Source organism: Rosa chinensis, chromosome 5, assembly GCF_002994745.2.
Source record: "Rosa chinensis cultivar Old Blush chromosome 5, RchiOBHm-V2, whole genome shotgun sequence".
Lineage (NCBI taxonomy): Eukaryota > Viridiplantae > Streptophyta > Magnoliopsida > Rosales > Rosaceae > Rosa > Rosa chinensis.
The window spans coordinates 34,730,283-34,874,461 of record NC_037092.1 but is presented as its reverse complement, the minus strand read 5'-3'; the positions used below and the strand labels follow the sequence as shown (position 1 = coordinate 34,874,461).

The window sequence follows — 144,179 nt, the reverse complement described above, 5'->3', positions numbered from 1 at the left end:
CTCTCCTTCTACAATTTTCAAGATTGTTTCACTAACTTTAGCCTTTTGAAATCACAAGCAAGGAGATCTCTCTCTCAAATCTATTAGCGTCATCTTCCTTTGGAGCCGTCAAGCATGAAGGCAACGTTTTTTTGTTGCTCTCAGACTGGTGGATGGCCTTGCGACTTCCTCACTGCATTGTTGTTTTGGGTTCTCCTCTAGTCATTGGCTTTCGAGGTGGTCATACCTTCCTCTCAAAGACTGTGGGGCTAGGGACTGGCTTCTCAGTGATGGTTTTCGATTTAGGTTCCCTAAATCTACTCTTGCGGCTTAGGGTGGTTGTTGACCTGACTTAGGCTGTTCTGGGGTGGATGGGCAGATGGCTGCGAAGGTGATACCTACGGTATCTTCAAATTAAAAACTTTTCTTATGTTACAAAACATCAAAAATGAAAGTTTATAGGAAATATAATTTCCTACCCTATGAGAGAGACAAAGCAATTATTTTCCTTTCTGTAAACCAAATAAAACCTAAAGCCCTAAAGGTTTTTAATCCGTATAAAGCTAATACCATTTTGTGTTAAATGATTAATCTAAAGATACAAATTAAAAAAATTCATGCCTTTATATAAAGTTGGATTGTAAAGTAATAATAATTTTGTATAAATTTCCTGCTTTTGTACTTTAAAGACTGGTATAGTGGTTTCGTTAAAGTTTTATTTCGTTTGGTTGGTAGTAATTGGTACCGACCATAAAGGTTTGGCTTTAGCCTTCAGTTCATTAAATTTTTTAATTTTTACATTTTATACATTGAAGAAAGAAATTGGGTTCAATTCTTTTTATTTATTTAGAGGGACAATGATCATTTCTAAGTGGGATTTCCATTTTATAACTTAGGGAAGCCTCCTCTTTTCTACACATTTTTTGATGTGGGGGTTAAGCAAGCTCTTGTGAGATCTCGACAAGATAGATCGGATGTCGAGCAGATGCAGAGGTCCGCCATGTTTTGATGGTAGTTTAGACCGTAGAGGTGTCTTCACATCTTTCCCTTGTCTTGTGCAATTGCGACTAAACCATTTGATCAAAATCTTGTATAAATTGATATCTATACATGTGTATCGATGGAAGTATTATCAATTTCTTTTTAGGAAGCATTAAGCTTAGGGTCCTCAAGGCCAAGGCTAAATCTCATCAGAAGGCTGAAGCAAAGGCTCATCACTGAAGATGTGTTCAACCAGAAGTTGTGAATGAGGATTTGCGATAGAAATAATGCATAAGGGTGGACTGTACCAATATTTCATTTCTTAAAGCTTTTGTGGATTATGAAAACCTTGCTTTGAAACTGCAAGGTACTGATTTTGGATTGAGAAATATGAATTCAGTACTTGGAGGATGGTTTATTTAGTTGGCCTTGGCTATTGTAACGGCACATCAATTTCCATTTCATAGTGAAATTATGAGGGTAATGGTCCCTTGATCAAAAAAAAAAAAAAAAAAAAAAAAAAAAAAAATTTCTTTTTAGGGTTATTATCACAAATGGTACCTGAACTTATCTTCTATTTTATCGATGGTACCTGAACTTCAATTTTGATCACAGCCAGTACCCGAACTTTTCGATTTCATTTTAAATGGTACCTAAGGCCACATTCGGTAACTATTCCAGCCAAAAAAGCCAAATCTAAAAAAAAAAAAAAACAAGTTCAAGGCAAGTCTATTACCAAAAAATCATCACTATATATGATTGCAACCCTTGAAATCATCAAAAATCATCACTATGATTGCCTCCCATGCCATTTTTAGTCAGAATAGTGACCCGAGGTGACTATAGATACCATTTAAAATGAAATCAAAAAGTTCGGGTACTGGTTGTGATCAAAATTGAAGTTCAGGTACCATCGATAAGATTGAGGTATAGTTCAGGTACCATTTGTGATAATAACCCTTCTTTTTAATATGATAAAACATGCTATGTATTTATTCAATTAAAAAAAACTTAAATATAAAATGGGCAAATTTCATTTTACCTCCCTAACCTTTATACCCTAAATCACTTGTGCCATTACACTTTTAATTTTATCGTGGGTGCCCCTGTACAAAATTATAAATCCGATCCAATCCTTAGCTTTTTTGCTAACTATTGTGTAATATATTTTGAAAATCATGTCATTTACGCTATAATTTTGTATTCCACACTAGTGAATCGTCATCTAACAAGGGATTCTAATAGAGCCAGTGAGCCACATTTTGAATTTACAAAATAATTGATGCAAAAAAAAATAATTGGACAAAATTGATTAAATTGGAGAGCACATGGGTACATGTGATGAAATTAGAAGTGTAGGGGCACAACTGATTTAAGGTGTAAAGGTCAAGAAGGTAAAATGAAATTAGTCATATAAAAATAGTAGAATACTCATATTTGAGTCTGTATAACAATGAGGATGATTCATTTTTGGGAATCAGTTCAGAAGATAAATTTATTTTGAATTGAAATTGATAACATTAGAACTAAGACTGTCAAATCTGACACGACCTGATAACACGACTCGAAACCCGCACGAAATAAAACTGGTTGAACCCGCACGATTAAAAAGCAGGTCAGCCGTGGGTTCTATGACCCATTTAATAAATGGGTTGGCCACGGGTCAACCCACCAACACGAAGTGAACCCGTTTGACCTGATTATGCTATACTTCTTCTTGAAATTTTGGATGTTGGGAGGATTTGATCATAGGATTAGACAATTTGAAATATTTTGCCTTATAATAATTAGATTTAATTATTTTTGAATTATATATAATTATTTATATTCTTCGTCCTGTGGAGTTTTTAGTGAATTTAATCAATTTGTGCATTTTTTTAGTTAAATGGATCACATTGTTAACCCTTGAATGATCATTTTGTCTAACACGACATGACCTATTTATTAAATGGGTTAAGCGGGTCGGAAACGGGTAACCCGTTTAATAAATAGGTTGGGTTTGAGTTAAAAATTTTGACACGATTATTAAATGGGTTGGGTTTGGGTTTGTATCTTGCGACACGACAAATCCCTTGACACGACCCGACACGACCCATTGACAGGCCTAATTAGAACCAATAGCCATAACAGCTAGAATTTACATGTACTTACGATAAGATATCCGACAACCCTAGTTAAGGAAATGCCACTCATTAAAGTTAAGCGATGCTTGCGTTTAAGCAAGAACAACCTCGCTCTCTAAGAAAAAAAATTGACATCTAGCCTCACTTGCCAGCATGTAATTGTGGTACAAATGAAAACTGAAACCATCTTACAAAAGCTTATAAAAGCTATCTTTACCCAAGATAGGCTTAAAACCCACTACAAACTAATCAAGCAAGTACAAATTCCTTCCCCGTTCGGTTAGAAGTTAGAACCACCAACATTTCCAACAACATCAAGTCTCTTCACAGGTTAATTTTTTTCCCTTCTTCTTCTAATCTTTCTTCACATAGTGGGAGCTAAGGTTCTAATTGGGCAAACCCTAATTTTTTTCCCTTCTTCCCAATTGGAACCTTAGCTCCCACTATGTCAGCTAGCAACGCCACCAACACAGACGATTGCGGCGCCACTACACAGTCTATACCCAGACCAGCTTCATTCTCTGCCTCCAATGGTGATCTAGAATAGGGCGACCCAATATGAGTTACCAACCCACCCAAAGCACACCATCCGATTATTTTTTTCATATAAAAAAATGACCTGCAACTCAACTTGATCCTCTACCCAAAACATCCGCTTGAAGAGCAAAGGTTGGGTGAACTATATCTCAACCCAGATAAGCATCACACCCCGTCGAAAAGATGGCCTATTCCAATTCTTGGAGTTACCGTCGTGCTACACACCAATCGCATAATCCTCTCCGATCGGAACGCTGGATGAATACTGTCACTCCCAAATTTTGAATAAAGAAATTCGAATCCAAAACGCGATAACTCAATCAAATGTCCAGAAAACATAGAAACTTTTTCAATTTAATTTAAGCAACAAAGCTACACACCAATCGCATAATCCTCTCTGATCAGAATGCTGGATGAATACTGTCACTCCCGAATTTGGAATAAAGAAATTTGAATCCAAAACGCGATAACTCAATCAAATGCCCAGAAAAACAGAGAAACTTTTTCAATTTAATTTAAGCAACAAAACAACTGAGCTCATAAATGTTAATATCGACTCCTTCTCTAGAGTCACATATTACATCACCACATGTTTACATAAACTCAGAAGCATCAAAGTAAATGTAAATGCTCACTAGGAGCATACTACAAATAGCAGCAAATAAAATAAACAAAATAGGTTCTAAACCTAATACTGCTGCAACAACAAGCTGCGGACTCAACCCTAATTACCTTGACATGTAGGAAGAATTCTACACCATGGAATAGTGCACCGGGTTACAACAAAAAACCCGGTAAGCTTTTTAAGCTCGTATGAGTAAACTCAAATAAAATGACTCAAACAATGCATGCTTATAATTTCTAAACTCATGAGGTAAATTAAAGCAACAACATTTAACTCCATACAAACACAACCAAACTTACAATCACACAAGGTAAAAATTAGTAATCCCTGCTTAGAAAATTAGTTAAGGAGATCACCTAAAATTATACAATTCAAATCATAGCAACTCCTGCATATAGTTTAGTTCAGGAGATTACATTAAAATCACACAATTCAAATAAGGGATATTTCCCATTTGCCCCAGTACGAGCGAAAGTTGCCCGGTTACACAACTCTTTGCTGTGAAAAGACATCGATGTCCTTATCTTTTTGAGGAATTCCTTGCTTGTCTCAAGCTGAATGTTATTTTGGCTTTTTCTTGCCTCTTGCCTCTTGGATGGCTGCTTCGTTTCTTCTTACCAGTTGCTGAGAAAACTATGTTGAGCTGTTCATCTTGATCTTCTTGCTTGAGAAATGAACTTCTTGAAAAGTGTAAAGCTATATCTTCATGCTTGAATCTTATCTTCTATTGATGCAGTGAGATGATCGTCAAGCTTCCATCATGTTTTCAATGTTGTGGAGTTCTTCGTCATCGAGATTATCCCAATAATCAGCATCACTTTCTCTCACTTGTTGGCTCTCTTGCTCTTCTTTATACAATAAATCATACATTTCTTTAGTGGTTGTGCTCATATCAACAGTGTACAGCTCTCCTGGTCATGGTACTCCATCCAGGTGTTCTCTGGTGTAGATATTTAAAGCATTGACTTGGTAGATTAATTGCAGATTTGTATCATCAAAGAAATCATCTACTACAAGCTGGGCTGCACGAAATTTGTGAATATCCTCCACTGTTGGTGCCACATCAATTGTTGGTAAAGGAGGTGGCTCTATATAATTACGAAGTGATATGATGACTAGGTGTCTGGCTTTATCATGATATAGACTGGTTCTACGAGGATATGAAGGAATGCTAATTATTTCTAATCGGATAGTACTATAACCTAATCCTATACTTCCCCATTGCTTAAGATAATGAGTTATAGCATACTTAAGGTGATAGGAGAATGACTCTATATGATGTTCATTTTGGACATAAAGACTTTTTAACACTCCATGTTCCATTAGAAAACCTGGAGTAACTCTAACTCTACGATTATCATGCTCAATGTACATTTCACCAAAGTCTCTCATATTAATAGTAGCTAATAGAATATGAAATCGTGCTTTTTCTTCAGGGTGAGAAAATGTATCATGACAAATGACTCCTATACCAGGTTGAGGATGAGATATAAGATTAAAGAGAAAATTCTGGATAGCTACTTGAAGGGAAAGATGCTTATCATGCTATAACTTGAAGATTTTATCTTTACAATCATGAGGTAAATACGAAAACCTTTCTTTTGCTAGGGCTTGTAAAAAGTAGGGATTTTTTGTTTCTCTTTCTAACAGAGATGCAGGCCAACTACTTTCTTGCTGAATAGACTCAACTGTTTTTTGATAATTTATATTTAGTGTACGAAAATGATCAACTACTGTATCATGCTCATTTTGCAAATTATAATACAATGCATTCAGATTATCATGCTGTGCTTTAAGGTGATTATATTGTGTCTGAAGTCTAGCATATTGTGCTCTTGACTTAGGGTACTCTTCTTGATATCTAGCAAGATCACAATTATTGGCTGAAAATTCCTGCTCAAGTGCTCTAATTAATTTTTCTTGACCTCTTCTCATATCCATAGCATTTATTCTAATATTCCAAAAATTATCTAATAGAACTTGTTGTCTAGTCGATAATGATGTTGTACTTTTATATCTAAAGAGTGGATTTCTAATTTCTTGCACAGTGTAGCCATTAAAGTTGTAACTAATATTTGCTGATCTTGCTGTCATGCTTAGTGTATTACCACTTTGAGGTGGCACACCACTTTCTGCTCTTTGAGTACTAGAAGATGAAGGCCTAAAAAAGTCCATACCTGTCAAAGAAGAAGCCGAGATAAGATATCTGCAAGTGTATTATCAGCTCCTTTTATATGCTCAAATTGTGGCCTAAATCCATTTCCTGTAATACAATCTATAAAATTGACCCATCTTCTGGCTGCTTGTTTATTAGTAGTGATTTTATTATAATGAGAAACAATATTTTGACAATCAGTTCTAATTGTAAATATTTCATTATGTAAGAATAAAGAAAATGCTTCTAAAGAATTAATTATGCCTAATATTTCTAAATCTGTGGCTGGTAATCGAGATTGTATATCACTAAATTTACCTGATGCATATCTACAAATTTGCTCATCAGACTTTGGTAATTCTTTAAACTTTTTTTGATATAAAATTCCTGCCCAACCTAATGCTGATGCATCTGTTTCTACTATTTTGTAACTACTATCTAATGGTAGTGCTAAAGGTTTAAATTGTGTAATTTCTTGTTTAATTTGCTGAACTAACTTAATATCTTCTGTATTAAAGTATTTCTGACCTGTTTTGCTAGTCTTACTATGTAAAACTGCTATTTTTCTTCCTAAATTTGGGATGAAACTTCTAGCATAATTTAATAATCCTAAAAATGCTTGTAACTGCTTTTTATCCTCTAATCGATCTGGAAATTCTATAACCTTCTTAGCTATATGTTCCTGCAATTGAATAGTTCCTGACTTAATATATATTCCTAAAAACTCTATATCTTGTTTTTCTAAGTCTATTTTATTTTTACTAATAATGATACCATTATCTATAAACTCTTGCAAGATTGTTTCTAAGTGTTTTATACGTTCGTTTCTATTTTTGCTATGTATAAGTATATCATCTACATATACACTACAAAAACTATCATACTTCTTCAAAAGTTGATCCATTTTTCTTTGAAAAATAGAAGGTGCATTTTTCAATCCAAATGGCATGACTAACCATTCAAAGTGTCCTTCTGGACAAGTGAAGGCTGTCCATTCTATTGATTCTTCAGCTAATCTAATTTGCCAAAAACCTGATTTACAATCAAATTTACTAAAGTATTTACTCTCTTGAATCTTATTTATTAACTCATCTTTATTAGGTAATTTATAACTATCTTCATAAGTATTGTCATTTAGTCTCCTATAATTATAAACTATTCTAACTTTACCTCTTTTTAGTTCAGAATGCTTTCGAACTACAAAGGCTGCTGACCTATGTCTAGATTTAGAAGGTCTAATTACTTTAAGGTTTAATAACTCTTTTATTTGCTGCTCAAATTCTTGTTTATCCAATAAATTACAAGGCATATATGCTGTTTTAATAGTTAAATCTGGGTTAATTATATCTAATTTTGCTAAAATCTTATTTTTATTCCAATGTAGTTGGGGATCTTCTCCTATGATTCGAGTTTGTTCTGCTAATTGTAATAATTCTTCTAATGTTTTAGGTCTACCTATTTGTTTTAGTTTTACTAGAGCTACTTCTCCTATTTTTGGATACTCAAGTTCAAAGATTGATTCATCATATTCTATACTATTCTGCTCATCGACATTGTTATCTAGATTTTCTTCTTCTCTAAAGCTATTTTCTCTTGACTCTTCTATGCTAATGCTATTATAAGCTTCTATCAAATTACTTTGATCAGTTGTAGTTATACCTTTCTTAAAGAAAGTTATATCTGAAGGTATATAAAAAAATCCTTGTAAGCTTTTAAGAAAGTTTAATCCTAAGATAAATTGATAAGATCCTACGGGTGATATAAATGTTAAAGGTAAGGTAAATAATTGTCTTTCTATCTTTATAGGTATATTAGTCATACAATGTGTTAAGTATACAGTTCTAGTATCGAATTGTGATACTCTAACTGGTTTAACTAGTTTTTGCCTAAATTGTGTTGGTACTCACTCTTCCTTTATGACACTCTTAGTGCTACCTGTATCTATCATACCTACTGTTTGAATCTTATGTTCTTTAGATAGTTCTAACTCACAATTAATAGTTATTAAAGAACTACTTTTCTGATTTTCTCCAATGTTTTGCATATTAATTTCTTCGTCCTCTATTGAATTTAGCTCTAATGTTTTATTAGTATAACAAGGTTTACAAAATATTATCCTGCTTGTATAATATTTTTCAGCTACTACTTTCTTACATTTACTACATTCTTGAGGCCAACCTAAATTAACATATTGAAATTCTTCTTGTTCTTCCTCAAACATACATATATTTTCATCTAGTTCACTATTTGAATTACTAGAGTAATCTGACTCTAATTCTGATTCGGATAACATATCTATGCGATTTATGCTATAAATGCTTTCACTATCACTTAAGTTGTCTAAGCTATATATTGACTCTAAGTCTTCATCTTCTTCTAATTTAAATTGCTCAATTAATTGTACTTTTTCTCTAGGTTGTTTTCCTAACTTAGGACATTTAGGTCTAATGTGTCCTACTTCACCACAAAAATAACATTTACAAGTACTTTTATCTTTTAGTGATTTGTATTTTCTAATCCAAGGTTTATTGGTTCTTTTCCTAAAGTGCTTAGGAATGTATTTTCTCTTCCTAAAGGTTCTTGAAGGTTGTATGTCAAAGGCCTTATGTTGCTTATATGATCTATACTTCTTCCTATAGCTCTTTCTATATGGTCTAATTTTCTTATTATACTTATCTTTCCTATGACAACCATATTGCTTAGGTAAATCTATGTTCTTACAGCTCATGTAAAATTGTTTTCTAATTTGTCTCTTTGCTTTTAATTGTCTACATTCTTCTCTTAATATATCATATACATGTTGTGTTCTAGGTCCTATTGCTATATCATCTTTTCTATGGTGTTTTTGCCATTCTCTCCATATTTTTTCTCCTATTGGTCCTTTAATTTTAGTCATATATGTATTTAATAAATTTATGTCATTAATCCTACCTGTTCTTCCTAAATATTTAAAGAAATCTGTAGTATATTCTCCTATGTATTGCAAATCGCAAATTTGTAATTGCTCTAAATTTCTTATTGCTCTAATTTGTTCTTGTTCGTTTCTACCATCTAACCTATTATGATCTAAAAACTCATACTTAATAAGTTTAACAAAAGTATCTATATTAAAAGTTTCTTTTGCTGCTTGATGTTGTTGTGGATTTTTTACTTTCCATGCTTGAAAGAAATCAAATACCATTCCATCTAAAGTATGTTCAAAATAATCTAACATATCAGTTGTATTACTAAAATCTAACATGATTGCCGCATGTACACATCCTTTCTCCCATCTTTCTATTGTTTTTTCCCAATCTTGTGGGTCTACATGATCTATGTTTAATATATTTCCTGCTAAGTTTACATGTTCTATTCCTGAATAAGGTATTCTATTTTTTCTAGGTCTAGTTTCTTCATAATCATAAGTTCTACTATTTTCTGCATAATGTTCGCTAGTTGGTCTTATATTTTGTTGATCGGTTCTACCTACTCTTGGTTCAGTATGGATTCCTGAAGTTCCTGTTGAACTAGTTTCTTCTACAGGCATACATTCTACTTCCATTAACATATTGTTATATTCTTTTTCTCCTAAAATATGTTCTAATCCTAATTTTAATATTAGTTGCTTCAGTTCCTCATCATTTAGTCTATGTAATCCTAATTCATAAGTTTTATATTTTTCTAAGTATTGTTCTTCACTCAAATTATCTATGTCTTCTATTAATTTATCTACTATGTTATCAAAATTATGTTCAATCATATTGATTTCTAAATTATCAAAAGCCATATTAATTTCTGCTTCACTTTCTAAGTCGTCTACATTTTCTATTTGTCTATAATTGCTAAACCTTACTGATGCTTCTCCTAAGTGATTTTCAAAAATTTGTGCTTTATCAGGTTGTTTATTTTTTATCCATGTAAATTAGGTAATAACCATTGAGTTCCTTCTAAAAAACTATTATCTACTGGTTTTGCTTCTATCATATTAACATGTTTACTTCCAAAAGTTTGTACTAAGTTTTGGAATTCAACATTAAACTTATAGTTAAATTTGTCTGACACTTTTCCTACATACATTAAACTAACACTTAAGTTTTTAAAATCTCCTTTCATATTATAATTTTTTGTTCTAATGCTTACCTTAATATATTTACTAAATTCTTTAATATTCATTACATAATTTGGAATGCAACCTATAATTGCTAAGTTTGTGCTAAGGTCTACTTTAGCTGTTGCTATGGCTGCTTGTTGGTGATTATCCCATCTATCATCATATATGTATACCAATGCTTTAGTTCCTACTTGTGCTCTAGTTAATCCTGCTATTCCGATTAATATAGTTCCTATATGAATTTGTGAATAGTTTGATTTTCTAAGTTGTTCTATTGCCGGATTACTAAGTAAATTTAGTATAACTTCTTTATCTATGCAACTTATTTCATATTGACTTATGCTACTTACTATGCTATTTCTATTTTCAAATCTTCCTAATTGATATAAATTATGTCTATTTCTTTGTGATCTTAAAAATCCATTTCTAAGAAAGTCTTGTGCTTCCTCTTCACTAGGATATATATCTTCGGTTCTTACTATTTCTTTTCCTTTTCTTCTAAAGAGTTCCATTTGCTATTATCAAAAGGGTTTATTTTTCTTTTTCTTATATTGCTTGTGCCTAATGTTAAATTTTCTAATTTAGTAACTAATGATGGTAGTAATGATGCTGATGTGCTATTTAAAAGTTGATTAATTTCTGCTATTTGTTCTTCTATGTGATCTATTTTTTCTGCTAAATTTATTATCAATTGGATAATAATATTATTTTACCTTATGGGAATATTATTACTAGGAACACTTGTTGTAAAGTCTGAAAATCCTATTGGTTCTTCTTCTAACTCACTAACTTCTTTTAATGCTTTGATGTAATTATTATTATTTCTAGAATCATTCATTAAACTAATAATCTATCTATTTTACTATGCAATTTTTCTACTTGCTCTGTTAACTCTTTTTGTACTAATTTGATTTTCTGTACTTCTATTTTTAGCTGTTCTACAATTTCTAAGGACTGCAATTCTACTTGCTTCGGCTTACTGTCAATGATGTCTACAAGCTCTTTTATTTCTTTTCTACTAGGAAACCTTTGTATATTTCTATTATTGTCTTCTAGTTGTGATTGTATAAAACTTAAATTTTGTCTAATTATTTGTAGGGAATTTTTCTGAAAATAATCTAATACTTGCTGTAATTTCTGATTATATTGACTATGTTCCAATTTTATACTTTCTGCTTGGCTAATTATAAGGTCTATGACACTATTAATTAGTGGATGTTCTTCACTATGCAAAATATGCTTATTATTCTTCTGTGGAAAATAACAAACTAAAGTATTCTGATCTAGAGTGATCTTACGTTTTTGATGCTCTTAATCTCTAAATTAAGAAAATCTATCATAAAACAACAACAGATTTAATTATATGTAACAAACAGTTTAGATTTCAAGATAACGAAATCGTCTATTGGCCTCCAATAGTCGTCTATTGCCCCCCAATACAGGGTCGGATTGTACTGACTCTTAATTACAGGTTCAAATTTTTCTTGTTTTCTTACTAGGTGTGTTTATGACTTCTGTCCTCAAGGTACTTTACTAATATAACTATACTATATTATAATGCTAAACTAAGCTCTGAAACCAGATTTAAGGGGGTCTGTCCTAACTACACATACGCCAAAACATCTATTAAAGATTGAGTCTTGAACATGGACAAGAGCTTAAAACTGCATACAAAGCCAACCTATTGGGCCAAACAAGAGCAGAAACAGAGGTTCTTAGACTAAGAGGTTCCCTGACTAATTTTATTAGTTATCTTGGCATGCATGTTAATTAAAACAGGAATCCTTAAAGATAATATGATCGTCCGTTTAGCAATATAATAGCATAATTATCTCAGTGTTTCCCTATTTTGGACTAGAAGTCTACTAAGAAAACCGGAAAATAAAAAGTAAGATGAACCTACTTGAATGTGCTAGTACAAACTGTACAGTCTTCTATGGAGTTGCAACAGAAAACACTGGTTGAATGCTAGTTTGCTTCACAAGAACATGAATAAAGTGTCACCACAGCTACTGCTAATCATGAACAGCTACTGCTCCATATTACAGCTACAGATTATTGTTGTGGGTTATGTATGGATGATTGTGGTGTTAATAAGTAGAAAGTATATGAACAGATGATATTATGAACAAAGGGATTTATTGATACTGAAAGTGTTTACAAAGGAAAGCAATGGGTACTGAGATTTTTTTCTTCTCCAACGTACTCCATCTGCTATCTATTTTACATCTTATACTAGTCTTCAGCTAGCTTGCCAATCTAGAGCTCCTGACAAGGCCAAAGCTACATGTACTACAAGTCCAAAATAACATGCACTAATATACAAAAGCTCATGCAAAAGGAAACAAACTCTCTGCAAACTCTTTTTACAAGGAGCTATCATACAAAAACTCATGCAATCTGATACCAAAGTGGACAAACACCATGTGATTATAAGGACAAACGGTTGTGCAGCAAAGAGAAATGCTATTATGCTGGTCTTGTACCCCTTTTCGGTATTTTGAAAATATTTTGGGTGACTGGGAATTACCCCCCTAGAAAATGTGTAAGTGGGAATTTCCCCTTCAAATAAAACATAAATCATTAAAAAAATCAAACAATTCACGCTAAAGCCAAGAAACCACCCTTTCAACTCCATTAAAATGATCCCACAAAATGACTTGTTTTCAAAACTCGACATCCTTATCTCTTAAGGGGAACATACATCACTAAAGTGACAAAATCATATTATTTCCAACTCACAATTTAATATGAAAATCAAGTCCCTCCTCGGATAATTAAAAGAAAGAATACACCAAAAACTCTATTTTAAAAACAGATACTTATGAGTCGCAAGTAACCTACTTGTTACCCCCCCCCCCCCCCCCCCCCCATGACATACAAAGTGGACAAACACCATGTGATTATAAGGACAAACGGTGGTGCAGCAAAGAGAAATGCTATTATGCTAGTCTTGTACCCCTTTTCGGTATTTTGAAAATATTTTGGGTGACTGGGAATTACCCCCCTAGAAAATGTGTAAGTGGGAATTTCCCCTTCAAATAAAACATAAATCATTAAAAAAATCAAACAATTCACGCTAAAGCCAAGAAACCACCCTTTCAACTCCATTAAAATGATCCCACAAAATGACTTGTTTTCAAAACTCGACATCCTTATCTCTTAAGGGGAACATACATCACTAAAGTGACAAAATCATATTATTTCCAACTCACAATTTAATATGAAAATCAAGTCCCTCCTCGGATAATTAAAAGAAAGAATACACCAAAAACTCTATTTTAAAAACAGATACTTATGAGTCGCAAGTAACCTACTTGTTACCCCCCCCCCCCCATGACATACAATGGCAGACAGGTTAGAGCTCTAACTGAATCGTAACCATACCCCCGCCAAGGGCATGGTTCCGATAACCCACCCTCGATCACTACTGTGACCTCGATTCGTAGACCAAAACATTTAAAATGTCACTGAAGACTCAAAATGTTACACAACCTCACATGCTCTTCAAAACAATATACTTGACTGCAACAAAATATTGTTTTCAAATCTCAACTCCAATATCCAAAAACAATATAGAAATCAACATTCAAAATATTGTTTTGCACATCTTAAACCACCAGCATAAATTGATACGTAAAAAATCTCAAATAAGAAAAGTCAATAATATAATTATTTGAGCTAAAATCATTTTACCACCATGAACTTTACACTAAAATCAGTTGTGTCCCCAAACTTCTCATTTGATCGTATGTGCCCTTATACTCTCTAATTTGATCAATTATGGCCAATCCTTCACTAATCTATTAATTTATTTATATATTGTTGTCCACTCAAACTAGTTTTTAGCCTTTAATCATGCAAGAAACACACTATTTACATGATCAAGGGTAAAATTTTACCCTAAGGAATTAGTTTACTAATGATTATGATTGATCATATTAGAAAGTATAAGGGCATATGTGATTAAATTAAAAGTTCGGGGGCACAGACGATTTTAGACATAAAGTTCAAGGCAGTAAAATGAATTAATCTCTAATTATTTTCATCCCAACTCATTCATTTCCATAGAAAATCAAATCACAACACATACTAATTCCACTTCATTCAACAAAGGCACCAATATATATATATATATATATATATATATATATATATATATTTCATGTACACACACACACACGTAGTCATCCGCTCAGGAATGCTACTAATACTAATTATAGTCACCAATACGAAACCCGTAAAAATTATTTTTATAATAAAAACTTATTTTTACTTACCCATGAACAATAAACGATCAAATTTATATAATTTAAAACAAATATTTATTTCTGAAAACGATTTCATAATTTAACAATTAATTCCAAAAATAAAGTAACTTCGTTCATAAAGGAATCTCGTGAGATTTACTCATCTCTAAATGCCGTTGCGTCTTCTCTTACAGCCGAGATAAAGCTCAAAACCAACAATTCTACTCAAAACGACTTCGTCAAATACCTAATCACATACAGTCTCGTCTCAATACACGAAACACAAAACAATTAAAGTTCGAAACCCCTGTTTGAAATCAAACCCGAAAGTAACTCCAATCAAGACGAAACTTCACCCAAGATCATCCAAAATCTCCGAAACACTCCTAAGATCAATATGTCAAAATGACAAGTCGATCCAACTGATCGAAAATCGAGATAATAAAAATTACAGAAAAACCCTAACATTTCAAACGATCTCCTAATGCTACAAATCATATATCAAAACGCTCGTATCAATGAGTAGATGATAAAATAACAAACAATTGTCCCATAAAAGTCTGGACGCCCCGTCACAAACTACTGCACGTGAGCTGCATGCGCCGCCGACCCGATCTCCAAATCAAGTCAATCCAACCGGTCAAGATGAAGATAATACAGAGAGGAACAACTTTCACACCTGGAGCTAAGGCTGAATCGACCTAGATCAAGCTAGAATAAGCTTGAAAAATCCCAACCGTTGAGGTTCAACTTGTGATTCCAGCCACCACCCATTGAATCGAGCTTCAAGGCTTATATGGTTGTGATCTAGAGGAGAGCTTCAAAACGTGACCGGTTTCAAGCGCAACCGCCGCCTAAATAGGAAAATCCGACCGGATCCGCATCATCCAAAATGTCGCATTTCGATCTCCTGTTTCAGGCTTGAATTGGCAGAAACCAGTCCAGTGGAGACAAGGAGGAGGTGGAGACTAGTCGGTTTCTGCGGTGGTTGCTTGGCCAGTGGACGTCAGACGGCGCCAGAGATTTCGGGTCGGGTCAACTGCGGTTTGTGGATCCTAGGGTTTCTTGGAGGAAAGAGAACGGAGAGAAATTTCCGAAAAAGGAAATTTCGGAATTCATGAGAAAAAAAATCATATTTATAGGAAATTTCCAAAATTGGAAACTTCTTTCGCTGATTATAACTTCTTTATACGAACTCCGATTTTCGCGTTTCACATATCCACAAATTTGTATCGACACGCTCTACAACTTTCTTGAAGAAAATTTTTGGAGAAACTCAAAGAATAAAAAGTCAACCTTTTAACCCCTCGAAAATAAAACGTGTCGAGTAATTATTTGTCCGAAACACTTCCGCTCTACACTCGAACCACGAAAGCATATAACGAACACCTTATTAATTTCTGAAAATTCTAAGAAATTAATAACGAATTTTCAGGGTATTACAAATACCCTACAACACAATCTTGTACGTTGACACCTTTAGTGGTACCGAAACGATGTCACAGACACCATCATACTTTACCAGCGATACAGGAGCCTTGTTGAATCCCCATGGGCATCCACGCCTGACCCTAGTTCAATATATATGCAGGGTCTGAAAATAAAACAAAAATCGATCTCTTCAGCCTCCTTATAATGAAACTCTTCATTGACTCTTTCAAGTGCTCCTAAACATCTCTAAGAATGATACATGTTTGTAGGTACGGGAGGTGAGGACACTACAACAATGATAGTCATTTCCAAGGGTGGCGTTTGGTCGGAAAAGGCACTTTCCCCGTCGGAAAAAGCTATTTCCGACAGCTAGGTGCCCTCGGTGGTCCTCGGAAAAAATATCATCGGAAATAGTCTTTTTCTGACCAACCCTCGGAAAAAGATATATTTCCGACAGCCAGATGTGGTCGTAAATAATTTTTCAGTGGTCGGAAATTGTTACTCCTCAACGACGACAAATAGTATTTCCGACAAAAGATGTTTGTTGGAAATAATTCGTTGCTTGTAGGAAAAAATTGGTTGCTAGCCAATCCATTTTTTTCCAAGGACTTATTTCCGACGAATAGTAGTGGTCGGAAAAAACTATTTCCGATATGAATATTTAATTCCGACGACTATTTGGCATCGAAAATGAATAAGTTTCGAGGGTCATATTTTCCTCGGAAATTGATATTTTCTGTCGGAAAAATATAGTCTAATATTTCCGAGAATGATATTGTAGTCGGAAAAATTGGTCGGAAATGTTTTTCACGAGATTTATTTGTTGAAATTTGTCAGCAATTTTTTTTCCTCCCACTCAATTTAATTGTCAATTAACCTGATTGGAAGAGGTAGATGAATCAAGATAATTTTTTTATTAAACATACAAGGAGACAATTAAATCTTCATAAAAAAAAATTGCATTAGAAGAAACATAGTTAATCATTCATACATGTTTAGATAAAGATAAATATTCAATATTTGGTCTTTATAATATAATCATTCTTAAGCAAGGAAGCTAACAATATATCTAATAAAAGTCCTCATTAGAGTTTGCATCATATTCATCAACAACATCTTCATCACCATCTTCATCAGTACCATCTTCATCATGGTGTGCACTTGAATCTGTTGCAATATTGTCCTATTGTAAAAGAAAAACACAGAAGTTAGAATGTAAAATAAGTAAGAGCTAAAACATGCAGTAAATAGCATGAACAATAGCAACATATACAAATATTTGAAAGATAGAAATAGTACCACAGAATGTGAGTTTCTTGCTTTAGAATTGTCTGAGGTATTAGGCAGCAAACCTTGAACAATTTGAGTCAACTTGTCCAATTTATCTATCAGAGATTCAACTTGGCCTTTCACTCTTTCATAATCTTCTTTTTATTCCAAACACTTAAGTTCAGAAATTCATAACTAAATGTAGAAATATCATTTTTGAGTGATTCCAGTTCTATATTAATCATCAATTTGTTTATTTAAATTGTCTAGAAGGAACTATTTCAAGTTTCTTAATGGATTGGTATAGTTTTAAGTAAAAGTTTACCTAGGTTAAAAATAAGAAAATTTACTAACACTTAGTTCAGAAATTCATAACTAAATGTAGAAATATTATTTTTGAGTGATTCTAGTTCTGTATCAATCATCAAGTTGTCTATTTAAATTGTCTAGAAGGAACTATTTCAAGTTTCTTAATGTATTGGTACAGTTTTAAGTAAACGTTTACCTAGGTTAAAAATAAGAAAATTTACTAACACTTAAGTTCAGAAATTCATAACTAAATGTAGAAATATTATTTTTGAGTGATTCCAGTTCTGTATCAATCATCAAGTTGTCTATTTAAATTTTCTAGAAGGAACTATTTCAATTTTCTTAATGGATTGGTACAGTTTTAAGTAAACGTTTACCTAGGTTAAAAATAAGAAAATTTACTAACACTTAAGTTCAGAAATTCATAACTAAATGTAGAAATATTATTTTTGAGTGATTCTAGTTCTGCATCAATCATCAAGTTGTCTATTTAAATTGTCTAGAAGGAACTATTTCAAGTTTCTTAATGGATTGGTACAGTTTTAAGTAAACGTTTACCTAGGTTAAAAATAAGAAAATTTACTAACACTTAAGTTCAGAAATTCATAACTAAGTGTAGAAATATCATTTTTGAGTGATTCCAGTTCTATATTAATCATCAATTTGTCTATTTAAATTGTCTAGAAGAAACTATTTCCAAGTTATTAATGGATTGGTACATTTGTAAGAGAATGTCTACCTAGGTCAACAAATCAGAAAACTGCTGTAAAGTATGAACATATATACCTAATTTAAATCAAAGAAGACACTCCCATATCAATGTACAGAAAAAAAAAAAAAAAAAAAAAAACTAGAAACAGAATGAGAAACAAAATAGAGAGAGTTGTATATGTACCTAATTTTGCTTTTGCTTGCCGCACCGCACCGAAAGAATGAATTAACAGCGATTCCGATCCACTCCACTTCACTCTGTACATATCCAAAAAAAAAAAACTGTAAGAAATAATATGAGAAAACATACAAGCATTATAATTACATAATTGCAATCAATATATCTGAAGCCTTAGGAGATCCTCTAATTATGAATTATTGGACCATCCAATTTGATTGACCTAACTCCGTTGACCTTGAGCATATATATTGCTGCCACATTGTTGATGACTTACTATTGATCGGGCTGCTCTCCTCCTTGCTTTGGTTCACCTCCACTCAGAGCTTTCAGCAGGGACAACGGCAAAGGAAAGGGACTACGTCCATATTCGAAGACTTCTTGGATGACTATCAAAGAGACGGCTTATTTGCAGCAGCGTATAGTGACCCTAACCTTAACCCATGAAGTAAAAATTAAATAAATAAAGAAAACTAATAGAGAGAAAGGAGAGATGGACAAACCTTTAATCATCACCCAATCAATCAAGAAGCTTCTCAACTTTTCAATTCAATTCCCATTGCCGTATGAGAGAGGAGGAAGCTAGAAACATAAGCTTTTAGGGTTTGAGAAACAAGTGTGTAGCAAAGGAAGTTTTATTTTTTTAATTATTAGTTGAACTAAACATGAGGAGAAATAAGGAGTCTTTCCTTTTTTTGGTGAGATAAGACTCCTTATTAGGGTATGTATAAATGCATAGGAGGGAGAAAATATACTCCATAAGAGGGAAATTTTTTCCTTCCTAGGCGGGAATTTTTTTTATTTTTTATTTTTATTTTTTTTTAAATCAATTTTCATGGAACTTATATATAAATGCATATGTATTGATATGTCGGACTATGTAGATCAATATCTTTATTATAATATAAGATAGACCAATGAAAAATATTTCATAACATTCTTGATATATAAATATGTACTTGTTAGCCTTTAAAAAACAAATGTACTCGCTAGTATTCTATTTTTTCTCGTCTAGCTATTCTATATAATTGTATATGATCGATCAATGTCTACTGTATACAAATTCATATATGTGTGGAGGGAAATTCGTACTATATATGTAGTATGTATGTGATCGATAATGAATAGTACTGTGTAATAATATAGTGTGTGTGTGGACAAGCACACATGATCGATCAACAATGAATTGAATTGCATGTGTGTAGGAGTCTTCCACTAACGGATATTTTCTTTGGCCATGAGTAGATCACTTATACAAGTTTCTAGTACAATCGATGATTGTTAATGTAGTCATAATCATGATTTACTATTAAGGTTTAGGGTTTTAGGGCGAAATCTCCCAATTAGCATGATCTCTTATCTAAAGATGCGGAATCTCCTAGTTAGCATCCCAGTTAGCGCGGAATCTCCAAATTAGCATAATCGTGATTTACCATAGATGATCTCTTATCTACTTTCGTAACTAATAATATATTGGGTTAGGGCAGAACCTCCCAATTAGCATGATCGATCGATCAAGTCTTATATATATAAATTCAAAACACATACATATTATGTATATATAACTATGAGACTTATAATATATATATATATATATATTATGAGATTTATTCGATCTTACCTTATAACCAATATATAATAAAATTGTTTTGTTTATATGCATCAATTCTAATAAACTAATAATATACTCATCAATGAACCTGTGGAAAAATGGTAAAATTAATTTTGAAAGTTAGAGATCCTATGTTCAATTCTCCTCTTTGACATAACATTTTTATAAAAATAATACAATTTAGAGAAATATTTGCAAGGGTCACTAGCCGTCGGAAATACTTTGTTCATTACCGAGGGTACTTTGTTGCCCTCGCAATTAAGAAATCATTTTCGACAAAGTCAACTGCCTCTCGGAAATAGGTCTATCATTACCGACGACACAAAATGTTGTCGAAAATAATAATGGCACCAAAAGGTCCCGCCAATTTTTTTGTTTTTCTGACGAAATTGGAACTCTTTTCCTACCGCATATTGTCCCTCGGAAATAAAATATATTTTGACAGAACATTTCCGACGACCATTTTTTGTGGTCAAAAAAGGAGTCTTTTTGCGAGAGCAATTTTGTGCCGTCGGAAATTTTTGTCGGAAATGAGGACTTTTGTTGTAGTGGGAGTTTCCCCACCAAGAGCACCTCGATTGTTACAACCTGTTTCTATGAGATAGCCGCAGATCTGTCAGACATTTGTCTTCTGCAATGGCAAAGGAGGAAATCAGTCATGCAGTCATGGGATCCACCGAAGACATGGTACTAGTAGGAAAGAGAACTTATTCTATATATAAGGTAGAATTCTGTAATTAAGGTATATCTGTTATTTTCAACTACCACCTGAAAGTTTTGTATAAATAATTTACAACTATGTATTCTGTAATTAGAATACTTTTTCTAATTAATTGGATTTCAACTATGTATCTAATATATAAGAGGTTTATTTTTTTTTTATTTTTTTTCATATAACACCTCTATATTAGAATCCTTTTTTTTTTTTTTTTATATTTTTATTTTTATTTTTTTATCATGTCTCTTTGTTAGGTTTCCTACTATATTATAGTTGTGATTGTGGAACATATATATCTTGTGAGTCGACCATTTTTTTAGCTTGAAGATTATGTTATTCAAGCCAACTTACATATACCTATGCCTACTTACGTATACATATTTAGTAGTAATGTTAGAAATGTAATAGTTGAGAGTGAAAAGTTATCATGAGATTAATATGATAATATACCTAAAAAGAAGAAAAAATTAATCAAAGAACAAGATAACGTGTACGTTACAATTAGAACTTTGTCGAGTATTTAGAAAGCCACCAAATGTGACCTTAGGAGTGAAAACGCAATCCTATCAATAAAACAAAACCATTTTCCCAAATTCTTTAACCCCATCTCCAACTCCTTTCTTTTCTTTCAGAACATTTCTTTAACTGTCTCTCAGAGACATAGGCGAGAAGCACCATGCATGCTTGCCCCTCGCTCTTTCTTTGAAGGAAGAACAACATTCTCTCCGGGCGTTCAAATCAAAGTTGCATTCCATCTTTTGAAACGATAATTGATCAAGGAAACAATATATGAAATTCTATTGGAAATAAAATATCTACACATAAGGAAAACAAGAACTAACAGTTTGTGTTACAAATGAAATACTTTTATAATGAGCATATATAATATATAATATATACTCAAGTTAGTAATAACAATATAAAAGCAAGGAAGAAATCAAGGATTTGATTAATTACAATCCCTTCTGATTGTAAAAAGTTAAACTAAGTATCTTCCTTAATCTTAGCAATAGTTGACAGTGTAGCGCATAATTTAGCTCAGGTTGTTATGTATATCAATTATAACAAATCTTTATTTTTGTATACTCACGTAGCTCTCTCAAGTGATTTTAATCACTAATTCAATGAAATTTCACTTAAACAAATTTTTTTTATTAATACCTAATTTCTCTTCTAATCAGTTATTGACCCCCCATGATGCCTAATTTCTTTCTTTCCCCACCGTCTTTCTTGTTTGCCCCTTCGTTGTATTCTAACATAACTACACGCTATGCAATGACCATAATATTGAAAAGTTAAAACAAACAAGATACTTAGTTTAACTATTTAATTACTCCCTATACTTATAGAGTCTCGATGTTTCAGTCCCTCATTTTTCAAGTTCACTCAAATACTTCCTGAACTCTCTAATTTCACACAATAGGTCATTGCCGTTAACTCTTCGTTAAAAGCTCAGTTATCTTGCTTTCGTGGCACCCCTTTCACGATAAAATGTCTATTTTACCTTCACTGACTCTTTTTATTTTATATTTTTATTTCTCTCTCTCTCTCTTCCTCTTTACCTCTTCTTCTTCCACCATGTTCCTGGTCTTCGGCCTTCTCTTCCTCCTCTCTGATCTCTTCTCTTTCAATTTTTCCCAATCTCCTCTCTCTTTTGGTGATCTGATGAATTAACTACTTGGTCTGGGAGATCACAACTGTAACTAGTTGGTAAAAAAGGACCGACCTTCCAATAACACCAAATTTTGTTTGCTTGAACTTCTAATAATACCTCACGAAGACTAGGATTTAGAAATCTACTAAAAATTCTTTCAGCTCCAAAAAGAACACACAAAGGAAACCCTATCCACGTTTCACGACATGAAATACAAGGTCGTTTTGGCGCACTGACTCCACTGAGTATCCTAGCCTCCCTCTAGTTTCGAACCATGCAGGAATTTTATTTCCAGGAATTATACTACTGAACGTCTCATAAACAGAAGAGGGTTCCTACACAATATGAATCTGATGAATCCCATAAATGCATCTCCTCTATAGGTCTATTCTTTAGTCGAGTTCTTTCACTTCTTGATTGTTCAGAGTACAGACACGGCACTTCTTCACCTTCAAGCCTGCGTCAGCTTAAAAAAAAAAAAAGTCGATGAATTGGTATACTCAGGATAATGTTTCAAAGGAAAAAGGAATACACAAAGATGATCTGACTTAACAACTTGGTTTAGGTACAAATAGACCAGGCTTCCAAGAACACGAAATTGTGTTTGCATGATCGAATCGGCACCGTCTCTCAAAGTTGGCGAGGAGAGAGAATTCGCTACCTATGGCTTGAAGAAGAAGCTCCTCAAGTCCGGAACAGGCTGGGAAATCGCGGAGTTCTGCGATGAAGCCACCGATGAGTTCGAATTGCAAAGCTGAATATTAGTTTACTGGTAAATATTCAAAATACTGAGAGAAATTGATTGTGGAAAATTGAATTTCAGTGCACTATGTTGGAGCTTTGCTTGATGGAACGAACTTCGAGTTTACCAGAGAGATGGAGGAGCCAGTCACTGTTAAGATTGGTGAGGGTGGAGTAGTGAAGGGGTTGGAGCATGGCATTATCACTATGAAGAAGGGAGAATTATACTCATTCGGAATGGTGTCGTTGGGCTTGCATTGATGATAGAGGAGCTTGGGAAAAAATGAGAGAGGAGAGAGATCAGAGTGGAGGAACAAAAGGCTGAAGAGTAGAAACACGGTGGAAGAAGAAGAGGTAAAAAGAATTTTAAAAAAAAAAAAAAAAAGTCAGTGAGGGTAAAATAGATATTTTGGCGTGAAAGAGATGCCACATCAGCAAGATAACGGAGCTTTTGACGGAGAGTGCACGGCAATGACATATTGTATGAAATTAGAGTGAAATTGAAAAATGAGGGACTGAAACGTCAAGACTTATAAGTATAGGGAGTAAATAGTATTTAGTCGAGGTATTAATTATAGACACACACTCTATATGGATGGTTTGCTTATGTGAAATTGGTGTAAATTTAAATAAAAATATGTTTCTCAATAGAAACTTAAATTTTTGGGTTTATATCTTATTTTCTCAATAGAATATATAAGTCATTTTGTTTCACAATTTAGATGGATTTATATTACTATTTCAACAATTTTTATGACTAAAAGTTACAAATTCATATTGCTAATGCATGCTATAAGAATATTAACAACATATGCATTTTAAACCTATATTCAAGAACGGAGTGAGAACATGTCTTCTTCTCTATCAAAAGTAAAAATAAAAAAGTGAGACGATCAAGTCCTTGGGAGCCTTCTTTTTCATTTCACGCTATCCCAATCTCTATCAATGAATTCACTATACATTAATCAACCTTATCTTTTTTTTTTTTTGGTTACATTAATCAACCTTATCTTTGCGCATGCATGAGTTGCTTGATATCATCAATAAATCCCCATAATTTAAACCTCATTTTCCTCGTGAATGATAAATTCACGTTCAGACCACCAAAAAGAGGCTAAATTCACGTACCTATATCTATCTACTAGTCAAAGTTTTTGTACGTATTGTGAGGTTTAATATATATGCCGAAATGTCGGGGAAGACACAATTGTATTAAAAAAAGTACGAAAGACACAATTGCATTAAAAAAGTACGAACACTGATTTTCTTTTGATCAGTAGTGTGTATATATATATACAACTATGGATCTGAAGCTAGCTAGCTAGTTCCTCTTGCAACTTTTGTCATTAGGCTTCCAGTCGACACATATATTCACACAATGGAGAGAACTTGGTTCTTCCTGGTATGCTGCTTTTCTATAGCGGTAGCAGCACATACCAATAGTAATCTCACCACAGACCAGTCTGCTCTTCTTGCTCTCAAATCCCGTGTCACCAGTGATCCTAACATGATCTTGACCAACTGGTCTACCAACACCCCTACTTGCACTTGGATTGGTGTTACTTGTGGCGCAAACCACTTCAGAGTTGCAGTCTTGAACCTCTCTTACATGGGCCTCACAGGCACTATTCCTCCGGATCTTGGCAACCTCTCATTTCTTGTTGAGTTGCGTTTCGCAAATAACAGTTTTCATGGTCACTTGCCTGAAGAATTGGCTCGTTTGCACCAGTTAAAGTTGATTGGCTTAGCATACAACAGCTTTAGCGGACTCATTCCATCATGGTTCGGGTCCTTGTCCAAACTTCAAACGTTCAATTTGACTGGTAATCAGTTTTCAGGTTCCATACCCTCTGCCATTTTCAACTTATCTGCACTGGAAGTCATTAATTTGAGCCATAACCAACTATCAGGTACGTCTAACAAACCTACCAACAAGTTATCAGGGACGTTCATTATGTACACTTTAATATTCTACGTAATTATGGTATAAAATATTAACAGGTAGCATACCAAGAGAAATTGGAAACCTAACCATGCTGAAGAGGATATTTCTTGATGATAATAAGTTTACAGGTACGACTTATATTATATATTAAAGCATAACTAAGTGGATAACTAATTAATTAACCTTTATATGTTCATATTTTTCAGAAATTCCAAACGAGATTGGCACTTTGAATCAACTCGAGAAGTTATATGTCCAGCTCAATTCCCTAATAGGGCATGTTCCTATGGCTATCTTCAACATATCTTCTTTGACTACTTTGACTTTTTATGGAAACAACTTGAGCGGTAGTCTTTCAGATAATATATGCCAACATCTTCCTAGCATTCAAGTGTTGGATTTTTCTTACAACCAGTTTCATGGTCCACTTCCATCCAAATGTTGGCAATGCAAACGACTTCTTCAGTTAGGATTGTCGAATAACAATTTTAATGGAAGTATACCTAACAATATTGGGAACTTAACCCAAATAAAGGCGATATACCTTGACATAAATCACCTGACAGGTACTGGCCCGGTAAACTTCAACTTCAACTTGATTCTATATTGTACCTAATTACTTTCATGATTTATTTTTTAACTAATTTTAGTGGATAGGCAGACTAATTAGTGATTTAATTCGCTACAATAGGTTAGTTTTTCTAAAGTGGTTTTTACATACCCTTATTTATTATAATATACTAAAGCAAGCCAACAAAAATACAAAGAAATAAACCAAAAGGTCACAAGTTTTTACGGGAACTGAGTTTCTTAATGACTTGATAGTCACACTAGCAAAAGACGCGGCCGGTACAGTTGCTAGCGAATATAACAAAAACAAAATCATGTAGTAAGTAGTAACAAACAGAGGTAATTGTATGTATTTATATCATATGTAGAATATTTTGAAATATAATATTTAATAAAAATAAGGGAAATTTAATTCTACACCCAAATTCACATACACCTTTTAGATTAACCCATCTATAAGATTGTTTTAATATACACCCAAACCTATTAATTAGGTTTCTCTAAAAAAACAACCTATTAAATAAGATAAATATTAAAACTCATTGTTATTAAGAATTACTAAAGCTACCACCATTCCCAAACTTTCTGCATATGCAAGTCTTGAAATGGTTGAGCAAAGACATCGCCCATAATTAATCAACTCTTGATTCCAGCAATTGAAATCAATACCTAGGTTGAAGGTTATGTAATCTCCACATTCAAAAGCCTAATCTAAATCAATACCTGGGTTAGAGGTTATGTAATCTCCACATTCAAAAACTGGAATTATAGGTGCCTAAGTCATTCTCTGAATGATTTAGGTACAAACTGTGAAATCTATGAATGATAGGTACCCAAATCATTTGCTTATGCTAAAACCCACACGATGTTTAACACCTGAATGATAGACAAAATTATGCAATTTTACCTATGGTTCATTCTACCTAAGTTATTCCCTGATTGATAGGTACAAATTGTGAACTCCTAAATGATAGATACCTAAATCATTTGCTTATGTTAAAACTCACATGATATTTAACACCTGTACGATACGAAAAATTATACAGTTATACTTATGGTTCATCTAGAAATACCAAAATTAGAACGTGAAAGTTAATGACAAGGGTGTTGGATTATTCTATTTCATTTCCGGTAAATGAGGTGAAATGAATATTTTACTAAAAAGTCAACAGCTATATTTGAGGAATATTTTACCTATTCAATCATAAGGGTAAAATAGTCAAACTAAAAAAATGTGAAAAATCATAATTATAGACTTAAAACCTATGAGGAAGGTTTAATTATGTGAATAGATGTAGATTAAAAGAAAATATAGAAATGAATTTTTCCTAATAGGAGCTTCATTTTTTGGTTTTTTTTTTTCTTTCTAATTTTCTCTAAAAATAAACTTAGCAATTAAATACATGTAAAATCCAAAGAATAATTTTGTTTAATAATGCCAAGTTGTTGATATTACATGTGGCAGGTACTATTCCACATGAGATTGGTCAGCTTCCATATTTGGAGGAATTGTTCCTCGGTATTAATAATCTCAGAGGGCTGATTCCATCCTCAATCTTCAATATGTCCACAATAATGAAGATATCGCTTAGCAACAATCAGCTCTCAGGTAACCTCCCAACAAACATAGGTCATAGGATTCCAATCCTTCAAGAGCTATACCTAGGAATAAATAAACTTAGTGGAGTAATCCCCAAATCCATCTCCAATGTTTCTAAGCTCACGGATCTAGACCTAGACCGAAACTTTTTTTCTGGCTTTATTCCAAGCACACTTTGTGTCTTAACGAACCTTGAACAACTTAAGTTATTCCATAATAACTTGACCATTGATAGTTCGACTCCAGAAGTAAATATTCTCTCTTGTTTGGCAAATCTTAAGAATTTAAAGGAATTAGCCTTCTCAACCAATCCATTAAATGTCAGGCTTCCAGTTTCCTTTAAGAATCTCTCTACATCACTCCAATATATTTATTTAAGCAATTGCAACATGAGAGGTAACATCCCCAATGATATAGGCAACTTGAGCAACTTGATAGTCTTGAACTTGGCAGAAAATCAATTGAGTGGATTGATTCCAACCTCAACACGAAGACTATATAATCTCCAAGGTTTGTATTTATATGACAACAGATTGCAAGGATACATCCCGAATGAAGTTTGTCAACTAAACTACCTAGCTGAGTTAATTTTGTATGGGAATCAACTCACTGGTTGCATACCTTCCTGCTTGGGTAATCTAACTGCATCGCTAAGAATTCTATCAATAGGGTCCAATTTGCTGAATTCAACAATACCATCGACCTTGTGGGATCTTACTGATATCTTGCAAGTAAATTTGTCTTCAAATTCTTTGAGTGGATCTCTCTCACAAGGTGTTGGGAATTTGAAGGTTGCCACAGATATATTGTTATCGTACAACCAATTGTCAGGCACTATACCAAGCAACATTGGGGGTCTTCAAGATTTGGTGAATCTCGACTTGGGAAATAATAAACTAGAAGGCTCAATTCCTAGTTCACTTGGCAACTCTTTAAGCCTGAAGTTCTTGGATTTATCCAAAAACCAATTATTTGGAGTGATTCCGAAGTCTCTTGAAGCACTCTCATATCTCCAGTATATGAATTTGTCTTTTAACAAACTCCAAGGTGAAATTCCAACGGATGGACCTTTCAGAAACTTCTCTGCTCAATCATTTGTTTCTAATCATGGACTCTGTGGGCCATCTCGGTTTCATGTTCCACCATGCAAAGAAAGAAGTGGTAGATCTATCTTGAAATATGTCATTCCAGGGATCTTGTCAACAATGCTTATATTGACCTCCATTTGGATGTTGATGTTACACAGAAAAAAGAATGTGAAATATGCAACTGGAACTACCTTGCCTCAACTTCTATGGAGAAGAGTTTCATACCAAGAGCTTCTAAGTACAACAAATGGATTCCATGAAGGTAACTTACTTGGCACTGGGGGTTTTGGCTCAGTATATGCAGGAACACTTTCAGATGGGATAGACGTTGCCATAAAAGTTTTCAATTTAGAGCTAGAAGGAGCATCTACGAGTTTTGATGTTGAATGTGAGATGTTAAGCAATATTCGTCACCGAAATCTTATCAAAGTCATAAGTTGCTGCAGTCAAATTGATTTCAAAGCGGTTGTACTGAACTATATGCCTAATGGGAGCCTTGACAAGTGGTTATATTCTCCGAACTATTCCTTGAATATCCTGCAGAGGTTGAATATATTGATAGATGTTGCATCGGCATTGGAGTATCTTCATCATGGTTATGAAACACCTATTGTGCATTGTGATTTGAAGCCCAGAAACATATTACTAGACAATGATATGGGTGCACATGTTACTGACTTTGGTATTGCAAAACTCTTGGGCGGAGGAGATTCTATGACTCGCACCATGACCCTAGCCACAATTGGTTATATGGCTCCAGGTGATGTACTATTGCTAGTTTATGTTTCAATTTTGAATATGATGTTCTTAATAAAGTTCTGATTTCAATTTTATATATACAGAGTATGGGATGGAAGGAATAATTACCAAAGGAGCGGATCTGTATAGTTTTGGTATTGTAATGATGGAAACACTCACAAAAAGGAAGCCAACAGATGACATGTTTGTTGGGGAAATGAGTTTGAAGCAATGGGTTGCGAATTCACTGTATGCAAATGCGGTAGTTGATGTCGTGGACACCGATTTACTTCAGACAGAGGAGGATGATGAAATTGTGAGCAAGAGAGATTGTTTATCATCCCTTATGCAATTGGCTCTTTCTTGTTCTGCAGAATTATCAGAAGAGAGAATAAACATGCAAGAGGCTTTAGCCACCCTTAACAAAATCAAGATCAAGTTTTTGAAAAACGCTGCAGCAGTGGTGTTGAACCCTAGAGCTGAGATTTGATTGGCATGCATGTAAAAATATATCCTAGCTAGAATTCATTTTATTTTGATTTCCTTTGTTTGAGTCCTTCTCGAGTCACTCTGCTATTTCAGGAATTCCATGTTATTTACACTACTCTGTATTCCCGTTGTATTTTGTTCAATATATCCAGAAAACTGTTGATTTAATTTGTTGCCTCCTTGATTTAGATCTCTGCAAACGAATGAACTTGGTAACATTCACACTATTATGTCGATCCCAGAGTAAATTGATTCATTTGGAACTTATCATAGCTAGACAGACTCTCGATCAGAATCAATGATGATTAAGGTGGCAGCACGCAGGTCGACTTTAAGTATCTATTATCTCATACATTCCAAGGATTAATCTGCCATATTATTAGCATTCTTGCAACTTATAAAATGCCACCATGTAACATGCATGGCTAATAGATTTCGCTGATAAACTGACAATGACTTGAGTGAATGAATCAGATTACTACATCTGTCACTAGCAATACATTTTCAAACAAGCTTAATTTTAGTTATTTTTTCTATTAAAAAAAAAAAAGTAGCATTGGAGCTGCAACGTTTGTACATGGATCTTCTACAAAATATTATCACTGCCACTTTTTCTCAGTTCGGTTTTCTTCTCTCTGGACTTTCAGAGCAGTAGAGCACTAATGATTATAATAAACATGTGAGTGACAAATTAGGCGCAGAGCCACAGAAGATCGACTTTTTGTACAAAGAAAAGAAAGAAAGAAAGACAAACTTAAGATCGAGTTTATATTAGGTCGGTAGCAGCTAGCTCGCTCACGATCATTGCATATATACAAATATAGAATATTGGTTTGAGAATGTTAGATATAAGGCTCTATCTTCAAAAAAGAAATTTATTAAAATATTATGGATTAACTGATGCTATCATTGCACCATTAAATGTGGACTAATTAATTACACATCTTTGTCATTCAATATGAACTCTGTTAATCTAAGGGATAGTTTGTAAGAGACTGAGAGACAATTGAATCTGATAGCTGAAAATAAATGTACAGGTTTTAAGTTGTTATAATTTCAACTTTTAAATTTAGTATATGTCCTTGAGGTGGAGTCGTGGAGAACTTGAAATGAATTTGTACCTCACAATCCTTTATAACTGTCTCTTAGGTGAGTAAGACTGCATACAATATTAGTAGTCGTAATTAAAGCGTGATTGCAACAAATTAAAGCCCTCATCATAATTTAAAAATATTGAGTTACATTTTTTTTTGGAATAAATATTGAGTTACATTGAGCTTTAATAGGTTTCGGTACGGGGCACTAGCTGTGGTGGAGGTGGCTTGATACGGACAAAGCGGCGGCCATGCTATATGAGTCATCTGTTTTTGGAAATTTGATCAGCGTACCTCTCTCTAATCTCGAATGGGCTGCTCAGTCATAGTTGGCGACATCGTTTGCAATCACTATCTATATTACATTGGGGTTTGGCACATGCTTGTGGCTAGAGGTGGCAAACGGGCCACTAAGCACGAGCACAACATGGGCCCGGCACGCTTAAAAGTGGCCCTGCACAGCCTAAGCCCGTTAGTGGCCTGGCACAATCCGAGCAAGTTAGAATAACAGGTCGGGTTGGGCCTAAGAACATTGGCCCATTGGCCTGACCCGAGCCCATAATGGGCCCGGCATGACCTGAGCACGACATATTATGGGCCGGCCCGTTACAAATACAAAATTTCATTTTGTTTTTAAAAAAATTAAAAAACTACAATGATGAGATTTCCACCAATGCTATTTCTTTTATGCTGTCAAGATATCCTTGTTTTGACATAAGTATTTTTTCTAAATATTAAATATATGTTTATTAGTAAAGACTAATCTCATAATAATACAACTATAGAATGAAGGAAAAAAATATGATACTAAATCTTCATTATATTAATAAAGATTAATCTCACAATAATATACTGAAAACAATATATTTTGAGTTATTATTATTATTATTTTTTTTTTCTTATAGTGGAATATAAAAAATTAGGGTTAATTACATATAAGTGCATCTTAGAATGTTTTTTTAGCCATAAGGCCACCAACTAGATTTTTCCTTCATAAGGCCACTAGATTAAAAGAGATGTTCTATTTTGGATATTAAAAACCAATATATTTACATAACTGCCACTAGAGTACAAAATCAACATTTATTCTCTCTCTCTCCTCTCCGGCGAGGCCTCCGGCCGACCTCCGGCAAACTCCGGCGGGTCTCCGGCGAACTCCAGCAATCACAAAAGCTACTGTCACTGACATCAAAAGCTATTGTAGCTAGCAACAAAAGCTACTATGATAAAATTTCCGGCAATGTCACAAAAGTTACTATCACTAGCAACAAAAGCTACTCTAGTAAGATTTCCAGCAACCTCCAATGAGATAACAAAAGCTACTATCACCAACAATAAAAGCTGATGCTTACCAAATAACCTATGCTCCCCAAAACGAAAAGCTACTATCCCCACCAACAAAAGCTACTGTCACCAATACCAAAAGCTACTCTCATCAGCAATAAATGCTACTCTCACCAACATTAGAAAACTACTCTCACCACCAGCAAAAGCTGCTTTCACCAACATCAAAAGCTGCTCTCACCAACAACAAAAGTTACTGTCACTAACACCAACATTAGAGAGTTACTCTTGTATCAAAAACTACTCTCACCATTAATAAAAGCTACTCTCACCAACGCAGAAAACTACTATCACTACTGTAAAAAACTACTTTTACCACCGACAAAAGCTACTCTCACCAACGTTAAAAACTACTATCACCATCACAAAAAGCTATAATCATCACGACCAAAAGTTACTCTTACCAAAGACTAACAAAGTTACTATCACCAACTGAGAAAACTATTACCAAACCTACACAAAAACTGCTATGAAACATTAAAACAACTATAAATTTACAATGCACAATGCTCAATCTTGCATGTATTGCACATATCATAATCGATCAACATAACTTGTATCCATGAGCATCATTTACTAGAGTAAGCCGTAAAATCCATAGGAATTACCAAAATCAAACCAAAGCTATCAAATTGACAAATATCAACAAATGAGTTTCTACCTAATACAAAAACTGTAACAATACTTAATTCCAGGTTTTGAACGTGTAACAAAGCTTTGATCTCTGCAATTAGTACCCTCGCTCTTCCCTACGCCTAATCTCACCATCGAAGACTCATCGCAATCATCCAAACAGACCCTGCGTGAAAATTCAGCAATCAAAATCGAGATTTTTAAAATAATTTGCACCTGCAAATTCAAATTCAAATCAAATGAAAAAAGTGAATGATTCAGAAGCTCACTGCGCAAGCCAAAACGACACTGAGAAAACAAGGCAACGTTGACGGCATTTGAATCTACACTGAGAAAGCAATTCAGAAGCTCACTGAGCAAGCCAAAACGACAAACAAAACCCCGTTTTGAGTTCTAATAGTCTCACTAAACGTCCAAAATCGAAACCGAACAAAAATGAAGTTCCGTCCAAATTCCGAATACTCCGAAACCAAAACAGAGGATTCTAGGGCTCCGAAATGAGAATCAGATGCAAACAGAGCCGGAATTGAAGAAAAAGCGAGAAGGAGAGAGGTACTACCTGAGTCAGCTCTAGGTGAACAAAGTCTGAGTTGGCATCGTTGAGGCTTTGTAGGAGGAGCTGATCGAATCTGGTTCGCAGTAGTCTGCGAAAACTTCATCATCGCGGAGACGACGAAGCCTGGCAGAGGGAGATAGGGTTTGCTGAGAGAGGGGGCGAGAATGGGGAGGGCGCCGTGCCGGTGGTCGCCAGAATCGGAGGCGGAGATCACGAGGTGATCTGTGATCAAGGAAAGAGAGAGAGCGCCGTGCCGGTGGTCTTCGAAATCGGAGGCAGAGATCAAGACTTGATCTGTGATCGAACGTCGACGATCAGGTGTTTTGCCGGCGAGCTTGTGAGGTCTGAGGTCTGCAACGGTGAAGGGGAGAGAGCGAGGCAACGACGTCGTGTGGGTTTGTGAAGGGATCTGCAACGCGCGCGCGCGCGGAGAGAGAGAGAGAGAGAGAGAGAGAGAGAGAGAGAGAGAGAGAGAGAGAGAGAGAGAGAGAGAGAGAGAGAGAGAGAGAGAGAGAGAGAGAGAGAGAGAGAGAGAGAGAGAGAGAATGTGTGGAGCAGAATGGTGGCTGTTGAGAGAGAGAGAATGTATGGAGCAGAGGTTGTTATTTCAGCTCGTTTCGATAAGGTGGAAGCGTAAATTGGTCAAACGGGGAAAAAATTGAAGCATTAGGTGGCCTTATGAAGACAACAAATATAAGGTGGCCTTATGACTAATTAAAGTTTCAAAAGATCACTTGTGTGTAATTTTCTAAAAAATTATTGGAAAACTAATCTTAAAACGCTAAGATTAAGAAAAACGTTGTAGAACTTTAATTTATTTTAATTTTCTAAATAGTTAATAAAATTAATTTTTATTTATTCAAATTAATATTTTGAAATCGTGTTTTATAGTGGGTAGGCACGAGCATGACCCATTTATTGACCCGGCACGAGCCCGACATGATAATAAATAGATCGGCCCAAGCACGGCATGAAGCACAACTAGGCCCGCATAAAATGGACCGGCCCAGCCCGTTTGCCACCTCTACTTGTGGCTGTTCTCTTGGTATTAAGGGCTTGTAATCGACTTCATCAATTTGTTCCATGCTAGTGCATCTTGGTGACTTAGCTGGTTGTTTGGTTGGATCAATTGGTGTTGGTGAAGATTGCAACGATAGTTTGTTGCGGATGAGTGGATTGTTTGATTGGCGCTCTTGTTCCGTGGCTTTGGTGCTCTAGACCTTGGCTTATGTGGTTATGCATGGTGACTTTGGTGGTGTACAATCTTTTAATATGGTGGCATACTATATTTTGAGACTCAATGACCTCTATGATGGCAATCTGAGCTCGGTAGGCTTACCTGGGCAATGAATTAAAGCTACGAGAGTGGTCAATTGTCTAAAAAACAATGTAAACGCATTACTTCAAAGACAGATTTGATGATGGCTAACCTGGCAATAGACCTAGCAGGTTGTCACTTAGGCCCCCATTATCTTTGCGTACTTATTTTGAAAAGAAAAGAAAAAGAAAAAAAAAACAGTAAAACTTTACTACAAGAACCCGCCATTATAAGCACAACTAATTTACTGCAAGAATTTCATGAAGGCAGGGAGGTCGGACTTCCGGACAAAACATCGCCTGCACCATTTTCAAAGCCCTTCTAGTAAGAGCATGAGCAATTTGATTACTTGTGCACATACTTCCAAGTAACCAGCTCTTATTTCGTCATCAACTACGGAACTTCATCAACGACTAACCCAATATCAGTAAGATCTAAACCACTAAGTCCCAGTGCGTTGATTACATTTAGAGCAGCTCCTGCAATCACTAAATTGTCCACCCCAATTTGCTTACAGTTTTACAAATCGTGTCACAGTGGCAATGCTTCTGATGCATGAGGTTTGAGTGAAGCGCTCCCTTTAAACCCCCATTCTCATCGGTGACCACTGCCCCCAATCCTACACATCCAACAGATCGACACAGCACAAGCCCCATCGAAGAACAATTTCATTCCTGAGTGTGCAACATTGACTCATGAGTTTCACCATGCCCATCCAATTCCGGTCTGCACCCTGTCAACTCGCTTCTATTCCCCAACACAGCGCTAGCAACTCAGCTTGCCATTCAACACACATGCTAATGATATGTTGCGGTTCTAATTTTTTTTTTTTCCAACATAAAATTCATTCCTATGCTTCCACACGCACCAACCTAGTAACACAAATAGCTCAACTTCTTTTCGTTCCACAATTTTAGCCACATGGAGGAGTAGATTTTAGCAAAACAGGGCTTCTTCCAGACCTTATAAACCCTCTTCAACCAAGTAACCTTTCAAACCCTTTCAACCACTGGGAGACTCCCACAAGCTATGGATCCGGAAGTATGGATAACAGACTCCTCAAGGCCTCCACAACGTCCACACCCCAAATGAGGACTGATTATGCGTTTAAACAAACCCTCAGCACAAGGTAAGAAGGCATGGCAAGCTCTCCAAAGAAAACAACTTGACTTTAGCAAACTCCTTGATAAAGAAAAAAATTTCACAAATGGTCACTCAACTATTACTCATTCGACAGTTTAGTCACTCAACTATAGCTATGTCAATCATTTTAGTCACTAAATGAGCATTTTGTCTCACTTTAATCACTTCTCTCAATCAGTTCAATTCAGATTTATCAAATTTTCACGATTGGTTGAACGAAAATATCTTTTATATTACGGCAAATAAAGTATTTTTTTAATGAAAAAATTAATGAACTGACTAAAGTGAATTACAAAGTTAAAGTTGAGTGATTAAAGCTTCTAAGTTGAGTGAATAAGTTGAGTGAATAACAAAGTTAAAGTTAAAGTATAAGCGAAGGGAAAAGTTGAACTTTGAATCAGAAGAGGCTGAAATTGCTGGTAAGGGCTTTGTCTGTGCCATCGGTGGAGGGTGAGGCTGTGCAGATGGTGGTCTCTACTATTGCAGAGTGGGAGGGAACTGTGGAAGGCGATGTGTCGCCTTCTCTTGATAGTTTAATTTAATTTTTGTTTGGGTCGCAAAACCCAGAGCCTTAATTGTTTCTCTTTTTTGTCTGCTTCAAGGTTATCTTGGCTTTTGTTAGAATAATGGCGTGTGGATTTTCTAAAAGGTGGGCGTATTCAGGATATGTTGGGTTCATATTCTTCTAGAATAGAGATTTCAAGGATCCTACTGAACGATTGCTTTTTGTCGACTCCATAGGGGTGTTTCGTTCTTGTACTGCTTGTTGAACTTAATGAAAGGACTGACCTATTTCCATCAAAAAAAAGTTGAGTGATACATTTAAAAATTAAGTGACCGATTCTGATATTCTCTAAAAAAAATTTTTTTAGCACAATCAATCATGCCACGTGTAAATTTATGAGAACCTAGTATATATTGGGCGGGTTGAATTTAATAACAGCTGAAATATTGGTTGAATCCAACTCATATATTTATCGGGTTCGAGGGTTTCTTAACAACCCGCCCAAAAGTGGATGGTTTGGGCCACAATAGTTGAACCCAAGATCACCTCTACAGCCCTGCTAGAACCCACGAAGATAGACCCACCGTCCCACCCTAGTCGCACGCTCGGCCTCCAACGGTCGCGCGCAGACTCTCTTACTCTCTTTGACTCAACAGTCGACACTCCTCAACCCTCATTGTTAATTTGACAACCCTCTTCTGTTTCACCCTTTCTACTTTTCTCTCCTGTGGACTATGATTATTAAGTTGGTATTTTAGGTTTGGATTCTGTTACTCTATGGTGATGATTTCAGAGGCTTTATATTTTGTTCCATTCCTCCAATGATCGAACGAGTGCCATTTTTATATGAAAGCTAAATCAATGCCCGAGTTACAAGTTCCTATAATACATAATATTACGTGCATGAGACAATTATTGATATACCATTATTTTCTGGGTGTGAAAGTTATATGTCATATAATGATGTGTTTCTGCAGAATTTGGGGTATCTAACTTAAACCCATCTCCACATAAAGTGATGAGTCCACAATCTTCGGAGCAAGTCTTGCAGGATCGTTTGGAAATTTTGTCCACTGTAGAACATGTTAAATGGGTTACAGAAAAGGGATATAGATTTACGTTTGATTTCTTTCAAGGGATGGAGTTTTTTTTAACGTGGAATGGCGAACTTCCGAAATTGGCAAATATTCCTAGAAATTCCGAGAAGTATTCGTCACTGAAAGTTCAAAAGGAGATTTGAGTATTCTCGGTGACAAGGTGAGGAATAAGATCCGTGAAGAAGTTGGAGATTCCAAATTCTGCATTATCCTTGACGAAGCTTGTGATCAATCTAACAGGCAACTGTTGGTTGTTATTCTGAGATTTGTGGACTGTCGAGGTTGTGTTCAAGAACGAATGTTTGAAGTTGTAGATGTTGATGATGACTTTACTGCCCCAGCTCTTGAAAAAGAGATATTCAATTTACTTGCTCGGAATAATATCTGTGTTGGAAATATGCGGGGGCAAGGGTACAATGGTGCAAGGAGTATGCGTGACGCATGGAATACATTACAAGCATCGTTTCTCAGAGATTCCCCATGTGCATATTATGTACATTGCTTTGCTCATGATCTGCATGTAGCATTGTTCACTGCAACTTATGAAGTATTTGCTATGTACATATTTTTTAAAGCGCTGCGCTCCATTGTCAGTTTTCTTAGTGTTTACTCCAATTGTCATTCTGATCTAAAGCCAGCTGGAGATGTTGAAATTGCAGATTTGATTGCTTTTGTAGAGCTTGAGTCACAGAGTTTCCAACGAGACCCAACTGTGAGTTGGAGCTTCCATTATGGTTTGATTACTAGATTGATTGATATGTTTGATGCTACTTGCACATTTCTTGAAAACATTGAAACAAGTAGACTGAATGCGGATATACGTGGGGAAGCTTGGGGTATTTATAACGTGGTAGCATCCTTCGAATTTGTATTTAGCTTGCTGTTGTTTAAAGAAATTATGGAAATCACTGGTGAAGTTTGTCAAGCGGTGCAACGGAAATCTCAGCCCATCTTGAATGCTTTTGACTTGGTCTCAAGTACAAAAACTATCCTTCAGAAGTTTCAACAAGATGGTTGGGATAATTTCATTGGAAGTGTGGTATCATTTTCTGAAAGAAATTCCATAAATATTCCTGATATGGGTGCTAGTCATAGGGTGCACAAATGTCGTACTTCTCAGCAAGAATTTATTACAATTGAGCATCATTATCACATTGAAATATTCAATGCGGTAATAGATTTACAGTTGAAGGAGTTAAACAGTAGGTTTCCACAGCAAACAATGGAACTTTTTATTCTTAGCTCAGCTTTAGATCCTACTGATGCATTTAAATCATTTAAAATTGATGATATTTGCAATCTTGCTGGGAAGTTCTATCCTCAAGATTTCACTCAAGATGAGATGCATGCTTTGAGACTACAATTGAAAAACTATGAGCTTGAAGTTCTTTGTGATCCACAGTTTCGGAATATGTCTTCTCTATCTGAACTTTGTCAAGGATTAATTGAAACAGGAAAGTCAGCCTTGTATTTCTTAATCGACAGATTGATTCGTCTAGTGTTGACTCTTCCAGTTCATACGGCAATGACTGAACGAGCATTTTCAGCAATGGGACCTATCAATGAACTCTGCAACAAGATAGAAGACGAGTTTCTCCCAAATTATTTGGTTGTCCACATTGAGAGAGATCACGCTGAAAGTATTGATTCAGATTCAGTAATAGATGATCTTTATTCTGTGAATCATGCGAGGGCACTACTTCAATAGTGTTTTACTGATCCTTTTGCTTCTTGATTTATTGTTTTTCTTTTAGAACATGCAATCTCTGAAGGGTAGTTCTGTTTCCTTCCTAACTAGATGATCTCCCCTTTTTCGTTGATGGAATTTCCTATGTCCAGATTTTATCAACTCATTCTGTATTTTGACCATAGTGATGGATGTCTGAGCTCCAATTTCATTCGTTTGTGATAATTTGAGGTATTTGTGTTGAGGAATATGCATTTAGAAGGGGGTGAGTTTTGAAATGCACTTTGTATTTGTGGATATGAAGTGGCAGGTTATGTGAACAAAACAGAGGAAAACAGGATTGGAAAATATTTTAGTTGCATCCTGCAGTTGAATTCGACATTTCTAATTGGGAGCAATAATGCACAGCCTTCACCATTTTTCACCATGCAGTCTCCCAATTAGATTGCACTTTAGTTACATAACCTTCCCTAATACGGTATCTGGTTGATTGGTTGTAGTATCTTACTCCATATCTAATGTAATACAAATAATTCACCTCTAGAGAGTTTGGTAATTACAGACTTTTGTTTCCTTATCATGGATTTCTCCATTTCCTTCCAACTCGAAATTAGGGTTGCAGTTTTCTCCACAATGTGTCAACACGACATTAGTAAATGCCTCACCTGCGTTTTGTAACAATTGAAATATTGACAAGCAAGTCATGTTTGGATTGATTAGAAATTCAACCATTTGAATGATATTCTTTTAATCATTATGTGTCATGCATTTTATTTTACTTCAAAACATCATCATAAAAATTCTATAATACTCTAAGCATCGATGATCTTCACCTATAAACGGTTAAATTTAATAAACAGATATATAAATAAATATAACCGATTGACGGTTGAATTTCACAGACATCAAATACCCTAAACCACCGTAAAACACTAACCTTTTTCATTGCATCACATTTATTGATTTAGGAGGTTGTGAGGCTGTGCACTATCATATAGTTACAAACTTACAAACACCAAGTGCATCTCTGCTACTTTCCTGTTTTCTTTCGGCCTCTTCCACTTCATCCAAATGTCACCAGAAGCCCACCTCACGCCTCTTGTATTTACAGAAATGCCACTTTCTTAAAACCCCGCCACATTTTCTTCTCCTTCGTCATCATCGTGGGACACTTCACCAAAACCCAAACAAACGAAGCAGTGTACATGCTGGGCACTGGCCACGTTAACATGTTTGTTTCCAGAGTGCCTCTCTCTTCCTCGCTCTCCATAATCTCACCGACGTCGTTTTTGCACCGCGCTCTCAGCTTCTCGTCCGCTCTTCCGCGCGTCTCTGGGCTGCTCCGCCGTGCTCCTGAACCACCGACTCTATTGGAAATCTCCGGTTAGCTTCCTTGCTCATCAAACAACTGCCCCACCACTCATCCACCACCGCTTCCGGCGAAACATGGCCGCCACTGGTATACAATTTTGTGTTCTCTTTATTGTGTTGCAAGTGACTGTTTGTCTTTGTTTGGTTGCTTAGAAAATGTAGTATATATGTAATAGGATATAACATGGTCTCATACTATGTTGTGTTCTTTTCTTACATATTATGTTGGATTGGTTAGTGTATCATATTTGTCAGTGAGCTGTGACTGTTGGTTATTGGTGCAACCAACATCGTGGAAGTCATGGATTCGAATCTCACGGGCCTATGGGTTGATGGAGTTTAGGGTGGGATAAAAAAAAAATTAGTGCTATCATACTTGTGAAGAGTTGAAAATATACATTGTGATTTATCATTCTTTCCTTTTTACTCTCTTCAGCTTCTCAACATGCTTTTGAGGGAATATTAAACAGTCTCCCAAAGCCTGGAGGTGGCAAATTCGGAAAATTTTACAGTCTACCTGCTCTAAATGATCCAAGAATTGGTATGCAGATGTTGGGTTTTTATAATGAAATAAAAATTGAAATTTCTTTTAGGATGTTTCAATTAATATCAGTTATTATGTAGAATCATCATGAGTTAGTAACTTAGATAATCCTGTATTCCGATGAAGTGGTTGTTTGCCTTTCCTTGTGTGTTGCAGACAGGCTTCCATATTCAATAAAGATACTTTTGGAATGTGCAATCCGTAACTGTGACAACTTCCAAATTACCAAGGAAGATGTTGAAAAGATAGCTGATTGGGAGAATACATCACCAAAGCAAGTTGAAATACCCTTTAAGCCTGCTCGTGTTCTCCTCCAGGTTAATAGTTGTGTTCAGTGATTGGTTATGGTTTTAAATAGCTCAGAAGTACGTGTTCAATTTTCAGAAGGCATTGTGTTTGTTGCTTAGGACTTCACTGGAGTACCAGCAGTGATTGACCTTGCATGTATCCGGGATGCCATGGAGGAGCTTGGAAATGATCCCAACAAGATAAATCCATTGGTATTTATGTAATTTTCCTGCCATAGACAGACGCCATTATTAGTTGGCTATGAGGATTTAGGCTGTCATAACCATAAAAACGAATATTTGGTCTAAGATAATAAAAGCCTGCCATGTATACATACGTTTTTCTCGTTGGTTTTTTTTTTTTTTTTTGTGGTTACATTGTTACAACTATTTGTTTTTCTCAATCATTTTCAATTGTTTATTTTCATGGAGTTTGATAAACTTTCATCAGGTTCCTGTAGACCTTGTTGTTGATCATTCGGTTACAGTTGATGTAGCAAGAACTGTAGATGCACTACAGGAAATTATGGAATGAGAGTTTCAGAGAAATAAAGAGAGATTTGCTTTCCTTAAATGGGGATCTTTTGCATTCCATAACATGCTTGTAGTACCTTCTGGTTCTGGAATTGTCCATCAGGTACATAACTTGTTTGTAAGGTTACTGCTATTGTTTACCTCTTAGGTTGGTTGTTGAGTTGCTGCTTAAGGCATTTTTCAAGTAAAATATTTATTTACATATTCTTTTTCCAAATTGACACCTTGATTTTTTTGTTCATTGTCCTTGCCCCGAGTCTCTCTGTAGGGTAGACCTTGTTTGCTTCAAGCGTATATCATGTAATTTCACATTGTTCATTTATTGAAATTTATGGATTGGAAATTTTGGTTGTCTGAGTTTTGCAGGTTAATCTGGAATACCTTGCCAGGGTTGTTTTCGAAACTGATGGAATTCTATACCCTGATAGCGTGGTTGGTACCGATTCGGCCGCCATTCAGGGGCGGAACTACTATAGTAGTAGAAGGGGTCCGGACCCCCCCCCCCCCCCCCCCAAAGATTTTCTCAAACACAATCTAATGCAATTAACACTCATTAACTCCCAAAGAACTAGAAGGAAATTTGATGCAATTAACTAGATTGGACCCCTCCCACCAATCTGAATCCATGCAATGGCCAATGGAGAAACTTAATAAAGTTACTGCATGTAAGCATCTTTAAGTAAAGAACCAGCCAAAATTTAAAGAAAAGTTATGAAATATATCAGAAAGGAAAGATTTTACTTAACTGATTATACTTCTAAGTATTATTTTCAAGTTTCTTTATTTTGATTTATTATTTGGACCCCCCCAAACTTTAAATTCTAGTTCCGCCCCTTCCGATTCCCACACAACCATGATTGATGGGTTAGGAGTTGCTGGCTGGGGAATGGGTGGAATATATTGAAGCTGAGGCAACAATGCTTGTTCAGGTAAACTACTTATAATTTTCATTCCACTGCAGGTGAGTCATCATCATATTTGTCTAATGGATCTAACCTGCAGTGGAATGAAGATAGTTTATCTATAAAGTGAAGAGAGTACATAGTTCATTGTCACGATCCATAGATGCATGGAATGTGGGGCACTGGAAGAGGTTCATCTGTTCATGTATTTCTAAAATTTTTCTTATGTGCATATATATTTTTTTTATTGCTTATCAGTTACGTACATCTGTATCTAGCTATATATGAGACAATAATATGAACTGTCTTTAGTCTTTCTTATCTTCTTCACCCTGTCCGATGAAGTGCCTCACTATATTGTATAGTCCTGCCTTCTCTTATCACAAAAATATTAATTTAGTAATTAAACTGCAGGTGCTGTCTCATTTGTTACACTTGATGCAGAACGGATGACAGTCCAATTCGAAGAGCAGCTTGATCATGCAAAAGGGGGGAAAACGAAAAGTTACTAGTAGCCACGCCATAGCTCGGTGTCCGATTGGGACGTGCCATAGCTTTCCGGAAAGGGAATCGCGCCAGGAACAAAACTCGTCTCTATGCCACGACGTGTGGCCTTTTTCGGGCTTTCGGGGTTGTTTAGGGCCTCAAAACGCAGTTTTTCTAATTTTCCATAGTTTTGGTTTTCTAGTTTGGGAAAATGGTCCGTACGGTACCCCGTCTTTGCCTCCTTATAACTTTTGGTACCTGAACTTCAAAAAATATCAATACGGTACCTGAGGTTCTTTACTCGACCGAGGATTGGTACATATGGCCATTACCTCCGTTACGACAGCTGCCACCTATCATATTTTGAACTTAAAATGACCAATTTACCCTTTATTCTTTTATTTATTATTAATTCTTCTTTTTTCATATAATAAAAAAAAAACAAAAGAAATATATATATATATATATATATATATATTTACAAGAAAATTCATCGTCAGTTGATCAGTTCTTCTTTCTTCTTCTTCATTTCAACATCTTTGAGTGTTAGCAGCAGCAACAAGGATTGAACCTCTCTCTTTCCTCACTTCAACTTTGAACCATCTTCTTCAAGTTTCAGTCAAGAGAGAGAGAATCCATACACACCCAAATCATCAAATTCCAAACCTCTTCTTATCTTTCTGGGTTTCTTCCCCCTTTGCTTTTCTGGGTTTTCTTCCCCAATTCCATTCCAATTCGTCCCACCTCAGTTGTAATCAAAGTCCAAGTTTTGATACGCTCATGTAAAGCTACTTGTGGTTGGTGATTATGGTGAAGAGTTTGAGATTGTTGCATGTAAGATCTGAGCTTGAATTGGAATCTGGGTTTCCAAAACGTTTCTACTGTGCTTCTCAATCTTTGAAAACAATTAATTGTTTTACAATACAATTCTGAACTGGCCATGGTTTTTATGATTCGGTCTTGGGCGTGATTGATGGAAAGCTTTGTTCGACTAAGGCTCAGGTAATGGGTGTGATTGATGGAGAGATTTTTCTTTGATCTTTGATATGAAAAAGAGGGAGAAAGAAGAATCAGATGGGTCGGGCATTTTGCTCCGATGTCGATCTCACCACTGCCGACGTTTGCATAGGCAACGTCAAGGAAATCGAGACTGACCCGGGCCCCAAATGAAGCAGTGCAAAAAACCCATCATCGCCGCCATCCATGGTGTCGCGGTCACCGGCAGAGTGTTAATCACTCGCTTGTGACTGGTGGTGGATTAGCGGGTCGAAAATACTCCAAAACCCATATGAGAAAAGCTTCAAGATTCAAACTTTTCTCAAAACCCAGATGAGAAAAGTTTCAATCTTCAAACTTTTCTCGAAACCTAGATGAGAAAAAGCTTTAAGATTCAATTTTTCCTCAAAACTCATAATAAGAACACAGAATTGTGAATACCCAGATGGTAAAAAAAAAAAAAAAAAAAAACCCTTATGTTTTTCCTTTTTCCAAGGTACCCAGATTGAATCTTTGGACTTTGACGGGTTACAATTCCATGACAATTGATATTCAATAACTTAACAAATATTTAGCCTCAGGTCCTCAACAATCCATATCATTCCATGTTCTAGCAGGATTCTTAACGAACACCATTAACAAGTTGATCTGATTCAGTAATTGCAAATGCTAACATTGAAACCAGTACAAGCATAAAAACAATCATAGAGCTTCAATTTATAACCATACCCAGCAATTAACACAAGTAGGTTCAATTAAAGATACAGAATACAGATAAGAAAAACAATGAAGGAACGATTGAATTGAAACAGAGGAAGGGGAAACGGTGTGGTGGTTATTTTTTTTTTTTTTTTATTTTTATTTTTTTTTGCAGTTAGAGGAAAAATATATTTAGAGAAGAAAAAAAATTAATGAAAGCCCTGAAGTGACGATAATTCCCTTCAGTTGACGACTTTTGTAACGGAGGTAACGGCCATATGTACCAATCCTCGGTCAAGTAAAGAACCTCAGGTACCTTATTGATATTTTTTGAAGTTCAGGTACCAAAAGTTATAAGGTGGCAAAGACGGGGTACCGTACGGACCATTTTCCCTTCTAGTTTATTTTGGATTGTTTTCGTTTTTACCCATGGACTTTAGGGTTTCATTGTTAGTCGCCCTAGCTAGGGACTCTTTTCTCTTATTTAAGCAACCTTAAACAGCTGCAGAACCTATCTTTTATCATATTATCAATTAAATTGAGATTGATCTCTTTTATCTCTGGTGGACTCTAGAATCTTTGTTATAGGTTTATTGCTTGTAAACCTTATGTGATCTTTCCGACTGCGTCACAACTCAAAGACCATAGTTATATTATACTATGAGATGCGATCCAGTTAGTCTTGTCTGTGTTTACGACTGCATACACCTTCGATTTTATTTTGCATGGAATACTCATAACTAAAACTTTGACTTATTAGTAAGAGATTTCATTCTGACTTCCAAATTTGCCAGCCCATTAGCATGGTCTTACCTGGTGTTGTTGGGTTCAAGCTTACTGGGCAACTGCGTGAAGGTGTCACTGCTACCGACTTAGTTTTAACTGTGACACAAATGTTGAAGAAACATTGTGTTGTTGGCAAGTTTGTCGAGTTCTATGGTAAGCTCAAATTTAATAATGAACTGAAGGTTAACTGTTTAACCACTACACATAGCCATAAACACTATATTTTCAACATGTAAATATATGCAGGTGAGGGCATGGGTGAAATATCACTCGCTGACAGGGCCACAATTGCAAACATGTCTCCTGAATATGGAGCAACCATGGGCTTCTTTCCTGTAGATCATGTTACATTGCAGTATCTTAAACTGACTGGAAGAAGTGATGAGAAGGTGAGACGACTCCTCTCTTATTTTTTGGTTAAAAATTGTAGAGAGTAGTATAATTTCGGACCGACTTGTATGATGTTATATTGATTATGTGTTAGGTTGCAATGATAGAATCATACTTGAGGGCAAACAAAATGTTCATCGACTACAATGAGGTAAAGTTCTTGTTCATTTCCGTTCAATCTATATAAGGACAACATAAAATGGCTGTCTTGGTCTAACATCTAGGGGATTTGTAGTCAGCCTCAACAAGAAACAGATTACACATCTCATCTACAGTTAGACCTTGCAGATGTTGAACCCTGTGTTTCAGGACCAAAACGGTAGGTTTTTATATTAACATATGTTCTATATATGTAATCCACCTATTATTCTGTATTTACAATCTAATTATTATATACTTATTTATAGACCTCATGACCGAGTTTAAAGGACATGAAGGCTGATTGGCATGCATGCCTAAATAGCAAAGTTGGATTCAAAGTGAGTTCTGACAACCTATACGGCAAGATGATACACTTCCCCATTCCCCCCATTGTTTCATTCCAACTCATATCTGCTATATCTGTGATCATTAATAATGTTTATCTGATTTATAGTCCTGGTCTCCTGTAATGTTACTGTTCACTTCAGTTTACATCTATAATTCTATATATCCAAGCAAAAAGTAATAGAGTTCATCGGAAATTGGACTGGTAGTTCAGTCTACTGATTCAGTTCAATATAGCTTAGTAAAAAGTTGGTGTGATATGTTTATGGTACTTGAATTTGAAGTGCAATTAGTTAGTATTTGTATTTATAGTTTACTTCATGTATTTATGATTTGTAGTAAAAGAGAAATGTATGAATCACACATTCACTCTTCTGATCTTTTGTGGCTCTTTGTAATATTAAAAGGTTAGACCTTTTGATATTGTCATGTCTGACTCTTTGTGTCAGCGATCTTGGGGAGGAGGGGATTTGAGTTTTGAAGTTCTCATTGAACTTTGAGGTCCCTGTCATCTGTGAGGGCCTCCTTCCTTTCCCCTTTCCTAACTTATGTCTTTTCATGGTTGCTTTGTGTAGACATCATTGCTGCAGCTGTTCTTTCTGGAAACCGGAACTTTGAAGGTCGTATTCACCCGTTAACAAGAGCTAACTATCTTGCTTCGCCTCCATTGGTTGTTGCCTACGCACTTGCTGGCACGGTATGTGTTTTGTGGTAATATAGATACTTTTGTTTTATCACTTCTATGATGAAAATCTTCGGATGTGATCAAGATACTCTTGCTTGACAATTACTATAAATTACTGCTGGTTTGAATGGGATAAATATATAGCTTTAAGTTCATATGGATTTGGTGGACAAAACCTGCTGGGTGCAAGCCTCAATTTCTTTTCTTGTCGTCAAATTATGCATGAAAGTTTCCCAGCAGGCACCGCTCTACTCATTCACACTGCCTGGGAGAAGAAATGCTTCATTTTTGAGTTTACATTAGAGTTGTCTAATCAACTATGAATCTTTTCTGATGCCTACAGGTTGACATTAATTTCGATCAAGAGCCAATTGGAAAAGGGAAGGATGGGAAGAGTGTGTACTTGAAGGATATCTGGCCTAGTAATGAAGAAATTGCACAGGTATAATATTAGTTCCGAGAAGATCTACGACTTTAATTCCTGTTTCAAAAATAGATAGTCTTGTATTAAACTGTATAAAGACAGGCACAGATCTATGAATAGGAAATGTTTTATATAACCGATATATAGTTTTGTGCAAGTTGTCCAATGAAAGGATGCCTCTGAATTTTAAATGTAATGTGGATTTGTACGTAGGTATTTCAATCTCTTGTCTTACCTGATATGTTTAAGAACACATATGAGGCCATTACAAAGGGTAGCCGTTTGTGGAATGAGCTCTCTGTCCCTTCTTCGACTCTTTATACTTGGGATGCAAACTCGACCTACATTCACAAGCCCCCATATTTAAAGAACATGAGCATGGAACTACCAGGTCCTCGTGGCGTAAAGGATGCATATTGTTTGCTGTATTTAGGCGACAGTATAACCACAGATCATATTTCTCATGGAGGTACCATCCACAATGACAGCCTTGCTGCACAGTATCTCCGTGAGCTTGGGGTGGATCGCAAAGATTTCAATTCTTATGGTTGTCGACGGGGAAATGATGAGGTAATGGTACGGGGTACCTTTGCCAATATCCGCATTCTGAACAAATTATTGAATGGGGAAGTCGGTCCAAAAACAATTCACATTCCAACGGGGGAGAAACTTCATGTGTATGAAGCAGCAATGGTGAGTTCCACAATTAATGTTTTGTGCAGCTTTCTCCTTGGTTGTATATTGCTCAATCATGTGAGCCATTCATTTACAGAGTTACAAGGCTGCTGATCAGGAAACTGTTGTCTTAGCTGGAGCAGAGTACGCATGGATGTGGCAGAGCTCGAGATTGGCCTGCCAAGGGTCCAATGCTACTAGTAATTAAGTTGTTCTTTCATGATCAATCGCCTAGCTAGATCCTCTCTATCTGAATGTCTTGTCCCTTATAAAGCATCTTCTGCATCAGGGAGTGAGAGCAGTTATAACCAAAAGCTTTGAAAGCATTCATCGTAGCAATCTGGTAGGGATGGGAATCATTCCCTTATGTTTCAAGCCAGGTGAGGATGCAGGAACCCTCAGATTGACCGGTCATGAGCACTACACGATTGACCTTCCTAGTAAAGTTAGTGAGATAAAGCCTGGCCAGGATGTCAGGGACGTCACAACTGATACAGGCAAATCCTTCACATGCACACTCCGTTTTGACACTCAGGTGATCATCTTGCTTAAGTTCATGTGATTCAGATACTTCGGTAACCTCATTGATTGAGGAGTTTCTAACTCACTGACATACTGATACAGTAGAATAACTGTGATTATTGTTATTTTAGTTGTACAACAATTGAACTCGATGTCACTGGATCTGCAGGTTGAGTTGGCATATTTTGACCATGGTGGCATTCTTCCATACGTCATTCGAAACCTTGCTAAACAGTAGGCTTTGAGCTTTGGTTGATCAGTAGTCTTTCATCTCATATATGAACTACTTCTCGGGAGCAAGTTTATGCTTATTGAACACGAAGAATCCTCAAAGACCACCCCAACATTGCCTTGAACTTTCTTGGCCTTGTTTAGCTGGATTTGTGTCCCCCTCTCTGTAGATATTGTCAAGACTGGTAATGTATTTGCTCTATTCAATCACACTTACAACTGAGATACAATCCTGCTCTTATAGAGCTCCTACATGATTATACTATCAGCATTATAGCTGGAAAGTTTACATTTACACCCTGTCAAGATTAGTGTGTTCCAGCTGATGTGCAGCTGGAAAGATTAGTGGGCTACAACTCACTTAACCCTGCCCCTCAAGTTAGAGAATAGATGTCTCGCATACCCAACTTGTCTAGTGAGCTGTGGAATACTTTTCCAGAAACAGCTTTGGTCAGGATATCTAAAAGTTGATCTTCAGTAGGTACATGTGGCATGTTGATGATTTTCGACTCCAACTTCTCTTTGATGAAATGTCGATCAACTTCAACATGTTTTGTTCTGTCATGTTGAACTGGATTGTGTGCTATATCAATGGCTGCTTTATTGTCACAATACAAATTCATAGCATACTTGGGTTTGAATCCCAAGTCCTTCATTAGATGACGAAGCCATAACATTTCACATACTCCATGAGCCATTCCTCTATACTCAGCTTCTACACTGGATCTAACAACCACTTTTTGTTTCTTGCATCTCCATGTGACCAAGTTTCCTCCCACAAATGTAAAGTAACCTGAAGTAGACCTTCTATCAATGATAGAACCAGCCCAATCTGCATCTGTGTATCCTGCTATGTCTGTATGGCTATTCTTGGAAAACATGATCCCTTTACTTGGATTTGTCTTCAAATACCTCAGAATTCTATATACCGCGTGCATGTGATCTTCACTTGGTGCATGCATGAATTGACTTATAACGCTTACAGCATATGCAATATCAAGTCGTGTATGTGTAAGATAAATGAGCTTGCCTACTAACCTTTGATATCTCTCTTTGTTAGTAGGCACTTGGTCTGGATATTCTGTTAATTTGTGATTTTGCTCCATCGGTGTATCTGCTGGTTGACATGCTAGTAAACCGGTCTCTATGAGTAAGTCAACCACATATTTCCTTTGAGATAGGGAAATGCCTTCTTTTGATCTAGCCACCTCAATGCCCAAGTCCTCCAAGATCTTTCATCTCAAAAACAGATGATAGATGTGCTTCTAGTTTCTTGACTTCTTCTGGGTCATTACCTGTCACAATCATATCATCAACATAAATGATAAGTGCAGTAAGTTTATCTTTTCTGCGTTTCAGAAACAGTGTATGGTCAGAGTTGCTTTGTTTATAACCAAACTGTTTCATAGATTGGCTGAATCTCCCAAACCATGCCCTGGGGGACTGTTTTAGTCCATAAAGGGACTTTCTCAACTTGCACACCATTCCTGTTTGTGAAGGTAGGGAATATCCAGGAGGTAGATCCATGTAGACTTCTTCCTTCAAGTCTCCATGTAGGAAGGCATTCTTTACATCAAACTGCTTCAGAGGCCAGTCTAGGTTAGCTGCTAATGATAGTAGCACTCGAACAGTATTCATTTTGGCCACTGGTGCAAAAGTCTCCTGATAGTCAATACCATATGTCTGAGTATACCCTTTAGCAACCAACCTGGCTTTATATCTATCCAATGTATCATCAGCTGCGTACTTCAATGTATATATCCATCTACACCCTACTATTCTTTTCCCTGCGGGTTTTGGCACTAGTTCCCATGTGTGACTCTTTTGCAAGGCTTCCATTTCATCTTCCATAGCTTTAGTCCACTTAGGATCTGCTAGAGTATCCTGCACTTTATTTGGAATGACAATAGCAGATAAATGAAACACAAAAGACGCATATGACTTGGATAACCTATGGGATGATATGTAATTTCCTATGGGATATTTGGCCTTGGCTTTAGGATCTGGTTCATATTAAGCCTTTGGTTGACCTCTATTTTTTCGAAATGGCAATTGGTACATGCTGGTGGTGTTACTTGGTCCTATTTCAGGGAAATGTTCAACATTTGTATTATCATGGGATTGGAAGGCAGGGTCAGTAATTACCTTTGGATCATCCTGAAGGGGCATTGGAGTTGATGTAGTAGTAGAAGGGGGGAGGGTGCTGTCTGTGTCTGTAGCTTCTGATACTGGTGAGTGATTGTTACTCTCAGTTATCGCAGAATCTAGTGAATTTGCACCTGTAGTTGGTAATTTGTCACTATGTACTTGATTGTCTATTATCTCGAAAGGAAAGATTTATCTGAAGGCTGCTCTTCTACATCATGATTCTCCCCCTGAAGAGGAGTCTTCGGGGCAAAATAGAGATCATGTTCACAGAACGTGACATCCATAGTAACATATGTTTGTTTAGTGATGGGATTAAAGCACCGATATCCCTTTTGAGTAGAAGCATAACCAATGAAGACACACTTTTCAGCACAAGCCTCCAACTTAGTCCTCTGGTTTCGATGGATATGTACATAAGCTACACAACCAAAAATCTTTGGATCAAGGGCATGGGTAGGTGGTAAAGGTAAGTGTTTAGACAAGGCTTGGATAGGTGTTTTTGGTGGTGGACTATCTTCCCCAAGAGAGGTTTGGAGAGATTGTGTGGGAAGTCGATTTATGAGGTAGGCAGTAGTAAGGATGGCATTACCCCAGAAATACTCTGGCATATGAACTCCAAGTAACATGGATCGGGCAACTTCAAGAATGTGGCGGTTCTTGCGTTTCGCCACACCATTCTGCTGAGGTGTATTAGGACAGGTGGTCTGGTGTATGATTCCATGAGTGTTGAGATATTGGCGGAAGGTATGTGTGACATATTCTCCACCATTATCTGAGCGGAAAACTTTAATGGGAGTTTGAAACTGGGTAAGGATCATGGCATGAAAGGTCTGAAACACAGAGAACACATCACTCTTATGTCGCATCAAATAGATCCAACTCATGCGGGTGAAATCATCAATGAAGAGAATAAACCATTCTGGACATGGCCCCCAAACATCAGAGTGAACCAAATCAAAAGGTGCAATACTTCTATTATAACTCAAAGGATAGTTTACACAGTGACTCTTGCCTAAAATACAAGTATCACATTTAAAGTTTGAGGCTTTATGATGCGTAAACAATGAATGTAGTAGATTTTGATGATAACCAAAAGATGGATGTCCCAATCTTTTATGCCACAACCAGATATTTGCTTCAGTAGACGAATGCTTTTGAACTTGATTCACCTCACTTACACGACGATTTCCAGCAGATGTCATTTCCATGTAATACAATCCCCCCTTCTCAATACCACGCCCAATGATTTCCCATGTTAGGATGTCCTGAAATATACAACACCATGGGTAAAGAATCACACAACAATATAACTGTTTAGTTATCTGTTTGACAGATAAAAGGTTATGTGACAATGATGGCACATGTAAAACAGTATCAAGTGTAATAGAATCTGTCAAAATGACAGATCCAGCACTAGTAATAGGAAAGGAAACACCATTTGCATTGGTTACCCCAGATCGGTGAACTGGGGTCAAATTTTGAAGGTTCCTAGAGTCATTAGTCATATGGTCCGTTGAGCCTGAATCAATTATCCACATATCTTTCCAATTAAAGTCAGAAACACTAGACAGAGAGGAACTCAGTATACCTGAATTAGTCATGAAAGCAAGGGCAGGGCCACCAGTGTAATCACCTTCAGTTGGTTCTTCCGGAGCTGATAAGGCAATCTGAAGGGCCGCCTTATGTTTACCTTTGGGCCGATATCCTTTTGCCTCTTTCGCTTGGATTTCCTTACGACAGGCAACATGCTCCTCCCACCATTCTGGATAACCTTTCAATTGAAAACAATTATCCACAGTATGCTTCTAAGACTTATAATGAGTGCATTTCATAGGTCTTGTAGTGGGTGCTTTCCAAGAGGAGGCAGATGGCGGAGACTGAGAATTTCAAACATGTGGTGGCTGGTATTGAGTGTGCATGGCATATCCTTCAACAATTTGTTCAGACATCATTTTTTGAAGCCTGTTATGTTCAACACTGACTTGAGAATAAGTCTCTTCAATAGAGGGTAGTGGCTTTGTGTTCAGAATTCTACTTCTGACACCATCGAGGTGTGGATCAAGACCTGCCAAGAAGAAGTAGACACGGTGCTTACTAACCCTTTCTGCCATGTAAGCAATAAACTCTGCATCCTTGAGCCGGAGAGGATCTAATATGTCAAGCTCCTACCATATTTTCTTCATATTGCTGTAATAGCCATGAAGTGGAGCTCAATTCTGTTTAGTGGAAATAGAAGCAATTTGCAGCTCATAGTTTCTTGTATCATCTTGAGCTATTGAAAAAGTAGTTTTCACAGCATCCCAAATTTCTTTAGCTGTCTCCAAGCTTTCATAATTTCCTCTGACATCCTTGTGCATGGAGTTGAGGAGCCATGCTTGAACAAGACTGTCTTCTTCAACCTAAATTTCATAACCCTCCTCATCTTCTTCTTCAGATGGTGCTTTCTTCTTGCTGGTGAGATAGCCAAGTTTACCTCAGCCGGTGATGTTCAACTTGGCATGTTTAGACCAAGAAATAAAATTGGTGCTATCCAATTTTTCTGGAGCAATAAGGCCATGATCATTGGATGACGATTGCCCTTTATGTTGAGAAGAAGATTCAGAGTTGGTTGCTGATGTGTGGGATGAATCAGCAAGTACTTCATCGAGAACCATGGTTCAATACCTACTAAGTAAAGAGAAGAGGAATCCGATCCTTGGGTGTTGCCTATTGCGCAACCTTTCGGTAACTCCTTTTAATGTGACCAGTTAAGAAGGGTTAAGATTTTGGTAGAGCAATGCTCACTTTCCAACCTTTCGGTTACCTTTCTCTTATTCGATCTTTGGCCTAGACATCACATTAATTGGATGGACCAAATTGTTGGGAGAGTAAGCTCGACGTTACAAGGATAAAATTTCTAATCTAATTTACTTTGATTTTTTTTTTCTTTCCCTCCCCCGGCCAAATTCTGTAATCAACTTGGTATTGGAATTGGTCGGACTGGAACTGATTGGGCCTACCGGAACCAAAGGAGTTAGGAGCCCAAACTGGGCTTGGACTTGAATAAATGGGTTAGTCCCAATCTTATTGGTATAAGATTGCTTGGTCAGAACTCGATATGGACTGATCGGAGTTCGTCGAGTGCAGCCTGAGATTGACAACAACGCTGTGGTCTGATCCAATGGAGGCAAGAGTCAAGAACTTCGTTGCCACTTCCTGGGTCTGGTGATCTCTGTTTGAACTCAAAATGAGCATTTTGGCCTGACAAGGCGTGTCTTGGAGAAATTAAGCCAATGTCAGTGGCTCAAGCTATATATTGTCGACAAGTTCGAAATATATTATTTAGAGGCTAAATAAAGCCTACCTGCAGAATTATGGAAGATTATGCGAGCTACAAGAAAAGGAAATGATGGAAGCATGGAAATGAAAAGTCAACTTTAGCACATTTTCCTACTTCGGCTAGGAGAAACCGAGCTAAACAAGAAAGGAGGGACGGAAGACTAAACAAACAAAATCCAAATGAGCTAAAACTTTCCAGATTCATTATAGACATCCCAAGGATAATTTCTTATGAATAGTGGAAGAGCTAGTTTGGAGTGAAAAACCTTCAAACAATCAGTCCAATTTTCTGAAAGACAAAACTGGAAAACCGGACTTAGAAGTGGCAAACGAGCCGCTAAGCACGAGCATGGCACGAGCCCGGCACTCTTAAAAGCGGCGCAGCACAGCCCAAGCCCGTTAGTGGCCAGGCACGACCCGAGCACGTTAGAATAACGGGTCGGACTGGGCCTAAGAATATTGGCCCGTTGGCCTGGCCCGGCACGGCCCGAGCACGACATATTGTGGGCCGGCCCGTTACAAACACAAAATTTCATTTTGTTTTTAAAAATATTAAAAAACTGCAATGATGAGATTTGAATATGAGACCTTTTTATTTAAAATCTCATGGCAATTCCACCAATGCTTTCTTTTATATTGTCAAAATAATGAAACAAAACATTATATCCTTGTTTTGACATAAGTATTTTTTCTAAATATTAAATATTTGTTTATTAATAAAGACTAATCTCATAATAATACAACTATAGAATGAAGGAAAGAATAATAGATACTAAATCTTCATTATATTAATAAAGATTAATCTCACAATAATAAACTAAAAACAATATATTTTGAGTTTTTTTTTCTTCTTTCTTTCTTATAGTGGAATATAAAAAATTATTAGAAATTTAATCTTAAAAAGCTAAGATTAAGAAAAACGTTGTAGAACTTAATTTATTTTAATTTTCTAAATAGTTAAATAAAATTAATTTTTATTTGTTCAAATTAAGATTTTAAAATTGTGCTTTATAGTGGGTGGGCACGAGCACGGCCCGTTATTGACTCGGCACAATATGGGCTCGGGCCATGGGCCGGGCCGGGCTTAATGTTTAAGTAAATGGGCCGGCACGAGCCCAGCACGATAATAAATGGGCCGGCCCAAGCACAGCACGAAGCACGACTAGGCCCGCTTAAAATGGGCCGGGTCGGCCCGTTTGTCACCTCTAACTGGACCTGTAAGGAGTCCAGCAGCATTTCCGGCCCAACCACATGGAAGTAAGCTCTGAAATTTTACCAGAATGATCTACACTCATGGTGGATCATTTGATATGAAGAAGTCGAAGGCCCATTCTGAATTCTTGGTGGAGATATAATTGAAGGAATCAAGACGCAGAAAGTGACTCAAAACCACTCCAAAACTCATCATTTTCAATTCCATTAGTGCTTAAGTGCCTAACCCACCATAATTCCATTTAGTGCTCCATAATTCCATTAACTGCTCCATGATTCCATTAGTGCTTAATAGGAAAACCTATCATGATTCCATTAGTGCTTCGATGGAAAACCCATCATGATTTGTTTAAGGCCAACCACTATGGCTTGGTAGCCTATATATAGAGGCTACAACAAGTAACAAGAGACAACAACACAATTCATCAACTAATCTCTACGATTATCCAAGCCTCGAGGTTCTATATATCATGCCACTTTCAAGCTAATTTCATGTCATTTGTGGCATTATATGTTCCCATGTTAGGTCCAGCATGGTCTATATTTTCCCATGGTTATACTTGACATCGTATTGTATATATGTCTATATGTAATGGGAAAGGTCGTGAATGAGCTTTAGACGAGGCTCATGTTTATTGATACTGTTATATAGTATGTTGTGGTTGTGCTTTTGTCAGGTTGGAGAGCTTATCGGTGGAAGCCAGAGAGAAGAGAGGCTTGAATATTTTAGAAAACTGGTTGGATGAATTAAAGGCTGAATAAGGAGGCATACTGGTGGTATCTTGATTTGCATCGTTATGTTCTATTGTTTGAAGTTCAGAAAAAATAAATATCGATTTGCTTGCTGCTGAAAATATGCTCTCTTGAAAATCTATAATTAATTTTTTTTGGTGAAGTGAATATCTAATACAACCTTCACCAGCTAGACACTATTGCTAGACTCTTTTTCATCTGCTCATGCCTTCAAAGAACTGCTGATGCTTTCTAGTTGCAGTAGTGTTGATTTTTGTCAAACAAGAGAGCTTAATTGGTTTCTTGCATAACTGATTGTTGTGATTAATTTTCTGTGCAGATATCTATCTGAGTTACTCAGGAAGTTTACATGCTCAGGTTGTTGAACCAAGGTCAGTTTCAAACTTTCGATTCAAGCTTGTGAACATTATCTGAAGTTCTTTTAGGTGATCCATCGTCTCGTGCACCTTATAATTTAGCATGCCTATAGTTAGAGCCAGCATATCCTGATTTCTACAAGATAGGATTTGTTAGAAGTATGAGAGCTTATGGAATTGAGTTTAAAGAAGACCAAAATGAGTTTGAAGTTGATGTTGAACCATTTCGCGGCCCAAGGTTTTCATCACCATGTTATATTTTCAAGTTCTATGAAGATTATATAAGGTTTTGTTTTTGTCTTTTTTTTTTTTTCGTGTGATCATAGTTTAAACTTTAAACCCCATTTGTTAATTTTAGAACATCAAAGTCAGAAGAGAGTATTTTTGGTGTACAAAGTGGTGATCATTCCGCCAACCACAAGCTTTTGAGTGCAAGCTTCCAAGAATGTTGCCTTGTCCTTGGCAAATTGAGATGCATAAGTATTGACTACTCACTTCCAAACACGGAGACTCCCCAGTTCTGTATGTGGACTACAACTTTAATATCTTCACACACACACACACACACACACATATTAATTTTCGTATCCATCTTCCTTTGTGATCAGTAGGGCATATGAATCTTTTATTTTGTATCTTCATATATAATCCATTTTATTTTATATGAAGACAAAGGTCAGGAACCATACAGCAGGTAGGTTCAATAAAACCTACTCAGGAACCCTTTAGTGCATGATTTAGTAGAATGTATAAAAGGGAGATGATACCTATATTGGTTTGATTTCATAATTGTTCTTCCTTAGATTAGGCTAGAGTTTGATTAGTAAAGATGACTGTATGTTATGCCCTTGGTTTTGGTGCAGCAAGCTTAGTGATCAGTATACTATCATTCCAGGTCACCTGTTAAAATTTTATAACCTTGTTTATGCAATATCATTGTTAAAATTTGGATATTATTTCATCGATTTGTTTGGAAAATGAGTCATTTATTGTGTATATTGTTCTTATATCTTCAGCTCATTTAACACCAGGCCATTTTGTCATTCTAAAAATTTCTGTTACATAAATTCTCCAAGTCCTTATACGTTTGAAATAAATTTTGGATTCGGTCATGTGAAGTTTGCTAACAATGGTCACAAATTTATTTGCAGGAAAGTGTACACAAATATAAAGGAAGAGGACATGGCATATTGAAGTAATGCTCGGGGTATTCCTTTCTGAACTGTGAATTTTGTTTCTCATTTGTTCTTGGTATCAAGTTTTCTTGATGTGGTAGACCTTGACAACAGTATTATCTTTCATTGTTTTGTTTTTGTTCAAGCAAATAGCATTAACTTATATAAGAATCCAGACACTATTACATATGAAATCTTCCTTCTTCTTTTTTTGGTTTTACATTTCCCACCATGGCACGTAATGTTATCTTTGTTCCCTTTGAATGTGGTAGGAAGAGACGGATAGTGGGCTCGAGATTTGCTGTCTATTTTGTACCTTTATGCAGTCTGCAAATCTAGAGGAGTTCGAAGAAGAATTTAAGGGTATTAACCAAGAAGAGCAGATCTGCAGACTTCACAAAATGCTCGCTCCTTATCTTCTTTCAAGTAGAAATGCAAAACTCTATTAAGCATATGTAAATGTGCACTGTTTTAGAGTATGTAAATGTTCAACGTTTGTTAAGACTGAATGTGAAATTTAGCAAGCAAACAAACCCGCAGCATTGCGCGGGCTATCTCGCTAGTAATAGCTATTTATTATGAGAAAATTACTATTTATTTGGTCAATTTTTGGTTTCAGCTTAATTTGAATCTTACCATTACCGAATCAAACAACAGTAGGAAAAATGAAAAATATGTCGTTTGATGAGGATTATAGGGTGGAATCAAACAAAATTTCTACAATTCACACGACGGTTCTTGTTGATATCATTGTTAGATACACACATAGACAACAAGTATTGGCAAAAACCATTGTCTCAAATATCACAGTACAACGGTTACAGTTATATCTGTCGTGTGAAAGCACATATGCACTGAATTTTTAAATCGTCACACCACATCTATGCTGGAAGAACTGTCGTGTGAATACAATTTGCACAACGTTTTAAAAATAAAACCGTGGTATGAATAAAAGTCACACCACGGAAAATTTCTGTCGACAGCATGTCGACAGATCTGCCGATCCATCAGACGACGGAGTTAGCTGCAAACCATCGACCCAATGATCGGTATACCACGGTTGAAAACCGTCATCTGACGACGTTTCATCAGACGACGCCTCGATAGACCACGGAAATGCAAAATGTGAGACGACAGTTTTAAACCGTCGTGTGAAGCCTTTTGTGTAGTAGTGCTCTCCAGAGCAACCCCTCTCCTTCTCTTACCGGTGACCACACTCCAGTCCCAGAATCCTCAAGAGCCGACTGTCAGTGCCACCAAATCCTCTGTCAACGTGCTTCGGTTCTAGTCTCCTCGGGAGCCAACCGTAGTTCAGCGACCACAACGGTTACGGAACCAGCCAAGCAAGGGTAACGCCCTGGCAAACCAGCCAAGCTAAAGTCACGCTTTAGCAAGTTCTCCCCACTTCCCAGTGATTTTCGCTCTGCTCGATCTACGACGTCGAGTATCGATTGTGTGATTATAAGAAGCTTAGCAAAAGTCCTCACCATGAGGCACAAAGAATCCAGCTACAAGGTTGGTGCTCTCCTCGTCCACAATCACCTGAAAGAAGTCAGGTCAAGGGACATCCCCGACGACCGCACCCGACAGTGCTGGCACTCCCGCGCACAGAAAAGAGACTGTTGACCAGCTGCAACAAAATTGGATCCAAACATTTTGGCACGCCCAGTGGGACATACTGCATAGCATTTCTTTGCGATCGCAGCCATTGGGAAGTTAAGTGCAAACCCTTATCAAAAGGTTTACGTTAACTGCTCGAAACACAAGACCTCTAGTTACATACCGCACTCACGTGCAGACTGTCGTGGTCTTTCTGAAGAACATGTAATCCAAAGATTTTCTCCCCACCCTCCATCGACAGAGAAGTCAACTGAACAAGGAGGAAATCGACATCCTACTACTGAAGGCGAGAAAGTTCCCGCCGCCCACCCTAATGAGGCTAGCGATGCGCCTAGCATCACCTAGGTAGCCGTGAGTGCGGTTACAACTATTGACTTTGTGCCTATTCCCGTTCCAGAGAATGCGACCATAGAAGAGCGGCTTAACAGAATTCTGCCGCATACCATGAGAAGATGGAAAAAGCCCTTGCGGAGGACTGCCGACTGCTTGATGAGTTCACGATCTCGGTTAAGGGGCTTGAGCTAGGGGCACAACAAACACAAGGGAAATTGGATGACATGAACAAAAAAATGCAGAAGAACCACGAAGAGTTGTTGGCCGCAAGCAAACACATCGCCACAGATGTCGTAGCTATCAAAAATGAGGGATCCAATCTCGCAACCCAGGTTGCCATGCAGAGAGCTGACTTAGACCAGGTTAAAGAGGTTCTGAATAAAGCTCTGGGAGATCTTAGCGCCATTCTGGGCTCTCTAGGTCAGTCCCCCATATCTAGCAAGTATGTACTGCCAAATGCTTGAGACAAAGTCATCGGTAGCGGCGCGGCAACCCACATTCCGGCTACAACCACCACGTCGGCCAGGAGTAAGGCAAATACTCTGAGGATCGGTGAAAAAGTCGATAAGGCACCAACGGTCACGCAGAAAAGCGGGACTTTAAATAGCACCAGGGGAATCGACCTTGAGCCTGTCGTAGCTGCCTAATACGACAGCGATGGATACGAGTGCGTATTCGAAGAATCTCTAGGAGTTGACCATGCTGGAAGTTCAGCGAAGGTCACCACGACCACGAAGAGTCAAACAGCAGCAGGACTTACGTTGCAAACGTCAGCCCAACCCAAGATGGCTCGTGTAGGTGGCATATCGTGCACTGGTCAAACATCACAGGCGCCACCCTTGATCCGGCCAGTTGGTGAAACAATATTCCAGGTCCCTCCTCCGCCCCCGGATCCCGGGTACATAAGGAGAGAAGAGGTAGAGGAGATGATTAGGGCCGCGAACCAGAGGCCTAACTTGGAGGAGGCCTATCAGGGGCCTTTCCTACTGCACATTATGCACTCACCTTATCCTAGAGGATATAAGAACATCACGCTATCTACTTTCTTGGGAGAGGAAGTCGAAAGTGCCACGGCCCATTTGGTCAATTTCCAGTACAGTGTGGCCAATACCAGAACGATGACAGTCTGAAATGTAAGATCTTCGCCACTTCTTTGTCGGGGGCTGCCTTCACCTGGTTCACTAAGCTGTAACCGGGATCAGTTGCAAGTTGGCCCGCGATCGAGCAGCTGTTCAAGGAAACCTTCGGGACTATCGAGCCGAAAGTAGATCTGGCTTCACTCACTCAGATTGCTTAGCAGTCAACTGAATCTGCTGTCACGTACCTTCAGCGCTTTCAGATCCAGAAAGGAAAGTTGAACGTGATTCTGCTGGAGAAAGAACTGGTGAAGTTGGCAATCAAAGGCTTAGAGCCCCGCCAATGCAAAAAACAGCATGGAAGCATGTTCAATTCCATGGGGGAACTGATCACAGAAGTAGGAAGTTTCGAGCACTTGCTTAGGGAGGTGGACGCTATGAAAAACACCTTAAATGGGACATACATCCCAGGGAAACACCGAACAGTGGCTGCGCTCAGCCATCAATCCAGTTCCTTTGATCCTTACTACAAGAGTGAGGAATCTAGCACAGTAGAGGCTGACAAGTCTGAAGAAGACGAGATAGCTGCGCTGGAACTCACCGGGAAAAAGGCTTCAACGCTAAAGCAACTGAAGTTATGCAAAGAGCCGGTGAAGCTCAAGTCGGTGGTTTTCACCAAACCAGAGTTTGCGAGTTATACTTACGACACGAATAAAGCGCATGAAATCTTGGATGAAATGATCGCCGCGAAGATGGTGAAAACCGACTTCGGCCCATTTCCCAAACCAGAGCAGCTAAGGGGGAAGAAATACTACAAACTCCATAATATGTGGAATCATACTACAGCCGATTGTATTAAGATGAAGGATCAGATCCAAATCTGGTTAAATAACGGTAGTTTGCAAGTAGAGGCGCCGACAACAGCAGCAGCGTTGGTGGACCTAGATCCCTTCCCAGATACCGGAATCAACATGGTGGACGTGGCATGGGGTGCAAAAGATCAGCAGAATCAAAGTCCAGACCACGCAGCTAAGGATTTGAAAAGGGCTGGAGACAAAGCCGCAAAGCGGGAATCCAAGACTCATTTACCCATCGTCCTAAACAATCCATAGAGGCGTCTCGATATGATGCCTGGAAAGAGTATAGAGGCCTATATGGAATCAGTCGAGTAATTTCAGTCAAGCCAATACAAGTGGCTTTAGAGCAACGACATTATAAGAGCAGTGCTGATTCAAGACCTCTTCAGTCAAGACGAAGACCTTTGACTTCGAGGTCTGGGGGCAATGTTTGAACCCAAAATGAGCATTTTGGCCTGACAAGGCATGTCTTGGAGAAATTGAGCCAATGTCAGTGGCTCAAGCTATATATTGTCGACAAGTTCAAAATATATTATTTAGATGCTAAATAAAACCTACTTGCAGAATTATGGAAGATTATGTGAGCTGCAAGAAAAGGAAATGATGAAAGAATGGAAATGAAAAGTCAACTTTAGCACATTTTCCTACTTCGGCTAGGAGAAACCGAGCTAAACAAGGAAGGAGGGACGGAAGACTAACCAAACGAAATCCAAATGAGCTAAAACCTTCCAAATTCATTCTAGACATCCCAAGGATAATTTCTTATGAATAGTGGATGAGCTAGTTTGGAGTGAAAAACCTTCAAACAATCAGTCCAATTTTCTGAAAGACAAAACTGGAAAACCGGACCTGTAAGGAGTCCAGCAGCGTTTCTGGCCCAACCACATGGAAGTAAGCTCTGAAATTTTACCAGAATGATCTACACTCATGGTGGATCATTTGATATGAAGAAGTCGAAGGACCATTCTGAATTCTTGGTAAAGATATAATTGAAGGAATCAAGGAGCAGAAAGTGACTCAAAACCACTCCAAAACTCATCATTTTCAATTCCATTAGTGCTTAAGTGCCTAACCCACTATAATTCCATTTAGTGCTCCATAATTCCATTAAGTGCTCCATGATTCCATTAGTGCTTAATAGGAAAACCTATCATGATTCCATTAGTGCTTAAATGGAAAACCCATCATAATTTGTTTAAGGCCAATCACTATGGCTTGGTAGAGAATATATAGAGGCTACAACAAGTAACAAAACTGGAGCCAAACATTTTAGGGAGCCGAAATGTTTGGCTCCAGTTTTGTTGCAGCTTGTTGTAGCCTCTATATATAGGCTACCAAGCCATAGTGTTGGCCTTAAACAAATCATGATGGGTTTTCCATTTAAGCACTAATGGAATCATGATAGGTTTTCCTATTAAGCATTAATGGAATCATGGAGCAATTAATGGAATTATAGAGCACTAAATGAAACTATGGTGGGTTAGGCACTTAAACACTAATGGAATTGAAAATGATGAGTTTTGGAGTGGTTTTGAGTCACTTTATGCTCCATGACTCCTTCAATTATATCTCCACCAGGAATTCAGAATGGGCCTTCGACTTCTTCATATCAAATGATCCACCATGAGTGTAGATCATTCTGGTAAAATTTCAGAGCTTACTTCCATGTGGTTGGGCCGGAAACGCTGCTGGACTCCTTACTGGTCCGGTTTTCCAGTTTTGTCTTTCAGAAAATTGGACTGATTGTTTGAAGGTCTTTCACTCCAAACTAGCTCTTTCACTATTCATAAGAAATGATCCTTGGGATGTCTAGAATGAATCTGAAAAGTTTTAGCTCATTTGGATTTCGTTTGGTTAGTCTGCCGCCCCTCCTTCCTTGTTTAGCTCTGTTTCTCCTAGCCGAAGTAGGAAAATGTGCTAAAGTTGACTTTTCATTTCCATGCTTCCATCATTTCCTTTTCTTGCAGCTCGCATAATCTTCCATAATTCTGCAGGTAGGCTTTTTTTAGCCTCTAAATAATATATTTCGAACTTGTCGTCAATATATAGTTTGAGTCTCTGACATTAGCTCAATTTCTCCAAGACACGCCTTGTTACTTGTTAGGCCAAAATGCTTATTTTGGATTCAAACAATCTCGTCAGGGATAGTCGTCGAAGATCGATACTCTAGTAAAAGTCTGATGAAGATTGGCTTCACAACAAATCTGAAATTTCATGAAACAATGAAATTCCAAACTGATCTGGTATTGGTATATTTTCTGGTGGTCTGAATATGGTGGAAAAGCACGGCAAAAGCAATTGTTGCAGCACTTCCCTTCTTTTCTTGGTGTGGGTATTTGAAGAAGTGAAGAACAAAACTTGTTCTTGGTACTTTATGGTATGAGATTCTGCTCAATCTTTGAGCAAAAGGCTTGGTTATAGGTAATGGGTAAGATGAAGAAACAAAGTTCTTCTGTTTATGGTACTGGTATGGCTAATTTTCTGGGTACTGGGAAGATGAAGAACAGAGTTCTTCTCTTATTTCTGGCAGCGGAATATGGGTATTGGTCTCAAGAGCAAAACTGGCTCTGATACCATGTCAAGACTGGTAATGTATTTGCTATATTCAAGCACACTTTCAACTGAGATACAATCCTGCTCTTATAGAGCTCCTACATGATTATACTATCAGCATTATATATATAGCTGGAAAGTTTACATTTACATCCTGTCAAGATTAGCGTGTTCCAGCTGATGTGCAGCTGGAAAGATTAGTGGGCTACAGCTCACTTAACAGATATCTCTTCTTCTTTTTAGAATATGGGAATGTATATTATATATGTATCATGTAATATCAGAAGTAACGGTTGGATATGCTACCATTTCTGCTGGAACATCAGTATCTTAATCTCATCACTGTGACATGGGAGACTCCTCCATGTAACGGGTATAGCCTAACGTTGACTTGTCTTGTTACTCTTTCTGGTATACGAACTGGTGGTATTATAATATTATATACGTGGGACTGCAAATGGAAATGGTTTGGTGGATTTGCTGTCAATTTGTTGCCCATGATGCTGTTATCTGGGTCCTCTTAATTGTTTGGTCTATATGGAACCATAAGTTGCGAAATTTACCACCATTTTCAGTCCTAAAATTATTGCATGAGACACTAATTAGAATTGAATTTGTCTAAATTTTAATTTATCAATAAGTGCAAAAGTCCACTCGTAGGTCGCTGGATTTAAATTTAATGGTGGAAAATAATAAGTATTTTAACTGCCTAATTATTTAAATTCAACGGTTAGAATTGAATTTGTCTAAATTTTAATTTATCAATAAGTGCAAAAGTCCACTCGAAGGTCGCTGGATTTAAATTCAATGGTGTAAAATAATAAGTATTTTAACTGCCTAATTATTTAAATTCAACGGGAGTTGCTCACGACTAATTAGTGCCTAATTATTATATATAACTATGTTGGGACAGAAAAGAAAGAAAAATCTGGGCCACGGTTGGGCCGTATTAAAAATCAAAGCCCATATGATTCTTTCTCAACTTGGTCTCAAAGCTTCTTCGTTTTCCAATCCCATCCTCGCCAGTTCTTTCAGAGCAGACGAGGATCTCGAAGATCAGGTAACCCTCTCAGAGGTCAGTCCGTACACCCCCAATCTCATTCTTCTCACCTCCTATTTACTTATTCATTTCTCTTTCAAATTTGAATTCGCTGTATAATAATTCACCCAAAAAAAAAAAAAATCGGTGTTTGGGGCGAGGATTCAGATTTGTATAAAACCGTGTGGATTTCAATCGGAATTTTGATCCAATTATATACTGATCCACTTAGTTTCATGATTTTTTGAGTTCTCTCCAATGTAAAGTGAGATTAAGCTGGTAATTGGAGTAATGATATTATCTTCAACTAGGCCTAATCAAGATAATTAGTTTACATTCAGTTGAAATTGTTACATTCTATCTTATGCGCCGGAATCTAGTTCCGGTGATCTGATTGTTGTGGAGATACAAATACTTGGCCTTGTAATTTTGATGGAATGTTAAATCATTCATTTTTCGTGAAAATTTACGGCGCATTTCTTGTTTCGTTCATTCATCAGATATTAATTTGGTTAATTGTATTCAGATTCAGATACTATGGTGATTGATAATTATAGTGCACAGTGCTGATTGTTGTTAGCTAACCAAGTTAGACTGTAGTATTGCAATTATTAGGCTGCAGTTGGATTGTGATAGCAACCCATATGGATCTAGGGAGCAGTGAAACCTGGCACATGTGTTATCTTATAACTCGATCCAATTTTCTTGTGATAATGTTAGACAGATGCCTTATATGCCTGCTTTAAATTGGGCTCTATTTGGATTGAATTTATTACATTAGTCATTAATTGTTAACTATACTTCTTTTGTAATATTGGTGTGATGCAATTGATGGGTGCTAAATGGTACTTTCTGTGACATTACTGTATTTTTTCCCCCTCTTTTGTTTCACTTGATAATCACTTCACTTGGTCCCAAGAAAAAAGTTTTTTGATGTTCATACACTTGAATGGGGATCGTTTCATTATTTGGAATTCTTTTCATGAATAGAAACAGAGTGAGCTAAGGCACATCAAACCTTTTCACTCTCCTATTAAATGAGAAAAAGTCTCAGATGATTTTCTAAGCGAGTCTTCAATGGATCAAATTTGTTTGTGTGTGTGTGTGTGTGCGTGTTCTCATTCTGACCTTGCATTAGTATATCCTAATGGAAGTTTCTTCTTTGGATGCTTACAGGATAGAGTAGTGTCATAACTCATAAGTTACAGGATGATGCCTTCGGCTCAAGATCCGTTCTATGTTGTGAAAGAGGAGATTCAAGAATCTGTAAGTTGTCAAATTTTGTCAACATTTGCTACCTTTGGAATGAAGCATCGCTCACACACGTATATTATCGGTTCAATTGGACCCCTATAGTAGACTTTACCTTATTTGGAGTTATTGACATTATTCCTTTTTATTCTCTCTCTCAATCAAACCAACACCACACACACACACACACACACACACTTATCCACATAACCACTACACTGTCATCTGCACCTTTTAGTCATTTATTGACAAATGAATAAGTATTGATTAGTTATGCGAGATTTGTTCTTTTGTATGACATTATGTTTGGGAATAGAAAAGACTGATCCTGATTACTATATTTTATTTTATAGATCGATAAGCTGCAGTCTTCTTTTCACCAATGGGAACGTATTTCATCTAACGGTGGACAACAACTACAACTCACGAAGGAGCTGCTTGCCACTTGTGGAAGCATCGAGTGGCAGGTGCGCAATATTAGAATACTTTACTCATTTTCTATTTATCTACTGGCATCGTGCTAATATAGTGATGGATCAGTGATGCAAAACAGGGTATAACAGGTTGAAAGTTGAGTACAACATCCCTGCTTATGTCCATTCAAAAATTGGTTTACAAGATAGCTTTCTCCATTTTCAAAGCAATCAAGAAAAAGGATTAATTTCAGTCGCTCAACAATATTGCCTTTGACCTTTGAGTATTGATATTGATATCCATTGATAGCTTTGTCAATCCAGACCAACAGTATTTCTATTAACATGAATATTGTTATCCCTGTCAGAGAGAAGTTGAATACGGGTTTGAATTTAACTAATGCTATTCCAATCTTTTCTTATTGTATTTTACTATTTTAGCAATTAAAATTCAACTTCTGTTTGCAACTACTGAAAGCATGCTTTCTTGATAGGAAGGTAGATGAACTGGACAAAGCAATATCTGTAGCGGCTAGAGATCCCAGTTTTTATGGTATTGATGAAGTGGAACTTGAAAAGCGAAGGAGATGGACAAGCACTGCTCGTGCTCAGGTATAAATGCGTCCTGTGTTGAGTTGTGTTCTCTTAAAACTTTTAATGACAGCGAAGATTCCATGTGTGGTATTGGTAACATCCTTGTTCTATGTGGAGTTGTTCTGTTGAGTTGATTTTGGCTTTTGGATATTTATTTCAGAATAAGCCTCTTCAGTTCTGTTGTTTACTTACCTATATATGTATATATATTGTCTAAGACGTTTATCTTTTGGCTTTGGATCACTTGTATGCATCTCCTAAATTAGTCTGATACCTCCTCAGGTAGGTGCGGTAAAAAAAGCAGTGGAAGCTGGAAAGGAGTCCACTGGAACTAGCGCAGCTGGAATGCGGCGGGAACTAATGAGGCTGGCAAATTCTCAGGAGACAGACAGATCCAACCAATATGCTGCACACCATAACGATGATTTCATAACATCAGAATCAGATAGACAGTTGCTTCTCATAAAGTAAGGTTTTTATATCTTTCAATCTTTCTAAACACACCATATCCAAATCCAATTCGCCCATGGATGAGACGAAGTACATATCCATCCTCATCAATTCATTGGGATTTTTCTGGTGATATACACTGTCTGACTGTGTTTTGGTGTCTATTATTAAAGCTTTGATTGCTTTTTTCTGGAAAAAGTTATGGAAACACTTGTAATTTAAAGAAAAATAAAAATTTTCCTTTAATGTTAAACTGTCTGAGCTTGTAATGTTGAGCTCTATGCACCCATATGCTCTCTTTGGCAACTTCATGCAAAATACATTCTGAGTACTCGAATATTATGTTATTATTTTTATTTTTATTATTTTATATGCCTTGCCAATTGGTGCTTGTAGGCAACAAGATGAGGAGTTGGATGAACTCAGTGCCAGTGTGGAGAGAATTGGAGGTGTCGGACTTACCATACATGAAGAGCTCCTGGCACAGGTAAGAATTTTGTAAGTAGCTGTCCCTGGTAATGTCACTGGTATAATTGAACTACGAATAAGTGATGGGAAAAGTAGGGTTCCTGTATTTTGTCTTAGTTTCTTTTTGCTAGATAAGAGAGTATAATAACCAAAGAAAGGGGAACAAGGCCAAAGTCCAAATACATAAATGCATACCTCTTGAACCTTTCTTTTGAATTAGCTGTTTACCGCACAAAGATATCTGTTATTCTTTCTCCTCGGTAACAAAATGTAAAACTTTTGGTTTTCCAGGACAAGATTGTAGAGGAGTTGGGTATGGAAATGGACAGTACGTCAAACCGGCTTGATTTTGTTCAGGTGAGTTTCTGCTTGCAGGTTCAAAGATATTTTCCAACTTTATGGATTTGTCCTATCATAGGACTTAAAATTCAGGAGTTTTGCTACTATCTCCTACCACGGAATTCTTGAAATTCAAATTTTACAACTTTTTTTCTTTTGTTGTGAGCTTGCTCATCAAAGAATTATGGATTACTCTTCCCTGAATAGATGATAAGCTCCTTTTCAATTCTTGCAGAAAAAGGTGGCAACAGTGATGAAGAAGGCTGGTGTAAAAGGCCAGATTATGATGATACTCTTTTTGGTGGTTTTGTTCATCATTCTTTTTGTTTTGGTCTTCCTCACCTAGTCCGAAAACCAAAACAGCTCTACCCTGATCATACAAGGGGAGGATGTGCCTTTTTGAAAGAAATATGGAACTCTTTTGAGTACAAATATATTGTGGGATGTTAGGTTTGTTCATAAAAGCTTTCCTGGAAATTGTGAACCAACCAATCTTTTTTTTTTCCTTTCTTTTTCTTAAGGTTGTTTATAAAGTTTTTAGGCAGGATTTGATGTTGAGCAATTGGGGCTAGAGTTAAACGAGCACGGGATTTCATATTTTTAATTTGTTTATTCGATGCATGTCCACTACCTCTAATTGAAAGGTGTGCAAAGCAAACGTACCAGGAGCATATTTCAAAGATAGATAGGCTCATAGGCAGGAAAGTTCTCCATATAACCCGCTGATTGCTCCGCATTTTCTGACTAGAAGCATTGGATACAATGGATTAGAGAACAAAATCAAATGGTAATTCGGACTCTTATTTTGGACTAGAAACGAGCTTGCAAAAGCCAAGAACTCAAAGATACAAATGCTCGTCCGAATAAAGTGAGTCATTGTCTTGATTCCTCAGACGCCCAGAGTCGGAAAATAGATGGATCTAAGCTGGTACTGGCCTGTAATGGTTCCAAGTCCGAATGATGGTACTTGATCCCAACATTGAAATAAAGTCGGTGTATCACAATCTTCTCCATCATTATTATCATTTATCAAGACAAACTATCAAATCTATCATCATTGTTTCATGAACCAAGCCGACTGCCTGAGTTCTTCAAGAAACACAGAAGAAATATAATAAAAACAAGAAGGGAAAGCAGAAAGCTAGTTTGTGTTCCATCATAATCGAACTCACGCCTGAGTTACATATGCTTGCAATGAAATTGAAACTGAATGTAGTATTCATCTTCTATTAGCAAAGACGGTGCTTGTACAACTTAGAACAAACCTGGAATTGAACTTCGAAGGAGTCCTATTTCATTTCGACAAATTCAACTTGACAATTCAGTGAACCCTTTTGAAGCATCAAAAATTCCTTATACAACACCTCCAGTTTGTTGTGCAGGTAATAAGTATCAATTGTCATCTTTTTCAGAAGTCTACCATTCTTTAACAAGTACTTGGCCGCTTCCATCTCAACTTGATGTCCCTCAAATCCCCTTATAGAGATAGTCTTGAGACGTGACAACAAACAAAACGGCACAAACTCCGGTAGATAAAGTTCTTCACGACTTAGGGACCTCTGCCAATTGTGTAAAAGTAAAACTGGAATGAGAACTTTGAAGAGATTCACATTTGGATAATCTTGCACAAGTATAAAAAGATTTTACTTACATATTCAATGTCAAGATGTTCCAGATTAGGAAAACTCTTGAGTGACTCTGTTAGCAATCTTCCATAATTGCAATCACAAAGACACAGCTTCAAATGGTTCAAGTTATTAAAAGTAGGCAGAGGACAACCCTTCATGAAAGAAAAATCAATCAAACAGAAAATCATGTAGAAACTAATCATATCTTTATGCCTTATTATTCTGTTTCAAATCATACTAACACTATGTTTTGTAGAATGTAAGGATAATACAGGTATGATTTATAGGGCAGAAGAATTGAAAAAGAAGGGATAAAAGAGAGGGTGGTATACATCACTAATGTTGTTTTACCATCAAGTAAAGTTGAGCAACTCTTCCACATTATTTGGCTTAGGATGTACTCATTTAATCCTTTCTACCATAGTGTAAAGGTCTATAGAACCAAGTAAGAACATACCTCGAAAGTATTATCTCTGAGAGACAGGTACTTGACATTGGAAATTCCTTCAGGAAGTGCAATTGTATGATCAGGCTTTTCTTTTGCATAACGCCCTCTGACATCAACTTCAGCTTTGACTAGGGAGTTTGGAGTTTCCAAAGTAAAATTTATAAAATTATCTTGCATGAGATCAAGATTTTCAAGATTTGGAGCTCTAATGTAAAAATTGTGCTCATGATAATCACATCTGTCAACCTGCAAATATATTCTTAACGTCTTCAGTTTAGGTGCAGAGATGTTGACTTTCAAATCTTCCTTTTGCCCGAGGATTCCATCTATAGCCAAATCTTCAAGTAGTGGAAAGTGAGGAAAAAGCTTTTCCATTGAGCCATTGTCGGGATGGTGAACAAAAACAGCAAGAAACTTGAGACTTGGGAAGAAGTTCTCTGACTGGGGAAGATCATTGATAATAAAATTTGGCCCAATCTTCAAAACCTCCAGTGTTTTACACCCAAAAAGGCTCTTAGGTAACACAAAATCATGTCGTTCTGAAAATAACTCGATATACAGGTCAAGTTCAATAACATTACGCCCAATGGCAGTGCGAATCCAATGACGAATAAGAGAGAGATATTTATCACGCCTATGGTCAACAGTGAACATTCCTATGTAGGGTAAACGCTGAAAATTGTAGTAACGCGAACATTCAAGTTTGAATTTTTGGATGTTTGACAAACCACGAAAGTCAAGTACCCAATTTACAAACCTTTTGAACTCAACATCGAAGCATTCCATGAAGTCTAGATTGGAAACAGCAGTCCATTTGTTTTTCCACCTCTTTGACAGAACCGTGGTCATCACAGCAAATTTTGTGGGGAGGAAGGATAGTATGTGACAAAGAACTTCATCTGGTAGCGCACTTAACCTATCCTCAATTCTTCCTTGAAACTTTGACATTGAATCCATATCTGAAGTTTGTTTAAAATACAGTCAAATTGCAACTACTTTGATAACATAAAAAGCTTATACAGAGTTTGTTTACAAATTTCATAGAAAATAGACTACTGTGAATTGAGTGAAAATTTTAGCAAGATTCTTACCTCTTAACTTACTATCTGTTTGGTCACTTACAAACTACTCAAGAGGAAATTCTTGAAAGTTGCAACACTGTATTTCAATATTAAACTCAAGACATTCAACAAAATCCTTGGATACCCATTAATTTTAGCGCATGGAAATCTACTTGTTCGATCTAAACAAGCTGACCCAGAAGAAATATTGAAGGGAACAATTAATCAGAAACCACACATTCAATCTAGAATTAATTAGCAACAAAAGAATAAAAGATATTTATCAGTCCAGAGATAATAAGCAATCAAAAGCTGTGAAGAATATAACCTTATAAGATGTCCCAGTAAAGAAAATAATACTGGCCTAAACCCAGCAGTAAAGCTTTGCTTGGTTGTACAGAGCAATGAGAAGTGCGAAGAAGACTAGAAGAGAATCCTTAACGGCGGCGTTTTTCCCTAGAGTGCCTCTTTATTTAGTTGGTGGGTAAAAAGTGGCGAAAATGGCGGGAAAATGGGATTATTGTTAGGGTTTTCTTAAATGTACTCGGCAAATATCTATGTAGATCCAGTAAGTTTTTTACACCCACCAAAATGATAGAATTTTCTAATTGCATCCACCAGTTTTTCCAATAATACCCTTGCATTTAATCAAACCTAGCAAAACCCACACCGAACAAAACCGGATTATCTCCCTTAGTTGAGTTACTTTTATGATCCACTATGCAATACAAGCACTCTTTCCACTAACATTTGATACTTGAACCTGCCTAGACTAGCAGTTGTGTCCACCATGTGTAGTAGTTGCTTAAACATCAACTGGAGTAAGACCTTTTTTTTTTTTTTTCAACACACAAAAGATTCGAGGAAGTTCTACAAATAAATCTACAGGATTTCGTATATAAATCATAATGGAATGTAAATCTTATGCCCAGTTTTGGTGCTATGTGGCTTCTCATCGTATCAATAAGGGTGTAGGTGCGGTCATAGTTTTATCCTTACCTGTTGGATGAGATTCTTCTTTCACTGAAGAAAGTGCCCTATCTGGATTATACAGTTCCTTTAAAATCTACTAGGACTTGGAGAACCAATTATGCCAGTCTTAGTTTGGCTTGAGTAGTTCCCCAAAGGAGAACTTGGACCAGACCTAAGTTGACCAACTCCATCTTCACGTGGCAAGGGTGACATTCGGGGCTGGCTCGGAATATCTGTTTCTTTTCTACAAAACTGGTCTTCTACAATGTTATAGGTATTCCCTGTTCTCATTTCCTGAGCAAGAGGAGAACAACAATAGAAGAGCCACAACGTGCAATCAGACACTGCCGGTTCACCAAAACAGAAGTTATAAGAAGGCAAGTTGAATCTCTTTCTCATTTGGATCCTCCAAAAGCCACCATAGAGCAAACCAAAAACACAAAGAATTATACTAGTAATTGCAAGAGCCTCTCGAATAGTCTCATTGTCAATATTAACAGCAACCAAGTTAAAGATCTAGAAAGGAGCCATACAAAACAGAATAAATAATATCATAATATGAACACACATGTTCCCGAACCCAAGTCTGTCCATATACCACCCAAATACACAAAAGCTACAGAACAGCGATACATATGCAAGAGAAATAGAAAAAAGAGTGAACACAATGAACTACTGGGTACAAATTGAAAAAAAGAGTTTCAAACTTTATGGTTTCTTTTGTTATTATCTTTAATTATCATGACTATTATTGTTATTTCGTACGACGATATAACTGACTTTTCATGCAAAATTGATTTGCTAGGTCTAAATAGATATTTGTTGAGTACATTTGGAAAGAACCTATTGTTATATGGTCCTGAATTATGGTGCGTGTGGTGGTTCGGATTGATGTCATTGGTTCATACGACTTGTACTTATTTCTAATTGGTCTCTTAATATATTTATTTTTTCACTCCATGTAAGGTTCTCACCCCACCAAATCTGCCACGTGGTAGTCCAAGACCATAGAATAATTACTCAAATGGGATAATGATATTCCGTTAATTTTGATGATAATTACTCAAATAGATAAGCCGTTAATTTTGATGATAACTTTTGTTATGTTACTATAAGATGTATAAAGCTCCAAACTAGACCAAATAAAGAATATCATGGGTGAGGCTTCATCTTTGGTTTTAATTTTCATAGGTGCTCGGTAATCATTAATATTTACCTTGTAAGTAGAAGACTCTGAGTTCAACTCGTTAATTAGTTATATACATTCATATTGTGATATTATCAACTATTTATTAAAGTTATTACTTAATAAAAAAAAAAAAAAATAAAAAAATAAAAAAATAAAAAAATAAAAAATCCCACAGAGCATACTATAAACAAGTTCGAAAATGGTAGATCACATGGTGAAAAGATAAGATAAGGCCGCTTCTAGGTTAATTCTAAATCATATTGCTAGGAACCTTCCTTCCTAATTATGTGACAACAAAACTTGCGTAGGAGTATCAATCAGTAGTGAAGCCTTTCTTGCATTCACACTTCACATTGCTCTCAATCAAAGTTGCAAATGCACATCATTAGGTTTCAAATCCTCAGATTAGGAAAGTGAGTCATTGCTCGCGCAATCTCAGTCGGAGAATAACTGCATCTAAGCTAGCAAGAAGTGCTGGTCGATGTAGCTTCAATCATGATGCTTTCACTTCTGCAGCATTATCAACCTGTATCCCTACATTGAGATAACTCAAACTGTATCACAATCTTCTCTCAATATTATCACCGCGCAGCGAATACCAAATCCATCCTCATTGGTTCATGAAGCAACCTAAGTTCTTCTAAAAGCCATATGGAAAAAAGAATGAAAGGAAAAGTAGCCAAAACAGGACAAACAAGTAGAAAAGCATTAAGAACACAGATAATATTCAGAATACGTCTTGAGAATTAACCAGCACCACAATGACATAATTTAATCACCGTACTTGAACTCGGTCCGGACTTACATACGCTAAAGAGAGTCGATCAGAAACCCTACAATGCAAAAGATGGTGCTTGTAAAACTTTAGAACATACACAAATTCAACTTGACAATTCACCGAACCCCTTTGAAACATTAAAAATTCCTTGTACAACAACTTCTCTTTTCCGTATTGGAAACGTGTGTAAATTGTCATACTAACAAGTACTTTGCTGCTTCCATCTCAACTTGACATCCCTCAAATCCTCATATAGAGATAGTCTTGAGGTGTGACAATAAACAAAACGGCACAAACTCTGGTAGAGAAAGTTCTTCATGACTTAGGAACCACTGACAATTATGTAAAAGAAAGACTGGAATGAGAATCTTTTCAGAGATGCAAGTTGATATCTCGTAAATATTGATTTTACTTACATAGTCAATGTCAAGACATTCCCGATTAGGAAATTTCTGGAGTGACTCTGTTAGCAATCTCCCATAATTGCAATCACGAAGATGCAGCTTCAAATGGTTCAAGTATTCAAAAGTAGGCAGCAAACAACCCTTCATGAAAAATAGATTGGTCAAACAGAAAATCAATCATATGGAAATTAAACATATCTTTATGCCTTCATACTCTGTTCCATATCATAAAATGTCTATATGAAAGGAATAAAAGTCTCCCAATCGATAACACTATGTTTAGGTAAGCACACTACCAATATGAATTGGATAAAATGGATGAAGGAGTGGTATGCCAACTCTTCCACATTAATTGGCTTTGCACCAACTCCTGTAATCCCCTACCAGGGTAAGAACAAGTCAGGACATACCTCAAAATTATCATCTGTAAGAGACAAGTAACAGAAATTTCTTGAAGAAGTTGAATTGCACGATGAGGCTGTTCTTTTGCACACTGTCGTCCGAGATACATTTCGGCTTTGACTAGGGATTTTGATTCTCCAAAGTAAACTTTGTCAACTTTTCCTGCACGAGTTCAAGGCTTTCAAGATTTTGAGCTTAATTTAATGGAAAACTTGTACTCATGATCATCACAGTCATCACCATCTTTGACCCACAAATGCATTCTTAGTTTCTTCAGTTTCGGTGCAGAGATGTAGACATTCAAATCTTCCTTTTGTCCAAGAGTAGCTTTTATAACCAAATCTTCAAGTGAGAAAAAAACTTTTCCATTGAATACTTGCGAGGATGGTGAACTGAAACATTTAGCATCTTGAGGTTTGGGAAGTAGTTCCTTGGCATAGGAAGATGACCGATAATAAAATTTGACCCAAGCTTCAATACCTCTAGTGAAAAGGCTCCTAGGTAACCCAAAATCATTTCCGTCTGGAAAGAACTCAATATTCAGGTCAAGTTCAACAAGATTACGTCCAATGGCAGTGTCAATCCAGCACCAAATATGAGAGTGATATCTATCACGCCTTCGTTCAGCATTGAGCTTTTCAATGTATGATTCCCACTCAAAGTCGATATCACGCGAACATTCAAGTTTGAGGTTTTGGATGTTTGATGAGCCACGAAAGTCAAGGACCCAATTAACAAACCTTTTAAAATGAACAAGTCTGTAGAACTCCTCGTCTTCGAAGTCTAGATTGGGAACCAAAGTCCATTAGTTGTTCCACCTCTTTGACAGAATCGTGGTCCTCACAGCACATTTTGTCCCAAAGAAGGAAAGTATGTGACAAATAACTTCATCTGGTAGTGCACTCAACCTATCTTCAACTCTTGCTTGAAGCTTTGACATTGAATCCATTTTATAATCTTAAGTTTATTTAGACAACACTCAGACTACAACTCCTATTGTAAGCTTATAGAGCTTCTATGTACATAACTTCACAGCATTTCAGTTAAAACTTTAGCAACATTCTTAGTTCTTATGTGTTCTGTATGGTTGCTTACAAATTACACAAACAGAGAAATTTTGGGAAAGTTACAACATAGTGTATTTCATAGTTCAATTCAAAAGATTCATATGGCCAGTTCCCAATAAAAAAATAGAAAAAAATTTTAAAAAAAATTCTACATGTATGGCAACAGTATTAATTAATCAATTCTTCATCAATTATCTAGTTTCTGCAAAAGAGTTCTTTTATGTATAAAAGCTGACCCGACGGAATATATTGAAAGGGAACATTTTATCAGAAACCACACATCATTAAATCTAGAATTATCAGCACAAGAACTATAGTTTGCTTACAGAGTTACAGTTACAGATAAGCAACAAAAAAGGGTAAAACGTGAATACTTTGTGTCTTCTGGCATACAAGTAATCTAAAGCTGTGGAGAAAAGTACTTCTGGGTTTTCTGGGTACGCAAATAAATAATAAGCAATCAAAAGCTGCTGAGAAAGTACCTTAGAAGATGTACCAGGAAGGAGAATACTGGCGAAGAAAAATGACCAGCGTCTTCATTCTTCAAAGATTTGACCTTTTCTCTTTGGTGGCTTTGGGTAGTGGGTAACAAAAAAAAACAGGCGGGCAGTAACATTTTTTTGGTCAAACATAAAGGTATAATTTTTGGTATGTTCACCTCGAAATCTGGAATATCTAGGGCACTCATACCCTCAAAGGTCATAGCAACCTCGCTTATGAATGATTATATGTGATAACAAAGCTTGTGTAGGAGTAGCAGGACCGGCGCCTTGCATTCACAGTTTCACTCACAAATCTGTTCAAAATATTATCATTTGGCAGCAAAATTGACACTTCTCGCTCACACTTAATAGAGTCTACAGTTTCTGTACAATTGAAGTTTTTTTTTTAAGGTAATGATTAATTGGTACACATCTGTGTGATTCAAACAAACAAAATATGTGAGTTTTAACTGTGGAAAGATCTGCTCGCTTGCGAGGCTAGTGCTAATGCCTTCCTTCCTGTATCCATCATCATCCTCTCCCTCGCTGCACGTCGCTGATGTTGCCTTGCATTTTTAGCACGCTTTAGAGCTAACCGGCTATCCCTTTCTTGAAATGCAAGTCTGAACTTTTCAGCCAAAGACAATTCCTTGTGACCTGAGATTGAAAGAGGTGGAGGCATTGCCCTTGGTAAAAAACCCCATGTCACCCATGTCTTCGGATCAATATCCTTGACCACAGAATTATCCAATTGGATATCTGGTAATGCTTCCCAGGGAACTTGGGTTCCTCTGAATCCAAAGGGGGATGGCTTTGGATTTACTATAATCCGTGGGCATTCAGTGGAATATCTTTCCAAGGAATCTTTATCAATCTGCGGCTGCAAAAATAAAAATAAAATAAAATGAGGACTTAACAAGACAAAGTAAAAGACAGAATTTACTACTCCAAAAGAAACCATTGGGGCAGAATAGTAGTAACTATGGAAGCTTGTACTTTAACTTCAATTTTTTTATTTGGCCATAATCAAGAAGTATCTAAAAATCCCAAACAAAATTAATTGAATAGTCATAAGCAATTGATTGAATACATAAAGCACAAGGATAGTTCTACATATACATGCCAATAAAGTTTATGTTATAACACTAGCTAACAACTAACATGTCACTCTCGCGTATCTGAACTTTCTGCTGTCTAGCATTCACATCTGAACCTTCTTTTTGCTTTTCTATTCCATTTATTAGGTAAGTTCTAGTTCATGGTCACTTATTGGTAACATAGGGCATGCCAATTTCTCTAGTGACAAGTTCTCATTTACACTATGGATACAAGTTTCCCATGTGAATTTTCAACAATAAAAAGCTAGCCACGACATTCAAGTGAAGAGGTACTATGATGGACAGAACAGATCATCACAACCCACGGATTTTAGTAGTTGATGAAGAAAAGAATCATATATATAGGAAAGATCAAGTACATACCCACACAAGCCACCTCAATGTATCTGCAACAGTAACAAGTTCTTCAGTCTTCAGTTCTTCCCAGGAATCTCCCTCTACATTGTTCAACTTCGGTTTTAATACATCCAAGCACCTGCGTGCAGTGCGATCACTATTCCGGCTCCCTCTGCAATAATAATTTTGATTCATAGCCTGTTATAAAAAAATTTGTACTCCTAGTCAAAACAAAATATTCTGGACGCTTCAACAGCATGGCCCAAAGCAAAAAGATTAAGCTATGTGAAGGGCATTCTAGGTTAAGTAACTGGGGCTAGAATTCTAGATCAATTTTCTTCAGGTGAGCAGATTGATAGTATGGTTTACTAAACAATGAACATGAATCTGGGAATATCTTGTAGCTGGACTATTGACAATGTAATTTTGATAGTTAAGAACTCGTACTAGACTGTCAGGATAAAAACACATCACATTCGATCAAAAGGAGAGGGACAGAGTGACAAAAAATAATAATAATAAAATAAAATAAGAAACACCACAGTTTGGTTATAAACAAGATGGGATGGAAGAATGGCATGATGTTCAAATAGGGTTCCTCATGCCATGTTCCCATCCCATCCAGTTTAAATTCATTTGGAGGATTGAAGAAGATGCAGTGTAGTGGAACCATTGCATTGACATGATGCCACATATGCTACATGAACCAGTGTGAGCTGTTCCTTTAGAGAAAAACATGAACTCCCTCATATTAATCATGCATAAATTAATACGAATGTCTTCTGACTTTTATATGGGTTACTGAAGCTTTACCATTATTCGAAAAGTGCTCTCCTGACCATAAAAACAACTAACATATATACAGAAACTTGTAATGAAAGTTCAAAATGCTCATCATGTTATCAAAAGAGCGCTTACCCACATCTCAATGTCTCCAATGAAAGACAGCGGTGCACAAGTTCAGAAACCCCAACAGCAGTAATATTATCACACCGGCTGCAAAAGAGAGAGATGTTTCAATATAACTAAATAATTTCAAAACCAATTTATGCCTCAAATATTAGCCAAACACTACTTATCCTAATTAATAATCTAAAGCAACTTCCCCCTCCCATATAGTATTATAATTTTCCTACAAATCGACGTACATTTGATGGCTCAAGACTCTGATAAGCATACATGAGATACAACGAACATACTTCATAAGATAAGACTAACGGTTGTCTGGTATGCATAAAACATTGCATCCTCCACATTCTAATAGTTTACTGGTACCACACAAACTCGCTTATTTAAACCTCAGTAACTTATTTTAAGAATGATCAAACAGAAATCCCCATACCTAATATCAACAGCTCGAAGAGATCCACATATCTCAGCCACTTTCGCTAAGCCCAAATCTGAAACATCTGATGCAGAGAGGTCAAGAACGTCCCAGCTCTCATCAGCTAATGCAATAATAACATCATCCTTGAGTAACTTTCTTCTTCTCGCAATGGCCACCAGTACCCTCTACCACCACCAAAACAGAACCATTGTCAATTGTTTCACATATAAACAGAAACCCATTAACACAAAACACCAGTTCTTCAACAAAAATTACTCAAATTATGCACAAAGATTGACGCTTTTGCTGATTTAAGCTCACATTCTGAAACGGTTTTGCTGAACAACAACAAAAATTTAGTACCTTGATTTCTGGTGGAAAGTCAAGTGCAATGTCAGCCAAATGGGGGACGATATCCTCCAAGTGACTACCAACAACTCCAAGACACAAATTGAGTAAAGTGGGAGGAGATTTTGACCTTCCAAACTGTGTTCCTGCCATGTTATGTACCAATTTAAGCATACAAACAACATCTGGGTAAAATTAGAAGACATAAAAAGATGCAATTTTGGGACTTACTGGAAGATTGAGATTGAGGGTTTTGGACCATGGGGTTTGATTTGGGATTCAAATCCAATTTAGCCAAAGCAATCGTTGTGGAGACGAGGGCTTTTCCTTTTTCCATCAAAATCAAAATCCGGAAAATAATTTGCTCCCAATTTCCTTCGTATTTATTAGGAATACCGTTTGCCGTTTAGATGGCAATACGACGCCGCCTCCATCTGGGCTATACCCCACAAATTTGAAAGGAGTGTTCTTTTAGGGAGGTTCAATTTGAACATTTTAATTTGGCTTGAGAGCAAGTTCACCCGTTGGGTCACCAAGTCACCTACTATTTACTTTTTTTTAATGTAAATTTCACTCTTTGGATCACAAGCACACTGTATTTCGTGCCCTGGGTCACCCTGTACAGTGTTCTGGGTCACCATGGTGACCTGTACAGTGTATTTCGTGTCCTGGGTCACGGGCACAGTGTATTTCGTGACCCAGAGAATGAAAATATACACTAAAAAGCAGTGAATAGTAGGTGACCCAACGGGTGAACTTGCTCTAAGAGCTAGAGGTGTAAAACTGCCCTGGCCCAGCTCATGTATGTTGGGCCTCTCGCTAATTCAGTCAAGAACTACCAAATATTTTCAAAAGAGAGAATCTTGCGTGAGGCAACCGCACGGCCACGTGGTGGGGCGGACCAATCACTGTCCAACAGGGGGTGTTTTAGGTATTGCACTTTAGGAAGCAAAGGCAGTTTCAGAAAAAAGAGAAAATTTTCTTTCTTCTGATTGGTTGGCCCTAAAGCCACGTGGTAGGGAAACCCCCACCTAAGAATTTCTCTCTTCGAAATGAGTATTATTCAATGTCAAAAACCCTCAACGCATCGTCGACAAGGCGTTTGCCAAACCTAACTCTACCAAAGAAAGACACACTTTTTCTCAATGTTACGTATTAACCAACCACATTAGTTTTACTAGGATGATCAATGTAATTGAGGACATATATCATAAGTGCATCAGTCATCTCATGATTATAATTTTTTTCTATTGTTGTAATAGGAGAAGATTGTTCTAGATTCCTAGTCTTAATTAGAATAGAATTCATTGTTCTCAAAGGTCTTGTACTTGTATCCTCTATATACAGAGGCTCCTATTAGGCTATTATCAATGAAAAACACAATTATTCTCTCTACTTCTCTCTTTGCATCTTCTTAAACACGATATAACTAGTTAAGGCAATTTTTCTCTTGATTTATGTCCATGGCTAGGAGCATGGGAGAAGAAATCGAAAAACTGCTGATTGTGACAGAAGATCTCTACCAACAACAAGTCCCAGAAGCTGTAAAACAAGAGCCCAACAAGAAACCTGCAGCGGAAACAATAATAAAAATGCCCAAGAAACCTGCTGAGCACTTGTTCTCCATCAAGCAGAGAAAGGAGGAGTCTATGAAGCAATCCATAGATCGCTTCAATGAGGCGGCTGAGCAGGTGCAGGGTTTCAGCGATGACATAGCGATTAGGGCTATGATGTTAGGCCTGCTGGGTAAACCAGACGGGATGGCAAATTGGCGGCTTTTCTCTTTTATTTGCAACGATCCTCCCAAATCATATGCCGATCTACTCCAGAAAGCTTCCAAGTATTCAAAATCTGAGAGATGTTTCACCAGGACTGTCAATGTGTGTTTGCTGATTGCTCTTGTGTTCATCATCATAGGAATTTCATGTTCTGTGAATTCGGCTTGGCGACAGATGAATTGCACACTGGATTGACAAGTAGAGGTTGGATCTTTATTAGTGAATTGATTAAATGCTTGTGTTGGCACACTGGAGAAATTTATTCGTTCGATGATGTTTTTCTCTGAGACGGTTCACATCGCGAATGTTGTAGTTATTAAACTGTCGAATTCAACATCGAGCAATATTTGCCTTCTTCTTTTTTGGGGTATAACATATGTTTAAAACCCTGCAAAATATAATTTGCATTTTAGGCTTGACGCAAAAGATGGAGGAACCCAGAAGAGACTGTTGACTTATCAAAGCTCTTCATAAAGCATCATTTGTGACCCTAATTGACCCACTTCTAATTAACTATAGATTACGTTGGTATAATAGTTGGGTAATTACCACCCACCCTCCGAGGCACATAAAACCAAGGTTTTAAATCTCTGCGATATTTCCGATATATCCCCCGATATCTCCTTTTTTCAACGGACCAATATATTTAGGGGGGTAAATATCTTATCTTTTACCGTTTTTGCGAAATTTCTCCGACATCGTCAATATCCCCGATATATTAGATATTTGCGATATATCCCCGATAAAGTGAAGAAATATCTGTAAAATTTGAGGTAAAAATATTTAAAAAAAACTCGGTAATTCTCTAAATGAAATCTGTGTGAAGAGAGATCTCCTAAAGGCAAATCTGACTATCTGAGTGAGGAGAAATCCCTTCAAGGTGAATCTAAGTGAGTAGAAAATCCCCTCAAGGTGAATCTAGGTGAGGAAAAAAATCTCCTCAAGGCGAATCTTTACCCGGGAGAAATACCCACAAGGTGATTTTGGATGAGAAGTAATTCTCTAAAAGTCTAAATGCAAATCTGTGTGAGGAGAGATTTGGTACTATGTAGTCTATGACTATGTTTATAACTCTGTATGTAGTTTGTAACTCTGTAGTTGAATAATAGAAAAAAGATAAGGCCATAAAGGTTCAATTATTCAAATGAGGCCAAATAACATTGCAAAAGGAAGTCAAGGAACCATATATGGATGACATGATGAGAAGAGAGTGCAGAGTACGGAGTATTAAATTTTTGCTATGCATCTTGAAAAAGTGAGGAATAATGAAGTTACTGTGTAGTCTGAGTGTATAGTCTGTAGTTGAATAGTATAAAGAAGCTAAAAGTTCAAATGTTAAAGTAACTATCAAATGGAATAGGTGAATAGGTATATAGATCTACTTCATGTTGCAAGCGAGCCGCTTGATAATGGCATTGATCCACTTCATGATTGGATTATGCCTGCACACCTCAATGATGAAGCTGGAAGACCTCTTCCACAAGTTGTAGAAACTGCAACTAATGCTGGAATCAACATAGAGAGTCTTATCTGAAGAAGTTGTTAAAAACCCAGAAGATAATTCAGATAGTGATGATGCGTGGGGTGGTACAGCAACTCCAAATAGTTCTGATGATGGTGGAGAGGGTGGAAGAGGAACAGGTGGTGGAGGTGAAAGATATGAATATGGACAATCTTCTGTGGATGGAGGATTCCAATTTACCTGTGAAGGTAATTTTGATCATGCCACCAAAGATGAAGACCACGGAGTGAGAATAGCTGGTCATGGTGCTCAAGAGAAGACCAGATATGAGAGGAGGAGTAGAGGTGCAACTGATGATCAAAGTACCACATCTGATGTTTCTTCAATTGCCTTAAGTTTTGACTCTATCAATTTAGGCACAGAGCGCAGTGAGATATCAAATGAATCTCATGAAGGCAACAATCAATTTGGTTATGATGCTTATGGATATAATCAATATGGAGAAGTATATGATCAGTCATCCAATTGGGTTCATCCTTATTATCCCCTTATAGGGGAAACAGTCGGCAGCTCTAAAGAGATCTATAACTATCATGTTCATCACTACAATTAGCACTATATGGGTCATATATCTTGGTCAGATTATTGCATTTTTGTAGACTAGCGAGCGGCTTTTCAACCGCCTAGAGTCTCTTTTTGGATGTAGATGAAGTTGACATTCATATGTATTTATATGTAGTTCTAAATTTCGAATAAATTGACTTTTTTCAAAAACGATATTTTCGTACCCTGTATCCCCGATGTATCCCCGATATTTAAAACCTTGCATAAGACATATATCTTATTTCCGATGTATCCCCGATGTATCCCCGATATTTCCGATATCTCATTTTTTCAAAGTACCGATAGATATGAAGATACCGATATTTAAAACCTTGCATAAGACACATAAACATATATCTTTGTATAAAAACACTCGTTAATAAGGCGCCCATTAGTAGCTAGGTTTTCCTCCTGCATGAATAGCATAAAAAACCTCATGTTCATATGATATCACGTCAGAGTAAGAGTTACTGATCAACTGCAAAGTTATTTGGAAACCCATAAGATTGTCAAAATCTCTACTAGTTTTGGAGATGACTATCGGGAAGAATAACTTTGAGCGTCACAAGGGCCACCCCTGAGGGTTGCCATGTGAGGCAGCTGTCTCAGGCCACCGGTTCTAGGGGTCTCCGATTTGTCTACTTAGTGTAGAATAGCTGTAAATCTTATGTAATTATGATTCTTATTTATTTAGGTTATCATGTAATTATAGGAATGATTGTTTCCTATTAGGGTTAGACTACTCCTCTTGTCCTTGTATATATACCCCTTTGTGGGATGAATAGAATATTATTGAAAACCCTAAAATCAAAGTATTCTTTTCTACTTGGTATCAAAGCAGGTTCAATCCTTTGAACTTGCCTGCATCCTTTGAATCCTGAATCCTGAATCCTGAATCCCAAAGCACACCACAAACCGCTGCGTACCACCACCATTAAAATCAAGCCACCCCGAATTTTTTGAAACCCTAGAAAAACCAAACCTGAAAAAAAAAAAACAAACAAACCCCAAATTCCTCAATGGCCGGACCTGCAATTGAAGGCGAACAGTCAAATCCCGAGAAGACAATGGTGTCATCCTCACCGATCATCCATCACCACTACACCACCCAACAAGACAACTCTGCTTTCCCCACAAGTGTTATCTTGAATGAATCCAACTACACCATATGGGCTCCTCTTATGAGAATGCGCATTGGAGCACGAGGGAAGGTTGGTTATCTGACCGGAGTAAAGGCTGAACCCGCCATGAATTCTGCAGAGTATGAAGCTTGGGCCACGGACAATGAAAAGGTGAAAAGTTGGCTAATTGACTCCATGGAATCCTCTCTCATGAACCGGTATATTCGTCTTCCTACTGCGAAAGATATTTGGGAAGCTGTAGAGAAAACCTTTTATGATGATTCTGATGAAACCCGAATCTTTGAGTTGAATAAAAAGTGTTTTGAAGCAAAGCAGAATGGAAGGCCCATTCTGACCGACTACAATGAGTTAGTGGCAATGTTCCAGGAGATTGATCAAAGGGTGGCCTCTCAACATGATAATGTTGCAGCTGTCGTTCAAGAAACTTCAGCAATGTCCCGGATGCGTGTTCACTTGTTTTTGAGTGGACTTGACCCAGAGTATGATCAGGTGCGTGGAGAAATCCTACACAAGGAGCCTAAATTCTCCTTGGAGCAGAGTTATGCTTACATTCGCAAGGTGCAATCAGAGAAACAAGCTATGGGGCGTTCGGTACCTACTGAATCTTCTGTTATGGCCGTTCAACGCCGACCAGGTCCTTCTCCACGCCGTCCTCATGACAAACCAAACCCATACGCAAACAAAAAATGTGGTGTCTGTGGGGAAGTAGGTCATACCAAGGAGCGGTGCTATGAAGTGATTGGCTACCCTGATTGGTGGGACTTCACCAGGAAACCACGAAAGAATCCGGGCAAGGCGGCTATTGCTACTACAGAGGAAGAGCATCTCGACAATGCCTCCGCTAATGTAGCGCAGTCAGGTATGAAGGGTAAGGCTACTTTGAATAATACATGGATAATTGATACAGGTGCATCTGATCATATGACCAATGACCCTAGTCTTGTGAAAAACCTTAGACGTTCCTCTCAAAATATTGTCTCTACTGCTGATGGTACTCCAACTCTGGTCACCGGAGAAGGTTCTATTGTTGTATCTGATACCTTAACCCTTGAATCTGTCATAGTTGTTCCCTCACTAGCTTATAATCTCCTATCTGTTGGTCAGATTATTTTAGCACTTGCATGTATTGTGACCTTCTATCCATCTTTCTGTGTGTTTCAGGACATTCTGACTCGGGGATTCTTGGTTATGGTGTTAGAAGGGGAAAATTATACTACCTGGATCTGACAGAGACTGGAGAAAACCAGAAGCATCTTTTGGGGCAAGCTAATCAGATTAATGGGGTAGAGAATGCAAAGGAAGCAGTATGGTTATGGCATCGCCGTTTAGGTCATCTATCTTTTAGTTATCTTAAGAAGCTGCAACCTCATTTGTTTTCAGTTGTCAGTGATTTGGATTTCCATTGTGACATTTGTGAACTGGCCAAGAGCCACCGTATTTCATATTCCCCAAGTCTTAATAAAAGTCCTGTTCCTTTTATGAAAATTCACTCTGATGTCTGGGGTCCTGCAAAGATTCCTTCTCTTTCTGGAGCTCGGTATTGTGTAACGTTTATTGATGATTGCACTCGCATGACATGGGTGTCATTACTAAAGAATAAGAGTGATGTATTTGGAATGTTTATCGAATTTCACAAAATGGTGGCAACTCAGTATCAACAATCCATCAGAGTGTTTCAGTCTGACAATGGTGGAGAGTTTGTGAATGGCCCTATGATTGAGTTTTGCCGGTCACATGGAATTCGTCATCAAACCTCCAATTCTTATACTCCTCAACAGAATGGGTTAGCAGAACGGAAGAACAGGCAGTTGATGGAAGTTGTTCGTGCTTCCTTATTTGGCATGAATGTACCTCGGTCCTATTGGGGAGAAGCAGTAAAATCTGCAGCATATCTTATCAACCGTATTCCTTCACGGGTGATTGAGTTTCAGAACCCTCATCAGAAGCTTCGTACATTTTTGACCATCCCTTCTATGCCTAATTTGGAGCCCCGGGTGTTTGGGTGCACAGCCTATGTTCATATTCCCAAGGCTCAACGCAGCAAGCTTGATCCCCGTGCCCGTAAGTGTATCTTTGTTGGTTATGCTGACTTCCAGAAGGGTTATCGATGTTATGATCCCCTTACTGGCACTTTACATGTCTCTCTTGATGTTGCTTTTCGTGAATCCGAGCCTTATTACTCAGGGGGAGCTTCTCAGTCTTCCCTTCAGGGGGAGAGAGGTTGTGAAGGGAATCCTCGTTCTATTATTGATTTTGTTGTCTTTGAAGACTTGGAAAATTTGGAGGATACATTTGAGGGTAGAAATTTGGAAATAGAAAATGCAGTTGCCGAACAGAGCATTGTGAATTCCGAAATAGACAATGCGACTGCCGAACGAAGTGTTGCAAATTCCGAAACAGAAAATGCGACTGCCGAACAGAGTGTTGTGAATTCCGAAACAGAAAATGTAACTGCTGAACAGAGTGTTGTGAATTCCGAGACAGAAGAGACGACTTTTCTGGATAGTTTGAATCAAAATCAAGACGTATCTGAAGCTCACACACAAGATATTCCCCCTTCTGCATCACCAACTGAAGATCCCAGTCAGAATGATCCTCTTCAGGTACCCCCTAAACTTTAATGAATCTTCTGGGTTAGAAAGTGTCGAACCTAGGAAATCACAAAGGGTTACCAAGGGAATTCCTAAGAAACAATATGAACCAGATATCAAAGCCAAAGCTAAATACCCCATAGCTAATTTTATGTCTAACCATAGGATTTCTGGGTCACATGCACTTGTTATTGATCAATTATCTACTGTATCTATTCCTAGTAACGTGCAGGATGCATTGACGGATCCAAAATGGACAAAGGCGATGAATGAAGAATTGGAAGCTCTTCAAAAGAATGCAACATGGGAACTAGTACCTATGCCGGTTGGAAAGAAGACTGTAGGGTGTCGTTGGGTATTTACTGTGAAGCTTAATGCAGATGGAGACTTTTGCACCTGTGGCAAAGATCAATACTGTTCGGATTCTAATCTCACTTGCAGCAAACAAAGATTGGCCCTTGCACCAGTTTGATGTGAAGAATGCGTTTCTTAATGGGAATTTGGAAGAAGAATTGTACATGGATGTGCCCCCAGGTGTTAAGAATTACCCAAGTGAAGTTGGCAAGGTGTGTAAATTGAAGAAGTCTTTGTATGGCCTGAAGCAATCTCCAAGAGCCTGGTTTGGGAGATTTTCAAAGTCCATGAGAGACTTTGGGTACAGACAGAGCAATTCTGACCATACCTTGTTTATCAAGCGCAAGAATGGTAAGATTACAGCTCTTATTGTGTATGTTGATGACATGATTGTTACAGGGGATGATCCGAAAGAGATGAATGAGTTACAAAAGTATCTGTCAAAGGAGTTTGAAATGAAGGATCTGGGGCAACTGAAGTATTTTCTGGGTATTGAAGTTGCGAGGTCTAAGAAGGGAATTTCACTGTCACAGAGGAAGTATGTTCTTGACTTACTTACTGAAACGGGGATGCTGGACTGCAGTCCAATTGAGACACCCATTGAGATGAATCATAGACTTGCCATTTATCCTGATCAAATTCCAACTGATAAAGGAAGGTATCAACGTCTTGTAGGAAGGTTGATTTATCTTTCACATACTAGACCTGATATTGCTTATGCTGTGAGTGTTGTCAATCAGTTTATGCATTGTCCTAGTGAAGAACATATGGATGCAGTTTTTTCAGATTTTGAGGTATTTGAAGATGGCGCCAGGTAAAGGATTACTGTTTGAGAAAAAGGATGAATTGGAAGTTGGGGGATACACAGATGCAGATTGGGCTGGTGATAAAACTGACAGGCGTTCTACATCTGGGTACTTCACTTTTGTAGGAGGGAACCTTGTCACTTGGCGTAGCAAGAAACAAAAAGTTGTGGCCAGATCAAGTGCAGAAGCTGAATTTCGAGGTATGGCACATGGAGTCTGTGAAATGTTATGGATTCGTAATGTCCTGAAAGATCTAGGTTACAAGCTTAGACAACCTATGGATTTACATTGTGATAATAAAGCTGCAATTGAGATTGCACATAATCCAGTTCAGCATGATAGGACAAAGCATGTGGAGGTTGACCGTCATTTTATTAAAGAAAATCTTGACAGAAAGGTTATTCGTTTTCCATTTGTAAACTTAGAAGAGCAGTTAGCTGATGTTCTTACTAAAGGAGTGTCCAGGAAGATATTCGACAGCTCAGTTGACAAGTTGGGCATGATAGATATCTATGCACCAACTTGAGGGGGAGTGTAGAATAGCTGTAAATCTTATGTAATTATGATTCTTATTTATTTAGGTTATCATGTAATTATAGGAATGATTGTTTCCTATTAGGGTTAGACTACTCCTCTTGTCCTTGTATATATACCCCTTTGTGGGATGAATAGAATATTATTGAAAACCCTAAAATCAAAGTATTCTTTTCTACTCTTAGCTAGTCAAAACTATATGTATTTTAATTGAAACCACAATAATTAAGCTAAACTTCAGCCCAGCAGTCACATGCAGCTTTTTCATTATTTTTTCCACCCAACCAAGGTTCGAAACCTAGCTTCAGTTGTTGGGTTAGAATATTGGGTTCTTTCCCGTATACCCAAAAAGCTTCTGTATTGTGCCCAACTGCCCAACACTCTTGTATTACACTATAACTTTAGGAAAAGACTAATACGGATAGGTCTTTTCAAGATAATGCCTTTTGTATCCTATGTTGACCCGTGGTTTTAGCAATATTATTCTACCAAAAAAACTTTGCTTCAAACGACAGAAACAAAAACAAGACTAGCCTTCAACATGCCTAAGTTTTTCACCTAACGGTTACTTTAACAGGCGGAATCACTGCTGGTTGTCTAGATTTTTGGTTTTAAAACTGATTTTTCAGGTGAATAGTAAAGTTAGAACCTTGGTTTTCTACAAGATGCATGCATCTAGATAATGAAACATAATGACAACTATGATTACTGAAACATAATGACAACGATAATTGATGAAGTGGGTGAGCAACCTGAATTTATTTATTCAAATATACATACATATTAAACATTCAGAGCCTCATTCTCAGGTAAACAGCAAAAGGCTGTTTAGCTATCCATAAGAATGAGAACAGATACTTACTTGAAATTAAGCACACTACTTTGTACTTTAGACAGGAATGGAAGCACACTGCTATACTATTTGAGAGAAGACTCTTCTGCTTAGTTTTTTTTTTTTTTTTTTGATGTAAAGGGTTTGGAACCCAGCCTAGCTGGGAGGCTCAACCCCACGCCCGGTTCCATTAATTTTATTAAAAGTAGAATTTTGCATCGGGGGGGACATAAAACCTGAACCCCGAGCTACAGAAAAACAGTGACAATAATCCTCGTAGAGAACATCCTGAATAATAGCAGGAGTCTCATCTAACCAAACATCATCAATAGTAACAACACTAGCAAGGTGTGCAAGTCTATCTGCAACACCATTTGCTTCCCGGTAGGTATGTAGAATTCTAACTGATCGAAAAGAAGAAAAGTACTCTTTACAATCATCTAAAATTCTACTTACCTCCGATAGATTCTCCTCCTCACTTTTAAGCGCAGCAATCAGAGTGGTCGAATCGCTCTCAATATCTATGTCCGCCCAACCTTGGTGAATACCAAGTAGAAGACCCGCTCTACACGCCTCTGCCTCCATACTAAGGGCTGAGTGTGCATGTAAAAAAGGTCTAGCCATGGCCGCGATCCCCTTACCCTCATGATCTCTGACAACTACACCAATACCTCCACAACCATCATTCACACGGAAAGCCCCATTAATGTTGATCTTCAGTCTGCCGCTAGGTGGGTTCTGCCACTTAGTTAAAGGCCTTTTTCCTTGCTTTCCAGCTCTACAATTAACCCTCTGATACTCCTCTAACTGTCTGCTACACCATTGAATCATGCACAAAGGTCGGCAAACACCATCATTCCAAACCAGGTTGTTCCTTTCCATCCACACAGTCCATAATGCCATAAAAAAATAATTCACATGTTCCTCTGCCATACCATCAATTTGGTCAAAGATCCAATCTCTCATACAACTCCTAGATTGGTCCATTATCATTAGTTTCAATGGCCCACACCTCCAAAACCCACTAAGAGCACCACACTTATAAAACAAATGCATGCTGGTCTCTTCCACTTTATTACAAAAAACACAATTATAATTAGGTAAAACAACTCTACGTGATTTTAAGGCTGACCTTGTAGGAAGAATATCACGTAGAAGCCTCCACATGAAGACCCGAACTTTGGGTGGGACATCAGCCTGCCAAATCTTATTCCAATAACCTCGGAGAGCACATTCATTCTTGCTTGATGATGCTATTGATTTTGCAGCAACCTCCATAGAATTCAGAAACACGTAATAACCATTTCTGACACTATACTGGCCTTTCTTATCAAAATGCCAAACATAACGGTCATTGGCATTACGAAGGCTCAGAGGGATAGCAGCAATCCTCCTTACCTCTTCCTCCGTGAATAGCTCCCTCAGCAAATCACACATCCATTCTTTATTTTCTTCGTCAATGAGGGCAGCCACTGTCCACTCTTCAGTCCCTTCCATAATTGGTGAAAAGGGTTTAAACGAGTATGGCAAGGGCACCCATGGATCCCTCCATAGCGAGATATTTAAACCGTTTCCCACTTGAATCCGAAGGCCTTTCTGTAGCACCAACCTGCCAGACATGATGCTACGCCAAGTGTAAGATGCTCCTCCCTTCAAAACAGCTTCCATGAAGGAGCATTGAGGATAATATTTAGCTTTTAGGAGGCGAGCAATGAGAGAGTCCGGTTTGTGTATGAGTCTCCAACCTTGTTTTGCCAATAACGCCAAATTGAAATAATGCATATTCCGGAATCCCATACCTCCTTCATTTTTAGGGCGACACAACTTATCCCAAGAGAGCCAATGAATTTTCTTGCTATCATTGGAATCACCCCACCAAAATCTAGCCATGAGTTGATGCATTCCATCACACAAATATTTCGGTAGTTCAAAACATCCCATAACATACGAGGGAATTGCTTGAGCCACAGCTTTTATTAATACTTCCTTTCCTGCAACACTCAAAGTTTTCTCCCTCCAGCCTTGAGTTCTGGCACGAATTTTTTCATTCAAAAACCCAAAGGCCTCTTCTTTAGAATAACTAATCTCCGTTGGAAGCCCCAAATATTTATCATGCTTCTCCACCCTTGTAACACCCATTGTTGCAGCTAACTCCTCCTGAACATTGAGTGCAACGTTTTTACTAAATGATATACAACTCTTTTGGTAGTTTACCTGTTGTCCCGAGGCGAGCTCATACTCCTGCAGAATTTCTTTCAACGCAACACAGTCTGCCATTTCAGCTTTGAGGAAGATAAAAGAGTCTTCGGCGAAGAAAAGATGGCTTATACTTGGGGCACCGACACAAATCTCTATTCCATGCAGCAAGTCAACCCGCTCTGCTTGCAAAATCATCCTGGATAGGGCCTCCGCACAAATAAGAAACAAATATGGGGAAATAGAATCTCCCTGCCTCAGGCCTCTAGAAGGAACAACTTTCCCCCTAGGTTCACCATTAACCATAAAGGAATAGCTCACCGTACGCACACAACACATGATCCATTGCACCCATTCCCTACAAAACCCCAGTTGCATCATCACTGCCTCTAGAAACCCCCATTCCACCCTATCATACGCCTTGCTCATATCCAACTTCAAAGCACAATACCCTTTCTTCCCACTGCGACGCCTCTTTAGACAATGTGAAATCTCAAAAGCAGCCAATGCATTATCCGAGATTAAACGCCCAGGCACAAATGCGCTCTGAAATGGAGAAATTAGAGAATCAAGCAAGGGCTTCAAACGGTTTGCTAAGACTTTCGACCCGATTTTGTAGAGCACATTGCATAGACTAATAGGGCGAAGCTGAGACATATGTTGTGGTACTTCCACTTTCGGAATTAACGTAACCAAAGTGGAATTAATTGACCTCAAATGCTCCTCTGATCCCACCATTAACCTTACAGCCCTCACCACATCCCTGCCAACAAGATCCCAGAACGTTTGATAAAAAGAAGGCGAAAAACCATCTGGGCCCGGTGCCTTTGAAGGGTGCATGGCCATTAATGCATCGTAAATCTCCGTCTCTTCCAATTCCCTTGTCAACTGAACATTGTCTGCATGTGAAACCAACATAGGGAATGTGTCTAGAATGTTCTGGAAATTTGCATGGGAGGTTGACGTGAATAGTTTTTTAAAGTATGAAAGCACAATATTCTCTAAAGCATTATCATCTGTACACCACACCCCATCACTATCAAACAGCCCCACAATTGTATTTTTCTTTTTTCTATTGCTAGCTCTCTGGTGGAAAAACCTTGTGTTCATGTCACCATTAGTTAACCAGAACACCTTTGCTCTCTGTCTCCAAAAGTCATGCTCTCTCCTAAGAAGACCATTCAACTTAGCTTCAAGTACCAATCTCTCAGCAACAGGAGGCGCCGATGGTGATACATCAAAAAATGAGGAGAGCTGTGCTCTCGTCGTCTCAATCTCAAGCTTTAAATTACCGAACAAAGACTCACTCCACGTCTCCAATGCTACACGGGTAGATTGCAATTTGTTCCATAGAATAAAGAATGGATCAGGTCCAGCCGTGCTCTCCCAGCCCAGTCTAACTACTTCTCTGCAAGACTCCTCGTTCAACCAAAATTCCTCAATCTTGAAACGTCGCCTCCTTCTTTTCCTACGCAACCTTTGGTCCCGAACTTCCAACAAAATAGGTAAATGGTCTGAAGCAGAAGGATTCAAATGCGTTACCTTCGACGTAGGGAACAAACTTTTCCAACTAAGCGACCCAGTAAATTTATCCAACCTTATCTTCACTTCCTCGCCCCCACGAATCCCCCGCCATGTGAATTTCGGTCCCACCACCGGTAGCTCACCCAGCTCACAAAAAGCCATTGCCTCTTGCAAACCCTCCATCTGACTCGCCCTTCGAAGTGCACCACCCAATTTATCCGAGGCACACGAAATTTCATTGTAATCTCCTCCAACAACCCAGGGTAGATTGCCTTGCAAACTCAGAGAACGTAACAAACTCCAAGTCTTATATCGATTCTCCACTCTAGGTTGTCCATATAAACCAGTAAACCTCCAACTCTTCGGTTCTCCATTCTTTCCAATAGTGACATCGATATGGCTTTCCGAAAAAGATTGGAGAGACACATCCACTTCCTCCTTCCACATCAAACACAGCCCACCAGCTCTACTCACACCCTTGCTTTTTTTCTTTTTAACAAACTTACAATCGACTGCAATTGCATTCCTCCACCCGATCTGATTCCTGACCTCCACCATTTCCTTAGCCGTACATAGAGTTTCACTTAAAAAGATTACACTGGGATGGTTGAGGGATACTATCCCTTTGAGTCCTGTAACTGTCCAGGGGTTCCCAATGCCCTGGCAGTTCCAACATAGTACATTCATTGCTCGTGATGGGTCGAAACAGGACCCATCACGGAAGAACGATCAAGAGTACGCTCAACACTCAGCTGCAATTTCTTTGGAGAGTTCCTCACCACTGTGACCCCTTTTCTCTTCCCGCCGCCAACAACAAACACCTGCTTAGCGACGGGATTTTTCTTCTTGGCAGGCCAATTAGTCTCAGGAGCCAGTCCGGCCTCATTCTGGCCCCCCAAGTCACAAGTATTTTCCGAAGACCCAGCCATCCCCGGTAATAGACTACCCTTTGAAGACGACTCATAAGTAGGCCTAATACAACACACCTGTTTACTTGGAGTAGCCCCCTTTTTCGTTTTGCCTTCCTTCTTAGACTTTGGACCCAGCAGTTTCGAGTTGGGCTGACTTGACTGAGGCCCAACCCCATTACTTCCATCAATAACTACCTCATGAGAATTTGACTTCCACTCCTCCTTATTTAAAAAGTTACTAGGTGGAAAGTGGATTTGACGCCCAGGGGAAATAGCAGTCAACTTAATCTCTTCGACAGATTGCTCCCAGTCACCACCAACCTTTTCTTTAGCAGACCCATCCCTCATTAATGCAAAGGACGACTCTGCCTGAGTTTCGCTCTCTCGTAAATTGAGATCACACAATGACTTTTCTTTAACAGAGAAATTACATACCTTAAGCCCGTCAATCGTACCCTGGTCACATGGGGTAGCCTTACTTATCAAGTCAGTAATACCCACCGACGCCGCCGAAATCAGAGATGAGACATTGCTGTTTCTACAATCCACCCTGGCAACATCTCTAGGGTCAACTTCGACCCCACAAATAATCTCTGGACATACTTCCGAGTTGCAGATCTCCATGCAGGACCCAATAGGCACCCCAGATACAGTAGCTTGTATTTCTCCAATGCGACGTCTCTTTTGCCTTGAATTTGACAACCGGTCCCCGGATTCCCGTTGAGTGGTAGCACCATTGGGAAGTTCACCAGTTGAACAGTACTCCTGAACCTGGTTTCGTTCGAAATCATCTCTTGGTCTAGTAAAACCCAAGACAGAATCAACAAACTCCGGTGCCTTCAACGACCAAGCTGGTTTCATTGGCTCAAAAAACCGTTGTTGATAGCGGTTGTTGAAAATAGGTCCTTCATGCTCTGCTCTTAGGAACTCTCCAAATTGTCTTTGTTGGGAAAGACTCCAATAGGTCCTTTATGATTTTGTTTTCTGTTTCTCTCTTTTTCCAAATGCCTTACTACTGAAACTAAGGCTCCTTATATAGGGAGCGGACCTCAAACTAGAATTCAAATATTCACAATATACAGAACAACTCCTTGACTCTTCTGCTTTCCTGAGTACTCTTTCTGGTGGAGGTCGGATGGGGAAAGCATAAAGACAGTAGGTGAAATGTCTTTTTCTTTTCTTTTTGAAAAAGCAAAAGTTGCTTTTGACAAAGTCAAAAGTTCTACAGTTGCACTTTTGGTGCTTATTCTTCACCTGTAGCTTCACATGTTTTCGTCAGTTTCTAAGTTGTGGCCAAGGTCGTTGTCTGCCTGGGCCATTCGGCTAGTGGTTGCATTATCTTCGACATCTGTATCAACATACATTTTATAGTGGTTGTCCGTTTCAAGCCGTTCCACCCACTGCAAGCATGCCAGTGTCGAGTCTATCTCTTTTCTGGTGAGAGATAGGAATAGGTCACTGCTGATTACGTCAGGATGATCTAAGCGGTGATAATAGTTTTTTCTCCTACTGCCAGGAAGGTATTGTTGATATCTTCAAAGATGATCTTTTTGATGTATTCTAGAGCCATGGCTTTCATCCATGGGATGCTTGAGTTTGGCTGGCCATTGTATCCCACACAGGCAGGCTGAAGATATTGTCTTTGAATAATTCTAACATAATGATATGGAGAAATATACTCAACCTCTCCGTTTGCCTTCTGGCTCCATTCTGGAGGAGTGGATCTAAACTTCAGACGAAGCGTACAGTCATTTTTTCTAATATTTTTGACTGTGTTGACAATGATAGGAGGAAAGCCTTTTGAGGCCATCATTTGTTTTAGTCCATAGATTATGGACAAAACCATTTTCAACAAGCCAAAGCTTGTGTTCTTGAGGCTGTTCACTCTGAACATTGACTAAGTATCTTCCAACATATGGTCCTGCAATAATGAAGAGAGTTGGAGGAATACGGTCCTCAGAATTATGACTTCCTATCAGACTATGGAATTCATGCCAGTCTGATTCTTTGAGTGCTATGATAGGGACCCTAGCACTTTCTGGATCTTCGAGGAAGTGAATTCTTTCCTTTCTAACAGCACTTTGCTGTGTATGAAGTTCTTCAAACTGTGGCTTAGCATTTTCATAGAGTTCTTCAGCTAGTGCAAAGAGAGCTGGGAACATCAAACCACTGCTTCTTTCCTGAAAAGCAAATAGGAGATTATCCAGAATTGCTTTCTGGTGGTAAGCTAGTCTCATGCCAGTTCTGAACACAGGAGCATCAAATGTTTGAAGTTCATAGTTAAAGACATTTATTACTCCAGTTGGAGTAGGTTTGCTTTTTGGCAAAGCAACAACCGTTAACGGTCTTGATGAGCCTTTACCGTCTGTCGTTTGAGACTGGCTAGCCAATCCTTTACCCTGGGATTGATCAGTTGTGACTAGTCCTTTTAGTCCTAGCAGGAATCTTTTGAGGATTTTTTCTTTGGAATCCTCAGCAACTTCATGTTCTTTCCCAGTTCTTCTGCTTCTGGGATTGCGACCTTCGTCGTCGTCTTTCTGGCTGAACATTGCCAATTCTCTGGTCAAGGCGTCTGGAAGATAATTCTTGTTTCCTGCAATTAATTCGACGACATAATCATATTAGTTAAGAAATAATTGCCAGTTTGCTAATCTTCCTCTATCAGCAGCTTTATCAAGTTTGAAATTTTTGAAATTCTTTACTCTAGCACAATCGGTGCGAACAGTAAAGGGTTTTCCAAGAAAAGCTGGAGAGTTTAAAATTGTTTTCTTAACAGCCAAAATTTCTTTTTCCCATGTGGGATAATTCAGTTCTGCAGGGCTGAACTTGCCACTACAAAATTTGCAGATTTTTTCAATGTTAGTTCCAGGCGCTTTTGCCAGAACTACACCGGACCAATAATTATCACTCGCATCTGTTTGGAGGATAATTTCATCATTTTCCTTTGGTTGTTGTAGAGGAGGGAGGTTTTTGCAGAGATTTTTTATCTGCTTCACAATTTTTTCATCATCTTCTGTGAAGTTCCATTTTCTTTTGGAACTTGTTTTAGGAGATAACATTGCTGTTAACCCTGAGATTTTGGGGATGAAATCTCTCCCATAATTTATGACACTAAGAAATCTCTCTAGACTTTTAGCATCAGGAATTTTATCTGGGAATTTCCAGATCTTCTCAAGGATGTGAGGCTGGAGTTTTATTACTCCATTTTTGATGTTTATTCCTAGGAAATCAACTTCATCGAGGATAAAGAAGATTTTCTTTTCACCTAGGATAATTCCATGCTGAACTATCAGCTTTACAACCTCATGGAGGTGTTTCATATGCTTTTCTCTGTTTTTGGAGAAGACAAGGATGTCATCAATGTAGACGATACAGAACTCCGCGACATATTTGAAGATGTTGTCCATCTTTCTTTGGAAGATTGAGGGAGCTTGCTTTAGACCAAAAGACATTACTAACCACTCGTAATGACCTTGTGGTGTTCCAAATGTCGTGAGAGGAACACTCTCAGGGTGTATCTTGACTTTCCAAAAACCCGACTTTGCATCGAATTTGAAAAGACTTTGGCTCCTCTGTGCTGGTTGATCAGTACTCTTACTTGAGCAATTTGATAACCGTCTTTGACAGTCTTCTTGTTGACATCTCGGTAGTCAATCACCATTCTAGCTTTTTCTCTGAGGTTTTCTGCATGATTTCTTACGTAGAAAGTAGGTGCATGATGAGGACTAGTAGATGGTTGAATTAATCTCTTGTTCAGGAGATCTTCAATGTCCTTCCTGAATTCTTTCTGGTCTTTCTCTTTATACTGAGGAATAGCTTTGACATGACAGATGGCATTCATATCATGTAATCTTAATTCACAGACCACTGGGTCTTTTTCCCAAAACTTTTGAGGGTCTACATCGATGTTCTGCTCGAGTAGTTTCTTGATTTTGTCAAGAGTGGGAATTTGCTGAGACTCAAGCTTATTCTGAAAGTGCTTGAGGTTATGCTCATGGATGAAACTAGCTTTTTCTTCTTCACTAGTTTCTTCTTTTTCTTCTTTAGAAGATTCTTCAACAAGTAGTTCTTCTTGTTGTTTGATTTGGAGTATGGTTTCAAATTTGGGTTTATAGGGGGTAAGATCACCACTATTCTGTTGCGATCTCTGATATTGTGTAGTAAAATTTGGTCCTACTACACTTTTGGCTTGGGTAAGCCTATTTGCCCAGAACACCCGTTCTCCTTTTCTGAAGCCTATCGCTTCTTCATCCTATATAAATCTCTGTTAGAGAATAAAATCATTTCCCAACAAGAAATCTGAGCCTTGGCCTTCAGATTGCCAGACATTGTGGATGATAAATATTCCTCCACCAATAGTGATATGAACATTTTTGGCTACTTTATTCATTGTAAGATGGCTTCCATCAAACGTAACTCCAGTAGCTGTTCTTTTCTTATCTTCTTTCCAGAGTTCTTCTGGAATTGCAAATCTCTTTGCAACTGTAAATCCTGATCCATTATCTACAAAGGCATGTAGATGATATTTTTTGTGATCAGGGAATTTGAGTCCAATCTCTATATAGTTGCTGTATCTACTAGTAGAGACGACTTTCGATTGCTGTAGCTCATTTTCTTGAGCTTGTTCTTGTGGTATGAATGGTTTGCATTCTTCTGGAACAATTTCTGGTGGTTCAACCAGTTCTATGTTTTCATCGACTTTTTCTTCATCGATTTTTTCTTCCTTTATTTTTGAGGAAGATGGAGGAGAAGGTTCCATAATTTTTTGGAACAGAGTTTCTGCCTCTCGTTCTTCTTCTTTCTCTTTTTGTTCAGAGAAATATTCTTCATATTCTTGTTCTACCAATTGGCTGACAAGGCCATTCTTGGTTTTTCTTCTTGCTTCAGCTATGAAGCATTCTTTGTGATAAGTCTTTTTCGACTCTTCACAAAACATAGGGAGACCATTATTTTCGTGACATAAGCAATAGTCACAAACGAATGTACCAGGGTTCACCTGGTAAGAAGACATTTTTGTTTCTATCTTACTTTCTTCACAGTTTTTAATTCTCAGAAAATTCTCAGAACATTCATTTGTCTAAATTCCAAGTACTCTACTTCAGACTCTGTTTCAGACTCAGATGAATTTTCTTCTTCAGACAAGGCAGAGTAAACTGACCTATCATCTTCTTCATCATCAAAATAGGCTATTTCGTAGCCTTTCAGGTTTGCTGTTTCTACTATAAGCTCATATTCTTCAAATAGAGTTTTAGTAGATCTTTTACCCTTTTCCGGGCATTCATTGGCATAGTGCCCTTCAACTTTACACAGCCAACATCTGCAAGCTTTTTTGCTTGGTTGTTGTTTGTGTTGATAAGTATTCTTCTTTTTCTTGAAGAATTTCTTTTTTGGATCTTCATCCTGTTGTCTCTTGAAATTGGGACTTTTCTTGAATTTCCAATCTCTTTTCTTATTACACTTTTTGAATTTTTTCAAGTAATATTTTTCTTTTCTTTTTCTGTGGAATTTGGATTCGTGACATCCCAGTTGGTTGGCATATCCAGTATACCATAACAAAAATTTTCAACTCTTTTGAGTTGTTTCTTGGCCATCTTAGCTCTAAGATTGGCTTTGCATTGTTCTTTCAGTAATTGCCTGATTCTGTCAGCAATTCATCCAACTGAAAATCTTTCAATTGGTTTTTCTGCTATGCTTTCTCGCACAGCTGTTCTCCATGGTTCAGGGAGTTTCCTGTGCAACAGGTTGACTAGATGTCTAGATCAGTATTTTCTAGTTCACCAATTGTACAGTAATATTCTTGAAATTCATTCAAGTATTCTTCAAAATATCTCATGTCACAAATTTTGAGAGCATAGATATTTGATTTTGCCGTTTCTTTGGTCTTTTCACTCAGATTTGAGAGATCTCCACAGAACTGATCGTACAGGGGTACTGCAAAATCATACGGAGATTTTGAATTTTTGATTTCTTCAAGTTAGTCTCTTCCTCTGGCAGTCTCTTTAAAAGAGAAATAGTACTTTTTTGCTACTCCAGTGAGAGTAGTTTCATAGTACACCTGAAGATCTGGTGCTTCAAATTTTCCAAGGGTTAGAGCAGAGGCCATCATTAGGCTATCAACCCATTGGTCAAGAGTTTTTCTCTTGTCTAGAGCTTTGTCTAGATTTAACCAGATACCATGAGAGGAAATTGGTACTCTGGGTATATTGTCCTCTGGGACAAATCTCTGAGAATTTCTTTCTCCATTTTTGCCCGTAGGGGCTTTTTGAAAAGAAAGTTTCACTTTTCTTTTTTCTCTGGTGATGAAAGTTTTGGAGCTTTCTCCATCTTCCATTTCAATATCTTAATAGGGAAGGAGTTTTCTTTCCTTTCTTGGTTTAAAATTTTTCATCTCTTCGATTAGTTTTTCTAATCGTTCAGGATCTTCACAGACTTCCGCTTCATCATAGAGATCATAGAGCTTTCGTGCTTTAAGCATATTAACTGGTTTGTTTAGATCAGCTTCCAATTCTTCTTCAGTGATGGACTCTGATGGTTCTTCAGAGTATTTAGTACCACTAACACTAGCTTCTCTAGTGCTGTAGCTTCTTCTGAGAAGATTCTTGTTTATACTACTAAAAAAAATTGCTTTTGCGACGCCTATTTTGCGACGGCAAATTGGGCTTTTGCGACGGAAAAAACTTTTCGCGACGGAAAATTGAGCCTTTTACGACGGAAATGTTGGCGTTGCAATAGGTGGCGTCACAAAATCCATTTGCGACGGTAAAATGCCGTTGCAAAAAGTATTTGCGACGGAAAACTGTTGCCGTCGCAATGGCTAAACTATTTGCGACGGCAAAGTACCCGTCGCAAAAAGATATTTCATTTTAAAAAAAAAAATGGGGTGAATTGGTTGCGACGGATACTTTGCCGTCGCAAAAGAATATTTAATTTTAAAAAAAAATGGTGTGAAATGCACAACAAAGCTAGTACCATCTATAGCAATTATTATGAACCGAAAAATATCAAATTACAATATGAAACCCATCATCTGTAACCAAGCAACAATCAAGAGTAAGCCAAAACAAACGCACTGCAGCACCTTCACTTCTAAAAGATGGCCAGACTATCAACCACAGCTGCTGCCTAAGCATACTTTCAAATTTATATTAGGATCCACACCAGAACACTTCTACCTATGAAACAACTGACAGTGTGATTCACTACAACAAATAAAGGCATAACATGGAACACAAATATATACATCTTCTCTGCATGCTATAAATAAAAGGATCCCATGCAAATTACAATTTATCATTTAACCAAGTCTTTACGGGGAATTTTGTTTAGTAAAACATGCACTTTCTCTGCACGTTTCAAAGTAATATGAGCACCTTTTCCTGCTGTATAGCGATTATCATCCTGAAAGCACACAACATGGAAGGACAATGAAGTGAGATTTATTCCTTGAAGATTTTAAGTGGTTAGTATTGACAAAGTGAAACAGAAAGGGCAATAATATGTGAAAAAGAAAAAATGAAAAAAAAGAGAGTAGAATTCTCAACCCTATTGTACTCCTCTAGCGAGGATTCTTCTTGAAAGCAGCCAACCACTTTTCTATCTTTTCTAGTATTTCTTTCCTGCTTAGAGCTTCCTCTTTTGCCCTTGCTATTTGAAGCTCAATTTGTTCCAACAAGCATACTAGGACTCATAGAAGTTGCAGAAAGCAATGCAGCCATTTTTAATGCACCAACACTATCAAACAATAACAAAATTCACCACAGTCAACTTTAGACCTTTTTGATGTCCTAGATCTGAAACTAGATTAAGGTTCTTTTACAATTTAATTTGAAGGGTGCAGATAGTGGACTTAACTTATAAGTAGTAGAAATTCACCAATATAAGTCAACATTGCACATAAGCACATAATCATCAATAGGGATAATCCCAGATCTTAAAAATTGGTATTCACCCAAATCCTATGGACCAATACACACAATACTTTACAATTTTAATAGAAAGTATTACCACAATAGTTCACTACACATATGGACGAAATAAAGCACATGTGTTATTCTAAGTGAAATTACCTTTAGTGGAAGCACCATATTGTTGTAAACTTGTAACATATTTAGAGCTGATATCACACTAACAACAAAAGACATATAAACATCACTACCATCTTGACCTTGAAACTGTGGTCAGAAGAGAGTCCCTACAAGCAAAATGAAATTAGCTTCAAGATCAGTAAAGATATTAATGAATGACTAGACTTTATTGGCTGGTTTTACTTCTATTTCCACACTATGTAGTATACAAATTATCACATTTCAATCAGAAACTGTGGACTCAAGTTAAACATCTAATAGAAATATTTTACAATGCAAAAAATAAAAAGATGCATATTTTGCAGTAGTACCTGAGAATCTGATAATTACAATTACAACTGAGGCCATCAAGACATCAGAATCTTGGGCATGTGAGCCTATCTGACCTTCCCATTTCTCTCTCTTAACAAACGATTCTCCAAGAGGTCCAATATTTGATACCCTTAAAAAATTTTACTCACTGAGATGCTGCACATAAAAAACAGGGCAAACATTACCCACTTTTTAATGACCAATGGTATTAAGATGCTGTTAACAATGAAATATAGATTCTTCCTGTACATGTATAATTCTTCACAAACAATACTGACAAGAATAAATTACAGAGGTTTAGCCATGTACATTTGAACCAATTTCCAAACTACATCTCTGTGACACAGTCTGAGCTCCTCGTTTTAACACTTGCAATCATAATATTTTTTGATAATATAAACAAGGATCAAGGAGCTACTGCAGAAACTTTAATATCTTTGATTGTATTCAAACAAACAAGCAAGTAGATATTCACATAATCACATGCAGGGTTTTACCAATAACTAGTGAAACTTGAGCACCACTTAACATATCAATGTAATGTCACTTTAAGGTAATATTTTAAAGATCAGAAATTGGGATGTACAGAACGATCTGGTTGAAATGAGCTTCGAGCCCTCTCAAATTGTCGAACTCTTCACCGCATTTTGGACATAGGTAATCTCATCAAGATTCAAAAGAGACCCTTTCCTGCAGAATTTAAAGAAGGTTTCAGCTTCAACATACTCTTGTATCTACAAAGACCCAAGAACAACTAGATAAGTAAATTAACTAGGGATAACACTTAATCGACAAATTGGGAAACCAAAATGAAACCCAGAAACTACATAGAATCAAAATTAAAGAAAATCAACCTCCATTAGGCTTCTTCAACATTTAAACTTACTCGAAGAAGCCTAAGATTCAAGGAAAGCAGTATTACCCCAGTCCTCCATATTGCAATTCCTTTCTGTTCTCACAGACAACTATCTGCATATTAAGACATCCATCATCAGAAATCCAAAAACCCACAAACAAATTGGATAAAAGTGGACTAAAACCCCACTACAAAACTAAAATACTTGCAATGCCAAGAAGTGGACTAAGAAAATATAGAGGTTCCCCTTACAAGTATCTAGCAATTGGATATGTCCAACAATTTGACGCCTGCCTCTAATGCCAATACTAACTGCTTAGGTTCAAATAATATGGTAACCAGATAAATCTTTCAAAAGAGAATACAACATATGAATTAAGAAAGAACAAGTGGCAATACATGCCATCTAATCATGGCTAATGCCTGGACAACAATTTTCAAAAAGCTGGCTTCTCTCCCTATACAAAGTTCGTAGTGCAGCAGAAAACCATAGAACTGAACAAATTAATCAGGCAAATGAGACTTCCATCAGTAATCAGTGAAGTTCATATTTGTAAACTAACCTGTGTGCATAAAAGTATGTACCGCTGCAATGCAATGGCATGGAAAAGCGGCTTCATTTCTACACTTTCTGTTGATAAAATCATATCCAATATCATTGTAATTCACTGGAAAGGGAACCTTCAACCCTGCATAAAATAAAAGGGAAAACTAATATTAAACCTCATAGCAGGTAAAACTAGAAACATAGAAACAAACATATGGCTACAAAAACCAATTTGTTACAGTATCAAACATATATAGGCAAATAGCCAAACATCTAAAACTTGTGTAACTCAGCCTACCTTCCTGGCTAAAACCTCTGGTGTCATCAACCTGAGATGAAGTACCTTCAGAACTGTTGTCCACTTCAGATATACGAGATGTTGTAGAAGTGTGTGAGGTATCCAAATTGTAGTGTCCCACATCCAGTAGCACAATTTGCTCCTCACTAACTGAAGGTATTCTTTGTAATAATGCAAATGCACTTCCCTGGTCACTTATCTTAGTTAACTCAACTATGATGCAGAAAATCCATAGGTTCAAGAATTAAAAAGAAAAAAGAAAAGAAAATAATAAAGAAAATCACCTGCCAGAAAGAGTAGCAACCATCAACTAACTTATTAGTCCTCCCCTGAAATCCACATTCCTTCCCTTGTCGAAATACCAACCAATCCTAATACAAGAAAAAAGTTAAATTTAAGAAATTACAGAGCATGTTCATAGAAACCATCACAAGAGGAATGCAACAGTGAAATTATACACAGCAGAGTAAAAACAAATTAAAAAAATTACTTGAACAGATTTTTATATCTATATGTATATTATACAGTTAGTTATTATCCAATCTGAACCACACAAAGAAAAGAAAAAATCTTACAATTAGTCTAGGCAAGTCCAAACAATTGACCTCATTGATCAGAATCATTGTTGCCAGCCCACAAAAGGTGTACCTGATGAAAATATTGTCAGATCTATGTAAATGCATTGCTACAGGAATCCACAATGGGCACACATGACAGGTGAGCAGATGGGGGAAGGAAGCCAAAATACATTTCTCTCAAAGGCCACAAAGATAATTCATAATTGACCTTAGTAAGTTTTTCATTTCGCATATAGAATCTTCTCAACTAATTTTCCAAAGACGTGAAAAAAGGTAGAAGACAATTTGACATGTGAGTGAATGGAAGACAGGAAGCCAACAAGACATAGATATTCAACTTTGTCAGAGGATACCACCCTAAGAGTTTACAAAGATAATTCTATTAGTAAGTGTTTTTTCATGATAAGGTACATCTAATGTCGCATTATTACTCAGGAACAATAATGCTCAAGGACTTTTAAACTAGTTTAAACAGAAGAACCATTACTAACCTTGTATAAGGCTCTGGCCTGCACGCTGCATTGATTGTGATGACTCTACTAAGTTAACTTTCTCCAAGGAATTCGGCCAGACTTCTCATAGTGCCCTACAACATTTGATTTACATTATATCAAAATCACATTACATATAAACAGTAATCCCAAATCTTCACGTCATTCACAATCAAAAGATAACCAGATGAACTTCTCACCAGAAAGCCAAACCCATGCCAGCACCAAAATCCAACACTTCAGCGGGTGAAAAACCCGGCAACCTTCTACAAACCTGTCAAACAACAACAACGCAAACACACTGCTGAACATCAAAGATCAAAACTTCATCAAACTCTCAATCGATACACACCCGAAAAGAACAATAATTTCGCACTCAATTAAAAGCCTGATACTAAAATCAATCTAAGCACTTCATTTCTAGCATACAAAAACACATTTATCAAATTCACAACATAAATCCTTGAATCCATACCTCCTTGAGTACTCTGTGACAAGCAGGCAAGACAACTGGCATTCTGGAGGATTGTATCGATGTCTAAGAGAAAGATATCCATCTATTTACTAAACATGAAGATTATCCAGGAGGATTGGCCACTAGTGCTCAAATTTGAAAGAAAGCCCAATTAGTTTCATATCAAAATTGAACTCCCAATCTAAATATTGACCTCTCATATACAATAAACTGTTTCTCTAGAATTAACGAGAGACAAATGGAAAGAACAATGGAATTTACCTTATAGATTCGTAAAGAAATTGATCTGTTGTGTCTGGGTAAAGGAGGAGCTGGTGTTACAGTTTATTTGGTGAAGGAGGAGCTGTTCGACGTAAAGGAGGAGCTCGTCGGCCTCGGTGGAAGGTTCCGGTGAGCGGAGCTCATCACGTCGGCGGAGGAGCTCGTTGGTGTCGGCGGTAGGTTGCGGTGCAGACCTCGTTGCTCGTCGGTTCCAGTTCTAGGGCGAGAGAGAGAGAGAGAGAGAGAGAGAGAGAGAGAGAGAGAGAGAGAGGGGGGGGGTGATGTTTGGGAAAAAAGGGAAAAAGAACTAGGGCTGTTTGTTAGTACGCAATTTGGCCAAAAAAACAAAAGGAAAAAAGAGGGAAAAATATTTGGGTTAGCGCCAAGAGAGTGTTGCCACAGTTTTTTTTTTTTATATAAAGTACATATACAAATAAGCTTTGCGACGGCAAGAGGAAAAAGCGTCGCAATTGAGTATAAAATTACGACGGCAGAGATTTTCCGTCGCAAATGATAAGGCTTAATCGCAACGGAACATTTTCCGTAGCGATAGGGTATCAATTGCGACGGCAACTGTTGCCGAAGTAAAAAGGCGAAGCAATTGCAATTTTTTTTAGTAGTGAATTACCCTGATGTTCTCAGGACAGACGTCACTTTTTCTGTGATCGTCGAATTTTAGACTGATATCTCCAGTCTTTCTGCTTTCATAAATTGCCGCTTTAGCATTTTCTGCTAGTTTTTTTGGACCAGACAATTTCCATTCAATAGGAAAAGTTACTTCGTTCCAAGTAACCTTGTGAATCTGTTGTGAATGGTTTTTCTGGCTGGTGAGGAAACCAGTAGTAAGACCTGGGATATTTGATATCCTGGTTTTAGGTTCTACTGTGGTACTCATCAATTTATAGTATATTTTGTATACTATAGCCAATTCTTGCATATCTTTTTTCATTGATATGCCATCTCTCTTGACTCTCAGTCTTAGACAGTGAGCTGCATCTTTCAAGCTGGTTGAGAATTTTGGGAAGCAGTTGAAATAAGCTACTTGATTGCATAAAGATGCTTAAAGGGTTCCCAACAAACTAGCTTGAAAATCTGCTAGTTTATTGTCTTGTAAGACACATAGAACCGAACAGTTTATGCCTTCTTGAGCCAGAAGCTTTATGCCTACTTGGACTGCTCCAATATGCATAAATTGATAATTTTTTGTTCTTGCTTGGGCAACTTCTTCAGGAGTGATCATCAAGAGATCCGTCTCTCCTGTTGTTGAGAGGGTTGTAAATTCCAATAATTTGAAGTGGTGGCTATCCAACACATCAAATTTTCCCCTTTTGTAGATTTGTTTAAAATCTAACTTTGGAATTGCGGAGTTTTTTACCTTCTGTTCAATTTCGTTGAATTCGAATTCTTCAGCATTGAGGAGTTATACTCCTTTCTTTTTCCTGAAGATGCTCACCATTTTGACATCTCTTTTTTCTTTCGGGGTTTCATACTGAATACTAGTTTGACTAGTAGATGGTCCAAGAAAAATCATGCTTGGAACAGGATTCTTCTCAGGTTTTTCTAATGGTTTAAATCCATTAGCTTTCTTTTTTACTGTAGGCACTTTCTTGTCCTTCGGTATATTTTTCATAGAATCCAGAGTTTTTTGCTGTTCATTGATTTTTCTGCTAACACTTGCTAGCTTTTCTTCTTCCGTTTTTGGAAGTTCCTTGATATAATCTATTTTGTTTCCAATTTTTCTAATTGGTAGATTATAGCAGGTAATTTTTCTAGATGATCTTGACATCTAGATAATTCTTTCAACAAGATCTGATATTTCTCATCAGAGGATTTCAGTAGAGAATTCAACTTCTCTAATATTAAATATGACATTATCCCCATTAGGAGGGATTCCCCTTTTGAGCTATTTTACAAGCTCTGATACCAGTGAGTTACGGATCTAACCAATGCTCAAATAATCCAGAGGTTTTTGTTCCTCTTGAAGAGTATATAAGAGATCTTCTATCTCCTGTTCAACTTTATATATTCTTGTTTGAAGTCTATAAATAATATTCCAGTAATCAGGAGTTTCTCTGACAAGATTATCTCTAAAAGTTTTTAATTTTCTCAACTTTTCTTTTTCTTTTTTCAATTCTTTGATAGTACCAGTACAAAGAGCAATTAACTCAAGCCTATCAGCGATCGGAATTATGAATAGTAAAGCGTACTGTTTACCGTTGAAAAATAGAGGATAACTGTTATTATTTGCATAAATATTTAAACAAATAAAACTCTGATGGGCCCACCACGTTTCATCAAACCTTTTGTTATGCAAACATTGAAATAGATAGCAAAGGAAAACTGAAATAGACAACAAAGAAGGGTACTAATAGTAGGAAGTTTGACAAGATGGGTAGGTAGGAAGAAAAGGGAGAAAAGGTTGTGTAAAGAGGAAGAAAAATAAGACATTGGGGTGTATGAGAAGTATTATGAGGGATTAGGAGTGTATGAGCATTAACCCTAGAATATTTTATTACATTGAATTTTTCTTTATAAAAGATGATCTATTCAAAGTCGCTAGCCTAGAATTTTTTTTTTCTTTTTTTGTCCAAATATACTACTTATTTAATTAATAGAATAAAGAAATACACATTGAACTTTTTCTTTTCTTCTTTTTATTGTCCAAATACACAATAGAATAAATTAATATGAATAAAGTATTATTAGTTACCCAAAAAAATTACTTGAACACTTTAATGTCAATTTATACGAGATCATATTCGCCTCAGGCCACACAAATCTCAGGACTGGCCTTGCACACAACTTCCCTATTGTCAATTTGTCATTACAAAGCGTGAGTTCAATGTCACCAACTCATTTTTCTGGTGTAAAACAAGCAATATCCATATTCAATTTTACCTGAAAGGGGCATACCATTTGTCTCGACAGTCAACCAACATGAACCAGAGGGGATCGCAAATCAGTGGCTTTTCTCTTTTCTTTGCAACTATCCTCCAAAATCATATGCCGATCTGCTCCAAAAAGCTTTCGAGTATTCAAAATCTGAGAGATGTTGCACCAGTATTGTCACTGTGGTTTTTCTAATTGCTCTTGTGTTCAACATCATAGGAATTACTTGTTCTGTGAAATAGGCTTGGCGACAGATGAATTGAGTTTGTATTGGCACACTGAATTGATAAGTAGAGGTTAGATCTTTATTAGTGAATTGATTGAATGCTTGTGTTGGCACACTGGAGAAATTTATGTTATAAAACAAGAAACAATCAAGATCATATCACAAAACATATAACACACAACCTGCACCAGAAACATAACAATTATGCAGCACGCTAGAGGCTCTCCTAATCACAGTAGGAGTAATCACCTAGATTGACACTCTCAATCTCTCCAGCCACAGCTTGTCCAAGAGCATTCATCGAGGCAGACATCTTCAAGGATCATAAATGAGTAGCTGCACAATGGAAGAAAGTCTTCTATGCTTCAACACTAGATGCTTCAGAATGGGGCTGAGAATGTATGCAAAAAGCAGTGTTGAACATAGGGACTTTCTCCTCCTTATATATTGGCCAAAACCTTATCCTCGGACTCATCCCATAAGAAGTCCTTAATCAACTTCATGTTTATCATAAAGGAGACTTAAGTTTTATCAAAAACCTTTATGTTAATCAGGTTATTAACAATGAGAGTCCTACTTCTATCAAGAGATATACATCTCGACAGATTATTGGCATTAGAATTACAATCACATATTTCTTGTTATTTTCATTAGTTAAATCAATTGTTTCATTTACTTAATGTAATTAGATAATGTTAAGTCCACTTTATTCTAACATTCTCCCACTTGGACTAACATTCTCTATTTACAGAACAATTGAGCCAATAACTTGAATTAAATAACAACTAAAGTGTGCACTTGAAACATGTAAAAACTCAGATCTCATTCAGCTTGGTCAAACACAAAAACTAATGCAGAATTCAGAACCAACTAAGTTTGGAACAAACACATTGGTTAAAAACCACTAACATTAGCTACTGAGTTCACATAAGCTTTAAGTGATAACAAGAGAGCTATATGGCAAGTATATCTACCTGTAATGACATTTTGCTCACAGTCCATCAGAATGATTTTGATAAAACAAAATCTTGACAACAACCTCTAAACACCAGTGAACTTGTAGTTGTTTTTCCTGTAACTGAAAATCTATGCAACCATAGCAGTTCACCTGATAACACACAATGCTCAAAATGAAATAATTAAAACTAGACTTCAGAATAGTCATAACATCCATAAATAAATAACCACTTTCTGAAATACCTCAATTTTATTTATAACTTGCAGATGCAAAATACAAATATTAGAGAATTCAAAACTGAATTGGAACTGTTACACAGGAATAAAAATTCAAAAATTGACTCGACACTCCCACTGAACTCAAGCTCTCAAATCAGACAATACTCCCATATTCTCTGTGTGTCTCTTAAAATTTACAACTGATAAAGCCTTGGTAAATGGATCTGCAAGTTGGGATTCTGTGTCAATGTTCAAAACAACAACTTCACCATGCTTCACTCTCTCTCTTACACTATAGTATTTCAAATCAATGTGCTTGGAGTTGTTGGATCTCTTATTGTTCTTGCCAAAAAATACTGTAGCTTCATTATCACAGTAAATCTTAAGTGCATCTGACACAATTGAACTTAAAACTTTGGTCTGCAATAAAAAGTTTTTAATCCATAATCCTTTACACATTCCTTCATAAATGGCTATGAATTCAGCCTGCATAGTGGAGGTAGAGACCAGTGACTATTTCATGGTTTTCCATGCCACAACCCCTCCTGCAGCATGAATACATAACCAGATGTGGACTTCTTTGAATTTGGATAATTTCCTGCAAAATCTGAATCAGTGTAGCCTACTAATTCCAATTGCTTCACTTGCCTATATACCAACATGTGTGATTTGGTCCTTTGTGAGTATGTAACACTATATCAATAAACTCATCAGACAACAGCCGAGGACTGTTGTCTGATTCAGAAAATTTCTGTTGTCTAGTAGCCTGATATCTCTTAGGCCTTCAGACGACAGATATTACCCGTGATCTATATTTCACTCAAACAACATAGGCCGGCCAATAATCTGTTGTCTGATTATGTCGAGATATGCCGAATTATGAATTTCTGTGGTTGCAGATGTAATAAGACGACAGTTATATGTTGTTATAAAGGTTTATGCACAACATCTTTTCATAAAACTCTATCGTATGTATTTCATTAAGACGACAGAAATCTGTTGTGTGAATATATAGAGATTTGAAGTATCTTGGATTTTTTCTGTTGTGTGAATCAATTGTAGACAACATATATTTGTTATGTTATGTTGTTTGTTTTTGACTAAAATGACATAAATATGTCGTTTGAATATGTAGAGGTGTGAGCTTTCTTGGGTCTTTCTGTTGTGTGAGTCAATTATGAACAACATATATTTATAAAGTTCTGTTGTTTCTTTTTGACTAAAATGACAGAAATATGTCATTTGAATATGTAGAGGCGTGAACTTTCTTGGGTCTTTCTGTTGTGTGACTCAACCATGAACAACATATACTCATAAAGTTCTGTTGTTTCTTTTTTACTAAAATGACAGAAATATGTCGTTTGAATATGTAGCAGCGTGAACCTTCTTAGGTCTTTCTGTTGTCTGATTAGCATAAGGACTATAGTTTGCCTACATCATCTGTGGTTTATGGTGCTTTCAGACAACAGACATTTGCTTGAATTTTGTTGTTTGATGTTGATTCGGATTTCAGCTTGTTTTTGTTCTCATGCCTGTCAACTAACACCTCCAATCTTGACATAATAAGATACAGACACAAGTACTATAGGCAAAGAATCAGTTATATATTATATTAACAACTCCATATGTACAAGTCATCAGTACATTATCTTGACATAATAAGTACATAGAAACAAGTAGTTAACACAAAGCAGCTTCAGTTGTTAGCATTTTCTCTTACTACTACTGTTCATTCCAATTCTGAAGCAGAGGCTCTTCTCACATGGTGAAATGCTACAACATTAATTATCGCCCGCTTTGAACTTCTGAACTCCTTGTCCAACATCGAACCTTCATTATGTAGTCTTCAGCTACATGATAATTATCCAATGAGCAGGCAATAACAAAATGGAGAAATCCCAATGACAAAATGTTATGTTGATTAATACAAGAGGCACATAGCAAACACATAAATTGAACATGATTTAAGCAAACCTGGTATAGGAAAAGTAGCAATCCATTAGCAAAATTGACCCATCTAAGTGGAGCTGAATCCAATCCTGGTGAATATATCTGGGCAGAAATTAACACGAAGTATTTCATGAGAGTTTACTAAACAACAACTATCTTGAAACTTTAACACATGGAAACTTAAGAAATTCTTCAAGTCCTATCTAAAACTTTAGTGATCTTCTATCTTCTTTCATCCATGATTTATCCATCTTATATACACGAACATATAAAACAATTAGAATTCTAACATTTTATCTACCTAAGATCATGATATATACTTAAACTAAGAGGAAAATACAGATCTGTTAGGAACTTTAACACATTTTGCATACCATATATTTTTCAGTTGCATACTTTCCTGGGATTATACATTTCCTAGATCTATCAAGATTATTAATATTCTTTGTTAGCAAAGAAGACCATTTTAGACAAAGCAAATTAAAAACAGTACATGCTCTCATAATTTCTGAATTCATTTTAGACAAAGTCAATTTATGAGGAAAGATAAATGAGGAAAGATTGTAGGGTAGATCAAATAATCTCACCTTCTTTTTTGTTTCTTGAAGCTCTCTAGCAAGACTGAATTTGTCAAGTATCAAATACACCTGCATACGAGAACATGTTAACATATATCCGATGATCAATAATTTGGGCTGAAAGCTTTAAATATTTGCATGATAAATTGGTAATGTCAGAAAGAACTTGTACCAACTTAATTATTATAATATAAGGGCAAGCTAGCTTTTCTCTGTGCCTCTTTTATTAGACATGTAGCAAAGTATTTCGATTCGGACTGTACATATTATATATGGTGTGCGTGAAAGCAAATATACATATGTTGTCTAGCCAAAGTTGGACAGCAGTATTGTACTGGTTCTATAATACATGCCAATGATCAAACAACCTGCATATCTATTAGAATATAGAAAAATAGCTATTTACTTAATAAAGAACTGGAGAAATAAAGGGGATGATGAAAGAACAATCTAATAAATTCCTCAAGTCCTATATGAAACTTTAGTGATCTTCTATCTTCTTTCATCCATGTTTTGTGCATCTTATATATACAAACACATAAAACAATTAGAATTCTAATATTTTACGTAGCTAGGATCATGATATATACTTAAACTAGTTCACACAAATATGTACATGCTTCGTAATTTAGTATGAATTATACTCTTTATAACAGATAAGTGATATCATACTCTTTATAATATTCAAAACCACTTGTCAAAAACAGTCAAAACTGAAGTAAAACAGTTATGAAACTTTAAGCACACCTCTAAGAGAATCAAGTTTAATTAATCTTCAAACTTAATTTTAAAATTATCTTTACACATCAGAGAGCTTTTTAAAACTTGCTTGGGTTACCTGAAGAGGTGATAGAAGCTTTTGGTACCAAACAGAGTATGATGCCAAGAAAAGATCAGAGCTGCATTCCTTTCAAGTCACCCTAGCAAGCAAATTCCTCCCCAGCATTTATCTGGCTAAAACAGGAGAAAATATAGCAAATTAATTAACATTCAAACAAGAACAAGATTAGTCTTTGAAAGTATCTGAAACTTTCTGTGCCTTATATACAATAGATTCAGAACTTCAGGTATAGATTAGAGATATTAAATATCAAAAGGAGATCAACTTACCTTTTTGGCATGGCCTTCTCATCAATTAAAGCTCCAATCTATTCCTTTATGTGCAGCCTTTTCAAGAGGATCACCAACCTACATGCAGTTGTGAAAGATTACTCAGAAATGAGAAATTCAAGAAGAAAAATGTTGCCAAACAATAGTCAGAAAAAGGAATGTCAATTGTAACCCAAAGTTTGATTTACAGCTGACTACAGCTACAATTTTGTTTTGTTTGTAGGAATATAATATCATTGATAGGAAAAAATACACTACAAAGCAGAGGAAAACTTGTTCCGTGGACTAATTATCATAACCTACAGTTGCAAACAAGACTAAGCATTATCAGAAATGATTAAGAAAATTCAAAAAGGAATTAAATAATTCAATCACACAAAAATTCTTGAAAAGAACATCCTGAGATTCCATCAATACTAGCTAATACACAAGAATCATTAAATAATCCACCTCTTTATCCCTGGCTCCATCTAAGGTCCTTATATTCCCTCTTCTTTCCACCAAAGAATCATTAGTTTCACCATTCAGTCAACGTAGCTATATATATAATGTAAAGTTAAACAACTTTATCCAACATATTCCTACTAAATTTCTTGCAAATTTTAATAGTTCAATTGCCCAAATCCTCAAATTACAAATTAAAATTCTAATCATGCAAACACAAACCAAGGTCAGTGTTGCATTAAAAGAATGGGATTTGACCATCATGTGCATGATTTGAATGTTTCTAATAATTAAGAAGCCAACCGAGACTGACTTTCTGCAATATCATGTAGCTAAAGCAAAAGCAAAAGCAAGGGATAAAAGTGAAATAAACAAGTCTGGTGTTTTCAAAACAATTTTGGGTATGAAACATTCATTACCATAAAACAAAAATTTTTGGGCAATTAGTGTGGTGAGAATGGGTTAATGGATCTGCATGTGAGAAGAGGTAGAGAACGGAGGGTTATTTTAAAAATATGAAGCTGTTACTTTAAGGATAATACCAGCTACTATTAACATCGGTATCTGATGTAGAAATATTTTACTGACCGAATCTTAGTGCATAGATGCATACTTGATAGGCATGCATGGATCATAGTTAAGGGATATAGCAAAATATCCTAATCTTGTTTGGAAACATTAATCTGTTCCCTTTCTGTAAGTAATAAGGTATGGACTAGTGTGAAAACTTTTTCTCTGAAGCCAAAATTCACACTCCTTAACAGTTGCACTCAAACGAGAAACCAAAGGCACGGACTAGATTAGCATTATGCATGTCAAAGAAGATGCCACAACCATCCCCAAAAAGACATCGAAATGGAATAATATGATCACTGATTTCCTATGAAATGGAAGAGTCCAAAGCTAAGTACCTACAAAAGCTCCAATTATAGCATTCTCAGGATCGTTGAGCTCACTCTTTGCCCGATAAAAAGAGAAGATCAGAAAGATAATTCTAGATATTAAGACAAAGAAAATGAATATACAGTACACATGATTCTTACATATATGTATATATATACAGACATTGCAGTCATATGTTATAGAATCACTCAAGAGGAGGCATGTTGTCTCACTCACATGCACACTTTTTGTTATATAAATCATGATCTCATGTTATATGACCATAGATTTTTGCTCATGGCAGGGCACCACTTGCGAATTTGGTTTTGAAGAGAAAAACTAATGTTTGGATTCTCCCATTGGTATATTAAAGGGGAAGTTAAAAGGGCAGAAATTTTTCCATGACTACTTGTTCAGAGTTTAGGGAATTCCACTTTGGGAAGTAAATAACAAGCAAGTATTCTTTGTGATCTTTAAAAAAAAAAAAAAAAAGTATTCCACTTTAAAAACAACGTTGATTTAAAAAAGTTTACATTGCCAAATTTTCAGCTTAAGAATCTAACAACCACATGAGGGATTTCCATTGAAGACAAGAAAACAGAATGTTGTAATTAACGTAGATGATAAACCAGTACTTCACATCATGTTCCTAGGCTACTGCATATGATTATGTATTATAGTTCTGTACTAATGAAGCAACAAATTAATTCAACATAATATTCAAGAGAGAATAGAACTCAGCATTCCAGTTCTCCTTATCATAATTTTTGAAATTGCTCTCTGACACATCAACATATATAGTCTTCATCTTTATATTCCCTTCAAAAACAAATGAACGAGACAATTTCCAGAACAGCAAAGCTTCTTCTTGTTTGATATACAGATGGGACAAGATTTTAAACAAAGCCACAATATAACCATTCGAATATATATCAGAACTGATTAAGTGATAATCAAAACCCATGCTAGCAATAATCAAAATTGATTCAATGCAAAACCCATTCAATGCCAATTCGAATCAAGCAATCTTTAAACAAAAAAGTAAATCAAATCAAGCTCACCAGAGAAAGACAGATCTAGATTGACTGACTGATAGTGTGATGTTGAGAGAACGTGATGAGGTCGTCGCCGGGACTGGGTCGTCGCCAAGAGAACTAGACGAGGTAGTCGCCTTTCCCTAATGCAGTCAAAAAAAAAAAAAAACCCTAAATCCTCAATCTTGAGCAGAACACTTAATCGAAAAACACCCTAAATCCCCAATCTTGGAGAAACCCTAAATCTATTAACACTTAATCAATGAGAGATTGATGTTGGGTTAGGACTGAAATAGAGGAGTTCATTTTGATAATTTGGGTAGAGGAGATCTGTTGTGTGCCACGAAGTAGAGAGAATAGCTCATTCATAGTTTGAGAGAGCCATGTTTTGTGCTGAGTGTTAGGTTTTGTTTCAGTTTCATAAATTTGTCGGGCCAAAATTTCATTTAAGTGTTAGACCAATAGGTCTTCACGTTGTGCCAAAAAAAGGAGCACTACCTTTCAAAAAAAAAAATCCCAAACAACCAAAACTGAATCAAACTTAGTTTAATGCACAACAGATTTCTGTTGTCTGAGGGCATTGTGTCTTTCAAACAAAACAAAAAAAATCCAGGCAACCAAAACTATATCAATCTCAATGTAATGCACAACAGAAATCTGTTGTCTGAAACAAAACATTCATCAGAAAACTGATTTACCATGGTATATCCCTATGTTCAGACAACAGAATTTTTTCATTCTGTCGTTAAAATTATTCAGACAACAGAAAACAATCATTTTGTCGTCTGAGCTCTGTCGTCTGATGAGTTTATTGACGTAGTGTAAGTACATTTTTTCCTGCAATCCAATGTTCTTGAGTGGGATTTGTTTGAAATCTAGACAAAATTCCAACTGCAAAAGCTAAATCAGGTCTTGTACAGACCTGTGCATACATGAGGCTGCCTATTAGTCTAGCATAAGGTTTGCTATCCATATTAGATATCTTCCCCCCCATTTTTAGAATTTTTATTCTTTGACAGTTTGTCTCCTTTTGTCATAGGAGCTTCACCTGATGCACAAGTTTCCATCCCAAATCTCTTTAAAACTTTTAAAATGTAGTTTTGTTGAGATAAGCCTAATAAACCATGTGCCCTGTCTCTCTTGATTTCAATACCTAGAACATAAAAGGCTTCTCCTAAATCTTTCATGTCAAAATTATTTGACAGAAAGATTTTGGTGTCTTTAAGTAACTTAATGTTGCTGCTAGCCAAAAGAATATCATCCACATACAGTATGAGAAAAATAAAGTGATTTCCAACTGTTTTCATGTGCACACATTCATCAACTATATTTTCTGTAAAACCAAATGATGAAATCACAGAGTCAAACTTCTTATACCATTGCCTAGAAGCTTGTTTAAGTCCATAAATAGATTTCTTTAGTCTGCATACATGGTTTTCTTTTCCAGATTTCACAAAACCCTCAGGCTACTTCATATAAATGACTTCATCTCACTACAGCAAAACTGGTCTTTTACGACACACAATGTGTGTCGTAAAAGACAACTTTAGGGCACAAAGAAGCGTGTCGTAAAAGACCATGTCGTAAAAGATAAATTTCTCTTGTGGCACACAAAATGTGTGTTGTAAAAAATATTTTTTGCACGTCGTAAAATACTCTTTTGTATGCTGTAAAAGATGTCTTACAACTTTGATTGTGTGCCGTAAAAGACCATTTTGCGTGTCGTAAAAGACCATTTTGCGTGTCGTAAAAAACCATTTTGCGTGTCGTAAAAAAGTAGTAAAATACTATTTTGCGTGTTGTAAGAGACCTTTTTGCGTGTCGTAAAAGATGTCATCATTCACACTTCTAATAGACAATGTTTCAATTAAATCCTTTCATTCAAGGATAATAAAAGGAAGCATTCATGTAGTAAATTATGTCAATTAAACTTCATATTACAAAATCATAGTATAATTAAACTAATATTCGAATATAAAACATGCTAGCTAGATCATCCTTGCTCTGTGATGTTCTGCTCACAGCCTCAAGGTTTGAGGATGTACAGGTCCTCCTGATGTTTCAACATCACTTCCACCACCTGGATCAATTTCTACATAAGCAACCTACACACACGGGCAAAAGAACCAAACAAAAAAAATGCTTAATCATTTGAGAATGTCAACAAACATACATGAGTACCATTGATAAGCAAGCTGCCAAGTTATACTCAATGTTATCAAAGCCATATAATAGCCAAATAATTGAAGTACCAAAAGAAACTTGACCAGGCAATTCATGATCCCTAGAACATCGAAATGCACCTTCTAGCATGGCAAATGAAACGTTGAACCTAGTCTACTACACTAGCTATTTGGTAAGACCATCTAGAGCTATGCTAGTGATTCTAAACTACGAAATTCCAAAGGCTATCAGATGAACATTGAGTTACAATATCTCAATCTAATTAGCAGAATGTTGCACACTTGTGTTTTCCTTAAATAACAGCAAACAAAACAATAATTATTTGACCAATTAAATGAGATAAATAGCATGAACGTACAAAACTGAAAATAGTAACTTAATGCTGAAGACTTACATTGACATTCTCTCCTTTGTCTAGCCGAGCAACGAGACCTTGCACTAACTCTGTCAATCGGTCCACCTGTTGTGTTTGAGCAGCAAGAGTGTTCTCTAGCATAGTGACCTTATTAGCAACGTATGTCTGACCATCCACTTTTGAAGGGAGTGCACCAAACCCAAGTCCTCTAACTCGTCCTCGCGGGTCAAGACCAAGTGCCTTTGCAACAACATCAGTTTTTATCGAACATGGTTTGAAACACTGCATCAATGATGTTGTATATATTTGCATTTGAAAATCACAGTAAGAAGAACTGAACTACTTAATTGGAAGAACAACTAGAGTTGCAAAGACAATCCAGACTGAACTTGACAGACTATTAGGCCCGATTTACCTAACACTGCAGATATATTTCTGTTAACTATAGCACAGCCAAGAAATGCATAATATGCTACTTATCCCAAGTGTTCAAAGCTATTACACATGAATTGCAGTCTGGAATGAAAAATAATGTAAAAGAAAGTAATCACCAGACTAACTTGGATACTATAAAGGCATCAACAATTTCAGAGAATGACAAAGCTCAAACCTTTCATATGATCCTGGAGCAAAAACCACTAAAGTGCCTTTACCCGAAATTCCAATATTATTTCTGGCAATAAACAAGCACAAATCACATGTCACTACATAATCAAATGTGTGTTTGAGTTAGAAATAAGAATAAAAGCCATGATGAGTAGAGGGCAAATGATGAGCAAATGATGAGCAGGACAACATGAATTTGAGAAGAGGGCAAATGATGAGCAGCATATAGCAATTAAACAACAAATACAAGAGACATCATTGGAGGTCTACAATCTTCCTAAAGATAATGCAAAATAACAGAACTGGAAAGCAAGAAAGAAAGAGACTACTTATGGTGCCTTTGGTGCAGATGGACCAACAACCAAAGCATTTTGAGCTGCTTCCGTCTTTATATTTCTAGAGTCTACAAGACACACATGAATAGTTAAATGTTCATCCAAGCAAAGATTTTATGGCAAGTTTCAGTGTCAAAAGACTCAAAACACATATTGTCACGCCCCGAATTTTGAATAACAAATTCAAATCCGAAACATGAATAATAACCAAAACAAATAACGTTCTGAATTTTTTTCTTAACCAGCGTCTCGCAAACCATAATACAAACCAAATATTACAATACCACCATAAATAAAAGTTACGCTCAAAAGAGTCTACAACACACCAAAATAGGTTAAGTGCTGACGTCAACCCCGCTGCTCTACTCAGCTCGCTCTCCACCCTGATTATCCTGACTTGCAGGATTATCCGCTACACCGTTTGAATAGTGTACCGGCATTACAACAACACAAAACCCGGTAAGCTTTTTGCAAAGCTCGTGAGTAAATAAGAAATGAACGGTTGATTTAATAAATCACAATTCTTTTAATTCAAGTAAAACAATCCAACAATCCGAACACACACAACAACCCCAACAATTTAATCACCAACCCAACTCACGTGGCACAAAGTACTCACAATGCAATAACCTAGTTACCACCATGACCGTACTCCCACAACAGACTAGAGCTCTATCTGAATCGTTACTTGTCACCTTGGCCCAGGTGCAAGCATCCGATATACTTTGGTTAATACTATAACTGTCGAACTTTGGGCATTTCTACCCGCAGAACAAAATACTTCGTTTATCACAATGATAACGGTCAAACTTTAGACATTGCTGCCCTCAGAACAAAACACTCTGGTTATTATAACCATCGAACTTTGGACATTTCAGTCCGCAGAACAAAATATAAACAGAATCCCACCCATTTCACAATATCACGTCTCCACCCAAATCATACTCACAACAATACCAATTATCATAATAATCATGGCAAATAAATCCTTCATTCAAGTATAAAAACGAAATCATCAAAAAACAACATATTTCAATGTCACACCATTCCGTATAAAATCACGTAAATATATATATACGTAATCATCCACTCAGGAATGACCACTAATACCAACTATAGTTCACACGTAGTAAAACCAAGAAATTCATTTTCCTATATACTTTAAATTTCATTTTCTTAAAACCATTTTCTCACACATAACAAATAATTGTGCAATAAGGAAATTCGGTTCGTAAATGAACCATGTGAGATTTACTCACCTCCAATCCTGCTGCGTCTTCTCAACAGCTTAAAATACGGTTTCCAATCGTCCACCAACTCAAACCGTCAATCACCTAACCAAATACGATAATTAACTTAGCGTACCATTCAAGAACGCACTTATATGAAGATCCAACGGTCGGATTTTCACCCGTGACCACACAAAGTCTTCGGGACAGTCCTACGATCATTATAACAAAACTATAAGTCTATCGGACGGTCCGAATCTTCACAGATCACAAATTGAACGATAGAAATCGTAAAATTCATAACTAAATCATACGATATCCAAAATTCACATGCTATATATCGAAATGATTGTATGAACACGTAGAACATAAAAATGGGCAGAAACTGCCCTTAGGATCCCCGGAGGAGGCCGGAAAAGGCCGCCGGAGTTAGGGACAGATCCGCCGCCGACCACCGTCTATGGTGTTGGGGCCGAGCTTTTCCTCTTCGTTTAATCATTTTGAGCAACTTTCATAACTAGCTCAAAGTCAGAAAATGAACGCAAGTGATCGAAAATACCTCAAACAGTCCGGTTTGGCCGGAAAATTTGCAGAAAACGGCGAAGCCTCTGACGAGAATGAAATCGATCTCCTCAGGTCCGGGCCTTCTTGGTGCTTGTTCAGAAAGTTTAGGCGAGTCTAATGAGCCAAGAATATCGAGTTTTGGTGGCCGGTAGCTCGAGATATTCACTTCGCACTCAAAACGGCCGGAAATGGAAACAAGCTTCCTACCGCCGCTACAAGCCGTGCCACGGCGCAAGGCTGCCACTGGTAGCTGTGCAAGGTGAAGATGAAGCCGTGGGAGGTGGTTTGGTGGCCGGAGGAGGGAGAACAGAGCCGGAGACTCCTTGCTCTGTTTTCGGCTCGGGCTCGGGCTCGGGAGGGAGAGAGAGAAGAAAACGGTGCGGCTGCCAAAAATGGAAACCCTAACTATTTTTGAAAATTTCCAAAAATAGCTAGGTATATATACCCAAAATGGAAAATTTTCCAAACGCGATAACTTCTTCGTACGAACTCCGATTCTTGGGTTCCGCATATGTACGAACTCGTATCGACGAGCTCTGCAACTTTCGTGAAGGAAGTTTTCCCTAATTCAGTACTTACAAAAAGTTGATTTTAGTGACCCCCCCTAAATAACGTTTGTTTCGAAAATAAACTCATTCGAAACCAAATTTCTCATGCAACAACATACGAATCATGCCCAAAATTCATATATCATATAATTGAACAAATATCGAATTACGAAATATTTAACTGAGAATTTCGGGTCTTCACACATATAGATGTAACCTCTTAACAAAACAACACTGAACATTCCCTACATCCTCAAATCTAAAACTTTTTCATTCATAAAGTATTGTAAAATTCCACCAGGTCATTGTAATTATGGCAATCCCCTTTCGGGAAATGATTCCAATTCTGGACACACACTCATTCTGGTGTGTAAATATGGCAGACCTTTACTACCAGAACATGAAGACTGAAAATGGATATTAGTATAAAATGGATAGCTGGACTTACGTTTTTCTCAATTTTACATATGAATTCAGCTCTTTGATCTGCAAAACGAAGTATTACAATAAAGTGCAGTTACTACAGCAGCAAAACAATTAAAAAATGAGCATGTGCATATAGAGATCTTGTGCATTAATAGACCAATAGCCACATTGTATTAGATACTTCAAACAGGGAGCCATTTCCACATTGTATTCATATTAGATACCACTAAAATGAACATATGTGTCACGCCCCTGATTTTACACAAGAAAATCGATATATATAATCTCATAATTATACATGCGTGAACGTTCAGTCACCAATACAAAATACCTGAAATCTTTTTCCCTTAAACTTACACACATATTGATGCCCTGAACCCTCAAGTTAATATACACTCACCCCAAAGAGTTATATATTACACAAGCTTACGAATTAAATTGTCAACAACAAGACAAAACGTAAATGCTCCTCAGAGCTCACTACAACGGAAGTCCAAATAACGGTGAAGTCACAAAGATGGTTTCCTACCGTAAAGCTGCTAGCTCGCTGCCTTAACCTCGATTATCCTAACCTGCAGGATTAACCCCTACACCGTTTGAATAGTGTACCGGGTTGCCACACAACAAACCTGGTAAGCTTTTGCAAGCCCGTATGAGTAACTCAAAACACACATGCACAACTCACGCCAAAAAGAGGAAAACAACACACACTTTGATTTCCTTAAAACACGAAATAAAGGAGAATAACTCACACTTTAATTTCCTTTCAAATCGGAACATAGAAAACAACTCACACATTGAATTCTATCAGTTGTACCATAAGCGTACCATAGAAAGCAACTCACACCTTGAATTCTATCAGTTAAAACATAGAAAACAACTCACACCTTGTTTCCTATCAAATGTACCATAATCGTACCATAGAAAGCAACTCACACCTTGATTTCTATCAGTTAAAACATAGAAAACAACTCACACCTTGTTTCCTATCAAATGTACCATAATCGTACCATAGAAAGCAACTCACACCTTGATTTCTATCTAAACGTTAATAAGGAAAACAACTCACACCTTGTCCCCTTAAAAACCATTAATAAGGAAGCAACTCACACCTTGTTCCCTAAAAATACGTAATGTCATGAGTTATTAATAACCAATTCCCGTTACCCCATGAATTACCTATATGGCAGACAGATTAGAGCTCTAACTGAAAATGTAACCACTCGTCCGGCCAAAGACGTGATCACCTGATATTCTGCCCAAGGTCTTAGACCTTCGATCCTCGGGCCGCACTGTCCCTTGGAGCAAAACATTAAAGGAGTCGCACAGGACCCAAAATGTTACACAAATCGCAACGCTTTTGAAAACAATCGAAATCAACATTTCTATAATCATTGTTTTCCGAAAAAGCCATAACACAAAACAATAAAAAGCATCAATTCATGCCTATTGCTTTCATACCCAAATCTCAACGCTTTTCAAAACAAATCGAAATCAATCATTTCCACAAATCATTTGTTTTGCAAAAGCCACACCCCAAAACAATAAAAAGCATCATTTCATGCATATTGTTTTCATAAATCCACAAACCACCCAAAACATATATATTTCACGTAAATATATATCTACTAATACATGAATACGTATGTATATATATATACATCCCATAATATATATATATATACACACACATAGTCATCTACTCAAAAATGCCACTAATACCATCTATAGTTTGCAGTTAACTAAATAACTCTCAAAACTATAAGGGTATTCCCATTCGTGAATGAACTTCGTGAGATTACTCACCTTAAAATCCCGCTGCGTCTTCTATACAGAACCGAACTAACACTATCACCAACCACTCGTCCGATTCACCTTTCGAAGCACCTAATCACCAATGATCTCAAATCAGTAACAATTCACAAATGATTCAAGTCCGAAACCCTTGTTTTGAACTAAAATCCCCAAAGTGGCGCTAATCGAGGCGAAACCACATCCGAGACCTCCCAAAGTCTCCGGAATACGTCCACGATCGATGTGACCAAACCACAAGTCGATCGGACGCTCAAATCCTCACGGATAGAATAATCGATCGGTATGAAACTGCAAAAATCATAACAATTCCATACGAACTCCAAAATTTGCATATTATATATCGAAACGCTCGTATCAACGAGTAGAACATATATAATACCAAAAACAGTTCCTTAAGTGGCCGGAACACCGCTGGAACGCCACCACAGACGGTGGTGCACCGCCGCCGGCCAAAAACTCATTATTTCACAAAACTCCCAACATCAAAAAGCTTCATCTAAGCATGCTTGTGAATTCTCATAACTAGCTCGAAGTCAGAAAACAAGCATAAAGGGTCGAAAACTACCTCACAAGCCATGAACAGTAATCCGGACTGAATTGAACAAGATTTCACGTGAATCGATCCAAACAACCACCAAGGATCAATCAAGGAGGCTGCTCTGAGCTCAACCAAGAAGGCTTGAAGTCTCGCCGACGTCGGAACAAGGATTTCCGACCGGGTCTGAAATCCTCCAACTGCACCGCTTTGCTGCACTTCCTCCACCACGAATCGCCGCAAGAGGCTGCCACAGAGACGACCGCATGAGAGAGGCGAATCGTTCTGTGCAGGTTTCAAGGTTAGAGGTGGCCGGAGATCGCAGAAAATCCGGGTCGGGTCGTCGGGTTCGGGTCGGGTCACGCGCAAAGAAGAGAGAGAACAGAGCTTCTGATTTCCGGAAAAAGAAGAAGGAAAGAAATGGAAATAGTAAGTTTCTGAAAATGGAAACTACTATTTATAGAATTTTCCCAAAACTTCAAACGCTCATAACTTTCTCATACGAACTCCAATTCTCGCGTTCCACATGTCCACGAACTCGTATCGACGCGCTCTATAACTTTCGTGAAGGAAGTTTTCGGAGAATCCCAACGCTTCAAAAGTCAACCTTTGCAACCCCCCTAAAGTCACACTTTCCGAATAAAAATTCATCCGAAACACTTCCGCTCCATCCACGAGCCACGAAACCGTCCAACAACCAAAAATTAGATTCCGGAAAATCCTCGGAAAATAATTACGAATTTCCGGGGCATCACAATATGGCTTTTCTCTTAAACACAAATTGTAGAACAACACCACGAAAATGAAAGTACCACCTGGAACCACATAAGCTAAAGCCCAAGATATCTAATCTGCAGCTTGTATCAGAATTGTACTAAATGTGTACACAACACACACACATATGCACACAAATAGTTACATGCCTTTGCATTAAACTCACACGGCCCATCAATCCTACTCTCAATATCCAAATACCAGCTGAATAAACAACATACCAATCAAATCAAAAAGACCAAACAGCACCTAGGCTAATTAGATTTTGCTCAATGCTGTGAAGTTTATCGCTATTTCCTGAGAAACGAAGCCAATATTTCTTGGCCCTCACAATCAGTCCACACAATCAAACCCTAATCGAACCGCAAAATCAATAGGAAATTCAAAACGAGCTGAGACACAAAAAAGTGAATCAACAAAATGCAGGAAGTGAGAACAAAGTACGAAATTGAAGATGCAGAGAAGGTGTTCGATGAAATTACCAAGAGACAAAAAACGAGAGAGAGAGAGAGATATAAAGGCTTGTCCTGAGCTCAAAGAAACGAGATGAACGGATACTTCTACCGGAAGCAAACCGGAACCCTCATGGCACGAAACGAGGATGGTTTTTGTTGAGCTCCAAATCAATTTGTCCTGAACTCCAAATCGATTGCAATCCGGAGGGCGTGGTTTTTGTTGAGGCGGAGAACAGCTTCGTCGTGGATGACTTTGTTGAGGTGGAGAGCAGCTCCGAAATCGACTTTGAGTATAGGGAGAAGGTTTTCTTTGGAGATGCATTTGTGACAGAGAAGGTTTTCAGAGAAGATTTTCAAGAGAATAACGTAACATAAATGAGCTGATTTTCAAATCAAATCTTTTTTTAAAAAAGAAAATTAATACCTCATTTACGGCATGCTTGAAAAGTATGTCGTAAAAGACTAGTAAAATAACTCATTTACGGCACACATATTTGTGCACGCCGTTAATAGATGACTAAATTTACGGCACACATCAGATGCACGCCATGAATGACCTGAAGAAAGACATTCTGACGGCACACATGAGATGTGCGCAGTAAATGACAATCTTTTACAACACATGTCAAATGTGCGCCATAAAATGTGTGTCGTAAAAGACCAGTTTTGTTGTAGTGTCTAATTCCCCATTTAAAAATGCTGTTTTAACATCCATTTGGTGCAATTCCATATTATAATGTGCCACTAAAGCCATTATCATTCTGAATGAATCTTTTGTGGATACAGGAGAAAAAGTTTTAGTATAGTCTATGCCTTCCTTTTGTGTGAAACCCTTGGCTACCAACCTAGCTTTATGCTTTTCTATGTTACCATTTGCATCCCTTTTGGTATTAAATACCCATTTGCACCCTATGGCTTTCTGGTTTGGATCAGGTTTAACTAGCTCCCATACTTTAGTTTGACTCATGGATGAAATCTTAGCTTCCATAGCTTCCTGCCATTCTTCAACTTCACTGCTTTCTAAGGCTTGTTTAAAACTCAGTGGATCATTGTCTTCTGCAAGGACATCAATTTCTTGCAGGTAAACAGCATAATCACTATCTTCCCCATAAACTGGTCTTCTTTCTCTCTGAGATCTCCTAGGCTAAGGGTTAACATTTTCTAATTGCATATTTTGGGCTACATCAGGTGCTTCATCACCTAAGGCTACTGGCTCTACTGAATTTCGATTGTTGACTTCATTTTCTGAATCAGCAGTTTGCATTTCATTTTCAGACATTAAAGGTAAATTTTTTTCTAAAGTCTCATTTTCTGCAATTTCTTCAAACTCTAAAGACAAGTCTTCAAAACTGAATTGTATTACAGACTACTTCATCCAAGAATTTTGCTTGATTTGTTTCAAAAGTCCTGGTTGTATGATGAGCTGAATAAAATTTATAACCCTTTGATTTTTCACAATATCCTATGAAATGGTAACTCACTGTTTTTGGATCTAACTTCTGTGTCAAGGCATTTGGTGTTTTAGCCTCAGCTTTGCATCCCCAAACATGACAGTGATGCAAGATTGGTTGTTTTCCACACCAAAGCTCATAAGGTGTCTTTTCTACAAATTTACTAGGTGATCTATTGCAAATGTAATTTGCAGTCTTAAGAGCTTCACCCCATAAATATTTTGGCAAACCTGAAGTACACATCATACTCCTCACCATGTTTAACAAGGTTCTATTTTTTCTTTCTGCTACTCCATTTTGTTGAGGGTTATAGGGAGTTGTATACTGAGCTTTAATGCCATTTTCTTGTAAATAAAGTGCAAAAGGTCCCTTTTGCTGGCCTGCCTCAGTATGTTTACCATAGAACTCACCTCCTCTATCAGATCTCACTACTTTAATTTTCTTTTCAAGCTGTAATTCAACTTCAGTTTTATATATTTTGAATGCCTCAAGAGCTTGTGATTTTTCTTACAACAAGTAGATATAGCAGTATCTAGAGAAGTCATCTATGAATGTGATGAAATAAAAATTTCCATAGAGTGTTTTATGTTTGAATGGACCACATATATCTGTATGAATTAGTTCTAAGAGATTTTGACTTTTTAAGGCCTTTTTCTTTCTGTAGTTGTCAAGTTTCCCTTAAAACATTCAATGCAATCATTCAAGTCTGCATAATCCAATGCAGGCAAAATTTTATTTTTCTCGAGTGTTTTAAGTCTTTCTTTAGATGTATGGCCTAGTCTCTTGTGCCATAACTTTGCAGACTTATTATTGAATAGAATTCTTTTTATACTAGTAATGTTGTTATCTGCATTCATGTTTTCATTGTTCTCAATCAATAGAATTTCCTGCTTAATAATAGAACAATCCAATCTCAAATAATTATTTGAAAACATTCCACAACCAATGTATTTAGAACCCTAAAATAATTTTATTCCACTAAAATCAATAATGAGTTTGCATCCAATACTAACTAAAAGACCTACTAAAATAAGATTCCTTTTTAAGGAAGGAATGTAATAAACATTGTCCAGAAAAATAAATTTGCCTAATCCTAAATCGATCTTCAGAGTTCCAATAGCCTGAACTGCTACCCTTGTTCCATTTCCCACACAGACCTGCTGCTCACTTTTCCTTGGTGCCCTCCTCTTTGTTAAACCCTGCAGTGAGGTGGTAATATGAATAGGTGAGCCTGAATCTAATCAATAAGTGTGTGAATCTACATTTATAAAATTAACTTCTAGAGAAAAGACTGAATTAGGAAATGACTCACCCTTCTTGATCATCCAAGCTTTAAAGCCACTGCAGTCCCTCTTCATGTGCCCTATCTTTTTACACAAATAGCACTTATACTTAAAGACTTTTCCAGCTTTAGCTTCTGCAGGTTTCCCAGCTACTTTAGTGATGGTGGTCTTCTTAGGCTTAAGTTTATTATGCTTTTCCCACTTTGGTTTCTCAACCAGATTAACTGTAGTGGTTGGTACTCCCTCTCTCTTAATTCTTTCCTCCTCATCCACACAGATGGAGATTAGATTGTTCAGGTTCCATTTGGTCTCTAAGGCATTATATGAAGTTCTTAGGTTGGTGTAGGTGTTTCACAGAGAATGAAGTGCCATATGCACCACCTGTTCATCTTTAACTCCCATGTCTAGGTCTCTAAGCCTAGAGTTAATGTTAATTAGCTTCATAATGTGCTCCCTCACATTGCCCTTCCCAGATAAACTCAGGCATTGAACTTCCAAGATAACCTAGCTGCTTCAGCTTTGTCACTCTCTCTATATTTATCTGCAATTGCCTCCAGAAAGTCCACGGCTAACTTGGGCTCCTCTATAGACCCTTTCACTGGGTCAGACATAGTACACCTAATCACATTTTTTGCTTTCCTGTTGCTGCTATACCACTCCTTATAAAGCCTCATATCCTCATTTGTACTCTCAGAATCTAGTTCAGAAGGCTGATCCTTAATCAGGCAAAGATCCATGTTTTGATGCATGGACAGGTAAAATTCGACTTGGTGTCTCCACTTCTTATAGTTCCACCCATTAAGCATCTCAACTTGACCTAAGGTCGCAACAAGAGGTCCTAGACAAAAAACGTGTAAGTTACTGCAGTATTCCATTTTCTGTGTGTTAAAACTGTATTTTAATTTTATGTGTTTCATGCATAAGTCTTAAAGAAGGCTACATAACAGAAACATTCAATTTCTCAAGCATTCAGAAACACAATCAAAACAATAACCCCATAGACTGCAGTAATATCAAGCAATGAATTAAAAGGCGCGCGTTAAGGCCTAAAAGGCGTGAAGCATGCTGGAAAAAGCCTCTGTTTTGCAGCTGAGGAGTAGAGGCCACCAAGGCGCTGAGGAAGGCACAGAAGGCGGCGAAGACGCGCCATAAGGCGTCGGGAGCGAACGCCTAAGAATATTTTTTTTTTTTTTTACACACCAAAACGATGTCGTTTTGGTGTTTGTTGAGAGTTGATTCATTTAGGTCAAGTTTTGTACCCAAGCCAATCCCCAAATCACTCAAACAGCCTCCTCAGTCCTCCCCGACTATTCACTCTCAATCCCAATCCCTTACTTGAAAAATTGATAAAATCATGAAGAGCCCATAACTTTTCTCAAGAATTTGGTTCTAAAAGAGGCTATTTGCAGAAATTGGAGCAAGATTTGAAGAGAGTTGGAGAGTTGTAGTTCGATTTGAAGAAAAGGAGTTCAAGACTTCAAGTTATGATCATGGTTCGATAACTTTCCTCGTTTCTTTGGATGGTTTCGTGTTTCTTTGTTATGTGCAATTGGAATTGGAATTTGGACATCTATCATCTATGTATTCTTAATTTCTTACTGAATAATTGAATATGGTCACTGTTTCGTGTTGATTTGTAGATGATTGTGGGTAAATGACTAACAATGGTTGCATTCTATTTTTGACCTGAAGATATAGTTTGCTACTCCTACAACCCTCTTCATCAGTTTGTGTCGTGTATCGAAGTTTATTTGTTTCTTTTTGTTGATTATCTTCAAATTTGGGAATAATATTAAAGTTTAGATGGGTTCATTTCACTTCTTTTAGTTGATTAAGTTCAAATCTGGGAATAATATCAGTTACACTTCTTTTCATTCAAATCACTTGAAATTGATAACTGCTTATTGACAGCTTGTTGAATCTGCAGAAATTGCAGGTTGGTTTGTAGAACAGTCTGTATTGGTTTACATTTTAGCAAGAAAGTATGTTCTTTGCTGGTAGCTCATATGCATTTCATTTCTCTATCTCATATTCATTTCCTCGTTCGGTCTCGCTAAGATGGCATAGGTCTTGATTATTGAATCTGCAGAAATTGCTACGGGAAGGTTTAGCTGATTTGAGTGACGGTCCTAGCTTTAGGACAGTTTCTGTAATGTAAACGTACATGTAATTGTTCTGTTTGTTGGGCCTATGGTCCCTCCTTAATTATGGTATAGCTAGGACTGGTGATTTTGTTGTTCTTGTTCAATAATTGTTAGGACTGGTATAGCTTATGGTATAGCTAGGACTAGTATAGCTTATGGTCCCTCCTCAATAATTGTTCTTGTTCTTTGGTCTTTCAACTTTAATCCTTTGGATTTATTTTAGGTTTGGTGATTTTGTTGAATCATATGGTTTTACTACTTGTTTATTATGAATGGATGACAATTTGTAATGTATTTTTTGTTGCAATACATGTTCTATATATAAGATTAGTTCTATACATAAATATAGGTAATTTATACGTAAGGCTTACGCCTTACGCCTCAAGGCGAACGCCTTGCTGAGGCTCTTCCGACTACTCCTCAGCCTTTTAAAACATTGATATCAAGTAATGCCTTTGTGGCATAAAACTTAACATCCTTAAGGTTCTAAATCATCATGCTATATCCTGCATATACCAGTTATTAATTGAAACAGTCATATCTTTAGATAGGAAAAGTCTCAAAAAATCAAAATAGGCATTTGTGTTTATACATGATGTTGTACCATAATCAAGATTACACAGTGAACATCTTCTTTGGAAGAACAAAATATTAGTGTAATTTTAAAAAATAGTAACACAAGTATTAATTTGTTTAATCTTTAAGAATTTCTCTGAAAAATGATGGATTGCTTTGTGCAACATGATCAAAACTGTAATCAGAAATTCACAAATCAAAATCAATAATTTTGTGCTTTACTTGATTGCTCACAGTTTATTAACTATGTTATGCATATATGAAGGCATAACAAGGCTGCAAAACCATATATCAGGAGATTTGTACTCAATTCTTGTTAGTTCTAAATTTCATGTTTGACTGGAAGCAACAAAATTATCAAGGATATCAACCACAGACATATTTGCATATCAAAACCATCACATCTATACATTCATCAACAATCATAGAATCAATCAATCATTCCACATACGATATTTATATGCAATATGACAACCCTTTCCATATGCTAAACAATAATCCATATGACAATCCTTTCCATAATGCAGAAATTGAAACGCAAGTTCTGATTTCTCAGAAAACATACCTTGGCCTCTGCTACAGCGCTGCAACAATTGTATAGCGGAAGCAAAATTGAAAACAAGATACAAGCAGCAATTTTTAACCCTTTTTCTGAAGATCCAAAAAATTCTAAACGGGGTCTTGAATCCCCAAAACTGAGAATTCATCTCAGTATTGCCCTAAACCATCCGATCCCTTAAGCAAAATGACCGTTATACCTTAACGGTAATATCTGTTAAAATTAATATTTTAATCTGAACTCGGGTTTTGGGCTTTATTTTCTTAATAAGTTGGATTAAGGCTAAAACCGGGTCAAAATTAAGGCCAGCTTTCTAAAACAAAAGGAAAATCATTTTATTTTCTTAAAGAGGTTTTATTGTTTTCTTTCGTTAATTAAACAATGGTTCATGAAGTATGCGTTTTGTGAAAATCCTAGGCTCTGATACCATTTGTTATAAAACAAGAAGCAATCAAGATCATATCACAAAACACATAACACACAACCTGCACACTACTACAAAAATTGAATCAGACGACGGCTAAAAACCGTCGTTTGATACGGAGGTAAAGCGTCGTCTATCGAGGCGCCGTCTGATAAAGATCGATTGTAGGGAACCGTCGTGTGAAGGGCTCGGCAGCATGGCGCGCAGCATGTATGCAGCATGCCGGCAGCCTGTCGACAGCATTAGCTGTTGCGTGACTATTCTTCAGACGATGGGCGACTTTAGAAACTGTTGTGTGAAGGCAATTCAGAGGTCGCTTTATTTTATGGCCGTTGTGTGACTTTCATTCAGACTGCAGTTTTTCAAAGTATCCATTATCTATTTTACATTCAGACGACAGTTTTTATTTTTGGGTCATTGTGACTATTGTGCACATGCGACAGTTTTTTTGTGGTTATTGTTGTCCTAATAGAATGATTCAATGCATTATATTTGCTGGATGTGGAATAAAAAAAGACCAAATTAACTGATCAATATATATATATATATATAGAAGAAATTGTTATAATTCACATCATGCACCAAAATGGATTGTGCAAAGTTAATCTTTTATCCCCAAAAGGAGAACATCTAATAGTACTCTCCTAGCAAAATACATCCATAAATTTACTTGTGTCTAGCTTTGCTGCTCTCATGGCCTCATTGGAGTCTAGCTTTGGAAGTTTCCAAGCACTAACTCTGTAGGATTGCGAGTAATACCCTGATCCTCTGAGATATCCATAACCCAATATCTTTAAGTTGCTTGTTTCTTGAAGCATCTTGCTGGTTCATGGATTACAAGCTCTCTAAAAGAAGATCATGTCCTGCTTCCTCAACAATCACAATAACCATATGTCCATTTTCTGAGTCGTTTTTCAATGAACTCAAAAAGTCCACCTCGTCCTTTTAAGAAAGAAAGGGGGAATCTGGAATCAAACAATAGTCCACATCGTGACTGGCAAGTGTAGCATACATAGCTATGAAACCTGCAACATGAATATATAGGTACTATGTACAACTGCAAGCAGTCAACAATAAAATCAGCATGATAGAACCAAATTCATTTAGCATCTAATGTTTCTTCAATTTCTTACCTTGAAATAAAAGCATGATGTTGTGAGTTTAAGTTCCGGAAGAATTTGAATGGTATAAGGTTGTGTAATTTAGCTTTGCTTCGGAAGAGATTGTTAAATTGCATGACTATCTAGTTGGTTTCCTTGGTAGCTTCATCAAAACACTAAGGGGAAATTTATCAAAGCATGTTATTACATTAAATATGGGATACAGTTGTGCATGAGTAAGGTTAGGTCCGATGCCTAAGTCTCTATTCTTCTCATTGATTTAGTCTCTACATTTTTATTTGTTTATTTTATTTTATGCATTTAATTTTCTTTATCCAAATTCAAATCAACTAAGCCGCTCACTACCACAATTGCTAATACCATCCTCATGATGTTTAGCTTCCAAAGGGCTAAGGTTGTGAACTTGTAAAAAGATAGACAAAATATATTGACGAAGCTGCATACGTACTCTAGTTCATAATCCACATGTTAACGACATATGAGGTTGATATGATTGTCAATTCAATGACATTAAAGCAGCAACAGTGTATTTATAACTAAAGATGTACAGGCCACAACAATTGAAAGACCAAAGAGACAGAAAATTACCATTGCATTTGAAGGAAGTACAAGACCTCTGGGTTTTAGCTAGCGATCTGTGGCCGTAATGACACTTCCAACCACACTCTGTTGAAAAGTAAGCTTGTCAACAAAATAATTTCGAACCATATATGCCAATTTATATATTCTGAGGCACAATTATAAACTAGCAGTAATTGTACAATCCAATAACTACATATTATAAATTAATGATAAACAGAAACCTTGATGAATTCAGCATAATCAAAGCAGACAAAAGGTAGAGTTTGTGTCGGGGGAACAACGAAAACCGAAAACAAAAGCCAGTTATCTTTTCTACTTCTAACTACATTGGAGAGCTTAAAATTAAATTTTATCTTTTCTAAATGGCCTATAGCATCTCACATAAGCTCTAGCTAGTTATCTCACATATTAAGCTTCAAGAACTAAATCACAAACACCCACACAGAGTAATTACCTACAGTGTCCCACAATCCAAGGTTAACTGTGCATCCGCCACCAAATTAGCACTGATGTTGTCAAACACTGTAGGCACAAAATCCTATAACAAAATTTGGAGAAAGAAAACAGAATAAATATGTCATAAATTAATGAAACAAACTAAACATAATAGTTATCAATTATGACGAAATCAACACCTTGCTTTTTACAGTGGGGAAGCTATTGCTGGTATAAGAGATTAGCATGGAATTTTTTCCAATAGCTCCATCCCAATAGTTACACACTTTATGAATCTATCTCTGCAACTTTGCTCCCTTTTACGTTCACCCTTTTAGCTAACTAAGCTCCTCTATGCTCATTCCATGATCTAGTTTGACCCAATTTGCTCTCCCTCTCTCCCTTAGTTTTCTACTCAAATTAGAGCCAAGACAAACACAGTAAGAGCAAACACTAAGTGCTTCAATTACAAATACAAAACCACACACAGACACAGCTAACTGAACTTAAGTAATTCTCAAATGCACAAAACAACATGACTGTTTATCAAAGCTAGCACCTTTGGATAGTGTAGAGGTCCAACTGCTTTTGCCACCCATCAAAGGAACCACCACGATATGAAACCACAATCTCGAATGTCAATCTTGTCCACCTCCAACCCATATTTTGAGAACCTGCAATATTACCATGAAATGAAACAACAATCTAATGTTCCTTAATACATACGAACCTCATCTTTATAAAGTTGCTTCCTCAACATAACCTGTGTTAAACAATGCACCAATTATACCCCAAGTTTGAGGTGAAGATTCTCAAGATCAAAAGACGTTACACACCATATTCATCAGATTGAGGGACAGATGTGGAGGGGAGCATGTTGCAACTGCTGCTTCAATCAAGTGCTTCCCATGCCATCGGACTAGCCTAACACCAATGAGCCGGCCATTGAATCGGGTTCGACAATAGAGAAGACTGAATTGAGATACCAAAAAGAAAAAAAAATTCCTAACCCAGGTCAACCTAGTGACCACCAAGTTCTTTGAAACGCAATTTGGTGTGTGACATCGAGATCGAAGAAAGAGAGAAAGGGGTTGCGGGAGAAAACAAGGGTTTGGGTGAAATAGGGCATTTCAAGTAGAAAACTGAGTTAGTACAAGGATATAGAGGCAGCAGCAATCTTTCATTAATTTAGAATACTAGTGAAAGTAAGCCAACGGAGAATTATGAACCGGTGCCAACAACTGTTTTACCCAGAATCAAAAGCATATAGATCTGGGCAAAAACAAAAGCGATAGACATATCGAGAACGAGAGAGAATTACCCATAGGTAGTGAATGAATTTGTTTTACCAAAGCTAAAGAATGTGAGCTTCAATTTAGTTCAGTTCATTCGACGAGGTACAGACGCAGACGAGAGGGGTTTCGAAGAAGGGGGATGGATGGAGGAGAGGGGTTAGTCCGGCGCGTTTGGGGAGTGCTTGTAGTGCTGAAATCCCTCTTGGTCCCCTTACTACAACAAAGAAAACAATCGCATCAGAAATCAAAATTCAGAAAATCAAAAAGTTAGGTCAAAATCGAAAGGAAGAGAAATTGGATAAACTGTCACTACACCAAAAACCTTATCAGACAACACTTTTTGCACAACAAAAAAAAAAAAAGTGTTGTGTGATGAAGGAAAGTGAATCACACAACGCGTTTACAAAACTTGCGTTGTATAAGGCGGTTAAAATTCTGAACTTTTTAGGTAGAAGGTCATCGCACAACAGTTACAAGAATATTGTGTTGTCTGAATGAAACAAAAATAGCGGCAGATTTCCCTCCTAGCCTGACTCAAATTTGGCCCCAAATTGATACTCTACAGTACAACAGAATAGTTATATCTGTTGTATGAGTGTAGCTTGCAAAATATCATACAACTATTTTTTTACTTTCTGTTGTCTGATAAATGGAGATATATTGGGAATGTTTGGATATGTGTAGATTTGCTTCAAAATAGCGCTTACTCCCCCTTAAAACCTACAGATTCTGATTAAGATGTATCTAGTAATTGCATACTCCCACAACCAAATTACTTATTTGTGTTGTGTGAATGAATAATAACTAAACCTAGCACTACTCTACATGCAATCAAAGCATATAGCGGGAACTTTCCCACTTTGAAATCTCAATTTAAGTTTTATTTTTATATTATCAGACAACATAACTTGTTTTTTCCGTTGTCTAATTCATAAATACAAAAGGAAAAAGAGCCATCTCGATCTATGGTAGACGAAATGGGTCATTTTCAACACTCGGACGAAATACTGAAATAGTCTTTTGCTCTTTTCTTCGAGCCATCTCCTCAAACAGCCTTTCCCCAATTGTATCAATTTGAAATCTCCAATTGCCAAAAATCCAGACGTCTTCGTGATCCCTTTTTGCTCAGTTTCCTTTCTGTTTCAATTCACATAAATCCAATCAAAGATTACCTCCATTCCCATCTCCAAACCCTAATTTCTCTGAATCCCAGTTTCCTTCAGTTTCGAACCACTCCTTCATCGTGACCAGGCCATCGTCTGACTCCAAACTCTAGCCCAACGTTGTCAAGGTTATAACTGGCTGTCAGTCGCCGTTTGCACCATCTTCTTCTTCGTCAATGTCATTACGACGAGTTCAGGCCAAAAGAGGGAAAAATAGCGCCCCTCGTCTCTCTAATCACATAAAGCCCTAATCTTTTCTTAGGGTTAAGAGTTGAGTTGAAGTTTGGAAGTGTTTTGAGTTTCGTTTGATGGAAGAGGGAGGTGGATGTTGGCGAATCCTTGGTCGTGTAATGGTCGGAGGATGGTGGTGGCGGGTCTGTGTGGAAGTTCGTCATTGTTTGGTGCGTTTCTGGGTCTTAATGGGTTTTTCAATTTAGTTTTTGGTTTTTCATATGTGATTAGAAATGATGTTATTCATTGGAATTCTGTGTGGAATCAGAATGGTTAAGTGATTCTGGTTAGTTTGATTTGTATGAGAATTTGTAGAGAACCCTTATTTGACATGAAACTTGTGTTATTGAAATGAGTTTTATGTATGTGTAGGATGGCAAGCTGGGGCAGGAAATGCATGTATTTGAAACCGAAATTGGAGAAGTTGGCAGTCGATTACTATTCAAGGTAGTTTTGACACTTGATAGTTACTGAACTTCTATTAATGTTATAAACAATGTCATATGGGAACTGCAGAACACTGATATTTTGCTCTATTGAAGCTGTTCTACTTTGTGAGTTACTATCTTTGTATGCATTAAAAATAGGTTTTCATTAACTTAGACCTTCATTCTTTTAGTTTGTAAAAACATGAAATGATTGTTGGGGAGCTTAGGATATAGTTTGAAAAAGATGCATGTCTTGATGATATCCAGCCTTGTTGTTTCCAGAATGCCCTTTTGCGGTTCTGATACTGATCCTTGCATTTCTGCAGTATTTGAAAGAACAAAGGCTTCCTCCTCAGACATTCATACCTCTCCAATCTGTTCGTGTAAAGCAAGCAATGGAGAGATTGCATAACTTGGGTGGTACTGCAAAGCTGGTTTTTGATGTTGTCCAATATCCTTTCTTCATGCTATTGATCCAGAATTCTTGATAACAAAAGTTCCATAATTATGTGTTGTTGTTTTCATCTTATGGTACAGTAGAGATTGAAGTATGATGTGTTATTTTATGCTTCTACCAGTGCCTACATTGGTTTAGTGTGCAAACTTTTATTCTCACAAAGTATGTAGTTAAGAAGATACGCAATCTTGTGTAATCTTGTTGGTGTTTGTCTGCATGTGTAGTGCATATTTTGTAGCCTTTTGTTTATATGGATAGGAATAGGCAGAGACATTATGTGTCTGCTTGATACACACACACACACACACATTTCATGTTTTCCAGCATATGCAGTATTGGAAGTATCTTTGATCTTGTCCAAAAAAAAAAATTAGAGGCTTTTATGTTCTCATTTTTTTTCTTCCATCTATAGCACGAGTTTCCTTTATGCAACTCCTCACTCCTGTGGTCCTCTCCCACAAAGAATTTGAGTTTTCAACTACTAATAATCATCCATATTAATATCATCTCTGCATTTATTTTGGTTAACATGTTAATGCATGGAAGCATCAAGTAGACACCTTCACTATTTCGTGGTTAGCTATCACTGTAGTTCACCCTCCTGATCATTATGCTATGTTCTATCCTTGATGTATTGCCTCTATTCCTGGTAAATTTTTCACTTGTAAGAAAACTGTAAGTTTATTGATGAGAATCTGCAAAATGGTGCTATTAGTTTGTCTACTTAACAACCAAACATTTGATCATGCCTTGGAGAAGGCTATTCTTAACAACCAAACATTTGATCATGCCTTGGAGATCCGTTTGCAATTGTAATCGGGCAGATCTACATGATTCACCCCACCCCACCCCACCAAACATTTGATCCATGTGGTGTCTGAATTAGGTTTTGATTTGAGTTCCAAAAGGTGGAACACTTCAGATCCGCCTCCAGCAGCTCTCACTACCTCTTCAAGTGCCTCGGTCACATCCGCTTCCCCAACTTCGACGACATCGTTTTCGATAAGGTCCGCTCTCTCTCTCTCTCTCTCTTTCTCTCTTTCTCTCTCTCTTCATTTGCTTCTGAGATCAACATCGGAGCAAATGCAGACTCGATTATAGGTATTCATCAGTTGAGATAAATCCCATCTCCTTCTTTCCAATTCTTTCTATCCTCGATCCTATTTTCATTTTTTGCTATGATTATATGTTTTTGGTTTCTTCAATCCACAAGGTTTAGGGTGAGGCTAGATTCTCTTTATCACCTGATTCAATTGTGAATTGACAAATTTAGATTGTCTTGGTTTTCTTGCTTTGTGTTCATAAGCCCAGTACGAAAACTTTGCTTGCACCAATACCTTTTTTGTCTTATATATAGGTTAAATATTTCTATCAGAACATTCGTCCATGTCATTCAGCTCTGTTTTTTTTTTTTTTTTTATGTGCTAAATTTGATAGAAAATTTAGGATTTTGAAGTATGGATTTGATGTAAAAGTGAATATCAAGGGAATATCAAGGGATTTGATGTAAAATTTGGGTAAGGCAATTATAGAACCACACAATTAGCTTTTTTCCTTGAAAGTGTATAGTTTAATGCCTACAAACTTGGCTTTGGACGATATTATTAGCTTGAAAGTGTATGGTTTAATTTCTACAAAGTTGACGAAAACTCCTGGCTGTAGTTCAATTGAACTTGAAGGTGTTGTTCATGAATTGACAAAAGGGAGACACATAAAAGAATTAAACACATATACAAATTGTTGGATGAGATCATGAGCCACATAAAGGATTACGGGGTTTTGTCTCACAGAAATATATTCTTTTGATAGTTTGAGGCATATCAACAGACAATTGTTTGGCTGGATTGAGGGAAATTATGGCTAGAATGATCATCATCACATCACTGAAGTTCACTTGGATTTGAGGATTTATTTCCTGCTTCTGAGGGGTAAGCTAGCAAAACACTGTACAGTTTATCCATATTTATACATTCAATCATTCATGTTATGCTATAATCAAATAGAAAGCCCCAATTAGGGAAAGGTCGAGTGTTGAACTGTTGTCATGATTCTGTGGTTAACTATTTTAGAACTTGAGGTAGGGAAGGATCTAATGTGTTCATATTATATTTTATCATGTTTAACTGAAGTATGTTTTGTACTCTTGGGATTCCATGACATAGGCAACTGATTGAACAGTTGGGAAATAATTGAACAGGGGGAGACCGAATCACAAGTACTCTCCTGCTCTGTAACATTTGCGTTCGCAGTTGTACCTTAAGCTATACTGCTATTCTGAGGATGGTACAGTCAGACTTTCCAGCAATGAATTAATCTCTCTTGTTTTTTTTTTTTTTTTTTTAAATTTTGAGTCTGGTCAATTTAATAACTCCAATTCAGTTCTCTTTTCCTGACTTCATTTTTTGATAATATCAATTCTATGTTGTATACTTTTTTTGCTTAATGGCCAGCAACATGGTTCCAAACTAACTGTTTTCAAACTTTGAGTTATTCAATGTAGGATTCTATGTTTGTTTGGATGTATTAAAAGCAATTCGAATAGATGTTTTCTTGAATTGGTTATTTTTGTTCTTTTTTCTTTCTGTTTTTGAGCTATTAAAATCGGTGTTTATTTGTTTTATTTTGTATCCAGTGCTTTGCATTCTGGGTGGTTCACGTTTTGATGAGAAGATTTGGTTGAAAAAAAATAGAATACGTGTGGTATTTGATTGTATTTATTTTTGTTTAATTGATTAGTTGAAAATTATGTTTGTTCTGATAGGGCCCTAGCTTCAGACTCCAAATAGAACAGCTGCAGTTAGTTAATTGGTTGTGTATCAGCTAAGGTGTCAATGTTGTATTAACTATATGAAAATATAAATGTGGGTCACAGTTTTGCAATTTTTTTTTTTTGGTTACATGGGGGCATTAAGCCCAGAAAAAGAGGAAAAGAAACTACTACCACTGCTCAACCGAAGCTGTTACAACCATCCTAGGCCTCACCAGGCCATCAATATCATCCATCAAAACTTGATTCATAAACGGAGGGTTTGTGTCCATTCTGCAAACTCCTAGTTCGTTGTCCAAGCTATGCTTCGCTAAGATGTCTGCCACCATATTTCTTTCTCTATGAATATGCTTAATGGAGCAGGACTCAAAGTGATTCATCAATGATCTGCAGTTCAAAATTAGAGTCCCTAAAGGGTGTAAATCAATATCCTTACTCTGAATTAGATTTATGAGAATAGCAGAATCAGATTCCACATCCAAATGCTTAATCTGCATATCAACCGCAATTTGAAGTCCAGTCACAAGGCCCCAAGCTTCAGCTTGCAAGACTTCACCATAACCAATATGCTGCATAAAACCCTTGCACCAAACACCTTCATTATTTCTAATAACTCCACCAGCACCTATCTGGCCCTTATCATTCTTAGAACCATCCACATTAAGTTTAAAGTGGCCTCTGTTAGGTTTCTTCCAACCGATCATTTCCACCCTAGTAGTAGAATCTCCAGATTGCTTTATATTAGCACTGTTCCATTCCAGCAAGTATTGAAGAATAGTGGTGGAGGCATTATGAGGACCTTTAAAATCATTATCAAAAATAAACTTGTTCCTCCATTTCCAAATGAACCAGCATATAAACACAAACAATTGAGACCAATTAAAGCCAAAATGCTTACAGTTGTTCTGGTAAAGATTAGCAGTGATCCACCCTTCCCAATCAAGGTTGAAAGTCCTTTGCATAGTAACAGGAACACCAACATCTTTCCAAACTTCCTTGGCCTTTCTGCAATCCCTGAAAAGATGAAGCATAGATTCATACAGATCAATACAATGACTACAATTGGGGTTATCTGTCATGTGCCTTCTGAATCTATTCTCATTAGTAAGCAATCTACTTTGAATAAATAGCCAAGTGAAGATCTTTAGTTTCGGAGGGATAGAAAGATTCCAAATATGCCTCCATTTTCTAGAAGGTGTTTGCTGAATGGTAACAAGGCAGTTATAGGCACTTTTGATTGAAAATTTTCCATTTGAGGTATGCTGCCAGATGACTTTATCCCTCACAGAAGCTGGATTGGAAATAGGGATACATAAGATTTTTTCCACAATCTCAGGAGGCAGACAAGCATAGAGAAGAATAGTGTCCCAACAATTATCCATCCAAAAATCCTGTACCAATAAGTGATCATCAACCATAGTAGGATCAAGAGCCTGATGACAAAGGGGACCAACATCTAACCATTTATCAGTCCAGAAATGAACAGATTCGCCATTCCCAATTCTCCATATAGCAACCTGTCGCAAGAGAGAAGCACCAAAACACACACTGCTCCATGTGCTTGGACAATTCTTTGGTTTCTTGTAGGCGAGGTTCAGCAAGTCATCCTTTTTCAAATACTTTTGTTTAAAAATATTACACCAGAGGCCATCATCATTCTGCACAATTCGCCAACTGGCCTTAGCAAGCATAGCTTGGTTCATCTCACTAGTCTTCTTAATGCCCAGTCCCCATAAAACTTTGGCATGCAAATCTTGTCCCAATTCACCATATGAATTTTCCTTTTATTTTCACAATCACCCCAAAAGAA

General features: G+C 37.1%; 6 protein-coding genes, 4 long non-coding RNA genes and 1 pseudogene across 16 annotated transcripts; 6 read left to right on the top strand and 5 right to left on the bottom strand.

Annotated features, from left to right (window-relative positions):
- Positions 1–24,670: 24,670 nt before the first annotated feature.
- On the top strand, positions 24,671–29,862 carry LOC112167426 (probable LRR receptor-like serine/threonine-protein kinase At3g47570). The gene is made up of 5 exons (XM_024304443.2): positions 24,671–25,273; positions 25,365–25,436; positions 25,515–25,874; positions 27,344–29,326; positions 29,409–29,862. Exons 1-5 carry the CDS (start codon positions 24,742–24,744, stop codon positions 29,792–29,794), a joined length of 3,333 nt encoding a protein of 1,110 aa, XP_024160211.1. The 5' UTR covers positions 24,671–24,741; the 3' UTR covers positions 29,795–29,862.
- Positions 29,863–37,781: 7,919 nt separating this feature from the next.
- LOC112203698 lies at positions 37,782–39,191 on the top strand. The gene has a single exon (XM_024344624.1). The coding sequence runs from the start codon at positions 37,782–37,784 to the stop codon at positions 39,189–39,191; it is 1,410 nt and encodes a 469-aa protein (XP_024200392.1).
- Positions 39,192–40,375: 1,184 nt separating this feature from the next.
- Positions 40,376–49,373, top strand: LOC112203697 (annotated as a pseudogene).
- A 7,102-nt stretch (positions 49,374–56,475) lies between these two features.
- LOC112167207 lies at positions 56,476–58,583 on the top strand. Its single transcript, XR_005799504.1, has 3 exons — positions 56,476–56,643; positions 58,127–58,182; positions 58,423–58,583. It is a non-coding gene; the product is annotated as an uncharacterized LOC112167207 (long non-coding RNA).
- Positions 58,584–65,527: 6,944 nt separating this feature from the next.
- Positions 65,528–69,740, top strand: LOC112164696 (syntaxin-61). Of its 2 annotated transcripts, none has more exons than XM_024300986.2 (8): positions 65,528–65,664; positions 66,805–66,894; positions 67,233–67,346; positions 67,791–67,904; positions 68,169–68,353; positions 68,733–68,823; positions 69,096–69,161; positions 69,379–69,740. In XM_024300986.2, exons 2-8 carry the CDS (start codon positions 66,838–66,840, stop codon positions 69,487–69,489), a joined length of 738 nt encoding a protein of 245 aa, XP_024156754.1. In that variant the 5' UTR covers positions 65,528–65,664; positions 66,805–66,837; the 3' UTR covers positions 69,490–69,740. The 2 variants fall into 2 exon arrangements, with proteins under 2 accessions (XP_024156754.1, XP_024156756.1); XM_024300988.2 differs by having other exon boundaries at positions 65,583–65,649.
- A 281-nt stretch (positions 69,741–70,021) lies between these two features.
- Positions 70,022–72,736, bottom strand: LOC112164694 (F-box protein At4g09920). Of its 3 annotated transcripts, none has more exons than XM_024300984.2 (4): positions 72,609–72,736; positions 71,229–72,178; positions 70,795–70,923; positions 70,022–70,702 (listed from the first exon to the last, which is right to left on the bottom strand). In XM_024300984.2, exons 2-4 carry the CDS (start codon positions 72,174–72,176, stop codon positions 70,433–70,435), a joined length of 1,347 nt encoding a protein of 448 aa, XP_024156752.1. In that variant the 5' UTR covers positions 72,177–72,178; positions 72,609–72,736; the 3' UTR covers positions 70,022–70,432. The 3 variants fall into 3 exon arrangements, with proteins under 3 accessions (XP_024156752.1, XP_040363129.1, XP_040363130.1); XM_040507195.1 differs by having other exon boundaries at positions 72,311–72,721; XM_040507196.1 differs by lacking the exon at positions 72,609–72,736 and having other exon boundaries at positions 71,229–72,302.
- Positions 72,737–77,846: 5,110 nt separating this feature from the next.
- LOC112164695 lies at positions 77,847–81,153 on the bottom strand. The gene is made up of 6 exons (XM_024300985.2): positions 80,935–81,153; positions 80,719–80,849; positions 80,371–80,540; positions 79,947–80,024; positions 79,056–79,200; positions 77,847–78,454 (listed from the first exon to the last, which is right to left on the bottom strand). Exons 1-6 carry the CDS (start codon positions 81,038–81,040, stop codon positions 78,041–78,043), a joined length of 1,044 nt encoding a protein of 347 aa, XP_024156753.1. The 5' UTR covers positions 81,041–81,153; the 3' UTR covers positions 77,847–78,040.
- A 23,600-nt stretch (positions 81,154–104,753) lies between these two features.
- On the bottom strand, positions 104,754–105,304 carry LOC121049624. Its single transcript, XR_005800926.1, has 3 exons — positions 105,252–105,304; positions 104,941–105,000; positions 104,754–104,801 (listed from the first exon to the last, which is right to left on the bottom strand). It is a non-coding gene; the product is annotated as an uncharacterized LOC121049624 (long non-coding RNA).
- Positions 105,305–105,645: 341 nt separating this feature from the next.
- On the bottom strand, positions 105,646–107,531 carry LOC112203696. 2 transcript variants are annotated; one of them, XR_005800924.1, is made up of 7 exons: positions 107,339–107,531; positions 107,078–107,205; positions 106,803–106,876; positions 106,603–106,697; positions 106,109–106,181; positions 105,818–105,904; positions 105,646–105,720 (listed from the first exon to the last, which is right to left on the bottom strand). It is a non-coding gene; the product is annotated as an uncharacterized LOC112203696 (long non-coding RNA). The 2 variants fall into 2 exon arrangements; XR_005800925.1 differs by having other exon boundaries at positions 107,078–107,199.
- A 5,681-nt stretch (positions 107,532–113,212) lies between these two features.
- On the bottom strand, positions 113,213–118,054 carry LOC112166089. 3 transcript variants are annotated; one of them, XR_005810905.1, is made up of 7 exons: positions 117,655–118,054; positions 116,623–116,668; positions 115,268–115,345; positions 114,996–115,111; positions 114,167–114,226; positions 113,604–113,681; positions 113,213–113,479 (listed from the first exon to the last, which is right to left on the bottom strand). It is a non-coding gene; the product is annotated as an uncharacterized LOC112166089 (long non-coding RNA). The 3 variants fall into 3 exon arrangements; XR_002923116.2 differs by lacking the exon at positions 116,623–116,668; XR_005810904.1 differs by lacking the exon at positions 116,623–116,668 and having other exon boundaries at positions 114,996–115,107.
- A 20,252-nt stretch (positions 118,055–138,306) lies between these two features.
- LOC121049572 (structural maintenance of chromosomes protein 1A-like) lies at positions 138,307–140,452 on the top strand. Its single transcript, XM_040507309.1, has 3 exons — positions 138,307–138,887; positions 139,090–139,164; positions 139,472–140,452. Exons 1-3 carry the CDS (start codon positions 138,795–138,797, stop codon positions 139,631–139,633), a joined length of 330 nt encoding a protein of 109 aa, XP_040363243.1. The 5' UTR covers positions 138,307–138,794; the 3' UTR covers positions 139,634–140,452.
- Positions 140,453–144,179: the final 3,727 nt, after the last annotated feature.

Bases quoted from the DNA above. Each gene is read 5' to 3' on its own strand.
- LOC112164696 (XM_024300986.2), top strand. From the start codon at position 66,838: ATGATGCCTTCGGCTCAAGATCCGTTCTATGTTGTGAAAGAGGAGATT. The intron at 68,824-69,095 runs GTAAGAATTTTG...TTGGTTTTCCAG, and splicing joins ATGAAGAGCTCCTGGCACAG to GACAAGATTGTAGAGGAGTT. The intron at 69,162-69,378 runs GTGAGTTTCTGC...CAATTCTTGCAG, and splicing joins ACCGGCTTGATTTTGTTCAG to AAAAAGGTGGCAACAGTGAT.
- LOC121049572 (XM_040507309.1), top strand. From the start codon at position 138,795: ATGGAAGAGGGAGGTGGATGTTGGCGAATCCTTGGTCGTGTAATGGTC. The intron at 138,888-139,089 runs GTGCGTTTCTGG...ATGTATGTGTAG, and splicing joins TGGAAGTTCGTCATTGTTTG to GATGGCAAGCTGGGGCAGGA. The intron at 139,165-139,471 runs GTAGTTTTGACA...GCATTTCTGCAG, and splicing joins GCAGTCGATTACTATTCAAG to TATTTGAAAGAACAAAGGCT.
- LOC112167426 (XM_024304443.2), top strand. From the start codon at position 24,742: ATGGAGAGAACTTGGTTCTTCCTGGTATGCTGCTTTTCTATAGCGGTA. The intron at 25,274-25,364 runs GTACGTCTAACA...AAATATTAACAG, and splicing joins GAGCCATAACCAACTATCAG to GTAGCATACCAAGAGAAATT. The intron at 29,327-29,408 runs GTGATGTACTAT...TTATATATACAG, and splicing joins AATTGGTTATATGGCTCCAG to AGTATGGGATGGAAGGAATA.
- LOC112164694 (XM_024300984.2), bottom strand. From the start codon at position 72,176: ATGGATTCAATGTCAAAGTTTCAAGGAAGAATTGAGGATAGGTTAAGT. The intron at 70,924-71,228 runs GTATGTTCTTAC...TCTTTCATGAAG, and splicing joins TCAGAGATAATACTTTCGAG to GGTTGTCCTCTGCCTACTTT. The intron at 70,703-70,794 runs GTAAGTAAAATC...CACAATTGGCAG, and splicing joins AACATCTTGACATTGAATAT to AGGTCCCTAAGTCGTGAAGA.
- LOC112203698 (XM_024344624.1), top strand. From the start codon at position 37,782: ATGTTTGAAGTTGTAGATGTTGATGATGACTTTACTGCCCCAGCTCTT.
- LOC112164695 (XM_024300985.2), bottom strand. From the start codon at position 81,040: ATGGAAAAAGGAAAAGCCCTCGTCTCCACAACGATTGCTTTGGCTAAA. The intron at 80,850-80,934 runs GTAAGTCCCAAA...ATAACATGGCAG, and splicing joins CCCTCAATCTCAATCTTCCA to GAACACAGTTTGGAAGGTCA. The intron at 80,025-80,370 runs GTATGGGGATTT...TCTCTTTTGCAG, and splicing joins CTTCGAGCTGTTGATATTAG to CCGGTGTGATAATATTACTG.